We start from the raw sequence: 144,179 nt of genomic DNA on the forward strand, positions 1-144,179 counted from the left end.
CTGCAGGGACACTGCTGGGGTGCAAGCACAGGGCACACATGGGGCAGGCACACTGTCGAGCATGTCTGCTGTGGGGAGTAACGGGAATGACTTGGCTGTTGAATGAAAATAATTCAACCACATGCTGAAGATGCCCACTATGTACTTTTAAAAATGAGTAGCTTCTGCAGCAGAGAGTCCAGGTCGTCACAGGACCTACATAATAGCTGATTTCTCAGGATTCCCCCCCTCATTTCCAAGTCTTTGGAGAGAGCAGTTAGTAGAAAATGTTAATGACCAATTTTAGCAAATGACCAATTTGGTGCTCCCAGGCCACCAAGGCTAGCCAGAGCTCATTTTTAGAATGGCCCCTCGATGATTCTGGCAACTTGTTTAATGTTGACCTAGAGACATGCCATGGGCCCAGATCCAAATGTACATACAGCTAAGCCTAGCTTTGCTTTACAGTGGGCAAGGAAAGCACCTCAGTTGCTCCATGTGAGCTTCTGGTCTCTGAACACCGTATGGCTCGTCTGGCCTCCCCATGGGGCTGCTGGCTGCCTGGGCACAGTCTTAGGAGGTGGCGCTCATGGCTCTCATTGGAATCTCTCAGGAGCCTTGGTTCCAGATTAGTTTCTTGGTTTTGTTTCTGTGCCTTTGGGCTGCAGGAGATCTGCCTTCCTTGTCTCTCCCTCGTGTAGCCTGTAAGCCAGGCTACTAGATTCTTCCCTGCCCCCTCTGCACTCCCCTGCAACCCCCACTTGGCATCCCCAAGCTGGCTCTCAGCAAGAACCTAACATCTATCCTACTCAGATATGAACACTGTAGTCCCTCTCCTGGACTATATAGTAAGGCCTTTCACTACGGTATATTCAATACTGACTCCCATTACAGGGACTTGAGCGCAGCTGGCTGGGAGCGTGCTTTTCTGAGGAGCTAGTTGTTTTCAGTTCTGAAGTCACACCCAGTGGCCAGTTACTCCTTTACAGCAAACAAGATGGAGGCTGTTTTTCTAGGTCCATCTCATCAAAATATGGCAGCTGCATTAGCTTATCCATAAGGACTTTTTCCCTCTAAGTTTCTGATCCTAATCGGCACAGTGGCACCCTAATAGGTCCTCACTGAATGGGTGCTTGATTGATGGATGAATTTACCGTCTCATAGCTTCATTACTAACGAATCCCTGTCCCTGCCAGCCTTTCCCTGAAGATCCTCCCATAGGGTCTCACTTACAGCCTGAGGCTGCAGCACCAACATTTTTCACTGGCCCCACCCCAAGGAAGGCCTCCCCATGTAACCTTTCTCAGTCTTTCTGGCTTCCCTGGAGTGTTGACTTAGCCGGGGAGCACGCTCCCTCTCTAACCTCTGCCTGTTTGCTCGGCGCAGGAGCGGGCATTAGGTCCGCTTCACTCTGTGAGCACACAGGTTCCTCTGTCTCCCCAGGAGCGTCCCAGGGAGGGGGTGCAGGCGGGGAAGGGGCTGGCAGGGAGGGCGGCACAGCTTCCTGTTCTGCTGCTGGTTATCACAGGCTGTTCTAATGCTGCTCAAACAATATTGAGAAGAACCCTGGCTCAATAGCACCAGTGTTAGGCTGCAAAGTCAATATTGGCTGAGCAAACATGGCAAATAAGGAGTTGCTATTTGCGTAGCTACGAGTACTTGTGTGCTTGGGCTGCCTCAACAGGGCCCTTGGAAATGAACGGGAGAGGAGGTGGTGTCTGGGGGTGGAGGGGGCCCTCAAGAGGGGCTAGGCCAGGCTTTCTCACCTCTGTGCTATTGACAGTTGGGGCTGGATTATTCTCTGCTGCAGAGTTGCCCTGTGCATTGTGGGGGCTTAAGCAGCATCCCTGGCCGCTACCCACAAAATGCCAATATCTCCTCCCCAGAAATATCTCTAGACATTACCAGATGTGCTCTGGGGACACCCGCCCACCCCACTATTCCATTGAGACCCACAGCTCTGCTGTGTGCCAGGCTGAGGAGCCAGGGCATGAGGAGTGAGAAGGGCTTCCTCAAGCCTCCTTGACCCTTCTGGTCTCTAATCTTCTGGTCTCTAGCTTAACCTCCAGTTTCCCACAAGTGCTGGAAAAAGCCAGCCTCTTTGAGAAATAAATGCAATGCAAAGATGTCTCTCCAGTTGAAGAAGCTTTCAGCAGGGCTTGGGTGTCAGTGGCCACCTCCTCACCCTTATCTTGTCTTGGAACCCACTCCTGTTCTCACGGAGAGAGACGGGTCATGGCACACTCAGGTCATTCACAGCAGTCTCTCGCTTGTGAGATTTCTGGCGTGCTTCTCTCTGGCCAGGGCCCTTCTCAGTCAGTCAGGCCATTATAATTATCTGTCCCTGGCTCCCCATCTTCCCCTTTGCCACTGCGGACTGCTTTGTGCACTCTTGAATCCTGCGAGCAGCCAGGGCTAGCCCCTGGGGAGTGTTCTCAGGGTGCACCGCTCTCCTAGGGGCAGGCTGCACTGCCCCGACTCCACAGGGTCCCATCCAGGATCCCCTTTGGTGCTCTCTTGGGAGGGTGGGAGAGAGTGTTTATCGCCTGGGTTGGGCACACACTGATTGGGGCCTCTGTGTTCTAACTCCAGGCCTCATTGTATGGTCATAAGCTGGCACAGCCAAACAGCTCTGGTCTTGACCTAATGCCTAGAACCTTCCTCTGTAGATCAGGCTCTCAATATGCCCTGTCTGGGGTGGATTAGGAATTAAATAATGGCACCACCAACAAATGAACTTAGGCATAGCTCTGTTTCTACATGTTGATCTTGATGTCTTTTACTGTGATGAGAGCAGAGGAGGGCCCAGCCCAGAACAGCTATGTGATGTGGGGTCCCAACCACCACAACCATCGGCATCCTAGAGGGAGGGAAGTCTCCTGTGTGTGCAGATGTTGAGAGGAAGGAAATGTGCTTACTCTCAGGAAGGAAGGACACAGGCAGTCAGGACAGAGCTGGGCAGCTTTAGGGTGTTTAAGCCCCTACAGGAAGTTTTTGTTCTGGTCTTTTCCCAAAGTTAACAGCCTGCCCCATGCAGCCCCCCATTTGGCCTCTTGCCCTGCCCCACCGAGCCTCTCCCTCCTCACACCTGTGTTCCTTAGACAGGTTAGGAGAGGGACTGTGAGAGCCAGCTGCGTCGCGAGGCTGCGCTCCTAGCCAAGAAGCCGCAGAGCAACCCGTGGCTCCGAAAACTTTCCCACCTGTTGCCTGATTTCTTTGGCCGGAGGCTGCTCAACAGGATTAGACCCAAAGCTCAAAGAACCAAACTCAGGAAACAGTCCTGTTGAAGTCACCCCATTTGTAGAGCCTCACAGAGAAGTGGGCTCCATATCTGGAGCATTTGCAGAGCGGGGGCCTTGGCCCCGTCAGAGCCGGCTGCTGCCTTCCTGTGTTTCTCCCTGCAGGCATGCTTTCCTTGCTGCTGGGGCAGCGGTGTGATGAGGGCTGTGGCTGTGGCAGGAGAAGCCTCGGGGTAGTGGTGGGACGGTAGTGGTGGGAGCAGGGAGGGCCACTCTGGGCTCTACACATTGGCTGCACCCAGGGGACCTCACTCTTCTGTCTCTTGCATCCTCAGGTTCTGTGTCAGATTTCATTTGAATAGAGGTTTCTGCAATTTATAAAAGAAAACTTGCAATTGTAATAGAAAATGATTTGACTCTAAGCCAGGGGTAACTGCATTCTAGTCCACACTCTGCTACTTAGAGCCTCACCCCATAAGGGGATTTAATGTTCTAAGCTCCAGCTGCTCCATTCAGGCCTGAGATCTGTTATGAGGAGCAGGCAGGACAGCATGCACCTGTGGGGAGGGTGACGTCCTTGGTGACAGACACTCAGGAAAGGGCAAACCTCTTTGCCTTTCACCCACTGGATCCTGCCAGTTCAGTCTAAGTTCAGCTCCATCAGGTAGTCTGTGAGTATCTCACCTCTGACCTCTTTGGGAAGGGGAATAACAGGAAGAACACAATGGTGGTGGAATCAAAAGGCCAACTTTGAATTCCTACTCAGGGACTCAGGAGATGTCAGGCATCAGGCTGTGACTCAACCCAGCTGAGCTTTGTTTCATCTGTATAACGGGGTCACTTGATGCTTTCACTGGTGCTAACAGGAAGTCAGGATAAGGCTGGACCTCAGAAATGTTGGAACAGTGACAGAGCCCCCTTTGGGGTTTATTTAAAATGGAGCTTTCTTGGTCCTACTCTCCAGGGCTGCTGACAGATTTGGGCTGGTGGTGCCCAGGAATCTGCATTTTAGATAAGCCAGCAGGTAGTTGTGATGCAGACAACCCACTGGGACACTCTGCAACAGCATACCTGGGCTCCTCATCACATCACCAAGGCGTTAAACTTCTGCTTTCCTTCTGTTTATTTATTTACCTATTTATTTATTTTAAAAGTTTTATTTATTTATGCATACAAGAGCTGGGGTACAGGCCAGAGCTGTGGGGGGAGGGTGAGAGGATCACTAGAGACAGAGTGGGGAGCAGAACAGACTGATCTACTGAAATACACTGCTGAGGGGAGCAGTGGGTGAGACAGGAGAGGTCTGCTGCACTATTGGGTCACCTCCCTGGTTGGGGATCAACCTCGTGCTGCAGTGGCTGATGATAGCTTTATAGTGCTGTACTTAACCCCTTGCGCCACCAGGGAGGCCCCCTTCTGCTTTCTTTCTGCCCATAAACTTCTGTCTTGGTTCAGAGCCTCATGTCAGCTGGGTCTACAGGAGCCACATTTCAGCACTTGTATCCACACCCTCATCCCTGGCCCTGCTTGCCTCTCACTAATTCTGTCTGATAAAACCAGAGGGCTGCCTTCTCCTTCCTCCACCAGGTTGTCACTGATGTCCTTCGGGCCGCTGCCACTAGCACAGCAGAGAATCCACACTAGAGTTCTTTGGGATGCCCGACATTCCTCTCTGGAGAAGTCAGCTCATCTCCCAGTTCCCTTCACCACCACTTCAAGCTTCCACTGCTTGCTTCAATTCCCTATCCTAGCACCTTGTGCACCTACTATGTGCTGAGGGAGCAAAATAGCAAGTCAGACAGGGTTCCTGCCCCCCTGGAGCTCAGGTTCCAAAGACCAGCAATCATCATCCATGCGTTTGATGTTGGCAAAGCCTGGCTTCCTGCCTCATGTGGATAATGAAGCCATTTTCATTTTCTTGGACAACTGCCCCTGCTCCATCAGCACACCTGCAGCACCCACAACCACGCAGTCTCCCTCCCCTGCCCCTCTCTCCCCAACCCCTGCCAGCAATGTTGTGGATTAGCCCCCCTCTCAAGTGTTCAATCTTTTCTCTTCCCTCATTCCTTTCAATTCAAACTCACTCACTGAATTATTGGTAATAATGTTAACTGCTGAACATCATGCAGGTAAGTCTCACAGACAATATCCAGGCACAAAATAAAATGGCCATTGAGGGGCACAAGGCACGTGAAAGGTCAGGGAAATTTGAAGCCTGATTGGGGGAGGAGGCCAGGCCAGGCATCTTCTATGCCTTCTGGGGCTTAATCCTCACCAGTGTGTCACAGGATAGGTGTGAATTACTTTTCAGTTTTCCTTTGAGAGGTGAGGTGACTTGCTTAAAATTACAAGTGCAAAGGGAATTAGAGGCTGGCACAGCTGCTGGCAGGATGGAAGCGTAAAGGTCAGGGAGCCATCACAGAAGACGAGCCTGTAGATTCCGAAATGGATGGATGGTTCTCCAAGCTTTACCCAGAAGCTGTGTGGAACCTCCTGGAAGCTGGTGCTAACAGCCCAAAGCAGGTGAGGGCAGGTGCTGGCCTGAAGCAGAGGCAGATCTCACACCTGCCCAAGGATCTGTCTTCAACCACCTTGGAGAAGAATGACCTCCCTGCTGTCTCGTTGGCAGAATCTAGCCTGGGGACCTAGGCAGAAGCAGATTCTGGGAACCCCAGTTCCAGGGGGAGACCATGGAGGAGAACAGCGAGGGTGTGGAGGGCCAACAGTCCTGCATGGCTGCTGCAGGGCAAAGCTAGAGCTTGAACACAGGCCTGCAGGCTCTCCAACCCTCGGCTCAGCCCCCAAGCCTGCTGACCCCTGTGAAGCTTCCTCTTCAAGAATTTTTGTCTCCTGCCCCTGCCATTCTCTGGGCTTATGTAAATTCTGCCAACTATCAGTGTATCTGGAGGGCTGTGGGCTATTGACTGTGGACTAAAGCTGCATGCACTTCCTTTCTTCTGAAGTAAGACTTCTTGCTTTAGAACCAAACCAAACACCTGAATCATTTTCCACTCTGTGGCTTTCAAGTTCTTGTAGAAGCAGAGCAGAATTCTCTTCTCTGCATGGTGGGTACCGAAGGGCCTCAGGCTCTGTGCTGGCTGTCCCTCCACTCTAACCTATGCACATGTTGGGTACAACCAAGTTCTGGAAAACATCAAGCAGAAAGAGGAGGAGGAGCTTCCATCAGTCCAGATAATCTGGGCGAATGGCAGAGAATAGTGGGAGTAAAGTTTTCGAAAAAAGACTTTCAGCTTTGTTCCTACTCATACAGACATTTTGTAGGTCAGTGACCAGGAGTGAAGTCTTGAGGTTTAATATATAGGAATGGAGCTAAAAAGAGAGTGGTGTTCCTTGAACTACAACTTTCCATGGGCCTCATTGTCCTTTCCTGGAGTAACTTTGGCTAGGAAGACAGGGTACTCTTTTGATTCAAAGCAGTGTCCTGGTGTGGGTGGGAACTTTTTAAGGGATTCTTGGAGTCTGCAGTTTTGTTCTGTCTTTCTGTAGACCCCAGGCCAATAGCCAGTAGTTGTGTGTGTGTGTGTGTGTGTGTGCATTTAAGTAAGACACTGGCTCTTAAATTCTTCTTGGTAAATTGCAAATATTGTGAGCTGTATTAACACTCTGGGCCAAGACAAATGTAATTTTGGATTATTAAGTCCACATGACAAATGAGTACCTATTAATTTTTATTTATCTTGAGTGAATTAACAGGAACTAGCAATGGGAAAAAAGTAATTGTCTTTCTGCTCCTTTGTAGGAAACAGCTGAATTGGAAAAAGCCCTAAGAAACAGTAGCGTAAAATCATAGATGATGGAACTCTAAGAAACCTTTATTTTCTCTAATTCAACAAACATGTATGGAATATCTCCCAGGTCCTGGGGATTCAAAAGCAAATGAGAAACATTTCTAGTCCTAAAGGGAATTAGAGTTTAGTAGGGGTGATGGCTTTTGGGGAATTGTTACAATAGGAATAAGATCAAGGTACAGGTTGTAAAAACTCTTTGGGAAAGGGGGAAGAGAATCAGGGAAGGCTTCCTGGAGGAAGTTGTATATGAATTGGGCTTTGCTGTATGAATAGGAGTTTGTCAAGAAAAAGAAACATTAGGGAAAGGCATTCTTATCAGAAAAAACAAAAACAGGGTTTATTAAACCATGAAGAGAGTTCAGAAACCCAGCAGTTTAAAGGTCTTTCCCAGCTTTTAGAGGGGCTTCTTGGTTGATGACCCTTTCCCTGATCTTGATACATATCACTCCAATTTCCATTTTCATTATCACATTACCCTCTGTCTGGCTCTGACCTTCCTATATCTCTCTTGTAGTGGATTTCCAGAGCCCCTTGGATAATCCAGGATAATCTCTTCACTCCAAGGTCCTTAACAAAATCACATTTTAAAATTCCCCTTACCATGTAAGTTAATACTCACAAGTTCCTGGGATTGGAAAGTGGACGTATTTGGAAGCGTTATTCAGTCTACCACATGGATGCAAGGGACTCTGGGAGATGAAGCTAATACAATTTGGTAACTAACTAGCGGTGATGGGGGTACCAAAGAAAGGGCTGAGAAAACTCCTGGTTACTGGTTTTGGGCAACAGGTGGGTATGGGGCTACCAACTGAGAAAGAAAGAAGGGAAAAAACAGATTTGGGGAATAAGTATGGTGAGAGGTGGAGAACACTAAGCTCAATTTTGAGCCCATCAAATCCAAGATATCCAGTGGACCATCAGCTGGAATTGAGGGGTACATCTAGGTAAGAAAGAATTTGGAGTCTACTAATACACAGTTGGAAATTGAAATTGGAGGTGTGGATAAGGTCACACAGTGAGACTACATAGAAAAATTTCTTGAACTTTATGGTACATCAGAATCTCCTTGGGATAGAACTAGATGTCCAGTTGAATTTGAGTTTTAGATAAATAAGTAATTTTTTAGTATATCTCAAGTGGGGCATGCATCGCTGGCCCTACCTGTCACTGCTTATTTGAGATTCAGATTTAACTAGGCATCCTAATTTTATATGGAAACTACTTTGGATGCTAGTTAAAATTCTCAGACATCCTGGTTGGACAGGGCCTGGGAAGATGCATTTTAACAAGCTTCCCAGTGGGGCCTCCTACTATTAGGCCTGCGACGTACAGAGAAGGAGAGTGAGGTAGGGAGGGGGCTCAGGAGCAGACTTGGCAGATCTCAGCACTATGGGAGCAAGAAGGAACAGAGACAGAGCAGCAGGAAGGAGACTGCCTGGGGTGGTACCTCGGGCATCCCAAGGGGGCAGGCACGGGCAGTCACATGGTGGCAGTAGCACAGTGAGATATTGAGGAGGCCATTGATTGACAATGTGGGGCACGTGGTGACTCTGGGCAGCTCAGGGACTCCCCACTGTGTACCTCCTGGGTGCACAGAGTTCCGCAGCCCACAACCGTGACAGACCTTCCTGTTTCTGCTCCTCTGTCAGAGGGCTTTCCTAATAATACAGCTTGGCAGCAGGCAGATAAGAAATGCAGGGTTGAATGCCCCCAGGGTGACTCTCACCACTGGGGCATGCAAGCGGGGATCAATGTCCCAGCCATCCAGTTTCCCTGAGCTCAGTTTTCTCATTCTCAGAGGGGGCCCAGAGGGATTGAACACTGTTGCTCACAATGGCAACCTGCTCACTAATGCACTTGGTTAGCTTTTCTCCTTGCCTGTCTTACCCCTTCCCCTCAGTCCTCACTTCCTGAATCACCTCCTGATGATACTGGCTCAGGACATGGTCTGCTTCTTGGGGTACCCGACCTTGGAGATGGCTGTTTCATGGAGTCATGGGGATGAGCTGAGGGTGTGTGGAGCGGGAGTGATGGACCCTTGGCTGGGAGCGAAAGCAGGGAAGGTAGTCTTCGCTGGATGGTGGGGTCCTCTGCTGTGCCTCTTCTCATTTGTAGCTCAGAGCACTGACAGCTTCCTCCAGAGCCCGCTGAGTCCTTGCGAGCTTCCCAATGTGCTGATGAGTGCCTGTGTCTACACACCACCTCTCCCCACAGCAAATGTTCTTGCACACACACTCTGTATCTTAAAGAAGGAAGGAGATGAAGTTTTATTATGAGCTCTGCTCTGCCATCCCTCCTAATTTTCACAACCACTTCATTATTTCCATCTTTGGGTTGAGGAAACTGAAGCTCAGGGAAATCAAGTAAGCGGCAGTTTCCCCACAGAAGTAAGTGGCGAGCTGGCACTTGCGTGTGGGCCTGTTGCTTTTCTAGGCAGAATCAGACACATGGAGGGGTTTGAACATGGCGTCCATACCCAACCCGGCCTTTCCTTTCACTGGCTGGGACTTCTGAGGCCAGTCTTTACGGAGCACAGATCTCCGACCTCTCACTCTTGGGTGACATTCTTGCTCTGCATTTCCAGTGAAATGTGGCACCCACGGCTGGAGCCTTTCCAAACAAAGCCCGACCCCTGTGCCCGGCACCTCTCATGGCCTGAACATTACACCGCCGTCTCTGACCCGGGGTCATGTTCACTTCTGAAATAGCCACAGCCGTAAGTGGGCTCAGATGAAGCTCTGGGCCACCTAAAACTCCCGGGTCTTTTTCACCTGGACTGCTGCCAAGTCAGGATGCTCCTGGGGCAGCTCATCACGTTGAACCCAAAGGCAAGCCACGGGGGTGGTTTTCATGGCTTAGGCTAATAGCACAAGGAGAGAAAATGCAGTAGGTGTTGCTTTCTCTATGTGGCCATTTAGTGGGAATGAAAGGATGTTTATATTTATCTCCCATGTGACTTGCCACAAAGACTTGTAGGCAGTAGGTGACTGAGGATCGGACTCCACTCCATTCCCCAATCCTGCTCTCCACAGCCCACTCTGGCTGTTGCCAGCACCACTTTGCAACAGTGCCCTGGCACTGATGCTGGCATGCAGAATCCTGCCCCCCCCCATCTAAACCATGCCTGTAGGACTCTTGGTAGAAGTTTTGTGGGGCCAAAGCAAAAACACTGACCTTGGAGCTGAGTACTCTGGGTCCGAACCTCTCAGCACATGATCATATGCTGTTTCTACTCCTGCAGAAAGGAGAGAATACCAATAATTGGTATTGAATCCATACCATACACCTGATCATAGCTTTATGCCTATAATCCCAACCCAGTGAATTAGGGATGATTAATAGATTCATTTTTTAGATTAAAAAAACAGAGGGTCAGCGTGGTTAAGTAATTTACTCAGGATGACAAAGGCACAGCGTGGCAGAACTGTCATTAGAAACCAAAGAGTCTTGGTTCTCCCATCTTCCTCCCCCAGGCTTAGTCTTAATAAAGTGATTGCCTCATAGATTATTGCGAGAGTGAATGAAAACTCATAAGTGAAGTGCCTCTAACCATGCTTGGCGCATGGTGGGTACCCAATAGATACTGCTCCTCTTCCCCGACTGCCTCTCACCCTTTTGGTTTCTCCCTCATCTTAGGGCAGAGCTAACAATAGCGAACGGCAGTCCCTGGGGTTTACTTTCGATCCCGTAGGAGGAAGAACTTTCTGACAATTGAGTCATCTGGCAGAAATCTTTGCTCTTGGAAGAGGAAGACAGAGCCTGACCCATTGGCTGGTGGGGGTTGAACTCTGGTCTCAGTTTGGGAAGTGAGAGGGTTGGCTGGGAGTCCCTGGACTTCTGGGCAAGAATTTACTCATTCACAGTGACCTCTCTTTCTCCCGTGTCTCCCCCATACAATCTGTCACCCAGTTGGGTTGACCCTCCCCCAAATGGCCCTGCACCTGCCCACTTGCCCCCATTGCCATCACCTGTTCCTGCCTCTCTCCCGGGCCTAAGAATTGCCCATGCATGGAGAATGTGGCATCTCTTGAACTCTGGTCCATCCCTGCCTGACTTTTGACTCAAGCACGGGCCTGCACCATGTTGCTGAATTCTCCCCATCTCGATAATAACAGCCATCACCGGTGCTGGGGAGGGTGGACAACAGCCCCCGCTGTGGCCAGTATGTCGATTGCTTTGAGTAAAGCCCCTACTTCTCACAGCCCATCCCTGCAAGCCAGGAGCCCATAGGCCACATGCTTCTCCCCTTCTGGAATCTTCCCTAACTGCTCCTGGGGCACTTTCACGCCAACTCCACAGCTGCCCTTTTGAAGATGCTGTTTGCTTTTCCTGCCTCAAGTTTTATCATTTTCTCTGGGAAAATATTTGTCTTCCCATTACTTTAATCATGCCTCTAAGGTCCAGCGGGGAGGCCTTGGAGGAGAATTAGTCCTTGTTTTTTGTTTGCTGTACTGGGAGAACAAACAGGCTTGTTTGACTTACCTGTGTTTTCCCAGTAGGTGGACCCCTTGGAGCAAACACGGAGGAAACCTTCCTCTTGCCCTTGGACCTGGAGTTGAGGGAGAAACGTTGGAACTGAAAGGGCCTCCTTCAAGCCAGGCCATTCTCTCTGGCTTACCTCAAAGCACCTGGTTGCTGTCATCTCACAGGTGCCTGAGCTGGGCCAGAGGTTCACTTGAGTCCAGGAAACCTTCGGTCTTCCTCAAATAGCAGCCCAGCCCTGTAATATTAAGTGGACCAATCCAAGAGTGAGACTTCAGGATGAAAGGGTTCTAGAGCTGATGTGAGGAGTAAAGAGAGCAGCTGTCCAGGGAGAAGCCTGTTTTGTTGGCATGTGGAGGGGTTGGCTTTGGAGCCAGACAGATCCCATTCACCTGAGTGATGGCTGAGTGACTTGCTATGTTTGAGTTGCTGAAGGCTGAGCTGGTACTTCCCTCATCCTACAGACGCAAGCAAACACTCCCTGGGGGCAGCACTGTTTTAGGTGTAGGGATGTGACAGTGACTAGAACAGGTGATCGCATCTGCCCTTTGGAGCCTCGTTCCAGTGGAGTAAGAAGTACAGTGAAGTCACACACAATGAGAACATCTAGCAAGTTAGACAGCGGATGGAAAAACAAAGGGGTATTAGCACCATAGCGAAGGCCTTGTGTGTGTGTGGGGGGGGGTGCAGAGTAAACAGGGTGCACCGGGGAGGCTCCTTGAAGAAGGGGCCACTTGAGTAAAGACTCAAGGGAGGGGAGAAACTTAATCCCAAGGACATCTAATTTCAAAGCCCAGTCTCATCTATACACCCCTTCTTGCTCAGTTGCAAGAGGTCCAAGAGCTTGATGCATGACAGAGCCAGCTAGATGTTCATGCCTCTCCCCTCCCTCTTCCTTCTAGGAGGGATGGATGCAAGAATCAAGGCTGTTGGGTGGGTTCCTGGTAGGGCAGTACTGAGAGAGTCAGGGGTGGGCATGACGTGCGGGGTGGAGCAGGCATCAGCAAAGCGGCCATGATTCAGTTAACCCTGCTTGCGGGTACAACTCGACTGAGGAGGGGCTCCACTTGGGAAGCCAAGGCTCGTGCAGGCTTGTCCACTGCACTCCTGGAATTTGCCCTGGACACACACGAACTAAACACACAGGATTCAGGACCTACTGGGAGCCAGAGCTTCAAGGCACTTTCCTACCCATGCCCTTCCCACAACAGTCCTCTGAGTGGGCATTATTATCACCATTGAGCACGTTTTTATCTCCAAGGAGGAGATCTAGGGCCAGTCCTGAGCAGTTTTGCAGGTAGTCTGAGGGCTCTCTGCTTCTCTCATCTGCATCCCTTTAACCTTTCTGTTGCCTGGAGACAATGAGGCTCAAAGGTTGAGAAGGATATTGCTGCTGACTGATGGCCTATAGACCTAGATCAGTCTATTCCACAGACCTGTCAGTTTTTACAGCACTGTCACTATCAACATCCCCATCTGAACAGCCACCCACGGCATCACCATCACCATCACCAAAACCATCATCATCAACGTTACCAATAACATCATCATTATCAATCCTGACGCCACTGTGAGATTCATGTCACCACATCAGCCTCATCTGGGATATCCCTTCAGTGGCCCCACCATCACGGGCATCAGATCACTGTCTAATAGGCAACTAGGTCATGGGTAACGAGGCTTAGGGCAGGTCAGATCTCTCTTGGCTTCAGCTTCCTAATCTGTGAAATGAGGACAAGCATATCTGCCTCAGCAGGTTGGTGAGCTGCTAAGACCAGTCTTCCATTTCCTGTGCTCTCTGAAAGTGCTCTTTTCAAGAGCATGCTTGACCCCCACGATTGTCCTTATGATAGTTGTCCCCCAGGAGCATGGAGGCCTCGTACCACTTCCTCTTCCGTCACTCCTCCTGACTTTTGTGACACATAAACTCTGGTTTTCCTTCTAATTCACTAACCCCTCCCCATCCACTGGCTTGTCTCTTCTACCAGATTGCTAAATATTTGAATGCACCAGAGTTGGATGGAACCCCCCCTGCCTTCATCCAAGCTCTCTAGCTGCCTCTCTGGGGCAGGCCGCCATCCTGCCTCCCTTGGAACATTTCACTACCCTCATGTCCAGAATAGTCACAGTAGAGTAGTTTTTAGAATGGACCTCAAAGCTTCAAGGAAGGAGGGCCCCTTCCTGGCTCCATTCGGGACGCCAAACAATCTTTACAGGGAGCTTTGGGGCCCTCCCGTGTAGGAGTGTTAGCAGGTAGTTTGAGGGTTCTGCCTCTCGAACCTGCATCTTTTTAACCTTCTGCTGTTGACTGGGTCTGCCTTGTCTCAGGTCATCAGAGCCCTTGGAATCCTCCCACCCTCAAACACATCCACACTGAGGTGTCAGTGACAGGGGGACCTCTTAGAGAGTGGCTCCCGCACCTGTAGGCTTCTATTTAGAAAAAAAAAAAACAAAAACTGAAGCCCAGAGCTCAGGAAGGCTCCCTAGTTAGTGGCTGGACATATTCATGGGATGCTTTCCTGGAAACTCTGAAATAGCACCCCTTTGGGGACTAGTGTTTCTGCCCCCACATTGGGTCCATCCTGAGACAGATGGTCCCAATCTGTCCCAGCTCAATGGGCTATTCTTGCACACACGAGCAGAGGTACTCTTCTCGGTCCTCCTGGCCTCAGGAGCATTTTGAATCAGATGCCAGGAGAAGCAGATTGCCTACCCCTTATTCTGGGGGCTGTGGGTGGATAGCTTCGAGAGGCGATCTCTTCCAAGAATGTGTTTTCCCTTACGTCTTCAGGATGCTATGCATCTCACTCTCTGCTCTTTTGAGGATGGCATAAGTGGGAGATTGCTTTGGGGGTGACACCTGCACTGCCTCTGCTCCCACTGCTAGGAGAGATGGGGGGGTGCATGAGTCATTTTTGGCATCATCCTTTGTGCCTTTTGCAGAGGGCCACCCCATTGGTAACACTGTGGTCTGCTCCCACTGCCAGATTAAGGTTCCTAAAATAGCTCAGTGTGATTGGGCCATTCCCCTGCTCAAGAACCATCCAAGTCCCCCACTGCTCCTGGATTAAAGTCGCAGGCTTTAGTCTCACCTTCAAGGACCTTACAATCTGCTTTCGTTAGCTTTTCCGACTATGACCCCATTCCTTCTCTATCCATGTCTTCAGGCAGACAGACAGACAGACAAACAGGCAGGCAGGCATCAAGACTTGCCCCCACACCACACTCTTGGTTAAAATGTCCTCCTGCCCCTCCTTGCTGTCTGTCGAAAACTTCTTCCTCTTCTCCCAGACAGGCCGAAGACCAGCCATTCACAGGACTGCCTCCTCGCCTGGAGGCCTTCCTGGGGCTGTCATTCTCCCACGACCTGTGACTTCCACATTGTGGAGGGTGCGTTCACAGAGAGGTCACTTGCTAAGGTTGTCAAGGAACAGGAGCAGCACAAGGGATGAGAGAGTCACCTGGGGCCAGCCACAGTAGAGCCATGCCTGCCCAGCCTGAAGAAACAAGGGTAGGGACTGTGAACCAAACCCGGGGAAAGAGAGAGTCTCTGGAGATGAGGGGCGGAGGGGAAGGAGAGACGCTTCAGTGTGGGCAGAGTTCCTGGCAGGTGGGGAATCAGAGGCTGAAGAGCCAAGCTTCAGCTGCTTCTTTCTGACCTACCCCTGGCCAGGTAGCAGCCAGAGGGCAAGGGAGCCCTTTTGTGGTTTGCAGTCAACCGCAGGTGCCCCCAGGGCGGTGGCAGCTGTGTGGGAGGCTGTGAGGGATCTGAAGGGCAGGTCAAGGGGAGGAGAGTCTACCCCCGATTTCAGATGGGTAAGCTGTGAAAACTCTGGATGTCGCTGGCAGGAACGTTTTGAGGATCATGCTGTTCAACTGAATTTCACAAACAGGAAGGCCCAGAGGAGGCTCCTGCTGGTCTGAGATCATACTGTCAGGGCGGGTGAGAGAGACCGCAGGAAGTGGGAACCCCACAGCGCCTTAGTGGTGGCTCCCTGGCAAGGGATACGCTCGAAACCTGAGTTTGTCTCACTGGCCATGCTGACATGCTCGGGAACTGGTAAGATGCCCAAGTGCTTCGGGGGTTGGGGGGTGGTTTGACAGTCCTCCAGGGAAGAGATTCATCCTGAAGGGGGAGGTCACCAACGACGGTTGAGCTGGTTGTGAGCTGAAGCCCGGGAAACAGTGTGGTGATGGCTGCTCAAGCCTGCTCCTCACCAGGTTGTCTGCACACATATCTGGATCTCACAGAGGGCAGCGTGTGTGCGTCTGTAGTGGGAACAGGAAGGACTGTTTTACTAAACTCTGAAGCACACTGGATCCAAGAGGTCCTGTGGAACCCCAACAATAGAACATGACACGGAGCAGAGGGATCGCTCCCTGACCCCACCACAGACCACGCCACTTTAACCCTCACTGGCTCCCCTCTGCTCTTGTGGAAAAGGAAAGCAGCTGCACTGTGCTTTACAACTGTGAGATAGCTGTCTGTGTTTTATGTCGCGATACCTCACTGCAAGCCTGCGAGCCAGGGCAGGGATGAAGGAATAAATTGTCCGATGAAGGAATAACTTCAAGAAGGGCAAAGAAATGGTCCAAGGTAGAGGGTGATGGAAGCAGATGGTGGCTTCTGCTCTGACACCCACTCCCTCTTGATTGTAGCCTTATCAGTCCCCTCCCTCCACAGCACTGCCTTCCCCAGACTCTCCTCTTCTGTCTCCCTCTTTTCTCTCTTCCCTTTCCTCATCTCCACCTTCCCCATGCTCTCTGCTATGTCTCTGCTTTCTCCTTTTTTTTGTAACCTCTCCCCTTCTTCTGCAAACCATCACTTCTCTCTGGTCTGCACCATCCAAGGCATTGGTTTAGGAACTTTCTGGCTTTCTTTTTGGTCTCAGGAGTGATTGTATATAGAAATATTTGCTGGGAGAGCTCTGCCTCCACATCGACAGGAACTAACTGGGGGATCTTCTGCTTCTTGTACCAACCAAAGGGTTGTTCGCAGACAGTCCATAAAAATTACAAGCGCCTTAAGTCATCGAGCAATCTTTCCTTGAACCAATTAGATTCTGACATCTGCTTACTGTTTAATTATCTTCTGACTGAGGAAATGGAAAAGTTGACAGATAGTTTAACCCAACAAGAGTCAGGTTCCTTATTTTTTTCCCCCCTTTGTGAGCATGTTTATAGAATACCAACCTGCCAACATCTTCCATTCTCTCCAGGGCACTGGCAAAAAATATAGACAAATATTTATATTCCACCAACTCAAGATGGCTTTCAGATTGTTTTCATGTTTAACTGATTTCAAATGAACAACAATGGTCCTTAATGTGGTTATAAGAATTTGCCATTAATTTTCACTTAAAATTGGATCCAGCCGGTCTATCTGCCTACAACTATATTCTAGTTCTTAATGATTTGCTTCCAAAAACATGGGCCACTGCCCGCTGGCTGATTGGCACAACAGCTTCAGTGGGGGCATCAGTCTCCTATTACATGCGAACAAAAATTCAGTTCAGAATATCATTCCTATTTTGGAGTTCTTTGTACAGAGCATTCGAGGCAGGCAGCTGGGGCACTGGGCGAAGGCCGCAGGAGCAAGGCTGGCTTGGCATGCCATCCTTTCCTGTTGGCAGGGATGCTGGCTCCTGCTCCCAGCAGGGGACTGGGCAGGGTTGCCAGGGCACACAGGAGTGTGGTTCAAGGTCTCAAAGCACTTAGGAGCCTTTCTGGTGTCTTTCTATCTTGGCTCTTGAGTGTCTCAGGGTAATGTCCTAGGTTCTTTGTGAGGTTTCAAATCATCCCTCCCTTGTTCTAAATCCTCACTGTGGAGGGTGGAACAGAGAGGAACCATGACACAAAGAGAGGAGTTGAGCCAGAGGAATAAGCTTTTTTCTGGGGATGTTTTTTAACCTTGATGACACTTAGTTTCAGTTTAATCAGTATAATCATATAATTGATTGAACACTTTTACAGGGGATGAATGTTAAATTGGATGGTAGGCTGGGAAAACAGGCCTAAACTCTGGATAAGGCCCATTGGTGAATAAAGAAGGGGTTAGATTGCGTGGCGGGGGCAGAGGTAGTCAGGTAGGTAGTTTTCATGCCCATATTAACTCCAAGAGAAAGAAAGAGCTTCCTAGAGTGTGTTGTGGAGGATAGCTCAGCTGCCTTTGAGCTCAGTGGAAAAAAAAATAAGTCCCTGATTGATTAGTAATGTCTGTCCTGGTCACTGGGAAAGGGAGAAGATGGCATGTGTTCACCATTCTTGGACCGGATGATGTTCAAGGGCCCCTTTGATTCTATTTTTGTGATAAAGGATAATTGAGAAATAAATCATGCTAACCTTGTTCTCTGGAGGTTGAGACCTACAGAGCCAGAGGAGGAGCCCTCAGGCAATAATTCTCAAGTTTGAATGTGCACATTTGAATTTTATTAAAAATGCAAATTCTGCAGCAGTAGGTCTGGGGTAGGGTCCAATATTCTGCATTTCTAACAGTCCCCCAGGTGATGCTGATGCTGTTGGTTGTCAATGGGCCACACTTTGAACAGCAAGGATCTAAGGCGGCACTCTGAACCTGGGGCAGGGCAGTGCCCCTGCACTGCAGGCTTAATAGCTTTCACATGCAACTGAGGTCCGTTAAGCACCGTCTGTGTATATGCTCCTTTCCAAGGATTTTTTCACAGATCATTTAATTTATTCCTGCAGACAGACTTTTGATGTTGGGTAGATTATTTCCCACCCCTGTCATCCGTTTTTTTTTTAAGGAAGTTGGTTTTTTTTTTTTTTTTTTTTTTTTGCAGATGAAGTGGGTTTTAGTGCCTAACCCAACCAAGGTCTGCAGATGGCAGAGCTGGGACTCACATCCAGTGTTTTCCCTCTCCAGACTGACTCTTTGAGCACCTAACTCACAAGCCTAATCCCAGAGCAAATGTTGTAAGCTCCCTCACCCAAAGGGGCAGCTCTTGGAGCTATTCCAAGGGATTGGAATGTTGCCAAATATGCCCTCCCATCAGAAGGCCGAGTTCTGCCTCGGTGACCCCCGCCCCACCATTTCCAAAGGTTCATTCAGAACCCGTGATCCTGGATTAATGAGAAAGAACCTTTTCTGACCTTGTGAGGGTTTTGGAGTCAGACAGACCTAAGCCAGCATCTACCCACATTACTTGACCTTGAGCAAGTTACTTAACATCCCTGGAAGAAGGTTCCCTTCCCTTGTCAAAAGATGATAAATATTCTTGCCTTTCAATGTTATTCAGAAGATGAAAATTAATAATGCAGTAGAGATAGAGCTCTCTATTTCCCCCTTTTGCCCTCTGAAGAACCGTAATGGTTTCATTTTTGCTATTCACTGCATGAATATGACTGTATTAGGTTCTCCTTCCATGCAATGACATTATCTGTAAAAATGGGTTCCAGACAGAAGGTTAAGGTGGCACTTTCCCCACATACAATGAAATAGGAAAGTGTTAAATTCTAAATTCCATTCTCATATAACAAAACATCTACTTAACACACTTCAAAAGTTATACTCAAAAGTAAAACATGTTGACACCTGGAGATTTTCAGTCAACACAGACAAATTTGAAAATTAGAGGCAAACTTTGAATGTCGTCGTTGGGATTTGGCATTAGCGAAATCATCGATAAGTTTAGCAACTTCTGCTGCCTTGTTTCTGCAGTGAGTGGTGTTAATTCTGTTAAACGTTGTTGTCACAGAATGTTCCTTAAATAGTTTTTAATTGGTTTTAATTTGGAGAAAGAATTTTCTGCTTAAGATACAGGGTAGGAATTGTCAAAAATAAAATGAACAGATAACATTTTCCGGAAAAACATACAGGCATGCCACATCGCTCTCTACTCCCTTGGCAAATATATGGATACTTTAAATTTTGTCATTTTAACTTGTTAATGATTTCTCACAAAGCAGTAATTTAATTGGTAATGCTTCCAATGGGTCACTAGAATATTTATCTTTCACTTTCTATGTGTTCTTCACAGTGGACTATTCATCTACATGAATTAATTAGGTTGGTGGGAAAAAAGGCATACGCTCAGCAATTGCATCTAACCCTGAAATTTTAGGTCTGTGTAGACACTTCATGTTATCAATTACTTAATAAAAAAGACTAAGCAAGGGCCTCCCCAGTGGCGCAGCGGTTGAGTGCTGGGTTGCGAAGCTGCCCGCAGCCTCTGCAGCGCCGGTTTGATCCCTGGCCACCTGGCGAGTGTCCCACATGGCGCACAGACCTCTCCTGCCGCCCGCTGCTCCCCTCAGCAGTGTACTTCGTCGGTCTGCCTGTTCTGTTCTCAGCTCTGGCTCTAGTGAATTCTCTCACCCTCCCACACTTCTGACTATACCCACTGCTTATATAAATAAATAAATAAATCTCTCTTTTTTTTTTTTTTTAAAGACTAAGCAGTATAAATTCTTAATAAAAAGCTGCTGAAGATCAAAGTATTGTCTCCTGATGCTCAGCGAGTAAACAGATGGAAGCAAAAGATGTAAAAATCTTTTCGTTTTCATGGTATCCTAGCAAAACTTCAGCCAAAGTAATCTTTCTAATTTTCTCTTAATTTCAGAAATATAGTCAGGAATTTCCTCTCTTTTAAGGTATTAGAATAGCTCTTGATGGATGAATGCATGATGCAATTAAAGAATTCTGGGTCCCTTCAGCAAAAGGAGCCACAGCTCTTTCTCTACAAGTACCAGCCCAGCAGTTCACGTTCTTTTGACTAGAAAGGCCCCAGAGGTCACCATGCTTTCCTAGGAGTTGTGAAAAAATGCCCAAGAATAGCCCCAGTTTCATTGCTTGTTGCATTTCAGGCATGCCATGCCCTGTTCAAATGGTATCTGGTATAAAAAATGTATTAGAAACATTGTTTTTCCAAACTAAAGTAGATCTGAATTATGCAAGGAAAAATTGACAAGTACAGTGATCAGAGTGATCTATCTACACTTATGTACTGTGTAATAATATGTCCTGCATTTGCTGAGCCAATAAGATACCAAGAGGAGGGGTTTGGCCGTTCCTGTCTAACAGAGAGACGTATGTATTTATGACTCTATAGCCCATTAGCTCCTGGATAGATATACTTGAATATTAATGGGTTTTGACTCACTCGATTGTCATGGAAGCCAGAGTGGAAGTCTATTCAAGTGCGGATTTGCTTATTCCCCAGAAATATCCTGTGTATTTAAAAGCCAGTTGTGTGGTCACTCAGCTTGCTCATGAGACTCTTAAAAGCCAGTTGCCTCTGTGATAGCCAGAGGAAGTTCCATAGAAATATTTAATGCATGAGGACCCCTGAAACATGCATTGTCTTAGTTTGTCTGGTCCCTAGCTTTCCTGTTCTCATAGTCCCCCCACTTGGGAATGAAGGTCTCCATCTCCTAGCCTCAGCTTTAGCTTAAGCTCCCCCCACCAGAGCTTCTCTTGGGTCCTCCAACCTTGCCTGGTTGGGACTTTGGCTCTCCTGCCCCTGTTGCCCTGCCCTTGTGTTTTCCCACTGCTGAGTTTCTCTTCTCCTTTGCCTGCATCAAACCCACTCTCCCTGCAGGACCCAGCAGAGACCCAATACCACCTACTAGGAAGAAACAGGTGGTGCATCAGAAAGGGTGATTCAAGATTTTTTTTTTTTTACAGATTTATTTATTTATAGAAGAACCAGGGAACAGGCCAGATGCATGGGAGGGTGAGAGGATTCACCAGAGCCAGAGTGGGGAACAGAACAGGCAGACCGACGAAATAGACTGCTGAGGGGAGCAGCGGGCGAGACAGGCGAGGTCTGTTGTGCCATGTGGGACCCCCGCTAGCCGGCCGGGATCGAACTGGCGCTGCAGAAGCTGCGGACAGGTTTCACAGCGTGGCGTTCAACCGCCTGCGCCACCCGGGGAGGCCCTGATTCAAGATTGTTAAGGCAAGGACTGTTTAAGGGTGTGACTTGGGCACAGAGGAAGCAACAAGAGATGCTGCAGCACCCCAGGGTCTATTAATAGTGGAGAGCTGTTACTGTCCCTGGTGTGAAAGGACAAGAGGAGGGAGCAGTTGCTGGAACATGACTGCTGGAACACTATGGTGTGCAGGAACACACCATATCTGCAAGCTTGGTAGAGGCCAAGGCCTTCAGTGGAGGAGCTGGACACTGCTTACCTTCTGCTGGGCAGAGAGGAAGCCAGAGAAACACAGAGCCCTGCTCTGTTGCTGCTTGACTTTGGCCAAAGTCAACCTGCAGGTGGAGAGTGAGGAGCACCTCATACAGCCCTGTAGGTCAGAGCAGCGTGGAGGAGGATGGAGCCCAGATGGGGAGTTGCCCTCTGCCTGTTCCTGGGAATCCAACCCAGAGCTGCCGCTCTCTTTTCTGAGCACATTTGAGCTTGAGAAGCTGACATGCCTCTTAGGGTTGTGCTGCAAGGATGTCACTTGTTCATATTTTCAGTTTGTATCATGCCTCCCCACTGACTGCAGCTAGCACCCCTAACTTCCTCTCTCTGTATTTCTCATATTGAAAAAAACAAATCCCTCTAGGACATCTGGACTTGGACCTAGGGTACTAGTAGACTGGGGGGGGATGAATATTAAGGTAAGGGTGAAGATTCAGGGAGTCCTGGGTTTGGTTTGGGGGGCTACCACCAGATGTAATAGGAAACAAAAGCACGGGAATGAGCAGGCCATGCTCACAAGGCCATGCTCACAGGGAATGCAGTGAGCGTTGGGAGTGTCACTGACTCTAGGGGACCAGATACAGGCACTGAGGTGGGATGCCAGCAGGGCGTGGAGGGCCTGGGAGTGCAGGTGAGTCACCATCAGGGAAATGCTAGGACAGATGGGGAAGCAGCTGGGATGCCAGTTTAAAAAGGTTGAAAAGGGTGGCAGGGCTACAGCTGAGGTCCAAAACCACAGCACTAGCATATGTGGCTCTTTAACCAAACTAAAATGAACTAATATTAAAAATTCAGTTCGTTGGTCATGCCAGTCACATTTCAGGTGAACCGCCCTGCCCCCCTTGTTAGCCAGAGCAAATTAAAACATTTTCATCATCACAGAATATTCTATCGTATGGTCTGGTCCAGAGATTTTAGGGTCCCGACAATGCTAAAATAACTCCAAAACTGATTTGATCATATCTGTTCTAATGTGAAACAGATCTAGCTCCAAATCACAGTACCACTGGATCATTTCATGATGAGGCTGAGCACTGAAACTTACCTTGAGTAGAGACAACAGAACAGTTTAATACATATTAGTTCCCAGCCTCCCTTGCAAAAGCAGCAAGGCTAACAAGCATTTATTAAGAGTGTGTGCTGCTGGCGCTGTGCTGAACAATTGATCAAGATTACCTCACCGAATCCTCATAATAACTCTGAAAGAACATAATATCGTTGTTCCCATTTTGCAGATGAGGAGATGGAGCCTCAGAGATTAAAACTCTTGCCTGATGTCACCACGGTGGAGCCGAGTTTCTGTATACTTGATTAAAAAATGGTCAATGTTGATCTCTCCAACGTTTTTGTCTTATCAACCATCCAGGCCAATAAAACATCATCTGGGACTTTATTAGAATCCTCCAGCATGCCTAGCATGGGTCTGGACTGCTGCTTGGTTGCTAATTGGCACATCAATTTTGATAAACTTTAATAAAAACATTTAAAATGTCTTCAGCCCTGATTATTGACTTTACCATTAGCTTCTCAATGGGGGGTCTTGAAAACAAATCTGGGAGCTCTCAATCTCTTTCTTTAATTAAGTGCATAGCTTGCAGAGGACTTTCTGTGGAGGAGTTTTTAGGGCCACCATGGTCTTGGGTGGTTAGGGAGGAAATGGACTCCTGTTTGGGGGAAGTACTGAGACTATGACTTTGCATGTAAGCAGACTTGGGTGCAAATTGGCTGTGTCTCTGAGTTATTTTTGCCCTTGGAATAAAAATGTGTTCACCAGAAAGAGACAAAGTCCTAATTTTCCTGTGGGTGGTCTGGACAATTGAATGGATCTAGGACCCAGAGCTTGGGACATGGGTACCCCAGCAAGCACACTCTCCACCCTCCTGCTGTCTCAGATCTATTTATTTAGTGAAGGGAAAGAGCCCTTGCTGTCCCAGAGCACATATTAAATGAACCTAAAGTTGCTGTGACCTGGGAATGATGAGGATTATGTTAATTTCTACCTTGATTAGAAAAATCTCTGCTGTACATATTAAAATAAACTGGAACTGCAGGGAGACGAGGAGATGCCAAAACCCTACCAGACCTCCCAGTGCCTCCCAGAGTTGGGTGCTGGGCTCCCGACTTGTCTGCCTGAGTGACCACAGTGTCAGCTTACCAGTTCTTGGCTGGAGACAGAAGGGAGGTCTGGGGTTTTCCTGCCTCGGTGCTGAGATGGTTTAGAGGAAAAAGAAAAATGTGTTAGAAGTACTTGAGGTGCGGGGGAGGTGATGAACACTGGGGGCTCCCAAGGCAGAGCGAATCGAATTACCTTTGCAAGGTTGAAGTAAAACCTGGGGTTTACCAGACTCTCCCCACCTCTCCCTCCAATCTCTTAGCGGGTTATTTCCTCCGGTGACTCCCAGGCTCAGCAGGTTTTGCCCGGGGTCTGAGGGGAATTCTGAGTAACCTGCGTTGGGAGCCACGGCACTGTAGGAAGTGACCGCACGCCGAAGTGGTAGACACCGACATGGTCTTGCCAAGGCTGTGGGAATGACTGATTTTAGAGTTAGACATTCCTGGGCTCCAAATCTTGGCTCTTTCTGTCATGAGCTGTGGGGCACTAGGCAGTTGCTCACCTCTGTGCTATTTTGGGGCCCCAGCGTTGTACTGGGGCTTTCACAGGACGACTTCTAATTTCACAGCGAGTCTGTGTAGGTGACAGTATTCCACTGTACAGATGATGAAACTGAGCCTTCAGGAAGTGCAATGACTTCCTTCTATTTCCCTTCCTAGCTCCTTCCAACCTCCCTCCCTCCCTCCCTTCCCTGTCTTGCTCTTACTCTTGCTCCCAAACACATTTTGAGTGCCTGACACTCTTGTTGGTATTACATATTTTTGAGCTCACAGATGCCAACATGGGCTACTTTCCAGTCTATTCCTGGGCCATGCTCCTTTGGGCCACAGGTTTCCCAAGGGAGGTGCTCCTTCTTCCTCCACAGAAGCAGGCATTGCATCCTCACGGTACTTGAGTTCATTCCACCTGACTCTGGACCTTGGTGCAAGCTCTGTGTTTACCACAGAGGGACCGGGTGCTAAGTCCCCGGGGCCCTGCTGGCCTGACAGTTGGTCACTACCAGGCTTGGCTGCCACCCAGACCTCCTCAGAGCAGGGGAGTGAGTCTGCGGGCTCTGGCAAGGAAATAAATTAAGGTAATGCAGAGAGACAATGGGAAGACTTTTCAAAATCAAAGATTCCTGACCTTTGCCCAGCCTTTGGAAAACATTTTGTTTTGAGGAAGGGTTAATTCACAGAGTCGGTCTGGGTGGAGGCTGAGAAGGCAGGTGCAGGGATTCAGGAAATGCCAGGCAGCACTGACTGCTGGACAGGGAGCCCACGGAGCAGGGTCCGGTCCATCAGCCCTAAGAGGGCCATGGGAACTCCAGAATGAGTTAAAAAAAAAAAAAAAAAAAAAAAACTACGTACTGGCAAAGGGGTGGTGATAAATCCTGGATTTCCCTTTCTTTTCCCTGCAATGAAGAAAAGCTGAATGTGTTGGTCCTGCTCTGATTTTGCTTTGATTTTGGCATCTCCCCAGCACTAGGGTGCTTCTTACACACCCAGAGGGTGTGATTTAGACTCAGGTTGTTTTGGTGGGAGCTAGAAACCAAGCCCTGCCCCCTAGCTGAATGAAATGCACACCCCAGGCCACACAGCTTGTCTCTGAGGGAACCACGCTGGGCACTTCCTCTGCCATGTAGCCCCACTTCGCAACCACCTCCAGTTTCCTTGGTCAAAGGTGAGGATCTGCTTCTGGAAGCTCCTGCTTTGCTTATGACCTCCCTTTACTTCTTTGGAAGTAACTATCTCTTATTTTATAGTTATGGGCCCTGGTCCCGAACAGAGAGGTGGGAGATTGATGAAAAGTTGATGCAGAGAGGGAAAGCGACTGGCCCAAGGCCACACAGCTTGATGGAGCAGAGCTGGGGCCAGACTTTCTCTGGTTTCTGGGATAGCACATTTTCCCCTTTTCCCCACCCATAAGCTGCTTGTCAGTGCTGGCTGGTGACTCCAGGCTGCCTTCTTGCCTTAAAATCTCACCATCTAGAACCACCTTAATGTTTCAGACCTCAATGACAACCAAAAAGGCAAAGAAGCGTGCACATGAGCACACGTACACACACACACACACACACACACACACACACACACACACACCCCAAGACAGCAAGTAATAAGAACCTCCATGGTTCCCCAGGCCTGAGCTGAGATGCCCTCACTGCAAACCCTCAGGAGGACTTCCCCATGGTCTGCGGGGCCAGGGTCATGTTGCAAGAGGAAGCAGCACATGTGGGAACTGCATCCCTCTTTGTCCTCGCAGGAGATCGAGGGTAGAGTATGTTCAGGACCACCAGCGCTGCTACATGCTTTTTCTTGGGCTGTTTTCAGTAAGGCTGCCTCCCCTAGCGGAGCCAGGGACTTAACTGCAGCACCCTGGGAGTTATCTCTTCATCTCTTGTCAGGTGGCTGAAACACTCCCTGCTGGCTGTTTTAATAGCAGTTGCAGACTGTCCTTTAGTCCCTTAGCTGGGAGACAAGCCTGCCAGGGCCTGCTGTGTAACCCATGTGCTTTGCCTGAAAGGCTCTGTAAGAGGTGGTGTCTGCTGGTGACCTCTCTGCTCCTTCTAGATTGATAACATAGGCTTTAACTGTGGAGGGCAATGATGGCCTCCCTCACCTTTAGGTCCCCAGCACGAAGTCCTAGTTGGCTCAGAGCACAGGAAAGATCTGTGCTTTAAATTAGAATGTATTTCCATATACTTCTATTCCACTCAGGTTGGTCAACCCACTGGCCTGCCATTTGCTTCCACACTTTAGCTCAACTGTTGTACCCCCGTCCCATGCCTTTCCACCAACTTCTGATGGGATCCTTCAAGGACAAGTGTACCCAGTGGTTGTATAAATAATAAAAATAAATAAATGTTAAAAAAAAAAAAGAAAATGGTCGGGCACATTTACGCATGTATTCCTCCTACACAGTGGGGTCAGCACATGTCTGCTGCATGAGTGACGCCTCTATTCCTTTGTAGTGTTTCTCAGTGGCCCCCAGCTCCCAGAGCTCTCCTGGGCTGTGCCGCTTGATGTGGTCTTTATCTGTTACCAGCTTCCCAGGCTACACTTGTCTATCTTGGAGAAATCCTTCTCTCTGTCTTCTCATACTGCCTTATTACCCCACGTACACCATTTCCAAGGTAAGTTCTAGAAGAAGGGCTAAAAGACATGCTGTTCAAGGTCATTCCATAGGGGCCAGCTGAGCAGAGGACAGGTAGAGTTGCTGGTCCAGTGGGGACCTGAGATCAGGTAGGTACCATGTGTTTTAGAGCTCAGGCCACCAAGTTTTCCCATCTCACAGGGACAGCATCCTGGAGTGCTGGCATTGGCAGAGAAACTGCTCTGTCAGAGACAGCAATGTTGGCCATCTGAGCTCAGACCCCAAGGAAAAGACTCATGGCACTTAGCGGAGATTCTCTGTGCTGGGCCTGGGGGTTCTAGTTCAATAGGAACTCACAGTGGCCAGGGGATACCCTGAGGCCCGTAGGAACCCTTTTATTAGCAGTCACGCTCCTGAGGGCTTGATTATGCCACCACCTCATCCCAGTGTTTGTCAAAGTCCCACTGAATCAGAATCTAGGGTATGGAGCCTAGGCACCTTCATGGTGAAAAACTCCCAAGGTACTGCATAGGCACTAGAAAATGTAACAACTCTGAGCCCCCCCCCACCACCCCAGACCAGAGCTCATTGTTGGATACATAGTAGGTACAACAGTAATATTTCATGGGGTTGTCATCAGCTTAGATGTTATGTGGGGTCTTCTGTGGCTCTGGAGATGCAGGTAAGACCGACCTCTTTTTAGAACTTCTTAGAACTCCAAATTCTTTTTCCATGGAGAGCCAGGGACCCCCAAATTTCCTAGTACCATCTAGGGGATACAAGTTCTATTGGCCCTCACTATCCCTGTCTCTTGCTTTCACACCTATTATCTTCATCTCACAATGCGAGGACCCCGGCCCACACGGGAAGCTCAGCCTCTTCTCATTTTCCATGTAACAATTCGCTCCCACAAAGTATTTGTGGGTGAAGCAGATTTATTTGAAGATACAGGGTGGGGTGGGGGTGGGAATGAGGAAGGATTTACATCACAGCAATGCAAACAACTTCAAGTGGAACATCAGATGTTTCCATTCTTAAAGTGCCCTGGTCACCCCACCATGGGATGCTTCTCTTTTGCCTTTTTCTCCATCATCTTGCTATTCCAGATTCCTGCCTGTTCCCAATCACTGATTCTCTCTCTATTCACCATCACTGATTCTCTCTCTATTCACCTTTCCCCATTTTAAGCAATTCACAATTCCTTTCATTTCCTGCAGAGTGGGTTGATCTTTGCCCCCTGACCTTGATCTGGCACACACCCATGTCTTCAGACCTTACCATCTGCTCTTTTAGGATCTCTCCAAATAGAGAGCTGCTTTCTGCTTTTTTCTGCATTCTGGTACCAGCTGTAGGGAATAAAGCTTCGCCTTGTTACCTGCATGGAAGCTGGGAGGGATCCCAGAGATCACGAGGCAAACTCAAGTCAGTCATTAGGCCAAGGTCTTTGGCGGGAGAGAGGCAGGGCAGAAGTTAGAACCTAGGCCCCTGCCTCCCGTGGTTAAATGACACCATGAGTAACATAATGCACTATTACAAGTGTAGCGATTAGGAGCTCTTACCTTGAGGTAAGAGCAAGTTGTCCAAGTTGACATACTTGACTCCAAATTTGTGTATGTGTGTGTGTGTGTGTGTGTGTGTGTGTCGAGGGGAGGGAGGTTCAGAGTTTTTCACCCCCGATCCAACTGGAGGCAGCATCACTTATTTCTATTCCAGTGACTGGGGTTTGCAAAGGCCATGTAAGGAAAGGCAGATTTCCGTCATTTATAACGTACACGAAAGTCTCTCACCTATCTGACCTCCTGGGTCCAAGGCTTGGGTGAAATTTGGGCCTTCATGCCTGCTGCGTGGGGTCTGCTCCGTGTGGCCCTGCCTTCCACCAGGACATCCATCACCAGGAACGTGGGGCAGTGGGGTGGGTGGGCAGGTCCCCATTGTAGAGGCTGTTTTGGGGACTTTCTGAGTATTGGTAAGTGTGAATCAGGCCCCAAGTTTTCCATTTCCTCTGCCCAATGCACTCACTCTTTCATAAGAAAGTATAAGCGTGTGCTTCAGCAAAATGCAGATGCTAAAAGTTCCGTGCATCCACAGGCTCTGTGGGTGGAGAGGAGGCTGGGCCCAGGTGGGCACCCAGCATTTCCACTGTGGGTGGTACACCGAGATGAGAAGACTTTCCCCGGTCAGTCCCTGAGTTCCAGGCCCTTGACTGTCTCTTCCTGTCCTGAATGGTGGCCATTTGGATGGTAGCCCCGTGTGGCACAGGCAGGACCAGGCTGGCCTGTGGCTCTCCTGGTCCCTACAGACAGCCTGGCTCACCATCCACTTCTTTGGCCTCATACCGAGATTAAAAAGGACAGTATGATTTATGTACAGCCCTTCAGGGTTTGCCAAATGCTTTCCTATCTGCAAGCTCATTTTGATCTCATGCAACACTAAGAGGGAGGCAGGCCTGGGACCACTTCCGTGCCATGTAAGAGGCGCGCAGGGGACTTAACCCGGGCCCAGTGCTCTTTGCTTTTTACTCCAAGACCTCAAACAGCCTCTGTGCTCAGCCTCATTTCAGAATTTTCCATATTTAAAAAGGGGAGTATTACTAAAGATGTTCCTTGGTATTTCTTACTCCACCTGAGTTATTAAAACAACAGCTAATTATTTGTTCCTATAGTCATTCAGTCACGTTTTCCCCGAATTACTCGCTTCTTTACACACTCACCCCATTTCTTCAGTTGTTCATGCCATCCACTGAACTGCTCATTCAGCCGTCTGAGTCCTTGTGACTGTGTACTGTGTGCTCAGTGGTGGTGGTCACTTTGGGGAGGAAAAAGAATGCCGAGTGGTGATTCTTGACTTTGACAAGTTTATAATTTAATTGAGAAATGATGGGGATAGTATAATATGTGATTTCTCAGTCACAGAGGATACATTTTATTTGTTCTTGCCAGTAAGGGCTAATAGATATTATTTGCTTACATAAGTCATTGAAATTCCTGAAGTCCTAGATGTTTTCTGGTTGGGCAGATGCCAGGAAGTTGAGTTTTAAGTTCCTGGAATCCTATGGTTTTTTAGGAGTTTAGAGAGAGGCTGTTCCTGATAACTGGGAGTCATGGAAGGCTTACTTGGAAGAGGTGGGGTTTTTAACTCAGCTTGAACGTTTGGAAGATTTGTGAAGGTGACGATGAGGATGCATAGGCCGAGGATGGTGGTGGATTCTTCAGAACCAAATGACATAAAAGAAACGACTTCTCAGGGTTAATTATAAAATCATTAATGAAGTCCTGTGCATGTTCACAGGGCCCTGGAGAGATGGCCAGGCCAGGTACGCAGGTATAGGTATATGGGAGTGTGTGTGTGTGTGTGTGTGTGTGTGTGTGTGTAAGAGGGAGAAGGGAGCATATGGGCAAGGCATGGGGGTAAGTTCGGAGGTTTATGTGCAGCAGATTGTACAAGAACCTGCTTCTGGCCTGTTGCCCTTGACTGTGGTTTTGTGTAAGTGGAAGGGGATGCGTCAGAGGCAGCAACCTCTGATGACAAGTGTGGGCTTTGCTTTGAGAGGGCAATCAAGTGGCCTTTGACTTTTGTCTTTTTCAGTCTTTTGCAATACAAATATTATCAAATCATTTCCCCTCTCTAGTTTTAAAATAAATTTTCATGTAGGAAAGAGAGTCCAGAATGAACTGTGAATGAAAAGGGAGGAAGAGGCAGAGGGGAGAGAGCGTGGGGGGAGCAGGGAGGAAAAAGGAGCAAATGAAGGAAGAAGGTAGGCAGCTGAGAAGGGAAGACAGTGACGTGAGCGGAGAAGTGATGGAGTTAAGGGGTGGCTGGAAGGGGCAAGAAAGGAGAAGGAGTGGGGAAAGGAAGGGAGAAGAAGAGTAAAAGGGGGTGAGAAAAGGATAAAGAACAGAGGGAAATTAAGCAGTCATCTGCTTAATCCTCCTTAGAGTTCTGGCTATTTCTTGCCAAAAATACTTGGGCTGAAGATCTGGATTCCTCAGAACCAAAATGCCATGAAAGAACCAACTTCCCAGGGTTAATTATAGAGCCAGCTGCCTTTCCAGACAGCTGTTTCTGGTTTTGCTGAGAGACAAAAGAACCTGCAGGCACTGGGGGGCTTCTCCTTCCCGTGGCCATTGGTCCACAGTGTGTTGCCATGAACACGGTCTCCATGTGAATCAGAATCATCCACATGCTTAATCTGTGCCCTACGGAGTCAGAGCTGGTGACGGCAGCGGTGTCAGAGATCTGCCTCTCCCGCCTTCCCACAGAAATGACCATGAAGACACCATTCTTGAGGGAAAAGACCAACACTCACAACTCAGAAGGATTGGGATTGAAGGTATTTCCCTAGCCTGATAAAGAAAGCCTATCTTTAAAGGAGATCCCTTATCAAGGACATCTTATTACATATTTTTCTGGAACTTCTAGTCAAGGCAGAATTTCATAAAATAGAAAAAATAGCACCTTAACTACTGAAAAGAAAACTATTATGAATTTTAGGTTATATAGTCATATATTTAGAAAGAAAGGAGACTCAGTAAATAAGCTCTTAAAATTGATAGCAGTTTGGTAAAGTGATCCAATGAATGGTAACCCTAATAATCTCAGAGTTCCATATGGTTCAGTCCAGCATAGAGTTAAATTAAAAGGAAAAATCTGTAGGGGATCCAAATAAGGGACCAGGAGGAAAAAAAGTAATTATAATAAAGTAAAAATCAAAACCAACAGGTAACTATAAACCAGAGACATTCTGCAGAGGGAGAGGAAGGAGTTGGATCAAAACAGGGGTGGGAAGAGCAAAAGGGACTACCGTGATGGTTCACTGGTGAATGGGTGGTAGGAATTCCACAGGGGCTATCCCTGAGATGATAAAGCATACATTGTATAAAAATGAAGAATGATGTAAAAAATATATAAAATAATAATAATAAAGGGAAAAGCAAACTTGACTCTGGGAATCTTGGAGAATCATGGGGAATTTTTTTTTAAAGATTTTATTTACATTTATACAAGAACTGGGGTACAGGCCAGATAAACAGGAGGGTGAGAGGATTCACCAGAGACAGAGTGGGGAACAGAATAGGCAGACTGACGAAATACACTGCTGAGGGGAGCAGCAGGTGAGACAGGAGAGGTCTGCTGCGCCATGTGGGACCCTTCCGGGCCAGCCGGGATGGAACAGGTGCTGTGGAGGCTGCAGACAGCTTCACAGAGCTGCGCTTAACTGCCTGCACCACCAGGGGAGGGCCACAATGAGTTTTCTTAAGAAGCCTTGCCATGCCCAGAGCATTTACACACTCCTACATAGATTTCCAGAAATTCTCTCTAGACCTTTTACTCTCCCCAAAACTATATACTCATGGCAGTAGCTAACCCACTGGTACTTCTCCATTCATAAGACTGCTTCATCACTGCCTTCTCCTTTCCCACCTACACTTCCTCCTTCATCTGTGGCTCCCGCTGACATGTGTCTGACACTTGAGGACAACGCATCCCTGTGACCTTCTGCTTGTCCCCACAACCACAGTGAGGGAGGGGCTGAACCCACAGGGAACATAGCTCTTATATCCCTCTCACTAGTTTCCCTGTGAATAGTCCCCCCAAATATTGTTAGTGAAAATACTCTCTCTGATACATAAGATAAACCAAAGCCCATCACTTTCTTATGTACCCACAATAACCAGATTGAAGATAAATGCAACCAAAATCATCATCCAACTTTGAATGATTTTCAGTGAGAATTTGTATGGGACTTTCATGAAGAAAGTTGCAAAACTTTATTAGTTTTGGGTGAGAAACTAGGTGAGGAAAAAGGAACAATGAATGTCGATCTAATCAAAATCTCAATGGAAACTTTTGGTAATTTGATAAGAACACTCTAAAATGAAACTGAAAGAATAACAAGCTAATAATAGCTAAGAAATATTTGAAAGAAGACATGATTTCCTGTAAGATACATTAAAGTATACTTTAAATCTACTGTACACCATAATGTGGCTCTAGAAACAAAGCACATCAACAGCCCATACCTGGAAACTCTAAAACCAACATTGCTATAGGTATAAAAGCAACATAAGATAAAAGAAGCATGGAAAATCAATGGGAAAAGGTGAATTAACACATGGTCTTGAGAAAATTGCCCACTCAGGAGACATCATTTTAGATATTTACTTTTTTCTCAAGTAAATTTCAGATAAATTATAACATCAAATATAAGAGAATCCTAACAGTACAAGAAAACACATGTGAATATTTAAATTATTTTACATTGAGTTTCCCAACTAACCTTAAAAGCAATGACAAAGGAAATTGCCTACACAAAATTTCCAAGTATGTATTTAAGAAGAAACTACTAAAGTAAAACAATGATGACAAGTTAAGAAAAATATTTGCAACATATACGGCAATAAGGCAAAATGTTAATGGCCTTAGTATATAAAGAGCTCTGGCAAAGTCTATAAAAAATTGAATTCCCAATAGAAGACATGGCAAAGAACGCTTACAAGACATATAAATGGCTGACAATGAAAAAATGTTTAATTTTACTGTTAACCAAAGAAATGCAAAATAAAACAATAGAATCCTATTTTCACCTAATTGTTAAGATTGAAAATGATGATGACGATGATGATGAAATGAGCATTGGCAACCATGTGACGAAATTGAAGCACAAATTGACAAACACTAAAAGGATTTCAATAGTTTTCACATTTTTCAACCCAGTATTCTATTTCTAGGAGTCCACCCTAGGAAAATACTGGAGACAAGATCAGAATCTTCATTACAGTATTTATCAGACCTATATATTGGAAATAATGAGCTATAGGACAACGAAGATTGAGAACACCGTATATCTCTTATGCTGTAGAATACTTCTTAAAAAGCATTTATCAAAGAATATTTAATAACAAGAGAATACGCTTACACTGGAATGTCACAAATTAAAAATGAATCAGTTGTATGTAAGTGTGGGAGAGAGCGAGCAAGAGCAAGAGACAGAGAAAGAGAAAGGGAGAGAGACACGATGGGGAGGGAATTTGTAGAGCGAATCTCAGTTTCCTCCTCTCCTCTGTGCAGTGTGGAGGAGGCAGGACTAACATGGTCTGTACCTTAACTTGCTCCCCTCAGCCGTCCTGCCTGTAAAGTGGGAGATCACGAGGCCTGACTGCCAGGGCCGTGGGAGGATGAAGAAGACATCCCATGTGAACATGACATGGGCTCTAAATTTTCCTGCATCTGTATCTTCTCTTTCCAGAGAAGCTGGATTATCCTAACGGCAGAAAACAAGAGGCTCCTCTGCCTTCAAGGGGACTGAGCCAGTGTTCACTAAGAAGTTTGGAATGTCACAAATGAAAATGAAACTGTGAAGTTCTGGGACTGTGTTGAGGTCCAGCCCGGACTCAGTCTCATGCTCTTTGTTGGCTTTGGTGAACTCGCCATCCACCTGGGCCCCTTTCAGAGTCTCGGGATCAGATGAGGAAATAGTTACAGTCTCTTCCTGGCACCTGGAAGGATGTGACTGTCTTTTAACACTGCAGTCATGTCATCGTTCCTTGGGGTGAGGGCCGGCCTCAGCGGGCCCTCAGGCAGGGCTACTGCGCACAGACAGACTGGCTGATGGAAGGACTCAGTACTCACGCTGGCATGTGATGGCAGGGATTTTCATCTGTTCTATTTCCCCAGTGCCTAGAATAGAGTCTGGCACTTACTGGGTGCTCAATACCTGCTGTTTGGATGAAGAATGGGTGGGGAAATGGATGTATGGGCAATTCTGAAAGCCCTTGGAGGCAGCAAGGAGGGGAGGAGAGGTCGAAGTAAAGGTAGTGAGGGAGAATAGAATGTGCAGGAGGCATGGCTACTGGAGGAAGGTCCTGCAGCTCCTACCATGTGCACACTGACCAGCTTGGGGTGGTGACCCCAGGACCCTGAGCCTGGCTCTGTGGCTGTGTGTTTTCCATGCATAATTTTATTTGAGTCTCACTTTAATCCTGGGAAACTAATATTATTCTATCCCCATTCTAGTATAAGACAATGGCCTCTGGGAAGCAGGAGACTTGCCTCAAGGTCGCAGAGCTTTTAAGTGGAGGAGCAAGGATTGTAACCCAGGTCTGTAAGACTCCCAAGCCCTTGACCTTGAAGCTATACTCTCAAATGCTTTTCTCTATAAACTTCTTCCTTTAGTAAAAGAAAGAGACCACTTTTGCTGTGTGTGCATCTTGGGAGGGGTCCTGGCTCAGCCCCTAAATCATCACTTGGATGTGAGTGTTGTGCTGGGAACGGGCCATCGGCTGGTGATGGATCCCCACCGTCCATCACGCCCCTGGCGCTCTGACATGCAGAGCTGGAGTGTAATCAGAGTGATGGTGTCCTGATCTATGGGGGATGTTCATCATCCCAGGGCTAGTTCCTTGACATAGTACCTTAGCTTGCTGTCAGCGGGACAGCCCCTTAATGTATTTCTGTAATAAATCACCCACTGAAGGTGGCCAAGGAGGCTGGCCGACCCAGTCAGCTAGAGCCCTTTCCTGGAGTTCCCCTGCGTTCTTGGTCTCTTCAAAATTCATAGGAGTTTGGGCCTCCCCGGTGGCGCAGCGGTTGAGCACTGGGTTGTGAAGCTGCCAGCAGCCTCTGCAATGCTGGTTCGATCCCCGGCTGCTCCCCGACCACGAGGAGGGTCCCACACGGCTCGCAGACCTCTCCTGCCGCCCGCTGCTCCCCTCAGCAGTGTACTTCATCAGTCTGCCTGTTCTGCTCCCTGCTCTGGCTCTGGTGAATTCTCTCACCCTCCTGCGCTTCTGATTGTACCCAGTGCTTGTATAAATAAATAAATAAATAAATAAATAAATAAATAAATAAATAAATATTTAAAAAAATTCATAGGAGTTTGTGTAAGCACAGAAAGAGCAGGAGAAAGGGAGGAGAAGCAGAGAGGCAGAGAAAGGGGATGAGAGAAGAGAGACAGAGACAAAGAGCAAAAGAGAAAAGAAGGGGACGAGAGGAGAGGAAGAGGGGAGAGAAAGTAACGGAAAGGAAAAATGGGAGCGAAGAAGAGATGGGGCTGAGGGGGCAGGCGGAGGCAGGAAGAGGACAGAGCAGACAGAAGAGGAGAGACGCTGGCACAGGAGCAGGCGGGGTGTCGGCTGGGGGAAGGAGCAGAAGCAGGAGAGCGCGGGAGCCGCAGGGTGCACCTGCTTCCTACCTGAGACAGGTGTGAGGAGCCCTGCCCGTGGCCTAGGAGGGGACTTACCCTCCTGGGGGCTGGAAGGGAAGGGGGGAAAAGTGTGGTCGATAGAAGGACCAGGGTCCAGTCCTGGAAATTAGTGTTTCTCCCTCCATGAGGTGCGAAATGGGCTTCCTGGGCCGCCGGGACCTTTCTCATTCTGCCTCCGCTGCTCCAGAGTTCACTGTGGTGGGAAGGGTCCCCAAGTCTATGTCTTTGATCCTAGCACCCCATGCCTACCCATCCAATGGACATCGTTCCTCAGACAGCCCCACAAGCTCAGAGGACCCCAAACTGCAGTCATCCGCGCATTCCTGGTCTCCCTCTGGCTTCCTTATTGCAATGGCAGGTCTCGCTCACCTCCAGCGCCTCTGGTCTCACAGCACCTCTCTCATCAGCCTCTTCCCCACATCCAGCTCTGTCAGCTCTCCTCTTGTGTTTCTATTGCCTTATTTCTAGCTGTATCAGTGGACTCTCGGGCCAGCCTTCAATTGAATATTTACTGAGCCACGATACCAGGCCGACCGCTTGTTCATGGTGCTGGACCTCATCAATCTGGTCCACTTGGCCTTGCTGAAGCCCCCCCTTTTGTCACATTACTTTTCAACCCTTGAGATTTCAAGGATGGGTTCTCACTGCCACCTGCACTTTTATGTGTCCCCCTTATGGGCTGTGAAGAGCTGAAGAGATGGGAGCAAGACTTGCAGGGAGCTGGGTCTGAGGGTCAAGTCTGGAGGGGTGTTGCCTGTGTTTTCCAAGACTCTTGGCTACAGCGCAGAGCTCTTGGGAGGAGGAAGGTGAAGAACTTGTAACTACAATATAAGGTGGGGCTTCACAGTGTCCAGTCTTACCATGAATCCCGTTCAAGGAAAATACTCCAGAAAACCAAGAGAAAGACAATCCCAAGCTTTACTGCATCTCTGATGGGGCATAAAGAAGTTCTGCTTTATGACCCTCTTAAAATCCCATTGCCTCAGGTTTTCTCAGCCTGCAGCTGCTCCACGGCGTCTTCCCAACCTAGTAGCCCTGCTTCTCACTGCCCTGGCAACACGCTTTGCAACACCCAACTTGGCTGTGGTTCTCTTTCTCCACGCCTCCCCTGAACCCCTTTACTGGTGTAGAGTAACCTACCCACTTGGACTTACCATGTTCTCTTTCTTCTATCCAAATTCTACATTCTCGAAAAACACAGCAGACCTGGAAGCTCCCCAACTGGATGTTCAGTTGCTTCAGCGCCTCCTGTTGAAAAGGTGATCTTTACTCCATTGAACTGCTTCTGTACCTTTGTCAAAATCAGTGGGCCATGTTTGTGTGAGTCTGGCTCTGGGTTCTGGTTCTGTTTCATTGATTTGTGTTTCTATCCTTCTGCCACTATTACAGAGTGTTGATTATAGTGGATCTGTGGTTCTGAAGTCCAATAGACTGATTCTCCCACTTTTTTTGTTTTTCAAAATTGTTTTAGCTAATTTAGGTCTCTGCCTTTCCAAATAAATCTAGAATAATCTTGTCTACAAAAAAACCTTGCTGGAATTTTGATGGGAATTATGTTAGAGCTGCACATTAGTTTGGGAGAACTGACAATTTTACTATGTTTCTTCATCTATTTAGATTTTCTTTGATTACTTTTGTCAGCATTGGATGGTTTTTGGTATGTAACCATCTCCTCTCTTTTATTAGATTTACACACTAAGTTTCCCTTTGGGGGAGCAATTATAAGTGGTATTATATTTGCTGTTTTCGTGTTCAAGTATAGAAATACAGTACATTTTTGTATGTTTATCATGAATCCTCTGATGCAAGGTCACTGGTTAGTTGTAGAAGTTTTTGTTTGTCTTGTAGAGTTCTTGAGATTTTCTATGTAGAAGATGATATTATCTGTAGATAGGGGTACTTTTTCTTTTTTTGTTTGTCTGCTTTTTATTTCCATTGTCTTTCCTTATGAAGCCAGCTAAAACTTACAGAAATATGTTGCATAAGACTGCTGAGCACAGATAACCTTGCTTATTCCTCAGTCTTAAGGGAAAGGATTCAGTCTTTCACCATTAAATATAATGTTGGTTGAAGGTATTTTGTAAATGCTTTTTGTCAAATTGAGAAATTATCCCTCTTCTTATTTTTCTGACAATTTTTATCAGGGACTGTTAAATCTGGTCAAATGATTTATCTGCATCAATGGATGTGGTCTTCTGATTTTCCATATTTAATCAGCTAATATGATTGATTACACTGATTAACTTTTAAATACTGAATACAGAAATATGTGCATCTCTGGAATAAACTCCATTTGGTCATGGTGCATTTTTTTATATATTGCTGAACTATTTGTTAATATTTTATTTTTGCATCATTATTCACAAGGGATAATTGTATCTTTTTCTGATTTTGGTATGAGCATAATACTAGCTTCAAAACTGAGAAGTGTTCCTCTGTCTTCTATTTTCTTGAAGAGATTTTACAGAATTGGATTGATGTCAATTCTTCTTTATGTATTTGGTAGAATTTGCTTATTAACCTATTTGGGTCTGGAAATTTCTTTCTTTCTTTTTTTTTTAAAGATTTATTTATTTATTCATACAAGAGCTGGGGTACAGTCCAGAGATGTGGGGGGGTGAGAGGATACACCAGAGACAGAGTGGGGAACAGAACAGGCAGACTGACTGAAATACACTGCTGAGGGGAGCAGCGGGCAAGACAGGAGAGGTCTGCTTCACCATATGGGTTTTTCCCTGGCCGGCCAGGGATCGAACTTGTGCTGCAGAGTTTGCGGATTGCTTCATAGTGTGGTTCTTAACCTCTTGTGACACCATGGAGGCCCTGGAGATTTCTTTCTTGGGAACATTTTTTAAATTATGAATTTGGTTTCTTTGAATAATTATAGATTATATAACTATTAAAATGACCTACTTCACATGAGGTGAATTACGGTAGTTTGAATTTTTTGAGAAGTTTTTCCATTTCATCTAAGTTGTCAAATTTATGTACGTAGACTTGTAATATTCTCTACTGTGCTTTTGATGTCTGCAGGGTCTGTAATAACATCACCTGTTTCATTTCTGATACTGGTAATTTATATTTTCTCTCGTCCCCATTTTGATTTTTTCTAGAAATTAGTCAATCCTATTGCTCTTTTCAAAGAGTCAGCTCTTGTTTCATTTATTTTTTCTACTGTTTTTCTGTTTTCAGCTTCATCAGGTTTACCCTTATCTTTATTATTTCCTTCCTTCTACTTGCTTTGGTTTTATTTTAGTCTTCCTTTTTGAGGTTCTTGAGGTGGGAGCCTAGATGACTGATTTGAGACTTTTCCTTTTTTCTAATGTATTCACTTTCAGCATGACTTTAGTTTTGCTCCACAAATTTTGATATGTTATATTTTCAGTCAGTTTCATGTATTTCAAAGTTTCCCTTGAGATTTCCTCTTTGACCCATCTTTTATTTAAAAATGTGTGTTAGTTTCCAAGTGTTTGGAGATTTTCCAGTTATCAGTTTGTTACTGATTTCTAGTTGTGGTTGGAGAACAGTTTGCGTGATTGCAATTGTTTGAAATCTGAGTCTAGGATATGGCTTATCTTGCTATATATTCTGTGGATGCTTGAAAATAATGTATAGTCAGCCTTCATTGGGTGGAATGTTTTGTAAAAGTTGATGGTTGATGGTGGTGAGTTCTATATTCTATATTCTATATTCTTACTCATTTTCTGTCTAGTTCTATGAATTGTCAAGAGAGGCATATTTAAGAATCTAATTATAATTGTGGATTTGATGATCTCTCCTTTAGTTTTGTCCTCTTTTTTGTCACATATTTAACAATAAAGTTGTTCAGTGAATTTGTATTTAGGATTTCTAAGTCTTCTTGGTGGATTGATTCTTTTATCATTATGTAACATCCTTCTCTGTATCTGGTTGTTTTCTTTATTCTACAGGTTGCTTTATTTAATTATTAATATAACCACCCTGATTTCCTGCAATTAATGTTTACATGATAAGTCTTTTTCCTTTCTTTGGCTTTCAACATTCCTATGTCATATTTGAAGTAAGTGTTTTGTGGCAGTACTTAGCTGAGTGAAGATTTTAATTTACTTTGCCAATCATTGTCCTTTAATTGGCATATTTAGGCCATTTACATTTAATTATTGATATATCAAAGTTTAATTTTGCTTTTTGTTGCTTTGCTCAGTTTTTTTTTCCTCTGTTTCCTTTTACCTGTCTTCTGTGGGTTACTTGAACATTTTTTAAAATTCCATTTTGATCATCTATAGTGTTTTGAACTTATCTCTTTGTATAGCATTTTAATGATTGCTCTGGGTATTGTATTATATATACATATCTCACCACAATCTACTGGAGTCATCATTTTACAAGTTCTGTTGAAGTATAGAAAATTTGCCTGTCTTTATGTGTACTTAAATAACCTTTACTCTTTCCTCTACGCATATCAGACAGTGTTATAATTGTTGCTTCAACCATCAAATATAATTTAGAAAATTTTATAACAAAAGGAAAGCCTTTTTTAACCCATATTTATTCTTATCATGTTGTTAATTTCTTCTTGTTGTTCCAAGGTTTCTTCTTTTATCATCTCTTTAGTGTTTAGAGAACTTCCTTCCGTTATTATTTTAGTGTAGGAGTACTTTAAACACTTTCTCTTGGGTTTATCTGTGAATATCTCCTTTTTCCCTTCTTTAATGAAAAATATTTCTGCTGAGTATAAGATCTGGATTACACTTCTTTTCCTTCTGAAAAAAATTGTGCCATTTCTTTTGGTCTCCATCATTTGTGATAAGAAATCTGCTATCATTCAAATGGTTTCCCCCCTACAGCTAAGGTGTCATTTTTTTTTTTTTTGTGCTTGTTCTCAAAAGTTTTTCTTTGTCTTTAGTTTCCAGAACTTTACTATATTTCTTAGTAAAAGTGGGTTTTACTAAGATTTGGGAACTTTTCAGTCATTATCTTTTTTAGCACTCTTTGAGACTTGTCCTCTCTTCTTCCTGGGCTCCAATGACATGAGATTAGATCTTTTTTGATAGTCCTACAGATCTCTGAGACTGTTCATTTATTACTCTATTCTCTCTTTGTTTTTAGGTTGGGCAATGTCTATTACTCTATTTTCCAGCTCACTAATTCTCTCCTCAGTCCCCTCTATTCTGCTTTTGAACCCATTCACCAACTTTGAATATTTCAGTTATTATATTTTTCAACTCTAAACTTTCCATTTCTTTCTTCTTTATATCTTCTATTTCTTTGTTGAGGCTTCTATGTTTTTGTTTCATGCATTTTTATACTTTCTCATGGAAGCATTTTATCATGATTGTTTTAATATTTGAAAGATAACTTTTGTATCTGACATTTGTTGATTACCTTTTTTCATTCAGTTTGACATCTCACTTCTTGGTCTGATCAGTAATTTTTTTATTTAAACTAGATATCTTTATATTACATTATAAAATTCTGAACCATAAGATAAATGCTTTTGGTTTATCTGGATTTGGGGGGGGGGCACCACCATTCCAGCCAGAGAGGAGCTTGGGAAGACACTGCTTTGTGCAGCACAAAGTGGAGCTAGAAGTTCAGGTTCAGCCTCCATTGCCATGTGAGGGGGCACTTCTCATTTCTAATGGGTGGGTTTGGGGCTCTGGTTGCCTCCAATGATACTGAGGTGTGGGTGCTATCATCAAGTTATGCTAAAAGTTCTGTCTCTCACTGGGTCTCCTCTAGCACCATCCCAGGGGTGACTCCTGGCTGCCGCCTTCCCCACCTGCCACACAGCTGTTTTGCCAACATCATTGCCCGATTATCTTTCAAGTGACTCCTTGGAACAGATGCTCCAGGCTTTTTCCTGCACTGAGAGGGAGGTAGTGTTACTGCCAAGTCTAGACTCCCCACTTGACCTTTGCTGGCAAGAACCGGGGTGGAGCCACAGTTTTGTTCTGTGACGTTTGGTGGGAATAGAGCAGCTATTGTGTAAATGTTTTCTGTTTTGCTAGATTGCCCCTTTACTTGTTCTTTGACTAGAGAGAATAGACTTTTGTTGGGACTTTTTTTGATTTCTTCAGCTTCAAATCAGGGATGTCTGAAACATAGAGAAAATCCAGAGAACTCATCGGTATACAGTTCTTTGGGGCCTGAGTTTTTGCATATAATATCCAGAAATTTAGTTGTACTTAGCTGGAGAAATAGGAAAAAGTATATCCACTCTGTCTTCCTGGAAACAAGTAGATGGACTTTGATTTTTTAAAATGCTGAAGTCTTTCAAAAATCTTATAAGTGGAAGTCCAATATTTTAAGCAGAAGAAATGGAGTTGTGCCAGTTGAAGTGAAGGTGGAGGCTGTAGCCTCTGCCCCCAGCAGCTACTGAAACATCTCCCAGAGGTCTGGAATTCCATGGAGAATACAGCTGGAAAACCAGAGTCCTAAATGACCCTCCCTTTCCCTACAAACTGGGATGTATCCACGGGGAGAGGTTCTATGCTGGAAAGCAGTCTTAAGGACTTTGGTGTATGGGTAGATTTTGGGCACTGTCTGACTACTTCCCAAATGAGCCAATTGCTCACAGCAGTCTCCTGCCACGAACACGGCCCACACCGCCTGTGTTCTCTCCCCCCGCTCACGCCCACGCTCCCTTCCTGGTGCTTCCTGAGATAACCCCTCAGGTGAACTGCTTGTCTCAAATCCTGTCTTGGTGTCTGCTTTCCCTCAAATCCTGGTCTCAAGAGCCAGGCTAAGACAGGGCACTCTCACTTAAAATCAAAGCTGTCAGTGCTGTGTCTGCAATGAGGGTGGTGAGCTGACCAGGAAATGACAAGTAAGAATAATCTGTCCCTGCCACCTCAGCCTTTGCGTGCATTTCTTGTCATCATTTCAGACTCAGTGGAGATGCTATGCACCCTCCGGCATCCTGGCCCCTGTCCTGGTGTGCAGGGCAGTGTCTTCCCATCCTATAGGCTGCCTCTGGGATCATGCAGGGACAGTCAGTCAAAGATTGATTGGGGGCATTTGCCAATGGGCTCGCATGAGTTTGTTGTTGCTGTTGTCGTTGTTTGTTTGGTTTAGTCCAAGTGTGCCTTTTTTCAAAATTGATCGCGGGAAGGTTTCCTGGGGCTATGGGCTCCTTCCTGTTTTGGATATTTTCCACTGCACTGGATTTGGAACTGACTCACGGGTGGGGTTTTACTTTGCTGTCTGAGGGTCTTGCCAGCTTACAGGAACCCCCTGTATCAGGTATCCCCAGTTCGGAGGCTACTGCAGGTGCAGGGGCAGGCGGTGGGGTCTCCACCTTGCCTGGCCCTGGGCAAGCCAAGCCCAGCAGAACTCCATTCCCAGTGCCAGCTTGTGAAGTTGTCATTTGCTTCTTGGTCCCCTATGTAGGTGGCAGACAGAACCCTGAAGTTTCATCTCAGTTCTCAATCCCAAGAGTTACTCTTATGGTGGGATGTCAGGCAGGGTCCAGCTATCCAGTGGGAAGTGGCTCAGAGGACCTCAGGTCAGGTCAATAAAAAGCAAATGCAGACTTTATTCGAAGGGACAGCAATTAGAGATAGATGGGAGAATGTTGTACCCTGAGGCTGGCCTTTTCTCCAGGGGGCCCCTTAAGGAAGGCTTGCAGGCTGACTCAGGCTGAGGACGGGTTCAAATTCAGGAGCCTTGGTGAATGAAACTTTATCCAATGGGTTAACAAAACATTTTGTTCCATCCAGTGAATGGAGACAGAAGAGTTCAGTTAATCACCTTCGAGACAAAGAGGGGGAATTGGAGGATCTGGATCTGCTCTGTCCTAGACAATCTAAAGATGAGAATGAACTGCGATTGCATGCAGCCTTTTTTGGAACACAAAGCGGTGAGGGCTTTCACCACAGCTGTTTTCCAGGCTCACAGGGCCCTGCAAAACTCCACATCGTCAGTGCCATCCTGGGGAATGAGTGGAGCATCGCAGGACACTTAGAGCAGACCCATGTTTCTCCATGAGGATAATCGGGCTCTCAGCAGAGGGACTGTTTAGTCAGGCACCAGCTCCCTCTGAGCTCCGGTGGGTGGGCGTGGACCGGGTGTGATGGGGGTGGGGGCGGTGAGGTTAGGGGGCTGGCCGCCCAGGCAGCCGCTGAGTTCCTAGCCCAGAGCGCAGCTTCACATCCCACTGCCCCCACTCCCCCATAGCTCCTGGCTGCCCCCTCCCCGCAGCCACACAGCTGTTTTGCCAACATCACCGCCTGATTATCTTTCAAGTGGCTTCTTGGAGCAGATGTCCCAGCTCCTTCCTGCTTCGAAAACAAACAGGCGCTGTGTTGTCATTTGCTCTCCTGGGGAAAATCCCTCTGCCGTGCGATTCTTCTTGAGAGCTTCAGGACGTCTGGGAAGTCTCTCTGGGCTGCTCCTCACCAGGAATTTGCCTCCAGATGGATGGCAGGGCCTCCTTGGTCTTCAGAGGTGTGCGCTGTGGGTGTGGGGGACGCCCCCCTGTAATAGAATCAAATTCCCGCCTGGGAGGATGAAGGGTGGGCCCCGCTCCTGTCACAGCCTCCCGATATTATCTAGGCTTTTGAAAAACATAAACATCTCACTAACTTTGATTCTGAAAGATACCCCCTGGGATTTGTCCCCAATTGAAAATTGCTTTTTGTTCTAGTAGCCCCACCAACAAGACGTGCTCTTAGCTTGTTTTTTTTTTTTTTGAGGTTCATGTTAAAAAAAAACTAAGTTTCCAGTTTCTCCACAAAGTCTAGTGTGAAGTTGAATGTGTCTTTTAAAAGCTACCCATTTCATCACCTTATCCCCAGCAAAGAATTGGGGCTCCCCGGGGGGCACCAGCCAGTGGCTGGGGCGTGGTCAGGATGAGGAGAAGGCCTGCTTGCCCAGAAATAGCTGCCCCTCCAACCTGTCTGCAAGAAAGGGCAGCCTTTGTTAACGCACTCCTTAGCGGGCGCCTGAGGATGCAGGTAGCAGTGGTTCTGTTAGCGCCTGTCCAGGTGCTGCTCTGGGAGAGGCAGGCGAGAGACAGGCTGGGAGCATGCTCGGGAGGGAGAGGGGGCACTGACAAGCCCAAAGCAGCGCCGTGTCTTCGAGGACAGGGACCTCTGAGGATGCTGACCCTGCAGGCTAGGAGGTGAGGAGCCATCTGGGCCTGTGCACATGTGTCAGACCACAGGCATGTCTGCTGTCCTCTTTCCAGAGTCCTCTGATGCTGGCAGCTGGTATGAAGGACCACATCACATGGGACACGGCCCGGGGGTCTGTCCCCAGATCTTCTATTCATTTGGGTACCAGGTCTTGTTTGTCACTCTTTCCACCCCTGCTAGTTTCCAAGCACTGACCTCTGACCTCTCCTTCCTGCTCCCCCGACCCTGGCTCATCCCAGCAGCCCGAGGCATGCCCATGGCCGCAGCTCAGGGGCACAGAGTCAAGCTCGGTTGTCTGCTCCAGACACCCCTTTCTCTTGGCCTCTCAGACACCCTCCTCTCTCTCTGGTTGCTCCTCTGCCCCCTTGGCTGGTTTCTCCTTCCAGAGATGCAAATGTATGCATTTCTCAGAGCTAGGGGTTCTGCTCTCCACTGTTCTCTCCTGTGATCAGTTTGCTACACCTGTTAGTTGGCATCCAAACACCCAGGGGTGACTGCTAACATGCAGACCCTTGTCCTTGTCCCTGGAGACTCATTTCAGTGGCTTAGAGGGCTAGAAATTTGCATGTTCAACAAGCGCCCTGAGGGATTCTGAAGCAGGTGGTCTATGGAGCAGGCTCTGCCCCGTTGGTGGCTGCCTCTGTCCCAAGGCACGTGTGCCACTCACCTGCGGGCGACTCTGCTCAACTTTCCAGCTCAGGCCCCTCCTCATTGCTCCAGGCTTGTATCTCCAGATGTACTTGACATCTCTATTGGACATGATCCAAACATCTACACTTTAGGGTTTCCAAAATGAAACTTAATTTTCCTCCGTAAACTGTCTCTCCTTGGCCCCATCTAGGACATGGATGCATCAACCCAGTGATTCCTTCAGGTCTTCCTTTCTGCCAGCTCCATGTCCAAGATGATGGCAAAGTCTTCTGCTGTGTTTACCTGCAGAATGCTTCTCCTTTCGGCTGCATCTCTCTCTGCCTGGTGTCACTGCCACCCTGCTCCAAGCCACCTCAGCACTCCCTGGGAGACACAATGCTTTCCTCAATGGTCTCTGTGGCCTGATTTCTTCAGCCAAGGAGTGTTAAGTAGATACAGCAGGTGCTGTTGTTGCCTTTAGTGGCTTGTGGTACTTACAGTGGAATTCAGACCCCCCTCCTCCCTCAGGCCCTGTGATATCTGGCCCTGCCTGCCTCTTGTCCTGCTCTCCTGTCAGCTAACCTTCCTCCCTGAGTGTCCTTGCTCCTTGTTCACACTGAACTTAAAGTTCCCTGAACACTTTTCTGCCTCAGGGATTCTGTGTAGGCTGTTCCCTTTGTCTAGAATGCTCTTCCCTGCTTCACAGACCTCTGACTCCTTCTCATTCTTTACATCTCAGCTCTCCTGACCTCATTATTCACATTGTTTCCTCTGTCATATTATTGTTAATCTGGCCACTAGTCCATTCTTTCATAGTATTTCATGGAAACCCATAATTTGTAATTATGTATTACCAATTTTGTCTTTTTTTGTTCCTCTCCCCATACAGCGTGTTCTGTGAGGATGGGCATACTGTCATTGTGTTGCACGCTATTCTGTTCAAGCTTGTTCGAGTCTGTTTCACTCTCTTTTAGTCAATTGAACCCTATTCTAGTCTATCCCACCCAGTTCTGGTCTTTTATATCCTGTCCGCTCTGTCCTGACCTGGTCTGTCCCATCGTGTCCTAACCGCCTGTTCTCATCTGGTTCAACCTGCTTCATCTGTTCCACGCTCTTTCGCTCTTTTCATACTGTTCTATTCTGGTGCATTTTGTTTTGCTTATTTATTTTTATCTGTACTATATACCCAATTCCACTTCTAATTCATTCCATTTGCTCTATTCTGAGAGATTTAATCTCATTTTGTCCCATTCCATCCCTTTTAACTGGTGCTTTCGTCAAGATTTTTGGAATATCTGCTTTCCGCGCAGTCTTTAGGTAGGGGCCCACGAGATTTTAAGAGAAAGAAATGGCATCCTGAGCATGTGATGCACCTCTGACGGTGCATGAATCGTCTAGAGGGGAGAGATTGTCCTAGGGCTCTAAGATGACCCTCGATGGGCAGGCGTGGTTAGGAAGAGAGGGTGACGACAGGAGAGCAGGAAAGGGCCTGAGTGCTGGTGACCACTGAGGGCACTAACATGGGAATCTGAAGAGGGTGCTTAGGGTTAAGGTAGACAGAGGGTGTTGAGGAATGAGACACAAAGGGCAAAGGTCAGTTAGTCTCTTTTGATGTGTTGATTTGTGCTTTGATGTTTTCAAAGAAAAAACCCCATGGTTTGGAGAAAACCATTGAGACCTCATCTGGCCTGCTGACATCAGACGTGGTCCAGTGAAATTAATCCTTGGGTCAGCTGCTTAACCCTTCTGAGCCTTAGTTCTCATCTGCAGAATGGGTATAATAGCACCTATCTTGAGTTTTGTGAGAATAAGTAGCTTAGATTCCTATGCAGGGAGTTGGATAGGCCTGCAGTCCAGTGCCTGACCCACTGTAGGTACTCACTAAATGCCCACGCTCATCACCTGGCCCCTGTTCACTAGTCTACCCGACTGTGCTGGGTTAGCGCTGAGCCTCAGATTTCCCCCAAGTGAAATGGGGACAATGCGAAACCACCACGAAGTATTAGAGAGACACTGTAGAGGTATTGTTGCCTTGAGCTTAAAGTGACCAGAAGAACGATCAATTGTTTGTTGATTGAATGACTGATTGTTGCTCCCTTACAATCACCAATAATACTTAGCATAGACCTGGGACAAAAAGGTGCTTACTAAATACCGATTGGCTTGAAGCAAATAGGACAGGAACTTGAAAGAGTGTCAGGTGGGCAACATCCTTTCCAAAGCAGACCAGACAGGTGGATGCTGGGTCCGAGCTGATGAAATTTATACCAGGCCTCCAAATATATTCAGAAATCAGGGAATTAGGAGACAACAGAGGAGGCTGCCAAAAAGAATTTATCTCAGAAGTGGAGCTTGGGGAATAGCACTAATATTTTCGGAAATTGAAACTCCAACCATGAAATTGCCTATCATTTATCATACATGGTCTCTCAAAGGGGAAACGGAAAAGCATTTAGTCTTATTGCTTTTTAAACACATGATTGCTGAGCACAGCCATCCAGGCTGTGGTTTTAAGAGATGATGTGTCTAGAAAGGTCCAGCCAGCAAGTCCTTCCAACCTAACGCAGGGCTGCTGTCTGCAGCCTCTCCTATGCCAAGCCCTGAGTCGTGGGTGGTGAGGGCCCCACCCAGGTGGCCCAGGGCGATGGTGTGGTGTGAATTCTGGCACGGGAAGAAACCTGCAAATCTTTTCAAATCTTCCCCAGCCCCTTCTTAAAGTCAAAAAATCATTTCACTGTAACAGTCTTTAATACCAGGGGGGCTATGGCGACAGAGAATTGGTGATGAAAATTCTATGGGGCTTTCACCTGAGAAGAGAAAGCAAACAAGCAAACAAGTTTAGTTCTAAACTTCCCTTCAAAAGGGTCCCACATTTGGCTTCCATTCCCACCAGGATACTGAAGATTGATTGTCAAACTCCTCTCTCTTCCTCCCAGAACTGCCAGGGGTTTGGGGCTTCTAGGTGACACTAACTCCTGGGCCTCTCCACTGGCATGGTGGAGGCACAGCAGGTGCAGCACTTTGAGCTGCAGACACCATCTTCCCATTCCCTGGCAGCTGGCAAAGGGCCTCCGTCCCTCCATGGCTGGATGGGCTCTGAAGCACCGAATCACAATCCCCCAAGTATCTTAGTGATTTGAGGTGGCTTCCTGCTACCCTGTGGCTTCTCACTGTTCACCTCCGAGGAGGGGCGGGTCCTGAATATCCATGAAGGAGCCCTGGGGGGTAACGAAGCAGAAAGGCAGCTTGCAGGAGCAAAGGGGGCCACTAGGGCCACTACTTCCATTTGGACCTGCATCTACTTGAGGTGGTGAGGAGGGAGGGGTGGTCGGGGTGGGCACACTCTCAGGACGCCTCTCAGGATGCCTTTCCCCCTCCCAATAACCCCATGAGGAAGACAGAGAGGACGCTGTTAGATTTTTTTAGAAAATATAATTACACACACACACACACACACGCATATTTTATATCATTATTCATTTCTGTACGATGTTTGCTTTCTCTTCTCAGGTGAAAGCCCCATAGAATTTCCATCACCAATTCTCCGTCGCCATAGCCCCCCTGGGAAGTCATAGTCTTTCCTCCCCCAGGAGCCTGTTAGATTTTCGTGTCATTTACAGATGAGGACCCTGAGTTTGCAAGATCCTGTGTAAGGTGCCTAAGGCAGCTGGGAGGGCTGACTGAGATTCTAGCCAGGTGTTCTTTCTCCTGAAGCAAGACATGCCACGGGTCACCGGAGTGCTCTGATGGAGTCAGAGGACCCGTGATTTGCTCCTACCTGTCCACTGGAAATGTTCCCAGCTGCAGTCTGGCATCCAGTGCTTGGAGGGGTGGAGTGCTTGGAAAAGGAGGTGTTTAGAAGACAGCATGCCCTGGCACTTTGGACACTTTCTCTGTGCCGATGAAGCCAGGCCCCTACCTCCAGCCGCACTGCTTCCCTGGGCTTGGGAGGAAAGGGCCACCTGACTCACAGCTGCCTCTCCGAAACGCCATTGGCACCGCTAAGGGGACCCACTGTGTGAGGAATCGAAGCCCTATCGAAGCTCTTCATGTCTAGACCCTATTAACCTCACTCCTACCAGAATGGCTTTTGGAGTTAGTTTTTATGATTTTTCTCTTATGTTTTTCCAAGACTCTCCACCAGATAGGGTGGCTCCTGTCTTGTGGATGAGCCTGTCTTGTGCGTTGTTGGTGTCCTGCATTTCTTTCACGTTGCCCAATGCCTCTTGTATAAGACTTGAAGGCAAAGGCTGGTAATCCTGCTCTGGCCCGCGATGGGGGCGGGGGAGTTTACTGGAGATCTTTTGAAATAATGGTTTTTCCATTTATTAAGCACCAAGACTCAAAAATTTCCCTTTATATATCTTGGTTACCAGGAAACTCAGAACATCAGAACTGTTAGATTCTAGTCAATGTAGGAGCCTACCTGTTAATATATATTTGTCTTTCTCTTTGTATTTTTTTTATCATGGTAAAAGACAAGTAACTAAAACCTTTTAACGATTTGGAAGCATACAGTTCAGTGGCATTAAGTCCCTTCATCTTGCACCTCCATCATCAACATCTTTCTCCAGAACTCTCTTCATCTTCCCAAACCACAGCTCCAGAGCATGAAACGTACCTCTCCAGAACTCACTGCCCCTGTTCCCAGCACCCACCATTCTCCTTTCTGCCTCTATGAATTTATTACTCTGATTTTGAAGCACTTTGATTAGGATCTTGATATGAGTGGAATCAGACAGTATTAGCTCTTTTGTGACTGACATTTCACTGAGTGTAATATCGTCAAGGTTCATCTTTGTGGTGGCCTGTCTCCGAATTTCCTTCCTTTCAAGGCAGAATAACACAATATGCCCAGACCACATTTCGTTTACCTGCGCATCTGCTGCTGGACACCTAGACTGTCCATCCTTTGCCTGCTGTGAACGACGCTGCTGTGAACATGGGTGTACAAGTATCTTTTTGAGTCCTTCTAATTCTATTGGATATATACAGTTGCACATGATTTTTAATTTTCTATTTTAATAGCACTATTGGCTATATGCCTATTAATCTAAGAAACAAGTGCTTCTAACCTGTATTGAGCTGCTTTGTATGCCTGTCACAGTGCGAGTTTCTTTAAAGATGTTATATCCATTGTAATCTCTGTTTTACAGTTGAGAAATTGCTTCTTTTTGGAAGAAGTGGAATAGCAATTAGAACAAAGCCATTAAGTAACTAATTGAGCTGCCATTACTCTCTTACTCCTGCTTCAGTAGAGGGCAATGTGACTCTCTCCACCCCTGACCCCATGAAACTGCTTTGGCAAAGGGGAACAGTAACTTCCACGTCACTGAATCCAGTGGAGGTTTTTAGCCATTCTCTTACCTGCCACTGATATGAGCCCACTGACCACCAGTCCTTCCTGAAACTTCTTCTCCAATGTCCAGGTTATACTCTGGCCTGGTTTTCTTATTTGCATCCCCTCTGTGATCCCTTCCCTCTGCTGTTCCTCAAGGGCAGCTCTTCCCATACCTCTGTCCTGGACCTGCTGCTCTTACTCATCATGACCTTTCCAGGTGACTCCCTGACATTCGTGTCACTGTGAAGGCAAGATCACTGTCTCTCCTTGCTGATGGCTCCCAAATTTCCATTTAGAGTCCTGGGCTCCACCTTGAGCTTAGTACATTTCTCCCCAGAATGCCACACGGTCACCTTAACTCAGCACATTCAATAGCACCCCCGACCTACTGCCCCATCTCAGGAAGTGACACGTTCTACCCAGCTGCCTATACTGTGAACCAGTTGACCATATCTGAGTTAGTCATCCTGCCCAATTAGAACTTCTGCCTATCTCCCGGGTACGTCTGCAGTAGAGCTTTCTTCTCCCCTCTCTAGGATCAGCTTCCACCTCCCTGGCCAGGAACGTCAGAACTGACTCTGGACTGGTCCCTCTCCCTCTAGCCTTGCCTGATTCAAATTCATCTTCCACAGCAGCCAGATGGATTTATCTCACACACAGATGGCCACACTGCTTCTGTGCTTGAGTCCCTCCACTGTCTCCCTGGTACCTGTAGGATAAAATTTGAGCTCCTGTATTGGCATTGACACCCCCACGGCTGGTCCTGGGCTCCTATGCAGCCCGTCTTGGCCACTGCATCTCCTGCCTTCTCTGAACGTGTGCTGAGTGCCTCGCCTGTGCCTGGCACTCAGTGCCAGGGCGCCCAGTGGGGCTGTAAGCTCAAGAAGCCAGATGTGCCCTGGCCTAGTGGGGACTACATCTAGTGGGGGAGAAGGACAACTCTCTATCCCTCTGAAAGACTTCATCTCATCAATTTCATGATGGGCAAGCTCCTGGGGATAAAAGCACATGTAGGGGTGGGGTAGGGCTCCACGCAGGGAGAAAGGGCAGCACTTTTGCTAGTTAGTTGCTGATGCTAGTTCATCCCTTGTCCTCAGGACTGGGTCACTCTCTCCTGCCATCTGTGGACTCCATCCCTTCTTGGTCAACTTAACCCCACTGTCTGGTCTAAGTCAGGCCTTCCTGCCTTCTTACCTGGGTAACTTCAATTCTTCTTTATTGGTCTTCTGCCCCTCTCTTGATTTCCACCCCACCCCACCTAGTGCTACCAGAATTCCTTTCTGAAACACAGATCTGGTGATTGCAATGGGAAATGGTCAGCTTCTGTGGGATCCCCGAGTCCCTTTGCAGTTCAGTGGTTTCCCTCTCCCCCTGAGCTGCCTTTCCACTTCCTGTGGGGCTCCAGCCACGCTTTGCTGCTCCTCAGTTCCCAAGTGGGTTGCATGGGCCAGAGACTTGGCCAAGCCGCCCTCCTCACAGTGCTGCCCTCCTTCCGTCTCTGTTTTCTACTCGAACCCCCAGAGGCATCTTTGTGGAGTTACATCCCCCCTCTCAGGAAGGACTGCAGGCCTTGTTTCTTACCTGTAGACCGAGCCCCTTCTGTGTTAACTGTGCAGCAGCTGATATGTCCCAGGAGACAGGTGGCCTTCCCCACCCTCCGTGAGACGCGCCAAGAGTGTGGTGTGTCTGGGTTGTCTCTGGAGCTGGACTGTGCAAAGGGCCTGGCAAGAAAAGCATCTCAGCGGCTGCTCACTAAACCTCAGATGTCCAGCCTGAGTCTGACCCAGGAGAGAAGGTGGGTCCTGCTCTCATGATCCCACCTCCCTGGCGGCACTGGCTGGCAGCCCAGTCTCCATTGCTCTCTTACTATGTGATTCACTTTTATTCGGGGCAGCCACAGCTCACCTTTAAAAACCAGGCACAACCAAGCACTCTGTTTCCAGATTCCCCTGATGCTGCGGTGTCAAGTGACAAGGTCTGCACCAAGGGCTGTGAGAAGTCCCTGGGTAGGTATCCCAGAAAAATTGATTTTTGTGACAAAAACGGACACGCTTGCTGGCAGGCCCCTTCTGTCTTTGCCCTTCCTGTTCTTCCTGCCTAGAATGCTGATGGACGCCCACAGCAGCTGTCCCATGAACAGAATAGGAATGGGGAGCAGGTGCGAAGTGTTCCTGGTCCCTGGCGCCCGAGTCCTGAGTGGAGTGAGGAGCGTCTTTCTGCTCTGAATGTGGCAGAGGTCATCGGAGGGTTTTCATCAGGGAAGTGTCTTTCAGGTCTTGCAAAACTAAGTCTGGCTGCTGCCTGGGGGAGCCCCAGAGGGGCCGGAGTGGAGGCTGGGGCTGATTTTGAGGGTGGCTGCTCTGGTTCAGCTGAGGCGGCGCTGGTGGGACTAAGGAGGCCACATGGACAGAAAGCAGGCAGACCAGGTGTGTTGGGGAGGGTTCCCCAGGAGCTTGCCCATGGCTTGGGGTTGGGGTGAGGAGAGAGGAATGAGGGATCATTCTGGGATTCTTGCTTACACACCTGAGTGGGTGGTGGCGGGCCATGGGTAGAGGCGGGAGGCTTGGAGTTGGGGCAGGAGGAAAGATTTGAAGGAAAGACCAAGAGTTCCGCTTCAGCCATACTGCTTGTGTGGTGGCTCCCAGCCACTCTCCTAGGGTTGAATGCCTGAGTCTGGAGTTCTGGAGAGGCCAAGGCTATAGGCAGCATTTAGGAGTCAGGGACGGGGCGTTGGTCTTTGAAGCCATTGGAGGGATGAGGTCACCTTGGGACAACTGGGAGCTCAGAAGAGACGAGTCCAGCGATGCCCTGCCATGGCTGGGGATGCGGACACGGAAGGAAGAAGAAGCGAGCCTATGCGTAGAGACTGGAGACAGAGCTCGGGCTGGTAACAGAGACGGAAAGGGAGCAGTCAAGAGCAGGAGGAAAAGCAGGGAGGGAGCAGTGGTGGAGCCAAGCCTGGAAAGCACTGCGGGAAGCAGGCGGGGGTCAACTGTGGCTGTGGGACCAGCAACCTAGAGGTGCCCCGAGGAACGCTGAGTCAAGGAAGCCCTAGGAGCTGAATGTCCAGAAGGAAAGTGGGGACTGGAGCTGCGGACAATTTAACAAGGAAGGGGAGCAGGAAAACAGGATGGCAGCTGGGCAGCAGTGTGATCAAGTAGGTCTGTTCACTACAGGAGACCCTGGGGCACATGCTTATCCTGCTTTGGTGGCCCCTGGAGGAACAGAAGGTGGTGCAGACACCTAGGTCCTGGGCAGGCAAGAGAGGTAGGATTCAGGCCTCATGTGGAGGGGGTGGACTTTGGCTCAGCAGTGACTTCATCCCTCCCTTTGTGGAGCGGGAGTTGGGGAGAGAGTGGATCAGATAGGGGAGGATGTGGATTTCCAGATGGGAAGATGACAGAGCCTTTTCTGACCGGTGAGAGAGAAGGACGAGACACTTGCTTGGGGGAGCGGAAAATGCAGGCTGGGGCCCCTGGGCATTGGCTGTTGCACTCCAGAGCAGACACGGTGGGCGACCTGAGGCTCTGGATTTAGAGGCACTTCAGTCATCTCCTCTCCAGCCACCTGCTGCTCTGTGGGTGCAGGTATCGAGTAGGAGGGTGGCTGGAGTTCACCAAGGTTGGGCGTGACGTCTGAGTATGAAAGGAAAGAGGAACGAAGGATGTGAGGACGGAAGGTGTTTTGATCCTGAGCCATGGTGCTCAGTGATGGAGGCTTCAGGCAGTGAAGGGAGTGTAATCTGGAAGGATAATGGGGGGCGGGAGAGGGGGCAGGACGCTGAGGCTGGATATTGCGTAGATGATGCAGTTTCCACTGTGGTAATGTCCAGGACATGCTCCCACAGGTGTGGGGGCTGTGGGGGAGCTTGGAGGACCCAAGAGGCCCCGATGTTGGTTGGATCGTCAAAGTGGATCTAGAAGTCACCCAACATGCTGGCAGCGTAGGGGTAGAGAGGAAGACAGGGGGCCAGGACGCTGGTTAAGTCTTCAATGAAGGAGGGGTGTGGCCTAGGGAGATAGTGGGTCACCTTGAAACATGGATGCGAGGAGACATCTTCTCTAATAGAGAATGCAGAGATGCCGGTACTTTTGAAGGGGAGGGAGGATTTGGGAGAGTAATGGGGGCAATGGGAGTTCACCTACCCCACCCCCATTCCCAGGGGTGTGGAAGACCAGAGTGACCCTTCAGGAGTGGGGCACTAGCCAGCTGTCATTTAGGGCAAGAAGGTCAGAAGAGACATTGAGAAAATGGGGTGTTTGCAAGGATAGGCCCTCAGTTCCTGGCACTGAGATGGGGGTGCTCATAGCGGGTGGATACTTTGGTTTCTCTGGAGGCCTCAGATCCCCTTCTGTAAAACAATGTATCAGCCCACATCCCTCTCCTTTTTGGCTCCTCAGCAGCAACACCATGTCATGGTCACTGTCGAGAACGTGCTAAAGATACCCCAGGAGGATGCGGACCCAGTCTGGGGCAGGTCAGGCAGGAGATATCCGCTCTGGTTTGGGGCTGATGGGCATGGAGAGTCTAGCCAGGAGAGCCCTCAGTAGGAGGCAGGAGGCTGACAGCCCCATTTGCTGTGGAAGGCCCCACCCCCCACTCTGTTCAAGCTTTGCAGGTAAGAGATGAAAGGCATTTCTAGGGCAATTGAGCACTGGAAGCACCATGCTTAGCAGGCAGAGGCACAGGTATGAGGGTAATTGTGATGCTGGGGCAGGAGCGGAGACAGGATGGCCAGAGAGGGGCGGGCCCAGGCTCAGCACGGGTGGGGCAAACGATATTGCCTTACAGTGGGTAGGAGCCTCAGGGCACAGGGATTTGTATTGTTTTAAGTTAAATGTACTTAGATTCTGAGTCTTTATTTTATTGAGATGGGGGAAGTTCAACCCAGCTCCATCTGTTTCCATGGAGATGCTCATTGGCCTGGCTCTTGTGGTCCCTTCAGGTCCTGCATTTTGCTGGAAGTTTTGCCTAGAACCTGATGCTGGGGGTTACTGAGAGCAGCCCATGCCACCCTCGCCTGTCCATTTTACAGATGAGCTGGTGGAGCCCAGACACCTGAGACTGCTCAACTCTTAAATAATGACTCACTTACCTAGTGCTTCTAATTTGTTCACATATCTGTCCAAACCAAGTGTGGACAGATAATGAACCCCACCTCCTATAGTCAGGAATGGGGTGGGGCATTGTAGGGAAAGGGGAGGGATGGAGGGCTTTTTGGAGGAAGCAGGATGTGACTAGGACCTGGGGGGACTGCAGGGCCTGGAGAGTGGAGAGAGATACAGGGCATTCCTGATGAAGGGAACTGCAAGGACAGAGGTACGGCCTGTTTGCTGAGTCTGTTTAAATTTCTTCTGGACTTCTCTTATATGGCTGCACTCAGGCGAGCCTTTAGGCTGGGGTCAGCCCACTCTGCCCTCTTTGGTCTCTAAGTTCGCTGACAGGGGAAAGGACCCTTTATCTGGCCACCTGGTGCCCATGCTATACACAGCTGGACTCATGCTGCTCATCGGCCCTGAGGGGCAGGTGCTGTTGTCACCACTGTGTAAATAAGGAAACTGAGGGTCACTCAAAGGCCTTTGGGTTCAACCCTGTGCCTCCCACCACTCCCATGGCTGTGGACAAAGCTGGGAACACATGCTGTGTGCCCTGATTAAGTGCCACAGAGAGGGGAGCAGGTGCCCATGATCCCAAGGGCACCCCTGGGGGCCTGATGGTCATCTGTCTCTCTCTGGGGCTGTCCTTTGGGCTGTGGGAAGAGCTATAGAGGCAGAATCCAAGCTGGGACCCCAGCTCTGCCCCCACCAGCTGGGCCTCCTTGGACCAGTCAGCTCCCTCTCCACCTGCCTTACCTAGCCCTGCCAGGAAGGGTGTGCTGAACACTGTCAAGTCCCTTCCCCTCTGTAAGCTGGGCCATGTGTGCTCCATTGTTAGCGCCAGCCTGTTCACGGCTGAGAACTTGGTCATCTCTGCCTCTCTGGCTCTCCCTGGCCGTGCATTAGATGCTTCTTGACTCTTTCAGATGAAACATTTCAGCATGTCCCAACACATCCATAGACAAGGGGGTTTAATCTCAAAATGGGCCCGGCCTTTACTCCCAGCCCTACCTGTTAGGAGACTTTTAGGCCTGAATCCCCCACTGAGAATGGACATTCAACCAACAGCACATCTGCTGGACCGGCCGAGCCTTGCCTACGGGAGGCGCCGCTGTCTGAGTGCCCGCTGTGTGTACACAGTACTGTAATCATGTGTTATTTTGCATCCTTACTCATCCTGCTGGGAATGGAGTTGCCGCTCCTTTCTATCTATGTAGAATCGTTCAGAGAGTTTAAGTGACTTGCTTGCAAGAGGCAGAGCTGGGATTAGAACCCAGAGCTTCGTGACTTCAGTGGCTGCGCTGGTGTTGTGTGACATACACCTGAGGTCCCTGGCTAAGCCCGGGGCAGCAGACATCATATTAGAGCCCCGGCCCTTGGAGTACTCTCAGCCTCCCCTAGGGGGTTTGCACTCCTGGGCCATCCACCACCTGAGGCCACTACCCAGAAAGACAATCATCCCCCTGGGTGGTCTCTCCGCAGCACTCTGGGCGGGTGGGGGCCTCCCTCTCTGGCTCGGCAGGCCGTTGTGCGCAGGGGCCGTCTCCAGGCAGCGATAGGATGAATAACTGATGGTGATTAGCTAAATCATAACATCGCTCATGCCATGCATAAGTGATGAACCAACTGGTGCCAGGCCACGATGAGCGGCAGCGGGCACCCCCGCCCACCCCCCCAGCCCGGAGAAGCCACCACAGCGCTGCCTCCCTGTGTTATCTGGCACATCAAGCGCTGCGACAATGAATATAGATTGACCTTATTATAGCAGCCGGCTGCTGGTGCCAGGCGCAGCCAGGCATACTTTGCACAAATTAAAGGTGTCAGCATGTAATTTACGGTTCATGGCGAAAAAGGGTGGTGGGGGAGGCACCGAGACAGGTAGGAAGGAAGGTGGGCCGGCTGCGGGGCTTGCTCCAGGAGCCACGCGCTAATGACGGGAGCTGCAGCCAAGGTGTCATTTTCATCCCGGCTTGCACATTTTTAGCTATTCCTGGCTCGAGGGGAGGGGCCCCCTCTCCCGAGCTCCCCCGCACGCTCTGTGTGCATGTGTGTGTATTTTTCAGCTAAATTACTGGTTTTACCTGAAGAGCGTAAAGTAGGTGTGCTAATTTACGGCTCGGCAGATAAAGCTGCAGTGTGGGGCCCTGTCTGGGAAGCCTGTAATACGACATCATTTTACTAACACACCCGAGAGCAGCTTGACATCTCGAGTTGGGCCTGTGATTAAAGTTGTAGTCGTTCCTCCGCCTCCCTCTCCCTTCCTCTGCGCGGAGAACAGATTAAAGTCTAAGTAATAGATCTCGGTTTTCTTGCCATGGCACTGATATTCACAGTACACAGTTTGACACAAAGAGTAAGTTACACATCACAAACAACAGCTCTGCTCTTTACCGCCCAGAATTAATTTTCCATTTGCTAAGCTGCCTTCTTCTCTGAGCCTGTTTTCCCACGGAGCAGGGTTCTTTCCCTTCCAGAAAAGACCATTCCAGGTCAGGACTGGGTGGAAAAGGTAGCCTAGCTCAGCTGGTTCCGCCCCCACGGCTCACAGATGAGCAGTCCCACCCTGGAGCAGAGCGTGACATCCTGGTGTCACCCTGTGTGTTTGTGGAGAGATGGAGGTGCAACTGATCCTCTGATGATGAGGCAGGCCCACTGCCCCTCTTGTGGAATCAGGGTAAAGTGGGGGTGCACTGGTAAAGGAGCTGGGGGATGGCTGGTTGCCACTGAACTGGTGATTCTCTGCCCTCTGCACCTGGAACTTGTCATGCAAAATCCTCTCTGCCCTGCCCTGCACCCCATGAGGGGACCTCAATTGGCTGCAGATGCTTCTAGCTGCTGCCTGGGCTTGGCTAGTGGAAGGTACCAAAATGAGGCGGGAGGAGAGAGTGCAGGTATTCTTTCTTCGCTCCTCACCCCTGCTGTGATGCTGTTGCTCTGGGAATCACTGCTTTCCTCTGCGAGCTCTGCTCTGGAGGGGCAGCCCCTATTCCATGGCTCCCACCGGGCTCTGGCGATGCCAACCTGCCCCTCCCTCTTTAGGTCTGGGCTACTGACATTCGTCTTCTGTCTCTAGGCCCCAGAAGCCTGCCTTTTTGGGTCCCCTTAACCCTGCCAGCCTCTGTTAACAGGCCCTCTGGTGTTCGTGTCCCTTCAGGTGAGCCAACTTGGGGGATTCTGCTTCCTTTGGGGGCCCTGAATGATGCCTGGGGTAGCTAGTCTTTGTTGCGAACCCATGCTTGCCCAGTCGACAGGCACACACAGGGTAGCAGGCAGCCAACTCTCCTTTGGCATCCCAGGGGTCCAGGCCCTCTGGAGACCTCTGCTGCATGGAAGGGACACCTTGCTGAACTCTCTGAGCACACGCCCACACGAGTGCACGCGGGCACGCTAATGACTCAATGCGTTTCTGGAGCAGCAGATAAGCGTGGACCTGGAGGCAGCACCAAAAGTGCTGAAGGCTTGAAGTGGCAGATGGGGTGGGGAAATCAAGGGGGCCTTTTGGAGGAGGTACACGAGCACTGAAGAGAAATTCAAATCCCATGGAGACAGAGGGAGTCCTGCAAGCATCCCTCCAGTAGATGGCTTGCACCAGGGTGGGCGAGTGCTTTAGAAATGCAGATTCCCAGACTCACTTCTGACTTACTGAATGAGAACCTCTGAATCTGATTTGAGGAGTTACCGACATGCAGCGGGTCTGGGTAGCACAACCCCGGTCCCCATTTGTGTGGGGTGGTTACAGAGGAGGTGCAGATAGGCTCGGTGTCAGGGCAGCAGTTCCAGACCCAGGGAGGAAGCCAGCACAGTGCTCAGCCACCCTGCACGCAGGGGGCAGGGCTGAAACACAGCCTCCTAGACCTTGGCCTCACAGCCCTCCCCTTCCCCGCCTTGCTGCAGTCGGTCTTCAAGATGGCAAGCGGGGGGTGGATGAAGGTGGTGGCAAAGCGAGAACGCGCCTGGAATAACATGACATTTAGAAATATGAATCAGCTGGCACTTTCTGTTTTCTCCTCCTCCCCTCCGCACCAAACCTCCCCCTCCCCCCACCAGGCGCTCTCTTTGAGCCTAGGAATGCCAGGCCTGGACATCAATCTGGATGTGAAACCAGCAGGGGAGCACCCACCCCGGGGGGGGGGGGGAGTGACTGGAGTCCTGGGCTCCTGGCTGAAGACTGCTGTTTTGCTGTGTGACTTTGGGCAAGGGGCTGTACCTCTCTGCTTCCCAGCACTGACAAGGTCCCTGTCAGTCCTGTCAATGCCCTTGGGCTACCATATGAGGGATGACCCTGCAGGACTTGCTCTTTTGCCCCACTGTCCTGGAATTCCACAGGTAGCCTTCCATCCTTTAGTCCTTGAACTGGAGCCTGGGTTGAGGCAAGTTTGAGGGTGCTGGGGGGAGGGGAGGTATAAAGTGGGGGATGGGGGGAATCAGGCTGGGAAAGAGAGAGCCCAGCAGCTCAGACAAGTGTCCCGCCCTTCCCACACTCTATCAAGTCAGGAGGGACTGATTCAGAAGCAGAGATCCATCTCCGGCCAGTCAGCTTCCAGCTCCATAGCAACAGGCAGGTGGGCCGGGTGGGGGCAGCGGAGTGAGCAAATAGCGCTCAGGACCTCTGGTAACCTGTGCCCGTTGCAATGCCCAAGGTCAGAAGCTGGGCATTCTCTCTGTTGGCTGGGGCAGCAGCCCCTTAGGCAAGGGTGTCTGGATTTCTCTGCCCACACCGGCCCCAGCCCCTGCACTGGGGGAGTGAGACAGATGGGTGTACATTTGCTCCTCCTCCACACCTCGCCCCCCAGATCAGGCCTGACTCACCACATGCCCCTGCAGCTTGACACCGTGCAGGGGCGCGCAGCAGGTATCCAGGACATCCAGTGGGTGGGGCCCACATGTCCTATAAGGGATGTGTCAGCCTGGCAGGCAGGAAGCTTGGCCCACAAGGAGTGTCATGGAGCATGCTCCTTCTTGGCCCTCTGTGACCTCATCCATGAGATGTAGTGTCAGGCTTGTGGACTGAGGGATTCTACCTGCTCCTTCCATCCAAGTTTCTTCTGCTTCCATAGGAGAGTGTGCCAGAACTGTGTCTGTCTCCTTAACCACCTAGTGCACAGAGGCTCAGACTGGGCAGCACCCAGAGGGGAAGAGGAGGTGTCACCCTGGGGGTGTGGAACCACTCCCTGGTCTATCCCTGCTGGTCAGGTTGGTTTCCCTAAACTTTCCTCCTGTGGTGTTTTCTCTCCTTCCGATAGAAGTTGTTCTGGAAAGTGTGGTGGGGCAGAGCATTGGAAGAAGCTCCTTGAAAAACAGCTCCACTTTATAGACCAGAGAAATTCTGCTACAATTCTCCAGGCCTCCTCCTCTAAGGAACCCTCTTGACAGCAAGAACAGTTGAGCACCCCAAGCCTTGAGGCTCAGCAACCCAGCCCCACCCCTGTACATACACCCCTGTATGTGTTAGCTGCTGACCCCTGTGGTGCTGGAAGGACAATGTTAGACTGGCCACTGAGTAAGGGTGGTGGTGATGGTGGCTTGTTGAGAGCAATGCTCACAGGAAGTGGGAAACCTAAGGGTGGGTGTACTTTCCATGCCCAGAACCCATTTGTGGTTCCTCCCCAGGCTTTGTCACCTGCCACTTGCTCCTTACTATTAGTCAGAAATAGACCCCGTCATCCTATGTGTGGCCAGCATGCAATCATAGCACCCTGCCTGGGCTGGAGCTGATCTCCACCACTATCTGGGCCCGTCCTGCCCCCAGTGTAGGCAGGAAGTGCCCTGTGGTGCCTCTGTGTGTGCGTGGGGTGGGGGGGGGGGTTGCGCTCTCATCAGCAAGCTGGAAGAGTCGATTTATATCTTGTGATTTTTTTTCAAGGCTAATTTCCTCTTTGCTCTCCATCCCTCTTCTTGTTGTTCTCAGAGACCATCTGGGAAGAAGATAAGGTCTGGAAGCATTTCCCTTCCACCCTGGACAGAACATTATTCCCTAGGGGTACAGGGTCTTGGTTGGCATGTTGGGTGGGAAGGGCTTGGGGGCAGGATGGACCCTGGATTAAACCCTTGGGACCCAAGCTGTGGGGTCTTTTAACTCAAGAAGAAATCTTGGGGAGCTACAACCAGGCCATTTCACTCCTGAGGATGCAGGGGTCCCAGAGAGGTGACCTGACTCATTCCAGGACAGTATTTCCATTTTGCAGGTAATAAATGAAATCTTAGCAATGAAACATGATGACCTGCCCTGGGTCACAACCACTGTGGCAGAGCTCCACCTGGAACCCGAACTGGGATCCTGTTTGCTAGTTTTCTTCCGTGTGGCTCTGCTGGACATCTTTATATGCATGATCTGTTTATAAAGCAGTTGTGATGTCTCCACTTTCCCAGTGGGGCAACGGGAGTTCAGAGCTCATTCATCTGAATGAGATCAGATGCAACTGGCCCAGTAGGCATGGCTCTCACCTCCTCCAGGAAGTCTACCCTGACTTTCCCTCCTTCTCCAGAGCCTTGATGCACTTGTGTTGAAAGCTAGAAAGAGAAAGCAAGGATAAGAAGGAAGAGAGGAAACATCCTTGAGACACCGACTCCTTGCTGAGTTCTGGGCAGGTGCGGGATCTTTACGGGCCAGACAGTGAACAGCTCATTTTGCTGATGAGCGAGTAGGTTCATAGGGCTCATGTCCAAACCCAGGTCTGTCTGACACCCAGGCTTAATGCACTTTTCTCCTTCCTTCAACCCCATATTCTGTTATTCTGGGATTGTTTCCTGGGTGCTGCCTTGCCTTGTGATTTGGCTAGAGGTCCAGAGAACAGAAGTGTTGTCCTTATGTGTGGCTCTCAGCTGACCTGGGTGGCACAGTTGATATAGACTCAAGACCTTGATGAATCAGGGGTGGAGCAGAGGCAGTGTGGGCCCTTGGGCAAGCAGATGTCTTCAAATCCTTCATCTGCCACCTCCTAGCAAGGTGACCATGGGCTCTTCATTTCTCAGATCCTCAGTCTTGTCATCTATATAACGGAGATGGTAAAAACCCAGTCCGAGGCTCACTATGTGAAGTTTGGGTGAGATGGGGTGTTATGGACACCCAGGATATGGCAGGCAGTGTGGAGCTGTGAGCTCTCATCAGCTCAGTCATTTCCTGGAACATCTCCGGGGACCTCCCTCCCCCAGGCTCTGGAGCTCCCATCCTGGAGGGCTCCCATCCTCCAGGACGGCTGCCTTTCTGGGACCCTGTGTGTGGGGGTGGGAGGTTTGTCTGACTGCTGGCCACACAGGGTCTGATTGCCTTTGTTCCATTGGCTGTGGGTGGCAGCTATGAAAACTGCACACCAAGTGTGCCCCCGCCTGCCTCCAGATTGTTCATCCTGAGAGCTGGGGCCGACTCCATGGTGCTACCAATGTTCAGAGGGAGGTGAGCACAGGCTCTGGCTTCCCCTGGGTGCCCTGCACCCCCCTGGGTGCCCTGCACGAGAGAAGCAAGGCAAGATGAGCTCCTGGCTTCACAGCCAAGGGGGCGGTGGGCGGTCAGAAGGGGAACAGAGCACAGCTTTGGAGACAGTCACCACAGATAAGCTGCCAGTCATGTCTCAATCATCAAAGTGTCAGCTGCCAGGACCCCAGTTATGACAGAGTGGGAGCTGGGGGAGGGAGACAGCGAGCTCTTCAAGTCAGCCAACAAGGGCTGGGTGGGGTGGGCCTGTCACACGGTCGAGCTTCCAGCTAGTACCCCAATCCTTGGTCTTAAGTAGCCAGGGCTCCCGTGGATGTCTACACCTCTTAAAGGGAGTTTGGGCCTAGGCGTGTAAAGGCCCAGCATGAGTGGTTTCTGTTCTGCATATCACCCCGGGGGTCCAGCCCCTGTGCCATCTACTGATAGATCCACATCTGCCCATCTTCCTGCCCCGGGCAAGCAGGCTGTGCTGCACCCTCAGCTCCAGCCACTCAGGCTTTCTGGTATCCTGTTGAGTAAACCAGGGCTGTTCCCACCTCAGCTGGGAGTGTTCTTCCTCCTGATCCTTATGGGGGGTGGGGTGCCTTCTGATACCAGCACCCAGCCCCTGTGGGCCCCCGGCCCAGGCAGGCGGCTTTCTTTTAGCCTCCTCAGAGCTCACATCTCCAGCAGCAAACATCCTCCCTAGAAGGCTTCTTGTTTCTTTTCTATCTCCCTGACATCCGTGGAAGCTCCTGGCTGAGCCTCCCCGGGCACCCAGTGCCTCGCTCCAAAGTGCTTGGTTGATAGCTCTGACATAAACAGGAGCCCCTGCCACCTGACCAAACAGGATAAACGAGGACAGGACAGAGGTTTATTTGGGGAGTTCTGACTTTCCAAGGGTGTTCATGACACCCGGCTCAACGGACGCCCTCGTGATCCATGGTCAGACAAGGCCACTCCCTCACAGGTGAAGGTTCAGAGACACCTAGGGGAGACGTGTCACAGTCAAGGTGGGGGGACAACAGCAGGAGTATGTCCTCTCCCACAGCCGAACAGGCTTGTGAAACAGGGCATGCATGGCCCTGGGATAAAAGCCTTCCCGGAAACAGATGAGCCACTGGGATCCAGGTTGGCCAGAGACCACACTGCAAATTACAAGAGTTACATTACATTCAGATTCTATTGCATCAGTTTCTTTATCTGCCATGCCTGCCGGGCAGGCCCAAGCAGTGTCAGCCTGGGGCTGCAGGACCTCACCTTGGAAGGGGTCCTGAGGAGAGAGGGCCAGCCCCTTCCTCAAGTCCCTGGGCAGGGCTCAGTACAGAAAGGAAGTTAAGAGCAGTGGTCTCTCAACTTTTCAACTTCTGCTTCCCCATCGAGTCTATGTATATGCATTTGTTTATTCATTATGCACATTCAAATGTAATAATATATATACAGTGAAAATGTACAAATATAGATGTTTTCAAATGAGATCTTAAAATGTAAAAACCAGTATTATTATTTTCTTCCTACACACCAATGTCCAACCCTGGGGGTTGAGCACCCCTGTGGGGACCATGGACTAGGAGCATGCCTGTGGGGCGCAGCAGAGCTGTATTTGAATCTAGGCTGTTCTTGTCATAGAGTGATTTTTGGTCAATTTCTGGACCACAGGTCCTTCCTCTGTGAAATCAGATGATAATTCCTCCTCTATGTGTAACTTAAATGGGGAGACCTTAAAGGTACTCTGTCCCCCCACCAGCAGGTCGGAAGAGCTCACATATGCTCGCTGGGGTGATGGTCATGATGACCAGGCTTGTCTTTTCTTGCTAAAATGAATACAGTTCAGTTCTAAATATATGTGCGCAAGGCTTGTTTTCTGTCCATTGTCACCAGAGATGACCAGTGTAAGATGGACAGAGTTTCCCTTCCCAAAATCCAGTGGGCCCAGGTCAATGTGCCCGGGTGGGCCTGGGACCGGCTAGAGGTAGGAGGGCTGGGCATCCCGGCCAGACGGGCTGAGAGATGGGTCAGATTTCAGCTTTCTCTGTGTTCCTTTTAAAAATAATGGAAGTGTCAGCTTGGGTTCACCGGCTGGTCACAGTTTCGATCCCTCCCTAACTTCATAAGGCAAGTCCATGAATTATACAGTGCTGGAGCAGACGGCGCAAAGTACGGCTGCATCACAAGCCGCGCTTAATAAGGACACTCCAGCTATTCTTGGAAGGCATTTGCAAGTCAAAAATATGGCGCATGGGGATCTGATGTCGACTTCAAATTCTGAAGATTCCAGCTGGGTCAGCAGTATTTTATGTTAAATCCCATCAACAAAAAATAAAGAAACGATGAGGGGCACAGGACTTTGTTTTTAATTTCAATTTTTTGGTGAGAGCACATACGGTCCAACGGGCTGGCCTCTTCCCACCCCCTCAGCTGCCCACCTTACGCCAAGTAATGTCAACACATCTGCCCACAACCTCATGGCATGGACACGTGGGCCGGGCATGGAACATCTCCGGCTGTGGCATTAGAAAGCATTCCAACCATCTAGATTTGTACTAAATTATGAGAAGATAAAAAAGCTTTTCTGCTTTCTTATTTCTCACTAAGATTTTCTATGCCCCATCTCTGCTATGTGTGTCTATAATACACGTGTACTAGTTGTCACAAAGCTGTCAAGAAGGAAGAAAGAGAAACCGGCATGTTGCCATTTTTCGAAAAATAGGGACTGACATCTATTTTTAAGAAATTAAATTGTGCTGGAGAAGAACCCTTAGTGAAAGTGGGGGAGCTGGTCTCCTCTGATCCAGAAGGGCAGGGTTCATAAAAATGCCCCCAGGTGGGACATCGCCACTGACACTTCCTGGGAATTAACTATGTCAGTTAGTAAATGTTGGTTCCTGCAATGCAGGGCTCCCCCAAGCTTCCCTTTAAGGGTTCACATATGGGGTGTTTTGGAACACAGTATTTCAGGAAGCAGACAAGCAGTCATCATGCACCCAGAGCTGAGGGAGGACCCAAAACAGGAACATTCAAGATTTGTCTGTGAACCTCCTTCTTTGGCCATTGGTGACAATCAGGCACCTTGGTTTCCCTAATTTGCTCTTCTCAGGAGCTGGAGGGCCAGTGGCATCCTCACGTATACAAGAGCCAGGAGTCTTTTGGGAACCCACAACTGTAAATCCACTAGGACAGAGATATTTAGAGCAGCAGCTAAATACAGGAACAGTCTGTGAAATGGAGTCTCAGAAGTTGGGAAAAGTCTTAGCGCTGGAACAGTAGGGGAATCAGTTCCTCTGAAAATTTAGATCTGAGTCAGTGTCCCCAGAGATCTTGTCAAAATAAAGGTGCTGGTCCTGGAAGAGTGAGATGTGGTATTTCTCAAAGGACCCACGTGATGCTGACACTGCTGGTCCATGGCCTGTGCTTGGCAGGGTGAGGCTTGGGCCCCACTCAGCCTCCATGGAACTGTGCCTTCAGGCTTGTGTGCATAATCCCTGGGCTCTGGTGGCATCTCAGAACTACCATCCCAGTTCATGGCTTCTTGTCTGCTTCTAGAATCACGCCCTAGATGGTTGGCCCACTGAGGAGGCAGGGTAAGCGGCGCACGGGCAGAGGATGGAGCACCGGACTGTGAGTTAGGAGAAGCACTGTGTTCTCCCGGGACCCCCTGACTCCACTACTCATCTGTGTGATGTGGGGCAGCCTGCCGTAGCTTCCATTTTCTCTCTGTGTGTGCCTACTATGTGGTGCAGGGGCGCCCCTAGTGTATTCCACAACGTTGAGTGGACTTGAGACTCAGGCTGCAGGCAATAGCTGCTATGGGAACAAAATTCAAAAACTGTGGGTTCCATTCCTGGTTCTGGTACCAGGGGTGTGTTCTCAGGCTACTTGGCTCATCTCCCAGAGCCTCAGTGATTGGGGCAGCTGGATGGCCGCGGGCATTAGTCCTCGCCTTCTCAGGAGCAGCCTGTGGGCTCTGCCCAGCTGCCCTCTTGGATCACAGAGCTGGCTTCCCAAGGATCAGACTGCGGCAGCAACAGTACTGACTCAAAGAGGCCTCTATCCTAGTCTCCCAAACAAAGCCTTCCTGTGCGAAAGTTGACGTCAAACACACATTCACCCGGGCTGTGTCTCTCCTCAGCGGAAATCAGCTTTGGGAGGAATGAAATTCTCATTTGGGCAAATGTGACAGCTACTTTTGTCTACCTCTCCCTTCTGATGAGGGATCAAGTGAGCCTGAGGAGGACGATGCCTATCAAGCAACTATAATATTGGCATCTTCTCTTAGAATACCCTATTGGTCTACAAACTGGTTAGAACTCAAACCTCAGCTTTTGAAGTGATTCCCGTGATCCAAGCCTCTCCAGTCAGAAAATGCATGTACTTCTCTGGCCACAGGGATTTGATCAGTGGGCTTGGGCACATGACATGGACTGGTCCAATCAGAAGGAGTCTCTGGTATTTGCTGGCCATGCCGTTCTCCATTCCCTCTGTCACCCACCACTGCCCTTCTCTCCAGTGAGGTGCACCTGTCAGCATCTGTCCCCACTGGTGTCTGCTGACATTGATATCCAGTCTGATCTTCTGACAGCTGTCCCCTTCCTTATTGAAATAAGCTGGGACATGACTGTGTCCTCAGCTGATCCCACAGGAATCCTCCCCTGGTGTTGAGAATCTCCTGGGAGGTTCTGCCTTTCAGATAACCCTTCCATTCTCCACAGACAAGGGAACATCCATCTCATCTCTGAATCAGCCTGAGGGCAGTGGGATTTTCCATATCCATATTCCAGACCCTCCACTGGTCAGGTGTCCCTCTCCAAGGTTTGCTGTCAGCTGAGGTCCCTCTCCTCTCATCTCTCAAAGGTGTAAGACACTTCTGGTTCTGTTACTTCCTCTCCCTCTGAAATATGGACCCCCAGAGTACACTCAGGCAGGAAGGTCCTTCTCCCAGCGCCCTCTGCTGCTCTCATCTCCGCCTCCTGCCCACCCCTGCCTAGCTTGCCCATCCATATCTAACCTCGGGCAGCACGGCAGTCTGCTTCCCAGCTATCCAGGCTAGTGTCCAGTTGATATTTTTGTTCCAATTCCTTCAGAGCCTTGCTTCAGATGCTAAAAATTAGGCATTCCAAATTTAAAAACCAGTTCCTGAAGATCAAAAGCCCTAGTTTTTGAAAACTTGTCTCTGCTATGAGTACCAACAATCTATTTTGAAATAAAAAGTCTTGACTTTTTTCTTTTCTCTTTGTATTGCATTGTAGTCCCGATGCAATCATCCTGATATTTCTTGAGACAAAAGCACCTTTGATGGGATGTATGGGGGTATGTGAAGCTTGGTGACCCTGCAGTAGCATCAGATCCCTGAATCTTTTTAAAGTTCTTGAAGGGGACCAGAAAGAGGCAGATTTGAAGTCAGGGCATCCAACTTCTAGTTTTGCCACTTAATTATTGCACAAAATTCCATCATTGTGAGCCTCATTTTCTTCATAAAACAGGAAAGCAACAAAAATTTTCAGGTTGGGATCTGTTGTGGGATCAAGTGAGAGAGATGAAAGTGATCAAAGGAACAGGTGACTATTGGATGGTAGCTAAATCTTCCCTTCCTGGGGCTGGGGAGGAGAGGAGAGGGATTTGGGAAAATGTAAGCTGAAGAAGAGGAAAAGGTGGGCATCAAACAAAACAGGGCTGATAAGGGGGTTGGGTGGTGAGAAGCCCAGAGTGGGGGGGCTCTCCGTGAAGAAGTTAAGCATGTATTATGAGTTCTATTACTGTTTCTTAGGTCCCTGCCTCCCCTCCTGCAGAACAATTCTTCCCTGCCTTTTAACTCTAGTGTGGACTGTAACTTGATTTGGCCGGTGAAACATGAGCAGAGGTGACATCTTTGGGGCAGACACTTTTAGAACTATTATGTGTTTCCTAGGGGCCTCATTACTATTGCTTAATCCACCTGAGCCCCAGTACGAGCTAATACTAACAGAGCATAACCTGTACTTCCATGAAGCAAACAAACCCTGGATGCCTTAAAGCACTGCATTTTAAAAAGTTGTTTGTTATTGCACCACAGCCTGGCCTAGCCTGACTAATATAATGTATTGGGGCTGATTTAGAAAGTAACTCTGTGTAAGTGGGGATTTAGTGAAACTTAGCATATATTTTCGCCCCTTCCGTATGGATATGCACAGGAATCTTGGATATCATGGCTGGAGCGAGACAAATTTAGACTGTATTGTCATCTGCTTTGTCCATCTAAGAAGCACAAGAGTCAGGAGTCATAGGAAGGGATCATGGGAAATAAATAAAGGAGCCAAAAGACTCCTTTTCATCACTGGTTAAGGTAAATGCCAACTTTACAGAAAATTTAAGATGATTATATTTATTTAATCATCACAAATGTCACTATTATCACAGATAACATTAATTTTTTAGAGAAAAGGAAGAAAATATGTCACATTTCTGTTTTGTGCATATGCTGATTGAATGAAAAGTTTATACCAGATGCCAACTTAAAATAAGGCCATATAAATATTTAATTGTTTGTATGCATATATACATTTCTGTAGATACCATATGCATCTATGTAGACTAGAGCACTGGCTCTCAACTGGGGCCCACTTTTGCTTTCCAGGGGACCTTTTTAGTTCTCTCTGCCAAGGGTCGAGGGTGCTACTGGAATCAAATGGGTAGAGGCCAAGTTTTGAAACCTCGTATAATACACAGTACAGCTCACATTATCTGGAGGCCCAAGTGCCATCAGTGCTGGGGTCAGAAGATGCTGGCATCGAAGTTCACGAGAAGCAGATGTCTCTCTGCAGCATCGCTCACACACATACCCGCTTGCTGTATTTAACATGCCCATCTTCTTGACTCATCTCAAAGAAATTATGAGTCACCAGCCAGTGAGAGGCCCTGCGCGCCTGAGAACACATGTGGGGCACAGCCATCCAGCGGGTTTGGTGAGGACGGCCATAGCTTGTCACCTAACAGAGCAGCTGGCACCCCTGAGCTGGGAGCTGCACCGGTGAGAAGCTAAGGGTGAGGGAAGTTGGACAGGGGAGGGAAAGCACTTTACAGTTCTATGAAGATAAGAGGATAAGAACATCATTTAAATCAGTGGCCTCCCTAGCACTGCTTAAGTAGTTTGTCTACATATGATGAAATCGAGATACATGATTTTACATAATAATGCAATATAATACTTCTTGTGGAAAATATTTACATATACACATACGTATGGGTGTATATATATGTATATATATATTTGTATACACATGTAATCAGATGAAACATTTATTGTCTTAACAGTTGGCACCACATGAAATAGGCACTGTCCTTGAGAAATGTCATTGACAAGTCACTGGACTGCAGAGAGAGACTCTGAAGATCCAGTTGTCAGTGGAACACCCCCAAAACAAGGTGGCCTATGGGGGAAAATGGGAGAATTCTAACTTTTGCTCCTGTGATGGGGGGAGTAGAAAAAAATAGAAAGAAGACAGATAATAGGGGAAAAGGAAGGGGATATCAGAATGGTCAGGAAGATGGTGAGATGTAGAATACTGTAGGGGCGGGGGCAGAACCTGTTAGAAAAGTGGAGGCAGGTAGAGTGTGGAATCAGAGAGTGACTGGACTACTTTGCCACATTTCTAAGTTTATAAAAAGCAAAAGGAGAGCGTGGCTCTGGCATGTGTGTCCTGAGTGTGCTCAGAACTATATTAGGACAAGGCTGTGCACTGGGAAGAGGCATCTAGAGATGGCGTGGCAGAGGGGTCATGGAGAAGGCGGGCAGAGGCAGAGGCAGTGCAGGGCCTCTAGCCCTGATGGACCCAGGGATTGAAGAAGTCTTGGGGATACCATACCTTGCACATCCATAGCAAGGATTTATGGTTGCAGCTGCACTGCTCTCGATTTTAAAGGGACTGGGAAGCTCCAGCTAACAGCTAGGACACCACACACACTCCACCGAATGATTAGACTAGGTGACAATTTATTTCTAAATCTTGGTGCCAGGGATAATGGAAAAGTACTTAGGTGAAATGAAGAAAAGAAGCAAATTCTCTAGCTGGAGATTGCAAATGCAGCTGCAGCCATAAGACTGAAAATATGAGGGAGGAAAATTCCTGAGATTTATCACATATTTACAGTTTCAGTCTCTTGAGATTCTGAGTCTGGACAAAGGGAGGTGTGACTTAGTCACAGGCAGCTCTGAGCTGCCTAATTCTGCTGTGGATGCTCAAGTGACTGTGAATGAAAGTCACAAGTCACCTTGGCCTCACTGGCAAAGGCAGAGCTTTGTAGGCTGGGGCACTGCCTAGTTAGCCCAGGCTGAACACAGATCCTAACTCCAGTAGGTAGGCCAATTCCCTTTAGTTTTCTTCTTTGGCCTCTGTAAGGCCTTTTGCCTGGGACTGGAGTTGATTATAGTCCACTGGCCCTCAGGGTTCATTCTCACTTCCTTATAGGTATCTTCCTGAACTCTAAAGGCTGGAAAAATAAAAATGACATTTCACAGCCTCCCTTGCAGCTAGAGTGTGAATTTAATTCTCCCCTTAAGATGGCATCAAGTTGATATTTGGAAGCAGAATTGAGGTCAAGGACACTTTGCTGTTGCTTTTAGTTGATGTACATGGACAAACAAGGCTGGGAGGTGTGGGGCTCATTGGTCACAGTGTTTGCTCCAGCATCAAGCTCCAGCCTTGCAGTAGCTGAGGAAAGCAATGGAGTAGACTTTGTGGCCCTGGCTTTTCATCCCTGGCCTTAGGACTGCTTTCTTGAGTATATCGAATCCCTGATTCTCCTTCCTCCTCTGGATTAGAGGCAGGAGCTCCCCTTCTGGGACAGTTCTGTGGTTTTGAAAATATTCCAGAGGCCCAGACAAGGGTCTGCTGCTCCTCCAGTATCTATACTGCTTTCTGTTTCCTGTTGACCAAAAGGGCTTTGTAAAGTCACCAAATATCTTGTTGCGAGCAACAGAACCAATATGCTCAATTTAGAAATAGCCACAAGTAGGAGAGTGGACTTCAATTTCAGGCAGCAGTTCCTTCTCACTCAGGTGGGATTCAACCCCCTGGATTGGTGTGGACAAGGGGAATTTCCCTTTGGCTCTGAGTCCACTGTGTCCTTGTCTCCCAGGCTGGCTTGGGATTAGGGTGAACAAACAAAGGTCACTAATACAAAACTGAAGGAGGTGCTCCCTCCCAGGGGTCATATGAGTACAGGATGGCCCCAGAGAGGGACCCCCTCCTTATACTCTGTGCCCTGGACACCTGCCTTGCTTTTCCCCTGTGTTAGTCCTGCCCACAGTTCTCACCTGGGTGGACCCGGCTGACCAGTGCAGAGAATTCTTGGTCTCTGCACATACTCTGGCTCAAAGAACAGCATGTAAACACCTTTACAGTCTGCCCTACACTGTGGGGCGACAGTTCCCCAAAGCTCTCTGCCTTTCCTGGCCTGCTGTGTGATGGAAGACTTTCATCCTCAGACTTCAAATGTGTTCCATTAGCCATGGCTCCATGACATCTCCAGGTTCTGTCATGAGGTACCCCCAGGGGGATGGCAGCACAGGGCATCACCCTGCAAGCACATCATGCCCAGTGCCCAATCATTTGGATGGATGAAGAGAAGAACATTTGCACAGGCATGGAGGGGAGATCTCTGCTCTCCTCCAGCTGGAGAGGTTATGCTTCCACAGGGATTCCAGGGGCCTGGGGTCACGGGAGGGAGACCAACTGGCAACTGGCTCATCAACATAGATATGTAGAAAAGCGCTCAACTTGAATAGAAAACAGGCAAGTGAGTGTCAGTGCAGCAAAGCAGAAAGTGCTTTTTTTCATCCCTCAGCTGTCTGAAATTAAACGATAGAGAATTCCAGTGGCTGAGACGGTAACTGAGCACGTTGTCTCCTCCCGGCATACCCCACGCCATTGGCTAAGGGAAAGCAGGGAGTGCCATGCCAAGAGCATTGCCAGCTTTTCAAAAGAGAAAAATTAAAGTGGTTTCTCTCTCTGGCTCATAATGGCCATGGAGCTAGTAAGAGGAGACAGCAAAGCCCTCGGTGCTCCCTGCTGTAATGTTCACAGCCACTGGAGAGAGTGGCCTTCTGTGGGGCGAGCTGGGCTCTCTTAGCTCAGAGATAACAGCCTTAGAACCATCAGACGAGCGCCCTGACCCCATGCACAGGCTCTGAAGACACCCCAACTGGGTTTCCAGGAAGTCCTGGAGCAGAGACAAGGATGCGTGACTGTAACACCTGCAGCCGTTGTGAGTGTGTTACCTGAAGGAAATGTGGCCCTTGGGTGTGAGGCAGAGGCTTCATCTCATTACTTTCTGACACTCTGATGAAGTGTGTGCTGTTTCAGATCCTTGATCCCTTACCCCCAATACCAACGTCCCAAAAGCTCTGACAATCCGGAGATTTTTATAACTCACTTGGTGGCGAGTCCTGGACTGAAGTGACGTGAGGTTATTTACAGTCTTAATTACTCCATTTACTGTAAATATTTATATGTTCCCCTACAGGAACATTAATATGTTTGATTACCAGGTGTTCCCCAGGACGCATTAAGTGTTACATACACCATATAACCTTCCTAAAACCCAACATTTCTGAATATTGAGGCAAGCATGTATACATATTTATACGTCTGCATGTAAACATATTCACATACTTTATAAACCATATAACCGTATACGCTAAATAACTGAAAAAATTCACCATTTCTGAATGTCAAAATGTGTCTATGTATATATACACAAATGTCTACATGTATATAAACTTTATATGAACACACATAAGCTTTATATATGTGTACACATATACATATAAAGTTTTATGGTATATACCTTATGTATATATGTTTATCTATACTGTATTCATCATATAATTTTATACACTCTGCAAAGTTTCTAAACTTTAACATTCCGGACTGTCCCAATATCTGATCCCAAGATTAAACTACAGTGGGCTTGTATTATTGCTGTTTTATATATAAAGAAAATTGAGGCTCTGTGAAGAATATGTTATCTTGCCAACACCCCAAACCCACTAAGTGATGGGCAGACTTGAACCAGGGCTCTCTGACAGCCTGTCCTGTGCTCTCACCACCAGCAAGGGGCCCTGCGCCTCTTAAGTACGTGTGACTTCAGAGACTAGGGCGCTGACATCTCCTGATTGCACTGAGCAGGCCTTTCAAGTCCTCTTGTTGTGAGAATTAGGGCGGAGGCAGAGACTGTGGCCCCACCCCCACGGCCCCTGATTGGCTTTGCACTCCAAGGTCTTTGTAGAGCTCCTTCAGTTATTTTTATAATAAACTTCAAAAAGCTTTCTGTGCTTTGGATATTTATTGTTTTTTGGATACAGTGGCAAGCAGAGATTTCTCCACAGAAAGCCTGGAGTTTAATGAAGCCTTTTGTTCTGGAAATGTGTTCATGGGACGGAAATAGAATAAATTCTTGGGCATTTCTCCTCTCTGTGCCCTGCCACGTCGTCCCTCCCTCCCTCTGAACCCTTGCTTGTCCTGGCCCCTGCCAGCACTTCCCTCTGATCCTATTCATGTTTGGTAATTAATTCATTCAACAAACATTTATTGAGTCCCTGTTGTTGCCGACAGCGTGGTACAAGAGGTTTCATGGTTTATTAGAAGCCTACTGGTCTGACAGACAAAAGATTGAGGTTCTGGTGCTGCAAGAGTTTAAATAAGGCCCTTCCTGCTCTGGACCTCTGTTTAACCATGTGTGAAATGAGGAAACAGATGAGAGGATGCAAAAGAGGGAGAGAGGGAGAGAGGGAGGAATCTGTCAAAAGGTATAGAAATCTCACGCAAATAGGGTTAAGCACTAAAGAAGTGTAGACCTAGCCATAGAGTACCCAGAGCTCTTGATTTAGCCCTTCTCTGGATATCCATTTAATCATCAGGGTGACTTGCCTCATGTTCACGAAAGGGCTGCCAGCGGCATCTGCAATCACATACTTCACAGCCAGAGCGAGAGAAAAGGCGCTATTTCCAGCACTAAGCGCAGGTACCAAAGTGACTGCTTAGAACCAGCTTGTTCTGAATGAACCTACGTTGGTTCTAATGGGTCAGAGTCTGACCTGGAAAGAGAGTGTCATTTCTAGTAGTCACCAAATTCCAGGTTTGGCTTAAGGCTAAATCGGCTTATGGATTGTCCCTCCAGGTTTTGCAATAATCAGATCCACCCCTAGAGCTGGGGTTGAGGACAGTTCTGCTCACACGGTATGATTTCCCCAACGGGAGGGTGTGACTGAGGGCCTTCCTAGTTGGACTTTCTTCCCTTGCTCCTAAGCAGTAAAGGAAGCCTCCCACCTTCAGGTCTTCTTGCACCATGCCTTTCATGTAGTTGTCACCCTGTCTGGGGCTGCTACCATCTTGTAGGAATTCTGCCATCAACTTTTAATCTTCTAAGAATGTTCCTCTGAGTTTGTACACAAGGACAAGGGGAAGCCCAGACCGGGGTACTGTGCTTGGTGGTGCCTGCCTGGGCTGAGCAGGGAGAGGATTGCTTAGGGCAAAACATCTGTGTACATACACGGTGTCCCCTTTGCCTGGCACCTAGACGGCACTGAATATGGGAAAGTTAATCAGTTTTTCAAAATATAAGAGTAATAAGTGTTTTTTTTATAAAAAACTCAAATGGCTATGTGAAAAACATTCTTTCCCAACTAATATAATTCCTGGAATCAATTATAATTATCCACATTTTGTATAATTTTCCAGTTATGTTCTATGAATACCCCAAAATGCATAAGGCAGTATATGTGTGTATATGTATGTGATGTGATATATAAATATATACTTCTATATGAACTGAAGTAAAATATATTACACAGGGATTCTAGTATAGACAAATGTTTGTTGAATAACTAAAGGAAAGGAATGCCAAAAACCAAATGGGGAGTTTGATTCTGACTGTGAGTGGCTCTAAAGAGATGGGGATTACTTTCACTCACACTATCCATGGTGGCCAGTCAGAAAACAACCCACACAAGTTACTTACAGAGAGATTTGAATACGGAGGACTGATCAAACAGGGTAGGAGGACAGGGAAGAGAGAACATGGTCACCAAGGACATGCAAAGATAGTAACTACAAAAGAGCAGCTATCCCCATAGGGCAGGGAACAAAGCAATGGGGATTGTTAGAACCTGTAAGCTGGGAGAAGAACCACAGAGCTGGGGAGGAGGGGTACAGCTGACAGGTGCTGACGCTCAGAGGGAGACATGCTGTGGCTGGTTCTGAGAGTGTGACAAAAGGGGGTGAGCTGGAATCAACCACGGCTGCTGGGTGAGAACATGTGGCTGGGGTGACGCTGCCAGGAATAGAAGCACATGGAAGAGAGCAGGTCCGTCACCTCTCCTCTGGCCTCCCTTGTCCCCCCAGTGGCAATGGGAGGGAGCCCAGTGTGGGATGGGGGGAGGGCTGGCCTAGGGGAGATAAGATCTGCAGTGTTCCTTCCCCAGCATCACCAAGCAGAGGAGAAGGGTGGCTGGGGCTATAGAGAAGTGTGTGTTTGACTTGATTCTGTTTGATCAGAACTTTGTGCAAATGAGAGAAAAGCACCTGCTCTGGGCAGCATGGGCTGTGTCAGGTGCAGGGCAGGTGAACAGAATTAGAAAAAGGTGCCTCTTCCTCACCATCCCAGGTTGCACAGCTGGGCAGAAAGTGTGGGCTGGATTTTAGTGCCCAGTTGACCTCTGGGCCAGGTGCACAGCCGCACAGCCCTGTGGTGTGACCGCATCTGTCCACCTCAAAGAAGGCCGTGCATCCTGTCGCACAGGGGGATGTCCCTCGCACATACTGAGGAAAACACCTTTTTCCAAACACAGTGTAGTGTGACTGGAAGCACACGTCTGGAAGCTCACCATCTGTCCTGAACACAAAAGGGAGCTAGGAGTGCTACTATCCTCAGATCCCCACTCTCCTGGGGACCAGGGGTTTAGGATGCTTATCAGGAGGTCTCTGTGACCCTGGGGTGCCTTATAGCTCACGGGAGACCTGCCTCTTCTTGACACAGGACCCGGGTCCTGAATTATATGGGGGTGCTTCTAGAGACAAAGGCATAGAAAATAAAAACATTTTTCTCAGTAAACCTGGGACAGGAAGCTGTTTCTGAGGGCTTGAGTGTGGCGGGAACCCAGCTGGTTGTTCGGAGTCTTCAGTAGGTTTGAGAGGTTATTTCAGAATTCTTTACAATAGAGTTTGCAAAGTGAATGGGATCCTAGAAATGATCTAGTTGTGATGCTAACATCCCTTCTCTGCCTTTTGGCTAAGATCAGGTGTAGATGTAATGCTAATGATGATAACAATGGCTGCCTTAGGTTAGGTTTCCTGGAATCAGACTCTGAGACCAGGTTGTGTGAGGAGCTGGGGAGTGAGGATTCATGGAAACACACAAGCCGGGAGGTGGGGTGCTGACTAGACCCATGGGGGTCCGTGGGGCTGCCTCCGACTTTCAGAGTCATCCCCAGTGGAGATAAGAAAGCCTGATCTTGCATCTACATATCAGTCAAGGGCCCCTTTGGGCGGAGGTGTAGCCTGGGAGGGCATTTTGCTGCAGCCTAAGACAGGCTGACTGAGGGATGAGTTAGGAGCTTCCTGGGAGAGGGGGTTGGGTCAGAGAAACAAGGGTGGGACTGGCTCATTGGCTCTGAAGAGGGGATCTTAGCAGAGAAATCAGCATCCTTTACAGTGGGAGGACAGCCACCATGCTCCCACCCCCTGATCACCCACACCAAGCTAGATACTTTGTGTTTAAACCACCCCAAGTTTCCCCCATCCCAGTGAGTGGCACTGACACCCAGCCCCACTTCTCAAAACAAAATTATAGGAGTTGTCTTTTGTCCTTCCCTTTACTCCCCTCCCCATATCGGAGCCCATCACAGGATTTATTGGCTACACTTTCAAAGTATATGCTGAATCTATCACCTTCCTCCACTCCCACCCAGCAGCATCCTAGGATGTCTTCTTGTGAGCATTCTGCCTGCCCTGCTGTCCATTCTGAATGACCTCAAAGTATTGTCTCTTTTTTTAAAAAAGATTTATTTATTTATGTGTACAAGAACTGGGATGTAAGCCATAAGTGTGGGGAGAGGGGTGAGAGGATTCACCAAAGACAGAGTGGGGAGCAGAACATGCAGATTGACTGAGATACACTGCTGAGGGGAGCAGCAGGAGAGGCAGGAGAGGTCTGCTGTGCCATGAGGGTCAGCTGACTGGCTAGCTGGGGATCAAACTCCTGCTGCAGTGGTTGGCGACAGCTTGATAGCGCTGTCATAACCCCTGTGCCCCCAGGGAGGCCCATATCACTCTCTTAAGTCAAGTCTTTCATGGCTTCTTGCTGAACTCCTTGCGTTGGGAGGTCAGGCCCCACACCATTGGTTTCCTTCTTCTCCAAACCCTGTTTGCCCTGACCCAAGTATTCTAGCCACACTGCCTTTCTCCTGATTCCTTGACCATGTCAAGCTCATTCTTGTTCCAGAGCTTTGGCAGTAGCTCTTCCCTCTATCTGGAGTGATCTTCTCTCAAATCCACCATGGCATGACCTTGTCATTCAAGCCTCAGATAAAGGTCACCTGCTTGCTTAGGCCCCTGATCACCCTGATTTGATTATTACTGAAGACATTAGCGTAGTCTGGCTTCAAGGATTGGGGTCCTCTCTTGTGGTCCAGGTGGGTTGCCTGCAATTGATCAAAGCTCCCCTTGTGCAAAATAACCTGCTGCTGGGCTTCTCTTTTGGAAGAAGATTCTTACACAATCTATTTCAGGACCCCTGGAGTCATCTGAGGGCCCATTGGCCTGCCACAGCACAGCCTCACTGGATATGGAGAAGGGGGCACTCAGGAGGGTACAACTCAGCCTAGCTCCTCCCCGTGAGTCAGCTAGCAAGTGGAAATGAGAAGCCCCTGCACTACTGGATTCTTAATTACACCGGAAACTGGCCAGCCCTGGGTCCAGCGCTGAAGGGAAATTTGGTTGCTTGGTCTACAGGCTTGGGGCAAGTAGGAACAGAGATGAGGTTGGAAACATTCTTCACATGTGTGTTTTCTTCGGTCATTAGAGGAGAAAAACAAGCTGTTGCAATGTTTGAAGGAAACCATCATCCAATTTACAAGTAGTTACTGGGTTCTGACTGTCATTAAGGCATGGAAGGAGCTGGGCCAGGCCCTGGGGCTCCGGGAGTATTATACAGTCCCTTTTGTCACGGAGCGTATTCTAGGAGGGAAGACGAGGCCGAGGACATTGGGGCGGGACAATAAGCATGGAGACCCCATGCTGCTAGTTGTGTTGGGTTCTCATACCAGCAGAGCTCCTGACAAATAGCCAGGGTGTGCCAGGAACCAGGGGCTGGGCTAGTTATGAGGGCCAAATTCCCAGGAAGGGGCGTGGAGAGTTCCTGGGGACAGAGGCAGTGAGAGATTTCCTGCAGGAGGTGGGCTTGGATCTCGCTGGAGGCCGACTGTGGTTCTAAGGACATCGCAGGAAGAATGGGCCATCTCTGCGCACAGCCCTCCCTCTGTGCCTCCTCTCCTTACCCCCACTGCCTTCCCTGGGTGGGGAGCACTCAGGAATGAGTTGCCTACAGGCCCCAGGGCCACCCTACCTGGCTGATGTACTGCAGTCTCCAGTAAACCCACCCCGGAGATGCTTTCTGGCCGGGAAGTGCACTGGCACCTCAGACTCGCTTCTTGGCGACAGCCAAGACTGGTGTTTGAGTCTCCGCCTTGATTCCTTTGGAGGGGGTGGAAACCGCTGTCCAGAGGGATGAAGGGGTGAAGTGGAAAAACATGGGCTGGCTTCAAAGGGGAGCACAGGGAGGCTGGGAACAGTTGTGCTTTGTGAACAAAGTCCAGGCTGAAGGCAGAGGGAGAGGGAGCATGAGAGCGAGGTGGGGAGGGAGTCAGTTCTTGGTAATTTGAAGTTAATTTTGAATGGCCTTGAAAATCACCATGCAGCATCCAGTTCTGCCTTTGATGGTCGAAAGAAACCAGCTGCTTTTATTCCTCTTCAGGACTTGTTTTCCCCCCAGCAGTGAAGCAAATTAGGCAAAGCAGCAGTGGAGGATGCAGTTGGTATAATTTCTGAAGAAAAGGTTGGACTAATTGTTTGTTAGGAGCTAATCGAGATGAGGCATATTTCTCCCGCCTGCTCCATCCTGCCCTGGATAATGTCTCTTTGGCATCTTCAAAGACAGACACTCTCTCAGGCTTTCCTCACTACCCAGGGCCCCTTTTCTAACCACCAGGAGACTGGCACCATGATAAATATTTGGGGGGACAGAGGCAGGTAGGAAATGGCCCCTTTGTGCGAGTATGGCCTGTGAGAGAGGCCAGCTGTAACCCTCGCCCGGTGGGGGGAACATCAGCGCAACAACAGCAGTGGAGGATTCGGGGGGAGGGTAGTTTCCCCTTTTTCTGTTGCCTCATTCTTATTATGAACTCAGCTGTACAAATTAAGATCTTGACAGCCTCTTTGAAGGATAGGCAAGGCGGCCCCGTCTCTGGAAAGTCTAAAATGGACCGTTGTGGCCCATTTCAGCAGCCAGCTGAGAAGCTCGCCTGTGCTGTTTCGGGCCCTTATAGGGCTGTTTTGAAGTATCTGAAAGCTGGCAGGATGCCAGGCCCAGGGAGGCACTTGACCCCGAGATGGGAGGAAGATGGAAAAACTGTCATCACAAACAGCGAGTGGTTCCTCTCTTGATAGAGGTGGAGACTCTCACCTCTACGGCAGGCTTCTCCTTTGAGCCACTGAAACCGCCGGAATGGACCCTTGGGGTCTATAAAGTGATTTTCCTCCTGCTGTTTCAGGGAAAACGTGGAAGTAACCCGAATGCCGGTGTCTTCACTGTGAATGCAGGAGTGAATTTGTGGCCCTTGGCTGCACCAGGGCTAAGCCTCTCCTGTCTCTGCAGCCCTCCCTCTACCCTTTCCTTGCTGGCCACACCTGCCTCCACCCCTCTGGTCCACATGCATTAGTCAGGCAGTTTAGTTCCTCGATGCTGCTGGCCCAGAAAAAACCGATTCCACTGGATCCTTCCTGAGTAATGATGGGGATGCAGAGGGTGTGTGCGGGGATCAAGGGGGGTGATTTCATTCAGATCTATTTTGGAAACTTGGGATTCTGCCCAACCTGACCTTCCCTGGAGTGATGTGTCTTTCTGTCACCAACATCAATCCTAAGGCAGCCAAAGGCCACCCAAAAGATTCAAAATTTCTTCTGGTTCAGTCACACAAGTCCCTTGTTGGGATGACCTTAGAGCATGAGCGTGGTGACTGCTGGCGCTCCCAGCTCATGGAGTCCTCCTATGGTGGCCCATGTGGCCCATGGGGGCCTCTAATGTGTCTCTGAATGTTTAATGAAAATACTCTTGTTACTCTTGCACCTGAGCCTCCTGGGTAAGGGTCTGAGCAATGGCAGGAGATGGATGGGGAAAGGGTGTCTACTGGAATGACCTTGGGTGGGGGGAGGAGGGGAGCAGTAGCCCTGGTTCCTGGGGAAGGGATACCTTAGATTTTTACTCAGAGGTACAGGGGAGGGACATTAATGAGTGGTGTCTTTCAAGACCACCCTTGGAGAGATCCATTATCACAAAAGATAATTCCTTAGTGTTGCGCCCCCAAATGGTCAGTCTAAGTGTCTTTCATTCAAATAACTGCTCAGTCTGCCCTCCCCGACAGCCAGCTCCGACCATGTTTTGGTGCCCAGGCCTCAACCTCCCTGAGAAGTCTGTCAGAAGGCAAGGGTGGTTCCAGTTCCTGCACTACACACACTAAACACCTGCCAACATCTCTGGATGTCTTCCCTACCCTTGTCCTCATAGCTGTTGCTCAGTCATTCCAAGGGTAGGTAGCTATCACCCAGTTAGGGGTGTGGAGAAAAAGAAAATTTGGTTGGGCTGCCTTCGGGCAGTCTCTCCAAACCTAGGACTAGACTAGATTTGATCAGTTATTTGGACAGAACTGGGAACCCATGGTAGGTCTCAGTTGGGGAACCCCAACAATTGCAAATAATATTTTCTTCCAGGGGGCACTGTAAGAACCAATGGGACTACTTGTATGAAAGCTGGACATTAACTTGTCTCCCTCCTGAAAACACAGTGACCTACACCCTGGGGGGTTATCACAAGAACCTTCAGGTGTCTAAGCAAACACCATAACAAGATGCCTGAGTCCTGGGGTGACGGCAGCTCCTTGGGAGGGGTGTTTCAGGCAAATACCCAACTCATACTTGTATGAGCCCTGTGACCAGCTAATCTTTGAGTGGGAGTCTTCCACTTAGAGAAGATGGCACGGTGTCCCTGACTTCAGCTGAAGCCCCTCCGGCCTGGGCCATGCCAGGCTTGATGCCAGCCTCTACTCACCAGCCAGGATTGCCAAGGATCACAGACTTTTGCTGCCCAGGCGGGGTAGAACCTGTGTTCTATCTGGATCACTGCTTGGGGCCAGGTGGAATGGCCAACACAGGAATGTAAGGTGGGATCCCCCGGCTCTCTCAAGTGGACCCAGTTTGTTTATGGCCTCTGTTCAGATGTCTGGGTCTACTCCCCTGGGAGGGCCTGGTCGAGGTCATTCCTCCAAGAGGGTCTCATCTTGCTGTTTGGAGTCCTGTTGGGAGTTGCCTTAATTAACTGCTGTATGACACTAACTGAACAGATTTGGTCCCACTCTCTGTCAGTCATATTAATCAGAGTGACTGGCAGAGAGGTGTACGCAAGGGAAAGTTTGCTAGAAGTGGAGATTGCAAACAAGGGGTGTATGTCACTGGGAGATTATTCTCCATGTGCACGTGGAGTTTCTGCATGTTCTGTGAGCAGAGCAAATGCCTGCCTTCCTTTCTGGCTACCTTTTCAGGAATGTTGTATAGCAAATAGCCTTGGATGAGACCTCTCTCCAGAGAAGAGGGCAGGCAGCCTCACTGTTCCTTCCAAAAAATACACTTCCCCTAAGCATGATGTCTCCTTCCTTAATGCAACCCACTGTATGGGCAGGCATCACCTGGCTCTTGTTTTGGTCTCCTGGTAATTGGAACTTGGGGACTGAGGTAAGAAAATGCTGGTGCTCTGGCTCTTGCTATTTCTGTGAGTGATGAAATCCTTTGTCTGTGGCCCGGGGTCTTGTGTCTCCCACCAGCCACCAGGAGAGCATGGTCAGCTACCTTGTTAGCTTGCAGTGGGGTAAATTTCCAACACCTCACCGTTCTTGACGGCCACATCTTGTCTGGACCCCAGAACCCCCATAAGTGTGGTGGGCAGGAGGATCGAAACTGTGTCAGACTGCTGCTGGTTGGTGGGGATGTGGGGACACCATCCCCGACTCTCTGTTGTCCAGCCCAGGCAGCCGGTTCTACATATAGATCAGGGGTGTTGACTGGAAAGGGCTAGGAGGCGCCCCTATGGATCAAACCATTTGAATTTCTACCACAATCCTCCACATAGCACAGCCTCTGTTTCCCCATCTGTCAAGCAGGGGAAACAATAGCCCCAACTTCAGAGGGATCCTATGGAGACTAAATAAGCAGGTTGGCCCAGGGAAGTCCCAAGGAAGGTAACACTTGCTGCTGTTGCTCCTGTTATCCTCCTCATTGATAACATTCTGATCTCGGCGGCTCGTTCTTTGCAAGGCCTGCCTCTCCCTCTTAACAGCCTGTCTGTAATCTGAGTTTATCTTTTCTACACTGAAATTGGCCAATTTACATGGCACCCCTCACTACAGTCGCTGGATGTGCCACTAATCTAATTAGACTAATCTCGATTTCCTGGATTTAATTACTTTTAATTTAATTAATTTAGAATGCAGTACACAGGGTGATTAATTAGGGAACGTTACTGAGGGATTCGGAAGGTGAATTGCAGTCAGTGTTTAAATATCATTGTGGCTACTTGGACTAGCCGTCACTTCACACTGGAGGTTGGAGACCGTGCCCTGGGAGGCGAGATTTGAGTGGAAGCCCACTGGCACCAAGCTCAGTGCCCAGTTGGCCATTGTTTTCGGTGACTTCCAGTGACTTTTGTGGGGACGGAGAAGAGGCAGTTGGTTCCAGTGACCACCCAGCTAAGGCATGAATCGTGAGAGGTGAGGACAAACTGTTTCACTGTGGTTTCCATGCATATGGTAAATCAGCAAATCACAGGCCCCCTCTGGGCCAGCACACACTGCAATATTTTTATTTGCTACATACATTTATTGAGCACCTGGAATAATAGCAATAATAGTGATAATGATGATAATGTTAGCAAACACACAGTGCCACATGCCAGGCACTGTTCTAAGAGACTCTGGGTTGATAAACTCATCTAATTGCCACAGGAGGTAGGCACTATGAATGAGGTACGGTTGTTTCTACTCTGAAGGAGGAGCCTGAGGCCTGAGGTAGCACTGCTGGGGCACTGGTTACTGGTACTGTACAAAGGGACAAGTGCACTGTGGTCTGTAACAGGCATGTGGAGCAGACAGGTTACGCCTGGGCATTGTAGCCAGCGCCCTTCATGTCACCTATGCCTCCCGCGTCTCTGAGAGGTCAGAATAGCAACAACAAAACTTGCAGGACCCTTCCTGTGGGTCAAGTACACCTGTGAAGACTCGTCATCGTGTGTTGGCCCTCAAAAAGGCGGGCCCAGCCACTGCTCGCTGCAAAGAGACAGCCTGGGGCTCCCTCATAGCTCAGCTGGGAGTCGGACTGAAAGGTTAGGCAGAGCCACCCTCCCTCACTGCCTCTCCTCCTCTTGGGCCATCCACTTCAAGAGGCCGTGAGCTCTGTCCCCAGTGTCAGGCTGTGGTTTTGTTAGGCCCTCAAAAGCAGAGCTGAGCCCTATCCTCCAACCTGAGCTGGGCCAAGACTCTTCCCAAGTTCAGCTCCAATCCCAAGGTCACTTCTTTTCCAGATGGGTTTGTCGAGCATCTCAAGGCTCTGATCCTGCCCACATGGAATGATAGGCCAGGGTGAGGGAAGGGAAGGAGCCAGTGTGGTAGGGACTCTACTTCTCCTGCACAGTAATGCTGAGAGGCTGGGCCCTCTTGCCTGGAAAAATAAAGACACAAGAACTGTCCTCAATGTATGCCCTGCAGGGAGAATAGAACCAGTAGGTGGAAGCCATAGAGAGAGTCTTTATAAGAAAGAATTTTCCAGTAGACTGAACTGCCTTAGCTAGAATGGGCTCATCAGCAGTATAAATCCCTGGAGGTGTTCAAGCAGAATACCCACCAAACACCCACCAGTGGAGGGTTTCAAAGAGAAGCAGATTGACAATGAGCAGATTTACTCACCTGGGCTTCTCTTCCTGGATGGCTCTTTCCTATTCTTTTTAGCTGGCTAACTCCTATGCAACTTTTAAGTCTCAGTTTAGGTGTTACTTCCTCCAGGAAGCCTTCCCTGTACATTCCCATCATCCCCAACTGGATCAGGATTCCTCTGTGCTCCTAGAAGGCCCTGGGCATTTCTTAATCATTGCACTCACTACACATTGCAACGACATGCTTAAGTTTGTAGCATTCACATCCTGTCCCTGTTACCCTCTCCATAACCCTGCATGGTAGACATGGTATCTTGGAGGAGGGAGAACCAGAGGCTCAGTAGGCTACGGACCCTTGAAGATGGGAGGAGGCAGAGATAGTTGGGTCTGGCTTCCAAACTCAAAGTCTACATCTTCCCACCATAGGACATCACCGCTTTCTTAGCGGGGATCTTGAGTTCTGTGATTCACATGGGCATGGGCTTGCATAAGAGCTGTGTAACTGGGGCAGCAGAGGCCATGCCACCAAGGGGTGGCACAGGGACCATCCTTGAATGTCAGCTTGCTTGTCCTTGGCTCACTACGTGCACAACCGAGCCCGGTCATCAGCACGCGTGCTTTCTTTCTGCGCTCACTCCTGGGGTTCATGGGGAGGCCAGGGAGAAATGGGACCCAGGACAGCCACAACCTGGGTCTCTCCTGCACCTGCGGGGCTGGTTTGAGCCAGAGCCAAACCCCCTCTTAGCACCCTCATTCCTTGACTTAACTAAAGTGAGAAGAGTCCTGCCCTATGCTTTTAAGGCTGGATTCTATTTCTATTAAGATCGCTGCTGGCCCCGGAAGATTAACTCACAGTCACCCCTGTGAAAGCTGATCCAAGTGGAAAATCAAGTTAGAAAATTCCACCTTCCCTTTCCCTCACACCTCAGCAGATTAAGGGAAGGCCTGATGCTGAGTTATGGGGATTTATGGGAATGTGCAGTTGCTGGCTGTTAAACACTCACTCTTTGGGATGTTGGCAACCTTGCTTCCTATAAATCCTTGCTGGTATTTCTTAGCCTTTCCTTGCCAGCAATGCGGAGGCCTGCAACACCTTTCCGTGCAGTAGCCTGTGAAAATATTGAAGTCGGGCCCAGAAAAACACCAGCATAGAAAGGGGAAACTTTGATGTTTGCTAGTTATTTTCAGACAACCCTTGCCAAATCTTAATTTTTCTAGTTTACAAGTAAGGGATTCTGACCATCTGTCTGCTGTCAACTGATGTTTGTTTGGATGAAGATTTTATTTTTTTTCTCCCAATCTAGCACTCCTGTTCTTACAAGTAGTTTATTGGACTTCATAAATGTCAGCATTTTGCAGGCATTTTGTAAGCAGCTTATGATTTAGTATTTAATCAAAATTGAGCAGTCAGCATCTGTAATCAATCTGAAGTGGGAGTAACTATGAGATTGAAGCTCAAAATCCAACAGGACCACAATTAATATCTCCCAACTTTCTCTATAAGAACTAAGTTTGCACCTGGAGGTATGAGGTGGGCAGAATGATGGAGGAAATGAACACTCATGGAGCACCCATCATGGGCTATTTTGTGACCATCTCAGTTACTGATTGCCCAGGTGACACTACATAGCAAGCCACCCCCCCCACGCACACACTCGGGGACTGAGAAAATGAGCATAGTTTAGGTCACTGATGACTGAGTCAGCTGGGAGCTGCATCGAGCCTTGGCTGAGCTCTTTACAGCTTTGGAGAGAGATTGGTTCTTGGTTGATCTTGGCTGGCCTCATCTGGGACAACAGCAGTGACTTGCTGCACTCCACATGTTTCTCGTCCTCCATTTGGCGGGCCCAGGCACATGCTCCTCATCATGGCGGAGGGTGAAAGCCAGCAATCCCAGTCACACAGTGTGCTCCCAGGCTTCCACCGGCATCTCATTTGCTAATATCCCATTGGCTGAAGGAGGTGACCTGGCCTAACCCTGAATTCAAAGAGGGTACACTCACCACCTCCTGATCCAGAGAGGAATTACAAAGTCACAGGCAAAGGCCATCTGACAGGGAGGGTTGAAGAATCAGGGTTCCTTAATTCATTCTACCTAGAACAGTGATGCTGGAAATGCTATGAAGGAAGTTATTATCGTAACCCCAATATCCAGATGGAGAAAGAGAAATTCAGAGAGAAACTCACTCACTGAAGGTGTCTCAGCAGCTAGCCACGGAGATGGCATTTTTTTTGCTAGCCTTCCTTCTGAATTACTTCCTTTTGACTTCTTGAATCTGTTTTTCCCTAAGAACAAGTAAAGTCAGAGAAGTGGGGTGCTGTAGTGCCAGCAAGTCACAGAGCAGGTTCTCTATGGATCCAGGCAGACAGGTAAAGAAGAGTCCTGGAGCCCTTTGTGGCTTTTTCAGACTTTTAATGACCTTTCTATGCCACTTGTAGTGTGGCAACCAGGCGCAAGGTAGGCGGGGGTTTGGGGGGCAGGAGGCTGGCAGGCCTCCTAGCCCCAGGTTAATCTATACTGTTTTGGGGAGCTCGGGTGTTTTCTCCACCACTCTCCACTGCACTCTCCTCTGCCATCCCCACTGCTCTCTGCCTCACCCTCCTGCCACACTGTCCTTTGTGATGCTGCCCTTATATGCTCTGCCTCCAGGCTCAGGTGTGCCCATTTATGCATGCCCACACCTTACTCCAGGTGTCCACCATCAGGCATGCATGCCCTGAGCTCACGCTCTCAAGAGCCTCCTACATTCGAGACTGCAGGTGATGGCCATGGAGGCCAACGGGGCAAAAGCCTGAGCAATCTCCATCTACCTTACAGGTGGGGAGGGGATTCTTATAAATCGTTCATCCACTTCTTCATTTTACAGACAGCAGACCAGAACCAGAGGAGAGTGGTCTTAAGTAAGGCCTCCCAGCAGAGTGGCAGCTCATGAGAAGGCCAGACTCTCAGGATCCTGGGGACTTATTCTGTGGAGAGCCTGCTGAGTACCCCAAACTCCCACTGCCAGCCATGAAAGTAGCACCACCAGGCAGGCTCTGCGAGGCCCAGTGTGGACATACATCCTTCAGAGAATCAACTGCTCTTTAAGGAGTTCCCAGGTGGTGTGAGGAAAGTGAAGCCCTTGCTAGGTTTGCTAGAGAAGAATGCTAACTGCCAAAGGTCTGTTATGACATTGTTGCTAAATTCCTTCCTTGGTTGGTGCTATGGACTGACCCAAATCTGTATGTTGATGCCCTAACTCCCAGCTGAATAGTCAGTCTGGAGATGGAGTCTTCAGGAGGTAAGGGCATGAGGTGGGGCCCTCATTTGATAGATCTGTGGCCTGATAAGAAGAGCAAATGCTCTCTCCACACACACACCACACTGAGGAAGGCTGCGTGAGCACAGTGGGAAGACTGCCGTCTGCAAGCCAGGAGGAGAGCCCTCACCAGGACCCAAGCATGCTGGCACTGTGATCTTGGACTTCCAGCATCCAGAACTGTTAAAAAATGAATTCCTGTTGTCTAAGCCAACCCAGTCTATGGTACTTTGTTATGGCAGCCCAAGCTGAGGAAGTTGAGGATCAAGTCATTAAGTGCTCATTTATGCATGTGCTTAGGTGATGCTTGTTAATATTTAATAATCAAAAATATAAGCCAATATTTATTGAGCACATGTTATGGGCAAAATCTCTGTGCCTCACTGGGATGGAAGACTGGAGTGCCCACAGCACAGTGGGACAGTGTTCCTTGTCACCCAGACTTGTGCCCTGTGCTTCACGGAGGCAGTCAATCAAGGTTTCAATAGGCAGGTCTTTTGCTTCTGGGCTTAAGGGAGTAGGGCCCAGTAGGAGGAGGCACAGCTGCCTGGTTGTCCAGACAGCTCCCCGCTTGGCTCCCAGCGCAGCAGGGACCTTGGGGAGAGTCCCTGTGTCATGTGTCTCTCCCCTGCAGCACCCCACGGGGTCATGTGGACAGTGAAATTTTTTTAGTAAATCGGATCTGATGCTTCAGGATCTTGGCTTCAGGGGGCCCTGCCACCTTAGCTCTATTCTCTCTTGCCTGTCTATTCCCACATGAATTGCAAGAAGCTGTTCTCAGCATCCGAGAGGACACTCCCAGCAAAGAGCAATAAGTGCTGACCAGCCGGGCCAGCTGGAAAGGGCAGTGATTGGGGTTGAGCATCCTTCTTGCTCCTCGACTAACACCTTCCTGTCTCCAAGGATCAGCTTAGGGGGCTGGTAAAAACTGTCAACAGGAAATGAAGCTCCGGAGAGAAAGTGGGGTACTCCTAAGAATCAAACTCGCCAGGACTCCTACCTCCTTCCCTTTAGCTGCCTCTGGCTCCCAGTCTCTGTCTCCAGTGCCCTCAACCCCCTCCAGTCCTCAAAGTCCCTCTCCTCCATCCTGACCTCTCCGGGAGTGGGGGAAAGGCAGCATGGTGCCAAGGAAAGAGCTCCTTGACCCGAGAGGGCTCTACTCGGTGACTACTTACCCAGTAGTCAACCCCTCTGAGCCTCAGTTTCCTGCGCTGTAAAATGGGAGGTCAATGGTTATTGTGAGGTTGCCACAAAACCATAACGTCACATCAAAGAGGATGTCTTGCTCGATGACATTCAATTAATGTTTATCAGCCACCCCCTCCCTCCTCCTGTGACCTGAATCATTATGGCACTTTCCTAGCCCTTCAATAATTTAACATTGATGGTTTATTAAACAGGAGCTTCCTAATGGGCTGTTATTGACATGGCAAAGAGCAGTTCTTTTTCTGTGGGGTTGCCGAGACCCCTGACAGAGGAGCATCTGAAGGGGGAGGTTGTGGAGATGGCGTCCTCTTGCCAGGAGGGAGTGACTGAGAGCAAATCCTCATTCTTGTCAACGCCATGCCTTGGGAAACCCCTTGACCTCCTGAAATCTCACTTCCTGCAAATGGGGTTCATATTACCTTTCCCACAAGGTTTCTATAGAAACTGAAACAAAGTAGGTGAAACTTTCAGCTCCCCCCCTCCTTGTTCTGCATCTCAGGCCAGCTTCAAAGGGGGCGGGGGTAGCTGTCTATCTAGTCCACCTGCAGTATTGCAATACCAGGTGTTTCCCCAGAACTGGTCATTGGGCCCCAATGAGCAATTTCACCTCCAAAAGTCTCTGTGATAAGATGCCTTCTGGGAAGCTCATGGGTGGAGGACCTGATTTAATTTTCACAGTCACCCTAGTTTTGCAGAGGGGAAACTGAGGCATGAAGAGGTTGAATTACTTGTCTCAGATCAAAAACGTAGTGAATGGAGAGTAGGGAGAAGACTTAGCAGCTTTAGCTCACAGCCCATGTCCCCAGCACTGAGCCCTGCCCGCTCCCGCAATGATGCCTCCTTTCGGGTATTGCAGGAGTATAAACAAATGCCATGTGTGATGAGACTGGCACATAGCAGCCTGAGATCACTGGAAGCTGATATAATCCATACCTAATTCCACCTTTTCATTTTAAAGATGGGGAAACTGAGGCACAGTTTATGTAAGTGACTTGATAGTCACATTGAGTTGGTTGGACTCAGAATCAAATTTCCCAGTGGCAAACTACTTTGTTTTTCATTATGTTCTGCCCTGTGCATAAAAATTAAAAGGACAGAGAAGCTTATATTTTGGAGGAAAAGTAACAGAGAGGAGGTGGGGCTGGACATATGAGAAGCCAGACCCTTCTCCTTAATTTCTCCAGCCACCAATTAGGAAGAGTCTATTACCCTAGTTTGTAATTTCATGGATTCGGTCTTGGAGGGGCGGGTGGGTGCCTTGCCTGAGGCTGTCAGCTTGGGCTAGTAAGAGAGAGCCAGACCAGCCTTACTCCAAGTCTAGTGTTTTTTCTACATTTCCACCCCAGAAGTGGGGCCCAAGATCAAGGTCAGAGTGGCCACACTTATGACCACTGATTGTGATCGGGTGGGGTGTGGAAGGGGGTTGGCTGCTGATGCTTGTCCTTCAGAATACAGAGCCCTGGAGTACAAAGGGATGGTTAGGGGCTGGACTGGAGCTGGGGTGGTGTGCCCAGGGGAAAAGGCAGCTCTTAAAACTGGAAGTGTATGCATTTTTCCTTGGAGTACTGAGGGATCCTAGCAGAGACATTTATTCGATCTCTAAAAATCTAAATAGCCTCCTGGCCATATTCACCTATAGTATGGTAACTTTCAAAGGGCAGAGAGTGATTTTGCACTCAAAGGTTTAAGAGTCAGATGCTGGTGACAGACGGAAAATACCTTGGAACTCTCAGGTTTTGTGTTTCCCACAGTTTATCCACATGTGCAAATGGAGTGGATGAATCCAGATGCACCCTGACTTCATCAGCCTAGAGGGTGCTCTGGAGCAGGATGCCAGGAAACTTTGTCATCCGCTACATCTTATTCAACACTTTTATCAATGATTACAATGGAATTAAGGTGTGGGGGAGAACATTTATTGAGAGTCTCTTGATTGTAAGCTACTACCACTAGCATTTCGCATGGATGGTTTCATTCACTCCCAGAACATGCTACAAGATAGGCTGTATTATCCTTTACAGACCAGGAGTGGACGAGGAGCTGCCCAAACCCCAAAACCACTGGGGTAGTCAGATTTGGAACCCTGACTCCAAAGCCTGGGGTTCTGATTCACCCAAGGTGCTGGAATGCCTTGTCACTGAGGAGCATGTAGGGATGTGGGAGACGGGCCAGATGGGAAGGTAGGAGGCAGTGTGAGTCAAAAAGGCCTCAATAGGGGTGAAATTAGCATTGAACCCAAATTAATGCACACCAAGATGAAAGGCAAAAGAGACCTTTGCTTGCACTGGGGTTTAGAATACCCACTAGACACACACAGGATGTGGGGTACCTGGGTCAATAGCACAAGTGAAAAGAAGTTGGTTTTTAGTTGACAGGAAGTCTTCTATGAGTCAACAGTGGGAGGTGGCAGTCAGAATGCTAGTGTCACCATAGAGGGACACTGAGCAGCGGAGGGAGGGGCCACTCCCAAGTCACTTTGCATCCAGAAAAAGGAGGTCGGGTCTGGAAAGCTCCATGGAATAGGAGCACTGTCAGCGTGCCAGGCTCTCAGACATAGCAGCTGTGTGTGTGTGTGTGTGTGTGTGTGTGTGTGTGTGTGGCAGGGGGGTTGTGGGAGGAGAGTGTCCTTTGCTGCTGCATCAGCTCCTCATCCTTTGTCATTAGCAAACTTTATTAATAGATTTCTGAGCAATTTTAGCCTTGTCTTGGTTTTCATGCATTTGCCCTACCTGCTTGGGGAATGTACTATTCATTCAATTTTGAATTTTCATTAGGTAACCTGAGTACATGTGGGGATTCCCTGTGACCAGTCTCTACATTAGGTCATATTTACAGAAGCACAAACCAGCAGGAGCAAGGAGAGAGTGTCAGTCTTCATGCACATCACTCGAAGTGATGAAGAAGGAGACCCTTTTTTACTTCTCTGTCATTATCTTGTGCTTCAAACCTTAGAAGTTTCTCTTTCACTCTTCAAAAACATCCTGAACCTTCCTGACAGCTGTGTCTTCTTTTCGAGTCTTTCCTTCTCCTCCCCCGTTCATTTTTCTTTAGTTTTCTGTTCACTTGACCGCTGACCCCCATTCTTCTTACAAAGGAGGTCCTAAGACCAGTTTCAGCAAGCCAGTATGCTCCCCATTTCCTCTAGTTTCTCTAGAGTGTCTGCAACTCCCTGCCTCCCACTTCTGGGGATGGCCAAGACAGAGCTCTTCATAGAGGGCTGGAGGAGATGCACATTTTTTGGTGGTAGGTGGTGACCAACATGATGGGGGGGGGTGGCTTCTACATGCACACAAAGTTTGTCCTCATTGCATCAGCTTGTGGCCGCTCATGCATAGAAGCCCCGCTGCGGACTGCCATGTGGTAGCTGCTTGCAATGAAATGCACCTGTCAGGGCTCCTTCTTTACCCATCAATCCCCATCACCTTGCATGGTTCATTTCCATTACATTTTTGGCCTCTTCTTCCAGGAGTTGACTCCTGTTTCTTGAAGGGCATACCATGGAGCCCCCTGGGAGCAGGCAGACTGTGGGAGAGATAGCACTGACCACAACCCCATGTGTTCCATTGCTCATACCACCCGCCTCTGTAGCTTGGCAGGCCCTGCGGCTCATTCAGAACAACATGCTGACAGTGCTGCATATGGGAGACGGCTTGCTACCTCCTGCCCTCTGCTTTGGTGACTTTGCAGGCCCTGGCAAAATGTCAGGCAAAATGGAGAAGGGCCTCCCAACTCACTTGTCACTTACCTGAGCAAGAATTAAACTAGGAGCCCTTGAGATTTCAGTGTTGTTATTGCAGCATAGCCTGGCCTCGTCCAGCAAACACCCAGAATGTCAGAATTAATGGAACGATTGCTTTTCTTGAGTGTTTTGATGTAATGTAGTAAAAAGCCACCCAGATGCCATGGGTGCCAGGGCTGCTGATTACGCTCTCTTTCCCTGTCATCCGGCACAGATGGCACTTCCTGTTTGGTAACACCTCACGTGGGTTCCTTCAGCCCCCTCCAGCTCTGCCAGTCACCATCCCACACACTCAAGTGTGCACAGTATTAGAGAGTTGCCAAGAGCACATCCTTGTATCTGCCAAGGAGTGTCTGTTTGAGGAAGAACATTCTGAGGGAATGTTGGGAAATGAAATGGACTGTCTTGGGAGGTAGTAACTCCTTGTCTCTGAGGAGAGTGCCTGGAGGGTAGATGGGTGGGATAATGGAGGGGGCAGAATGGGAGCATGAAGAGGGGAAGCCAGGCCTGGGTGGGGTGGAGGGCGCTGGGAGGGACAAGATGGAGCCAGTTGAACCTTGGGAGTCCCCAGCAAAGAGGCTAACATAAATCTTTTGGGAAAGTGAATGAGTGAACAAATTTTGGTCACTGAGAAAGTAAAGAATCTGTGAGATAAAATCATCTGGCCCAATGAGCATTATAACTCTGACACCCTTCTAAAGGCGTGGCCTCATGAGATCAACACCGTCAGCTCTCCTGAGGTTAACAACGGATGACGAGTGCGCAAGTGACCAGTGGTCGCCAAGGCTTGTGACACACTGTAATTTACTCACCAACCACAAGGAGGGTGAGCAGGGAGGAGTCACAGCCTTGAGACTACCAAAGTCATCGTGATAAGGGCCCCATCATAAGGACCCTAGCACTTTATCTTGCACAAAGTGCTCTCCCTGACATCTAGAGCGCTCAGACATGACTATCTCCAGGCTTACTACCGTATATCATACATTATCATATATCTCCGAATTTATTATCATAGCCTCAGGAGGGAAAGAACTGCCATTCTCATTTCACAGGCAGGCAGGGAGATTTTCAGAGATTTCCCCCCCCCCACAGGATCACATGGCAAGTGGTGGGGGAGGGGTGTTAAGATTTGACTCAAAGATCCTTCGACCTAAAGTGATGGATTTTAAAATGAAAGAACACATCTACTCTTGCCATTAGAAACTGGGACTGAAATGATTTCACATGCTTCTTGGTTTCTGAGGATTTTCTCATTTCTGTATGGATGGTTGGGGGATGGCAGGGGGTAGGGAGAGGATAACTTACAGACAAGAAGGGTTTTCTTGGAGTAAGCAAAGAATGTGGGCAGGGATTCATGGAGTTCAGACCCTGGCTCCTTGTCTGACCCACTTCACCTCCAGGGAACCTCAGTTTCCTCATCTGAGTATGGGAGGAAAGGCGTTGACACACTTATAGATTTCTAGGAGGACTAAATACAGGGGTTTTGAAAATCATACAACACAAAGATTCTTGTTACGAAGTAACAGAACTCCCAGTAACAGAATACCCTGTTGCCTTGGCTTTAACAGTTGAAGATTTATTTTCCTCTTGACATAGGAAGTCCAGGTTGAGGGGTACCGGGCAGGGCAGAGGTGATTAAATAATGCCACCAAGAGCCTGGTCTCTATCTGTTTTTCCGCCCTAACTTCATTTGCTTGCACCTAGTTTATAAGCACAGGTTGGATGCTGTACCTGCAGGCCTTGTGTTCAAGTGCCAGGCAGGGAAGAGAAGGGAGAAGAAGAAAGAGTCAGCATCTATTTTAGGACGGGGAAAGTTTTCTTAGAAATGCAACAGATTATTGGCCAGAACTGGAATCAAATGGCCAGCTTGTAGGCACAAGGGAGGCTGGATATGTGAACCTTTGTGGCCAGGCTGACCAAATCCAGGGTTTTGATCGAAAAGGAGAGACTGGGGTCCATAGTGGGTGACAACTGGCAGTGCCAGCTATGGCTGTTACGAGCACGGGCACTGAATCCACAGGGATCTTTCAGATTCAGTCTCTGAATTGAGTGAAGGCAAATTGGTGATCCCACAGTTTGAAGAATGAATGGATTCATAATATCCTACTGTCAGAAGAAGCAGAGGCAGGCTGAGGACAGGAGGAGGGGCGAGTGTGGCTGGTCCAGAAGATCAAGTAGTGGATGGAGGTTCCGTGGTCCCCCTCTTGCCCTTTGCCATTTGTTTTGTTTCCTCTGTTCACAGCCCTGTTCACTTGGGCTGTGAGAACTGAATCCGAGGAACTCATTTCTAGTCACTGTGTTTGTGTGTGTCTCCACCCCAAGATGTCTAACCACAAACTTCCTCTTGACTCCTGGCAACAGAGAGAAAACAAACCACAGCAGCTTTCATTGCTGAAAAACACAGAACGGACTCGTTTGCCTAATAAGCCCAGACGGAGAAGCTTTATTTCTGGGAGGAAATGCTGAAGACTCCAGTCCAAGGAGTCTGGGTTGGGCAGTCAAATCTCCAGACTCCGCGAAGGGATCCAGGCACATTCAGAGGCCGTGTGGTGGGGAGAGGAAGCCGCTGGCCAGGGGCAGTAGACGAGGGGCAGGAGTCTGGCCAGAGGGCCTGGCAAGTGGGTATGCTCAGGCATCCAGAGCCTCCCCCAGCCTGCACCACCGAGACGCCCCTCAACTCATTCTGGTTTCAAAGAATCTGGGCGTTTCTTCTTCCTTTCTTTTATTTTCTGTTATTAATTTCAGCTATTGATTAATTCCCATCTCCTACTGTCTTTTTGTTTCCTTGCTTTTCTAATTTCTTATGATGTATATTCAGCACTTTTATTCTTAGTCTTTCTTCATTAATAATGAAGGCATTTCAGACTATACATTTTCCCCTGAGCTGGACTTTTTTCAGGATCCCCTAGGTTTTGAAATACAATGTTTCCCTTTTCATCTGTTTGTAGATGAGTTTTCACTTACGTGTTAATAAACATCCAGAAGTATGTCTATTAATTCCCAAATAGGTAAAAATATTTTCAGCCACATTATTTTTATTTTATTTAAATTATTGGTATCATAATAAGAGACTGTGCTTTGTAAAAATCTCTTCATTTTAAATTAAAAATTTGCCTTTTTCTTTGCTTACAAGTATGTGATAAAACTTGATAAACATTCTATGGGGGAAGGGAAAGCTGAACTGCTCAGGCAGATGCAGAAAAGTATGAGCTCTTAAATGTCCTTATTCTGCAGATAAACGGGTTGGCTTCTAATATTGCTTCTATCCTTTTCTAGATGTGTCCGTTCAAGCATGAAACAGAATTTTTATTTTCCATCTTTAAAATGGGAGCATAAGAGCAGCCACCTCCCTGCATCACTGTGAAGATGAAACGAGATGTGTGCACACACGTGCCTGCGCTTGCCTGCCACAGGGCTGGCATCACTAGAGGGAAATATTGCTGTTCTGGCTTTATTCTTTTTTGCAGAAAGGGAGAACCTTTGCTGTCCATGCCCTAAACTCACTCAGAACTGTGGTTTCTGGTTATTGAAGGTACTGGAAGGAAAGAGGAAACGGATGGGCCCACACAGCCCTCACCGTCCCTGCAAGGGGAGGTGCCTGGGGCCTGGCGAGGAGGGGCCACCTGCCCGCCAAACACTGCAATTTGGTGGCAAAGTCTGACTTCAAACCCAGGTCTTAACTGACCAGTCCCTCCCACTTCTCTGGCCGTCACTCTAGTTTCCCTCTTGAAAGAAGAGCCAGTTGGCCGAAGGTTAGCCTCTGTGATGCAGGGAGGATTCGAGGCTCCAGGTGGGGTGGCAGCCTCTGAGCTTTGTCATGTTACACCTTTGCCAGCTGGCAGGGTAACTCTGAGGTCAGTGAGCTCCAAGAGCGGCTATGGAAAGAGGGTTGGCTTGTGAATGGTTGCTGCTTTAGGTGTTGTGTCATTGCTCAGTGGGGATAGGAAGGAAAGCTGAACTTGATCTGGAAGAAGAGCCCCCAGGGGACCCTGGGAGGTACCTGCACCCCTCTGGGCCTCAACCTTTCACGCCTGCCTGCCTTGTTTCCTGCGGCCTGGCACCGACTCTGACAAAGGCAGGTCCTCTTGGAGACCCTGTCATCTCCTCTCTGGTGCAGACCTCAAGGGAAGCCCCGTGTCATGGATCATGGTTGGCAGCATGGATATGCTGGTGGAAACTGGAAGGGCTAGGATGCCAGCCTGGGCAGCTCTGCTGAGGCCTATTTAGTAAGAAGTAAGGCAGGCAGAGTACCAGTCAACATTGGAGGTGGCTGGCACTATGCCCTGGAACTTGGAAGGAAGGACTTGTGGGAGGCTAGGCAGGGGTGGGAATCACGGAACAGAATTTCAAAGTGAAGTCTGGCCAAGTTATCTGATTGGAGCCATTGATTTTGGGAGCAAGTGACCATTTCTTGGCCCAGGAATCCCTGGATCCATAAGCATCATGTAGCCACGCTGGGTATGGACCAATCGTGGGCCAGGATGCTGTAACAGACACAGCAGCACATGCCTAATATACACATGTGGGTCTCTGACCTCAGACATAGGCATGTGCTTTGAAGCTGGCAGTGGGTAGGGTTTGGATTAGAAGCTGATTCTAGTGATTCCTTTACACGAACTTTAAAAAATGGTATGGCCTTTCATAATCATTGTAAAAATAAGTCAATGCATGCAAAAGTGCTTTAGAAATACCAGCACAAATACAGAAGGAAGTGATGGTACATAGAATTTGCTTGAAAAGTGCTGGCTGATTCTTTACTCTGCCTCAGCCTTTTGTTAGAAGCTGTAGAGAAAGCTAGTGGGGTTAGGTCTTATTTCCCCCTCATGGGGCTTGTGGGCTTTCTCAATGTGAAGTGTTTGGCAAGCATCCTTCCCTCCCTCTTCCTTCCAAAACACTTTAATTAAGCAGCTATTGTAAGCCAGTTTCTGGACCAGGAGCTGAATAGCATAGTGATCACTGTCTGCTGCGAATTGATGGGGGGAGGTGGGGAGGTAGGAGACCCAGTATGTTAGCCAGGGTTCTCAAGAGAGACAGAGGGTACAGTACTATAATTGGCTGCATTTTTTAACCTTTCCAATGTGCACAAGGCAAGGAGGCAATACACAAGTGCAGGAAGGCTCCCGGAAAACCTCACACAGAGGAGACAGGTGAGGCAGAACTTGATGAGAGAGCCAGAATGAGGAACAGGACCCTCCAGGTGTTTGGACAGAAGGAACAGCACAGACAAAGTCCTGGTGGTATGAAACCCACCCACGAGAGAACTTCAGAACCTTGGGGCCTAAATCCCAAGTTTAATCCCAGAGTATAGGTTGGAAGTCTTATTGGAGTTCAGACAAGCTGATGACCCTCATTGGGATACCCATGTTGAAATGAACTCATCATGGTGTCAACTTGGATCAAGGCCATGGCAGAGCTCACATGTGTAGGGAAAGCACTGGTTCTAATTCAGGTCCTGGCACTTCCTAGCTCTGTGACCTGAGGTCACTCTGAACCTCCCCGAGCCTCAGTTTCACCATCTCTAACACAAAGACAGGTCCAGTTGGGGCATTCTCTTGGAAATCTATGTCCTTGACTGGCAGAAACAGCCAGAAGATGGGGTTAATAGGTGGACAAAGCCAGTTCACATTGACCTTGGCACTGGGGAGATCCAGAGAATAACTTGTGATGTCAGCCCTTGAGGAGTCCAAAGTGCGGTGGAAAGGTCCAAAAATGCAGCCAATTATAACACAGTCCAGTCTGACTTTTAATAGACTCATGAAGCTAGGAGATATGGGCTTCTGCCCAGAGAAGGGGCCCTTTGCTCAGCCTGGGAGTTAGAGCATCCTTGGAAGCATTCCTGATAGATAAGCAGAAGTGAGCAAGACAAAGGAGGGAATTCTAGGCAGAGGAGACAGAATGGGCAAAGGCATGGCAGTGGAAGCCAAGAACAGGTCTATGCAATGAAGACACAAAATCTGAAATTGTGCTGTGAGTGGGCTAAGGCGGGGCGGGCTGCAGAAGTCACATGAAAGGTACCGACATGAAAGGTGCTTGTCTGGGGTGCAGTCCATCACAGCAATGACAGTGAGAGCAGACGCCCAACTGCAGAGTGCAGGAATGGGGCAGGCCCAGGCTGTGAGAACTCCACTGGGGGGCCCACATCAGAGCAGTGCTCTGGGGGGAAGATCACCTTGGGCCCTGGTGGTCTAGTTAGCACTGCTTCAGTGGGGCCCATTTGATGCAAGTGAAGTCTTTTGCTCAACCGAAAGGATGACCTGCAGGAAGGCTATGGCCGTATTTCACAAAACCCAAGGGTGAAAAATTCAGCCCTACCTCTGAGGAACTAAAATCCGGAACTGCAAAGTAATGCCTGTGGCTCATCTCCCTTCTCTCACAGCTTCTCTTCCTCTTTCTTCTCTCCATTTTCTGACCAGCTCTTATTAACTAGAGTGAGGTTGCCTAGTTCCTGCCTCCCACCACCAAGTGCTCTGGACAGGTGAGGAGAGGTTCTGGGCTCTGGTGCTGATGTCCCAGGGACAGTCTGACCGGCTGAGCCCAGGCAGCAGATTGGCTGCTCGTTGGGGCCCCTCTGTTCTGGTCAGCCTTGCGGCACCCCTGACACCAGTGCCCACCCTGGTTGGTGTGTTGGGTGGTGGTTCCCAGGGGAGGGGCTTGGATGCTGATTTGGCCCCCAAAGGTTGTCCATTCTCAGTGGACACTTACCTGAGGGGGTAGAGTCTGTCAAAGGGCAGTTGGGTGAGCTCACCCACCCTCAAGAGGCACAGCAGTTAGAACCCACGGGGACCCCCATTTACCATTTCAGGAAAGGAAAACCAGACAGCAAAAGCAAAACTTAGAAAAATCCCCAAGTTTGCAACTGTGGACTGTAGACTCGAAACGGAGTCCAAGAGGAACTTGTCTTGGGGTGCTGGCAGGGCCTCTGGAAGGCTGGGTTCTCATGCTGCTGGCCTGGGGAGTAGGTACAAAACCCAGGGAGGCAGCTCTTGGGACATTCAGGCCACCAGGGCTGGAAAGTAACCAGTGAGGAGCCTGCAGCCCAGGGCTGAGAGGGCATCCAGGATTTCGGGGTGAGGGGGTAACCTGCAGTGTTCCTTTGTTTCACATTTCCCCTCAGACTCCACAGCACCAGCTTGATGAACCAGAAGCCATTTGGTTGTTTTCCTCAAATGTGGCAGAATCGTTCCCCTTTCTCTGCTGTGTGTTGTCAGAAGCTGGGCTTCCTGGGGGGTCTGGTAAACCCAGGAGGCTGTACAATCATTTTTAAATAGAATGATTTTCCTGAATAGCAAAGGAGGCCAGCTGCAGCCAATGGAACAGAAAACAGCCTCAGTGGCGGAGGGGATGAGTGTGGGACAGAGGATCTCACGGTGTGGTTACCTAACCGTTGTCACGGTTAGGCCTCTGTGCCTACCAGGTCCACTCAGCTCCAGGTCCAGCTGCTGTTCTTAGGAGTCGAGATCTCACATAAGTCTCACCAAGTGTCAGTTTTCTGACCTGTGATACGGGAATCATGACGGCACAGAGAGAGGCTGTGCCACTGGAGGAAGCACTTCGCACTGGGCTGGCTTGCTCAAGTTTTGGTTTCAGTCAGCACTGTCCCTGCTTTGGCACACACTGAAAGGCCTCAGCCCAGTCCCTCGAGGTTTATTTATTGGTTTTCAGTGGACATTGTAATGCATCTGATGTGCCAGGAAGCCCCGCCTTCCCAGTGTTTTCTTACCTCCCCCCACAAGCTGCACCTCTGCAATTTCATTTGGGTTCTTTCCTCCTCCATCTGCCCCATGAGAGCCTGCGGGCTGACCTCATCCTTCCTCAGGTGCAGTTCAGCTTTGCCCTTCATGACAGTTTAATAGTGAGGGAGAGGGCATTCACTTCTTCCTCCTGGCCCCCAGGGCTCTGAATTTTAATGATCCTTGGGGTGCTGGCTCCATGCACACATCTAGTTGTGTGATCTCAGCTTTTCTGTGCCTCAGTTTCCTCGTGTGTCAAATGGGGATAATACAATTAGCCTTAGGGTTGTGAGAACACAGGAGTCAGCATGTGCAGAACACTCATGGTACTCCTAACACCTAGGAAGGGCTCACTGCAGTTTGACTGTATCTCTAAAACAGTCTTCAAAAATAGACATTTTAAGGACCATGTAGTCTTCTACTGTGTGAGTAGATCATAGTTTATTTAATGGATTCCTTGTAGTTGGGTTCTTAGGCTGTGTCCCATCTTTCACTATTATACACAATGCTGCAGGGAACATCTTGCATGTAAATCTTTCTGATTGCTCCTTTAGAAGAACTCCCCCAAATCTCACTCATCTTTGAACAGTCTCATCCCTCACACTTCGATGATACCCTTTGAAAGAAAACTAAAGCCTATTTTCAACCAGACAAAGAAACATATGGAACATGTTAACCACGAGGTGGTTCAGGAGGAAGGTAGAAATCGGTTCAAGATGGGTTTGGATCCATTTCAGAATGCTTGACACAGAGCTGGTCATAAAGCTCCCCTTGAGCCCCTTCCCGGAGGAGAGGCAGAGTCTCAGCCCTCAGGGACCACTGATTTCTCTCTTTGAGGCAATTCCAAGGGGCTTTGATGTTCTTGGCGTTGGAGAAGCAGCAATGACAGATCAATAAATGAAGCCAGACTATCTGGACAGAACAGCACTCCTCCAGCCAGCAGGGGGTGATAGTGCCTGATTCTGTCAACCTGTAGGACCTGGTGGATTTCTTACTAACAAGTACTCCCTTTGTTGTCTTAAAACTTTGGCTTATTTTTAATATATTTTGCCCATCATTTTCTTCCCTTCCTTCCACCTTTATACTTTGCAGATTCGATTTGGATTGCCATTTATTCATCCATTCATTCAGGAGAAATCTATTGCATCTTCCCCCAAGCCCCATGTCAAGATTGTTTTCAGACTTCTCAGACCGAGAAACGCTTGCTTTGGAGGCTCTACCTCACACGTACCCAACATGCCGAAATTCACCCATACAGCATTTTAAGCATACATTTTTCTCTGAAACCATAAAGATTGTTTTTATAACATTGCTTTTGAAATTATTTGGCTACAAGTAATTCATTTGATTTATGGTTGCCTTTGATTTCTCAGCAATTATCAGGGGTACTCAGGAATTCTTGCAAAGTGAGAAAATCTAACCTGCACATCATTTTCAAACATAATGAAATTTTTATGAATTTTTATGAATACTAAGTGAAACCATTAATGAGGCTGATGTAATATTTTGTTTTGTAGACGTTTCATTAAAATTTTATTAATTTCAATTGCAAAGTTTTCCTTTGTGTTCGGAATCCAAATCATCCTGTTTTTGAGTCTCAAACTTTTTCAGTGATTTCTGCAAAGTCCTCAGGCCCTGTAGTACCCTGTGACTCACAGAGCCCTATCAGGCTTGGCGATGTCAAGATGAAAGACTCAGCACAGCTCTCATGGAGTTCCCAGGCAGCTGAGCGGCAGATGGGCCAACTACTGTCAGAGAAGAATAAGTATTGCTGTACTGGACTGTGACAGGGCACAGCAAAAGTGTCTCCACTAAGTTGACTCGGAGCAGGCGGTGGTCAGTGAGATTCTAGAGAGCAGATGTGGCCCAAGCCAGCCAGAATGGTAAACAGGTGTTTTCTAAGCAGACAGGAGGAGGAGGAAGGCCACTGCAAGCATAGGAAGTAGCAAATGCAAAGGGGCCAGCCAGAAAAGAATCTCTTAGAAAACAAGCTGAACTTGCCCACGCTGATGTCTCTCCTCTTGTTTCCCAGGCCAGCAGCATTGGTAACACCTGGGAGCTTGTGCTCCATTTTAACAGGATCCCGAGGTGACTCCTGCACTGAAGCAGATTCTATCAATCGTTCCAGCTGGATGAGAGCTAGGCCTCCTTCAGGGACTGAGGGTGGAGGGTGGGGAATGTGGGCGTGCTGGTCACCTGAGGGACTGCAGCCCAAGTAGAACAGTAGTTGTTCTGACATTTAGTGAGAAAGTCTATTTATGGGGGCCAGGGGGGTCGTCCAGACAGTTCAACCATTCCTTGGAGACTTGGGGCTTTCGACTCAGAGACACTCCCAGCCTGAGGCCCACACTGTCCCTTCCATTGGCCTCCACTCCAGACAACCTGTCTTGCCTGCTGGCTCCCTGGGTCAGCATACCACTGATTACCTAGTAGACTGAAGACTGCATAATTTATTCCTGCGAGTAATTGATCACGTTAGGATGAGCACGGACAAGTACCAGGAAGAGAAGGGAGAAGAGGCATCAATAACCAGGGGAAGGAAACCTGCTCCAATCAGCTAATTAGATGTCTCTCTGAGGAAGCTCATTCAACATAATGGTCCATGTCGCTGTTGTTGGCTGACCATCCCATCTCCTGCTCCCATGCGTGGCTGAGGTTTCTGGTGAGGGGTAGTGGAAAGAATTCTAGACTGATCCAGAAAACCTGGCTTCTAGCTTAGGTGATCTTAGGCAAATCACTTCTTTTGAGCCTCAGTTTTTTCAACTGCAAAATGAGGAGGGTTGGATCAGTGGTTTCAAATATGGCTGAAATCAGAACCACCAGAGATACCGTTAAAAATAGAGACTACGAAGTCACACGTGCTGATGCAGTAGGGTCAGGGTGAGGCCAGGAACCTGTGTGGTGACAAGCACCTCATACAGCTCCTGCAAGGCTGGTCCAACGGGCAGCTGGGAACCACCGAGACCAAAATGATAACTTCAAAGCTCCTGGCCAGCTCATCCATAAGAGTGGACTTCCCATCATAGCAGGATCATTGCCATTGGTTGTGAGGAGGATACGAGAGACCTGTCTTTTGACCCCATCTCTGTCACTAATTCATTGCCCAGTTACAGTTCCTCCCTGAGCCTTACTGAACCTACCCATACTTGCGTGGACAATGTCACACTGCTTTTATCCAAACACCAAGCTTGGGGGAGATTTTCAAAACATAGCAGCCAGGTCTCTAGCCACTCAGAACTTCTACTTCTGTACATCGGGCATAGTTCAGGATGGCATGTGCTTAAGGGCTGCTGGGTCACTCCAAAGATCAGCCATGTTTGTAAGGCAGTAAACCGACCCAGGCACTGCTTAGTGGGACAGCTGCTGCACTCCTAGTTCAGGGAGGCCACTACCATGTCGGCAGGAAGCAAGGCCCACAAATAGAGCCACGCATCTTCTCACTCACCTTTCAGCCTCTAAGGGGTCTAGACAAATCCTGCCAGGGAGCACACCACCATGTTGCCCCAGAACCAACAGACTTGGGTACAAGCCTGGTGCTGGGTTTCTAACGGGGTGACTTTGGGCAAGTCACAGGAGCTCCCAAAGTCAGTTTCTTTGTCTGTAAAATGAGGTCAGCGGTAACTCCATCTTCTCAGCCCAGTCAGGAGGATGAAATGGAACTATTTGGAGCCAGTGTGTGCTCATGCTTTATGCAAATTGTCCACCCCCACCCCCCACCAGCCACCTTCCCTCCAGCCATCTGCACTGGGACCACAGGGACTTAGCCTGGCTGAATGTTATCATCTCTCACTCCACACAGGCAGGGCTTGGAGGGAATCCGCTGCTGTCCTGCACCAGGGGGCCAAACGCCCACCAGGAGGCAGACGCCCGGCTTTTGGTCCAGGAGGTAATCCCTGCAATTACTCTACTCTGCACAGCCAGCTGCTTTGCCCAGAACTTTTGGGTTTTCGCTAAACTTTTGGAGCCTGGCTTGACACCTAGCTGGTCCACAGGGGCCTGCATGCTGCCTAGTCACTGAGCCGGAAAGCGATTCCAATGAGACTGAATCGGTTCTTGCCTCTGTCGCTTTTCTCTCCATCCTCTTTCTCCTCACCCTAATCCAAGATACCTTCATCTCTGACTTGGATGAGGAAGAGCCCCCCTAGCTGGTCCCCCTGCTCCCATTATAGCTTTCTGCACATATGTTCTCCTCATAGCAGCTGAAGGCTAAACATCCAAGTTGTGGCTAAGATCATGTCATTAATTGTTTATTTTTTAATTTTTTTAAATTTGTATGTATTTTACAGCATTCTTCATTTTTGTACAATGTATGCTTCCTCCTCTCAGGTGTAGTCCCCATAAAATTCCCACCACCAATTCACCTGTGCACCATTTTGACTGGTTACCCATTCTCATTGAATCAAGTCCAAACTGGCACATAATAACTACCTGTGGAATGCCTTCTCATTCTCTCAGTATGAACCACCTGCACCCCCTGGCCATCTAGTTCTCATCTCTCATTGTGCTATCCACCCTTGCTCACTTTGGGAGCAGAAAAAAATGCTATGTCTTCTAACCTGTTGTCTGGCCCACCTTTGCACTCAGCTCCTCCCAGCTCTTTGCAGTAGGCAAACTTGATTTGCACTCCAGACAATGAGACATGAGCAGAAGTCTGGACATCCCAGGAGCCTTTTCTCTTTTTGCTCTCAGCTGCATGCAGAGGACGCAGCAGACATCTCTAAGAGACCCCAGGGAACAACACAGCAGCTCATCAGAAGGAACTTGGGTTTTGAATAACCGAGCAAAAGACCACCCAGCAAACACCTGACAGACTCTGACAGAAAGGAGGAATGAACTTTTATTGCCTAAAATCACTGAGATTGGGGTTGTGTGCTGTAGCAGTTAGAATTACTCACCCTGACTCAGGTCCTGGAATCTTTGAAGATTCATCCTGCTTCTCTGTCCTGTTCCTGTGCTGGGAATGCTTTCCCCTATCATTCCTCATATGTTTGTCTCTCTAACGGTCAGCCTATGTCTATGTTCTTGTCAAAATTCTAAAAGAACTTTTTACAATGTGTGCATGTGCTTTAAAATTTTAATTTCATTGTGCTTCTCCCTAGAACATAAGCTCCACGGGCATGAATCAAGTCTGTCTCACTCACCTGTGTCTATCCTGTGCCAAAGCGCCCAACAAAAAAGTAATCATTGGACAGCTATTAACTGATGGATTAAATTGAATGAATAAAGCAATTATGTATGATTCAGTTTAGCTCAATTCAAATATTGACCGGGCATCAACTTTGTGCAAGGCACTTTACACATGTATAATGCATCCTCTACTTAATTCTCATTAAACCCCTGGGGCTTAATGTAAAAATATTATTCTCCCCACTTTACAGGTTCAAAAGGCATTGCTGGCAGCCATGGCACAGATCCTCTCCACATGGCCTCCTCCGGCCACCATCCATTTCCTGAAAGCTAGGCACTCCTACCTCCATTTCTCAGAAAGAAAAACTCATGCTCAAAGAGACCAAGTCACTGTTCCAAGGTCATGTAACTAAAGAGGTACCGGTGCTGGGATTTCAACCCGGACCTCCGGGGAGGGAATGGAGAAGAGGACCCGCCTTTCTTACAGAGCTATTCTTCCTAAAGTCTGACAGCCTCATTAAAAATCCCAAAAGCACATTCTGAGCGTGGGTAGAAATGAAGACCTGGAATTTCTCCAGAGTCCTATGAGCTTGGTTTGCAGTGGGATTTAATTTTAAATGTAGAACCCATTCTCCCCCGTGACGCCTGGGACTAGGGTGGCGCCATCTTGCACGCGGGAACGCAGCCCCGGCTGGGGTGCTGGTGTCTCCTAGGATCCTGGCCGGGCTGGCCACCTCCTGTAAGCTGGAGACAAGAGCATTCAGGTTCATCTGGGGAGAGCAGCCTGAGCTGTTGATAGGCAAAGAAAATCTGTGATTAATTATAGCAGATGAAAGGACGAAGTAATGAATCCTTTCTGAGGGCCGGGCGAGCTGAGAAGTCTCACTCGCTGAATGCATTTGGAGACTGCACAGGCCCTTCTGAAACCAGCAGTAAACTTTAATGGCTGCAAGTTCTGCGACTTGGCTGGCTGCGGATTGGATGGTGCCTATAACTCACGAATTCTCCAGGGCGGGAGCTAATTAGGGTGCAATTTTTCAATTACGGAACATTGAGCGAGCCTCTCCCCAGCCCCCCCCCCCATCCCTCAATGGATACACTCCATTTGTCTATTTTCCTTTATTTCTTAATCATTTGATGATATGACAGCAATTATTTATCATTTGCAAGAGAAAATCGTCACGCAACTATTGTTTCCCTCTGGAAGCCCCAGCTCTTCTGAGCCATGGGGATGGTTACATTTGATAAATGTTTGCATTCCCCACTGCCCCTCTACCCTCCCACCCCGGTTGGTGTGGCAACAGGAAAACATTCGCCTGTGACGTGGGCCTGCTCTGATTGGAAGGCCGTCTGTAAAAAGGCATGGAAAAGAGCAAGATCGAGTTTAAAAGAGCAGCCCGGAGCTCCAGGCCCACCCACATCACCCAGGTTGAGGCTGTGGGACATTTGCTTTGGGAAACTTGGTCATTTCTCAGAGTTAATAAGCCAGCCTCAGAATCAGGAATGCAAACCAGAAACAGAGCGAAAAGAAAAAAAGGCAAAGAAAAAAGCAGCACGCCACCAGAAATGGGAAAACTTAAAATGACTTTGTTTAAATGTCATGGTTCTCTCAAAACCCAGTTCTCATATGTATGCAAGTTAATTAAATGGAAAAATGTCAAATTAGTTGCTTAAAATATTAATGGCAGAAATTATCCCAGATTCTAGAGCAGGCAGAGTAGAGGAAACTAACCTTTCAAGGTTTAACCCTTTTCTTGGTCATCCTCTCACAGAATAGCTTCTCTTTTCCTCTGTAAGAAATCAGTGACAGCTAAAGGTTTCTGTAGGAGGTGGTGGGCTTGCAACCTGGAATTCTCCCTGTGACACAGGACTCATGGGTGGCATTGATTTCCACAGCATTGACTTTGCAAGGGGCATGTGAGGGCCCTGCAAAGGCCCAATAATCACAATTAAGTCCCGGTGGCCTGTTCTGGAGCCTGGATAACTTGTCATTGTTTTTTTTCTATTGGTTTTGAAGGGTAATTTAGTGTAAATTGCTCATTAAGATGCAAAATAGGAAAGATGGCATAAAAAGGGATGCCAGTGCACTATTCGCCATAAGCTTATTTGGTACCAAAAGGGCCCATAGCCTGTTGGGTTCCCCAATGGCAGGGAAGAAGTGAATCACGGACCTCAGCATTTCAGGTCTGAGAGGCAAGGCCGGGTCCTCATGTAGTCTCATGTTAGCATGTGGGGAAACTGAGAATGCAAAGAACATTTCCAAAGCCTCACAGCTATTAGGTGACGATTCAGCTCATTCATGCAACACAGTTCTGGCTCCTCCTCCAAGACTTCCATTTAGTAGCGGAGGACAGGCAAATCGGCACGACACAAAATGTGTTACATGCCCAATCCTGTAGAAGGTAGACCAGAGGGTGGAAAGTGGGCTATGAGCCTGGGGACACCTTCTTTCCACTAGCCAAAGAACATTTACCAGTCATCATAGCGGTCAACTTTACGCACAACATAGTTTCCCTCTTTCCAGAAAAGGCAGGCAAATACTGTTTATTGAGAAGTTGTGGCTAGTCACTGTGCAGACACATTCAAAATTATCCCATATAATTCCATCATGAGTCCAACCCTCCCAGAGAGATATAACCTCTGTTTCACAGACCAGGAAGGTAGGGATCTTTCAGCAAAGCAAGTGGCTGAACACCATCTGTAAGACTTTGTATTCCTACCCCAGACAATGGGATGACTGTTTACCCATAACTGCAGATTAGCAATGAAGTGCCAAATAATAGGAGTAGGACGCAGGTTCCAAAAGAGGTAAGCACAGAAGGAAGAAGAAAATGTTCTGACGGGGAGCAGGGGGGTGCAGAGGGGGGAATCCAAATAATTTAGGGAAACCATAAATATTTTTTATCTACTCTGTGTGGTAAGCTGAATCATGTCCCTTCCCCCTGCCCCCATGCGTCTATGTGCTCATCCTGGAATCTGTGAATGTTACCTTCTCTGGCAAAAAAGACTTAGCATATGACCTGAGCTGGGAAGTTTATCCTGGATTATTCAAAGTAATCACAAGGGTCTCTCTAAGAAGGAGGCAGGGGGATGAATGTGAGGATTAGGCCATGTGGTAAGAGAAACAGAGATCCAATGATGTTCCTTAGAAGACAGAGGAAGGAGCCCTCTGCCACGGAGTACAGGTGGTCATTAGCAGCTAGAAAGGCAAGGCAGTCACAGGACAGGCACCTACCTCTCTTCCCACCAGCGCTGAGGCCTCTCTGTCAGCTGCACTTCCTGCAGCCACGCAGAGACAGGGAAGAACTGCTGGACTAGAAATAGATAGGCAGAGGTAAGGGAAACAGGTTTCATACAAGAGCCAGATCATGTAAGCCTACTAACAGAAGTTCCCTTGGAGTGGAGATGCCAACTCTTCCCTTTTCTCTGAGGACCTATTCTAGGTCCAAGAGGAGCAGGAAGCAAGATCCCCAGCTTGGGTGCTGTCACACCCCCCACCCCATGTTTGAGAACAGAACCTCTCTGGGTGACATCGCACACTGATTCCAGGTGGGTCCCAGAGCCACAGGAGAGGGTTCTGGCACACAAGAGTGTCTCCACTGCTCTGAGAAACGGGTTAGGAAGGTGAGATCTCCCTGCACCCTGCCTGCCTCCCTCCACCGTGAGGCACCACGGCACTGCCCTGGAAGGCTGGCCACGCTGCCGATGGTGACTTATTTGACACACTTAATTAGCTTATTTCCATGTAACATGTTTTAATGGAGGCCATTACAGCCTAATAAAAGGAAACAATAGTGCCATAAATCCCAGGATCAATAGAAGGGAAAGTGGCGAGGCCAGGAGCGACTTCCGCTGAAAGATCCAGAGGGACTTCAGGAATGAAATTCCCCCTTGAAATTGAAGGACTAGGGGAAAGAACATTTGCCAGCTCACCCACTCAGTCAGCAAACATCCAGAGGGCACAGACCATGGGCCAGGCGCTCCCTTAAAGCTCCAGAGGGCAGACAAAAGGCACAGCCTGGGATTTGTGTGTGGGGCGGGGGTGGTGGGGAGCAGAAAGATATAAGAACAAGAATGTCACAAGTCATTGTGGCCACTTATAAACAAGAGAGACTTGGGAAGAACACACTTCTTGGGAAGAGCGTCGGGAAGAACACACAGCTAGTTTATAGGCTGCTGGGGGCCAGGTGAGTTTGAGGAACAAGGAGTGTGAGAGCACAGAGTACAGACATGGGGCATGGAAGAGGGTGAAACCGGAACATTGAAGCACATTGCCAAGCTGGACTTAGGGTACTTTTGAAATCCAGAGATTCCGAGGGACTTGGAAGGCATGCTTTTCAGAACTTGCAGAGAAAACTCCTTGTCCTGAATTCATTTGGCACCCCTGGGGATTACGGTGGCCCCCTGATGGCTTGGCAGGAGCAGCTGTTCCTGCTCTCCCAGTCAAACTTGACAGGACCGTGCCCTCAATCAGGGCACTGCTTTGCACCTGAGCAGAAGCTCACAGCACAGTAACGGGCAAGGCGGCCTGACGTGAATTTGGAGGCAGAGTAGGAATGGTTTGAGGAAGACAGAGGAGTGGAGGAAGAAGCCCCTGGAAGGAAAGGGCTTGGCCAGGAAAAACCTAAGAAGGTGTTTGGAGGGAATTATGAGATGTTCACACTCCAGACAACTCCAGAAAGCTGTTAGCTCCTTGTAAGTTTCCATGCTCCTATGAATGGTTAATCTAGTGCTAAGAGCCCCATGGCGCATGCTCAAGGTACACCACTGGCTCAGTCAGTATCCCCTCCAACGGTGATCTGCAGCCTCGCAAGCCCATGCCTGGTATTCGAGAGGAGAGGTAGATTTTTTTTTTTTTAATATTTATTTATTTATACATACAAGAACTGGGGTATAGGCCAGAGGTGTGGGGGGTGAGAAGATTCACCAGAGACACAGTGGGGAACAGAACAGGCAGATTGACTGCTGAGGGGAACAGTAGGCAAGTCAGGAGAGGTCTGCTGTGCCATGTGGGTAGTTCCCTGACCAGGGATCGAACTCATGCTGCAGTGGCCACAGATAGCTTCATAGGTTGTGTCTTAACCCCTTGAGCCACCAGGGAGGCCCGAGAGCTAGATTCTTAGTTTAGCTTTGTTATCAGCCAATGACATAACTGCCGGTTATACTCACTATCTCTCTGAATCTTAGTTTCTTTCTGGTAAGTGAATTTCTCTCAGTAACTCTTTCTTTCGCCCTAACATCTGATCAGTCACCATCTCCAGTTGATTTTACCATCCCTCGTTGAGCATCCCCCTTGGAAACAGAGCTCTGACCCTGGCTTCTGACTTCCAGACTTGCTTCTCTGCTTTCCAAGGTCTGCTTCAGTTCTGTGAAGGGCCAGATAGCAGCTCTTTAGGCTTTGTGACCACATACATCTTGGGTGCATATTTCTTCTCTGCTAAAAACAACCAAATGTCCATCAGCCAGTGAGTGGAAAAACAGATGTGGTATATCCATTCAGCAGAATAGTGTTCTTCAGGCATAAAAATCAAGGAGGTACTGATCCATGCTTTAACCATTACATGGTTCAGTACATGTTCAGTAGAAGAAAGCCAGTCACAAAAGGCCATATATTATAGGGTCTCACTTATATAAAATATCCAGGATTTCAAATCCTCAGAGACACAAAGTAGATTAATGACTGCCTAGGACTGGGTGTGAGGTGAGGGGACAAGAGGGTGAGGTGAGGGACCGAGGGAGTGTGACTAGAGGTATAGGAATTCTATTTGCAGCAATGAAAATGTTCTAGATTGATGGCAGTGATGGTTGCCCAGCTCTGTGATTGTCCTAAAAGTGCTTGAATTGCATACTTTTAATAAATGAATTATATAGTATGTGAATTCTGTTTCAATAAAGCTATAGTGAAAATATAGAAAATTATTTTTAGCTCTACCAAAATAAGTCATGGGCTGGCTTGGCCTATGGGCTATGGTTTCCTGATCCAGAGGTCTACATTGCTGCCCAAAAGAACCATTTAAAATGCAGGTGTGGTCTTTCCCTCCCATGCCAGAAATCTTCAATGGCTCCCCATTACCCGGAGGATGAGGAGTTAACTCTGCTTCTCATTCATGGTTTTCCATACTCTGACCTCAGCTTGTCTTTCTAGTCTGGTGTCCTTTTATCCCTCTGCATGCTACAACCACAAAGACTAATATTCATATCTACGGGCACATCCCTTTGAGTCAGTCACTGCTGGCCTCACTGCCTTCAGCATTTGGGAGGCTCTTATGCATCTCTTCAAATCTCACTCTCCGGCTTTCCTCTCTGAGTCCTTCCTTCCTCTCCCTGGGAGAATGAATTGCTACTATGGGAGGCATTGTCTTGTATTATATTTACTTGTTTAAATATATACTCTGGGTCTCCCTGGTGGCGCAGGCGGTTGAGCGCAGCGCTGTGAAGCTGTCCACAGCCTCTGCAGTGCCGGTTGGATCCCCGCTGGCCTCAGAGCAACCCACCTGGTGAGCAAACCTCTCCTGTCTCGCCCACTGCTCCCCTCAGCAGTGTATTTTGTCAATCTGCCTGTTCTGTTCCCCGCTCTGTCTCTGGTGAATCCTCTCACCTTCCCACGCATCTGGCCTGTACCCCGGCTCTTGTACAAATAAAATAAATCTTTAAAAAAAATTAAAAAAAATATATATATATACTCCCCTTCATGAGACTGGCAGCCACTGGGCAGCAGTAGAATGGAGTCCATATCTTTTCTTCTTGGCCCAGTCAGTGCTCTGCACAAGTGCCTGGCGAGCGGCGCTCGGTAACTGCTTTCTGGAAATGAATTGCAACCCAGTGTGAAGCAGATTAGCTAAACCATATGAGGAATCTCAGCAAAACCCTACTGTGGAAAAGATTCTCTAGTAATCCAAGTTCCTCATTTTCTAGGATCAGACCAAGGCCCAGAGAGGGCAAGTGACTTGCCGAGAGCCACCCAGCAAAGGGCTGAGGCATGTCTAGAGTCTGAGTCCCCACCTCCCTCCCAGGACCGCTTCTGTGCACACCTCCATGTCTTTCTGCAACCACCTCCAACATTAACACTCTAGGAATCGGTGCGGTTTGCCACAGCCAAGTTTTACAGCCATTGCCTTGGCCCAGCTAAGCCAGACATCCCAATGGCCAGCAGCCTGGTTCTCCTCTGGTTCCACTCTGGGCACGCTCGAGCTCCCTCGAAGGGGTCACCCACCTCAGGAGCAGCCTGAGGAGTTGGCCAGAGCCTGCAGACATCGCTGGCTGCTGGAACAGAGAGCTCAGCCCAGCCTCTGACGCAACTGGAGCAAGAGGTTGGATCCCAGCTCCGATTTTGATCCCACGGTTTGATTTATTGCTTTGGGTACTTGTTCCACACATGTTTTTCCTATGCCTGGGGACACCCCAGACTGACTTCGGGTTTCTCTTTCTTTTATATTCTGTGTGTGTGTGTGTGTGTGTGTGTGTGTGTGGGTAGGGCAGGTATTTCTGAGCCAGTAACAGGATTAATGTTCCTACAGCTGCTAAATAATGAAAGATTCAGGGATTCCCTAAAGTGTGTTCCTTTCATGCAGGCACACATATAGCCAGCTTCAACCTCCACGGCCTGCAGCTGAGTCCCTACTATGTGCCAGGCACTTAAATACTTGCAAACCTCACAGCAGTGGGGATTGCCCTTGAGTTAAGGACAACGGAACTAAGGCTTGGAGAAGTAGCATAATGTACCTACAACGCCTGGTGCAGCCTAGACCCTGACACAATGGTACAGCCTAGACCTAGGAGTTCAGTTCTAGCCTTGCTTTCTGCCTCATTCCCTCTTGCACCCTCCTTTCCAGAGGGAGACCTATTGTCGGCCAGGCACCTGGTTGTAGCAATGACACACTTGCCCACAATCCTGGGGAACAGCTTTACTAAAACTGATCAATCTCCAGGCTTAGCCCACGTGGGTATTTTCTATTGATTTTCTGGCTTCTTGAGCTTAGTGATCAGCTGTTCTGATGTCTCTCATTTATCAGAGGAAGAAGTTAAGGTCCTGGGAAGTCAAGCAACGTGGCCAAGATCAGCTAGAGGGCCAGGAACTAAGCTGGGCTGCTCCTTCTCTCAGCTCAGGCTCCTCCTGGAATGCCTTCATGCCACAAGCTCTCTTTCTCCTGGAAATTTGTTAAGCCACTTCTGATCACTTGCCCTTCAACTGTGGGGAGTCAGCCTCCTCATCACAGGTGTGTCTTTGTGATGCCTTCCTGGCTCCATCAGTGATGCCAGCACACCAGGTCAAAAAGCGGGAGACACAGTCTCTGCTTGTGGCTTCCGTGGCGCTGACTTTCAGGGGCCTTCTATCCTTGTCCTAGCAGCTCCCAGCAGGGACTCAAAGACTATTCTGGGAGGGGAGTTAGTTTTCACTCTCTCCAGCCTTCCCCACTCCCAGATAAGACATCCCCAGAGAGGACTGAAGTGACTAACCCAAGCACACACAGAGACTGGAGTCACTCCCCAGACTAGGAGTCACTGCATTTGCTGCAAAGTGTGGCTGTGATTTTGAGGGTCTTTGTGTCTTTCCTAGCATTTCCAAGTGGAGGGATAAGAACCATGGTCCTCATGAGATGGGAGGCAGATGTCAGCTCTTTTGAGGACACATATACTAATGCTCAGTGTTGTTTGAACTGTAAAAAGATTACCCGAGAGGCAATGAGCACCCCATGGCAGGAGAGGACCAAGTAGAGACTAAATAAGCCCCCAAGGGAGTTTGGAGCAGGGATTATATTGAAGGAGGCTCATGACTCGGTGCCTGATCCAAAGAATCCAGGACCCTAGGATCCAAGAATCCTGCGTTTCCATTTAGGAGAGTGGGGGAGGAGGAAAGGGTAGTAGTTTAATTATACACAAACCTTCTCCCCTAAGAGGTCTCACAGTTGGCCATTAACTAAAAATTTTGAGGGATGTTCCCCAAAATACAGGTCTGGGCCTTGTAGTTTAGTCTTAGCCCCCCACATGGGGTATCTAAGGCCCCAGCACTTAGAAGATGTTACAGAACCTCCTTCTGGGAAAATGAGCCCAGGAAAAGGATGAGGATAGTCCCAGACACTCAGCTGCAATTGATGGGGCAGATGAAAGCACAGGAAATGGCTATTGTTTCAATTCCAAGCAGCAGCCTGGACATCCCCTTGGACCTCAGGATCCAGGGGTCATTGAAGGGTGGGGTCCAGAGAGGTCTCCTCCAGCAGGGCAAGTGGATCTGGATGTCTATCCTAGTCTTGCCATTTATTAACTGTGTCCATGGGTAAGTCACTTGGCATCTGAGTGGATTTTTGCGTTTGTGTGATGGGGACAGCGACTCCTCCTATCTCTGGTTGTGTGCAGGTAGATGATGTTCCTAATGCAGAGCTGGGGGAGGAAGTGGTTTGAATCCCACATCTTGATTTATTGAGTGGGGTAGTCACTCTTCGAAGTTCCTTCCTCAGCTTGGGGCCAGCCAGACCGAGTGTGGTTTCCTCTCTGAGTGTGTGTGCCTGCGCGTGTGCCTGCGTGCATGTCAGGTACCCGCCTTGCACAGGCCCCAGGGTTCATGAGCAACGAGAGGCCCGGGACTCTCTTGGACCGGCGCGGCATGCCAAGAGGTGCTGGGGCCCCATCAGACCGGGCCCTGGGCAGACTGGAGGGAATGCTGACAGGGTGCCTCTCTCATGGCAGTGGGAGTGGGGTGGGGGTACCATCCCCGGAAAATGAAAGGATCAAAGTGACAAAAAGTATAACCAAATCAGGTAAGCAGTAGAATTCTTTTCATTTAAATTTCATCTCCCACAGATTTTCTTAAATCTTTGATGCCTGCTATCACCTCTATGTTAGAATCAGGTGTCAGTCTGCATCTGATTTTACACCAAATCAGCTCATTATTTTCTTTAAGCTATTTCCAGGCCTACTGAGGGAGCACCTTCACTCCCACATCATCTGCTCACAGAAAGGCTTGAGCATCCCTGCTCTTAAAGGCAGACGACTCTTCAGGAGCTGGGAGACATGGAATCCAGCTGTGGCTCTTCACCAGCTCACCTTTGACAAGCAGCTCCTTTTGTGGGCCCTCAGCTTCCCATTCTCTGGAGAATGACAGTGCCTGCCCACTCTCGCTCACAGGGTGATGGAAGGCATGAGGGGAGTCGGGGCCTTTGTGAAATGCCAACCCAACCCATTCCAGTTGTGTCCAGTTGTGTTCTGTGAGTTCCAAAACAACCAGGTATATAGAGCATGAAGGTGGCATTCAGGGCTCTTGGGACCCAGAGAGAGGCAGGGCCCACCCTTTGCCCTCCAGAGCTCACAGGCGATTCTCGTGACTAGAAGTGGGCTCTGAATCGCTAAGCCTTTCTTGCCTGGTTGGCATATGGTCTGCTTGCCTGTGTTGATTTGGTGATGGAGTTCTCACCGTGCTGGCCTACCCCCACCCCACGGTCTCACCCTTCCTCACCCAGCATGCTCACTCTGCAGGAGAGGCTTCCATACACTTCCTAGTCATGTGGTCGTCGGGGACAACGAGGCTGGAGGAGTGAATGACTCACCAAGATCACAGAGCAAGATGTTGGCTGATGGGAGACCAGGAGTTCTGCCTGCCTATTTTTTTTTAATCTCTTACCAAGATTCAGTGTACATTTATTCTTAGCAGGCGATATGTAATACAAAGAGCACAAAGATTTCATACTGAACAAATAAAATTCAGTAAGCCAAACACGAAAGAAAGAAAGAAAGAAAAAAGAAGAAATTGGCATTGTTTTTGCTACTTTATTTGAAATACAAATATGCAGATTTTATTAGAAAATCTGAATTGTTTCTTTATCAGAAACTTCAACGGTATCTAGGACTTTTTCATACCTTGATTAGAAAGCAAACCTATCAGCCACAAAACCAAAAAAAAAACCAAAACCAAAAACAAAAACAAAAAAACACCCCAAAACAATCCAGAAAAAATAGGCTCAAAGTTCGTCGAGACAGTAAAGGCATGGTGTCAAGCAGGGTCTCCCAGCGCGAGGCTCAACAGCTGCTTATTGCTTTGTGCAAGTCGCTGCCCCCCTGACCACATGCTCTGAAAGGCCAGCGGGCAGCGGCCAGTCTGCGGGGAGCCAGGGCATATGCGCCTCTGAGCATCACGCGTACGTATGCGCTGTTCATCGCTCCCCTGCCGTGCGTGGGGAGCAGAGACTGGGAGCTCGGGCTGGAGTGACCCGGAGCAGTCACTGTGTCACGAAGAAGTGTACTCTCCTGGCTCTGGAATTTCACCGCCTGCTGGGACTCACAACTAAGGAGCGAGGGGATGTCCAGGAGGGCTCTTTCCAGCCTGTGCACTGAGCCAGGGGAGCCAGTCTCAACAGTACCTACACGTCATCCTTGGCCCGTGCAGAGCAGAAAGGACCAGCGTGTGCACCGGCCTCCTGCCCTTCACCGGGGTCGAGCCAGCCCTCTTTCCTGCGTCCCCCAAAGTCTGTCTCCTTGAGTTCTTCCACAGAGATCCCCAGCTGGAGACCTGTGAGCCTTATGTGGACTGCAGACAGGTTTTATTTGATGGAATTTTCTTCAGTAATTGCAAGAGCTGCCAAGATTGAGACATTGGGCGTTTTCACATTTGAAAAAAGCCTAGTCTTTCTTGAAAACTCGGGAAATCTGGCCACACCAGACTGAGTTCCTGCATGGTGGCCGTGGCTAGAGCCCCAGTCCCTGGTGTCCTTAGCCAAAGGCATGTTTGTCTTGGTCCTCACCCAGCCAGCCTGACTCACTTTCATTACCTGCTTGGCTCGGTGGCATTTATGTCTGTGACCCATGCCCATGTCTGCCTTTACTTTATGGATGAGGATGCTAAAAACCAGGTTTAAAAGTCAGGGAAATTGAAGCTCTGAGGGCACTCCCTCCCCTGCCTTGTTTTAAAACTTCTCCAGGTTCCAAGGGCCAAAAACAGCTGGGCCAACAGGAGATGCTGAAATGCCCTCACCCCACCCCCACCACGGAATGTGCCCCCCTCCCGCCCCCTACAATCATTGCATTTTCCAGATTAAAGAATCCAGGCAGGCTGGGGCTTATTTCCCACCCAATGTCTGGGGTGTATTTTCTCCTTCAAGTTATTACAAGCTCGAGATCTCTAGCAACCCAGGGTCCTGGAGGTGGAGCTGCCTTTTCTGACAGCCCTGGGGTGCTCAGACACCAGGCTCCCTCTGTTCCCTTTCCATATGCCCCCCTCTAGCCTTTGGTCTGGGTGCAGCTTGTCAACATTAAATAAGCACTTCTTGCGGTTCGCTCATAACAATTCTTTAGATCTTGGAAGCCCGGCTGCGGAGCACGGCATATGCATAGATCTCGTTTTCACACAACAGGCTGCTCAGCAGATGGAGACCCAGACCAGCCTCCAACGTTTAGCTGCAAGTTAAGATGTGGGAAACTAGGTGGCTTTTAACCAGTCTGTACTGCTGCCAGCATGCAACCTTAGAGAATTTTCACAGGGAAAAGAAAAAAAAAAACAAAACCCAACAACAACACACACAGACACACACACACACACACACATACACACACACACACAAAACCAACAAAACCACAGTTTTCCTTGCTCCCCCAAACCAGATGGCAGATGGTATGGAACCAATAAAACACAGATTCAAACGTTTGTTTATTTAACTTTGAATGTAATATGGCCTTGTGGTCCCTTGCAAGGAAACACCAACCTCCCAAAGAAATGACAGATCAGAATCAAACCTCAGGGCGGCAGTTGGAGGAGATGTTTCTGGGGAGGCTGCAGAGAGGAGCCAACTACAAAGAATGACTGGACTCCAAGCCGCGTGGCCTGTTTGTTTGCCTGTCTGGTGGCTAGCCTAGGAGGTCTTTGCGATGCTGACTGACACCAGGTTTCTGGTGCTTGTCTGCTGTCGAGGCTGAGTCCAAAAGGCAGCCAGCCACATGAGGAATGTTCCTGCGTCATCTCTGAAACAGCTGTGGAAGATGTTGCTCTGGGCCACCAATGTGAACGACCATGAGAAAAAAGCCCAAGCCCAGGAAAAAGGATCTTTTTCTTGGTGCTTTGGGTTTGTGATATCAAGAGAATGAGCTTTGTGATGCAATGTGGCTCCCTTTTTGATTTGACTTCCAGGAGGCCCACCGCTAAATTATATGCCCAGTTAAATCAACTGTCTTCATTAGTTAAGATTCTTTTCATTATAAGTGGTAGAAATCCAAGCAAACTGCTATAATTAAAAGGATAATTTTATCAGGTCAAGTAAATGCAGAGAAAACTTGATTCAGGAGTTCAGTTAAGTTACCCTTCCTAAGTCCCAGATGGGTTTTCTCCACAAAAGAGCTACCATAGCCCTAAACTCACAACCTATGAGGGCTGAGTAACCCCAGCAGAAAGAGACTCTTCCCCACCAGCTCTGTTAGCAAAGCCCTTTTGGAGGAATCTAACTGGTCCTACTTGCAAATAGGCTCATGTTTTAACCAATCACAGTGGCCAGAGACTTGGGGTTCTTTGTTCAAAACTGGGTCACATGACCATCCTTATATTAATAGTTTGGAAGAGGGGCTAGATTAAACCTAACCACATGGGATATATTCTTATAGGAAATATGGGCCAGGGGGTGTGTAGGGGGTGGAAGGTGTAGATGTCTACTTTAGCCTAGGATTCTGGCGTAGCTCTCCCTTTATCTGACTCATTATATGTCTCTTTTAAATGATATCAGTAAATCTGTCTTTAATGGGAAGCAATCCTAAAAATTGTTGCAAGTACAAGTATTAGAGCAGGCATCTGGGGCCCAGACTGGTAGAGAGGTAGAGTAGTCCTGGGGCAACAGAACTCACCCCTACGTCTTCCCAGACCCTATCTCCAGGCTCCAAGTGCCAGGCACCTGATTTCCTGAACAGAGGGGCTGCTGGGAACTAGGTGCAGAGCCAAGTGGCCATGTTGGACTTAAAAGCACTGACAACACATGGGCCCTCTCTCTTTTCCCATTTTAGGGCAGGCAAGGTGATCCAGCTCTCTCTTCAGAGACTATGGCGATCACTATCTCGACCCTCACTGGATTTGGGTTGTGTGGAACATTTGAAACTTGGCTCTCTCCTTCTTTCCCAGTCCTCTGCCTGACCTCTAGCCAGGAAATGCCTTTGATTCTTTCTTCTGGAAGCTCTGCTATGGGCTTTGGTCACCCCACTGTGGGCCTTGCCTGTTTAGCTAAACTTTGGTTCACAGGGGATAGGTGATTTTGGAGTCTAATTTGGAATCTGTATTTTGAAATTCTTCTCTCCCCTACCCATTTTTCTTCTCTCTCTCTTTCTTGTTCTCTGATTAAAACTCTGAGCACACTAGAGTTTGATTACTTTGTCTTTATGTGATATTGGCATGTCCCCTGGCAACATGGTTTTTTCCCTTAAAGTTTGGGGTCCCCAGGCATCCCACAGTATCAGTTTTGGTTCCCTGTGGTTTTGCCCAGTATCAGAAGTTCTGAATACGTGAATGATTAATTGAGCAAGTGAAAGATTGAGTAGACTTTAAAATACGTTGTCCAAGGCAATTTGTTGGCAAAATTGAACCATCACTGATGCAGAATGCCAGTGCCAGAAGGAACTGTGGGTGCTTTAACTATAACTCTTGCGTGGTAGATGAGATCAAGGAGACCCAGAGCAGGGCTGCCTCACCCAAAACCTTGTCCAAAGCAAATCATCTGCAGAAACTACAACCCAAAGCCAGGGCTCTTCCTAGTTCCTGTCTGACTGTGGCCTCTTGTCGTCTTTCCTCTGTCCCTGGGCTTGACACCACTTTCATTCTCCAGGCCCTTCTTCTGGAGTCTTGCTATGAGTGGTCAAGCAGATTCTTCTTGCCAATGTATCAGTTGAATTTTCCCAGGAATATTTTGGGCCTTCAGATCCAGAGAATCTTGAAGAATGGTCTTGGTATCACTTTGTTAATTACTGAGTGACAAGTAAGCACAAATGTAGCCAATTAAAACTGCCACACTTATCATCTCTGGGTTTTATGAGTCAGGAGGCCAGGTACTGCGCTGTGTGAACAGGTCTCAAAACCACACTTAAGGTCTTGGCTAGGTTGCATTCTCATCAAGAGGCCCAACTAGGGAAAGATTCCCCTCCGAATCACTCAGTTGTTGGGCAAATTCATTTCCTTGTGACTGTATGAACGAGGACCCTGGCTTTTCACTGGCTGTGAGCCGGAGGCCTCCCTTAGGACCTAGAAGCTGCCCACCCACAATTCCTTACTCAGTGCGCTTCCTCAGCAGGGCTGCTAACTTCGTTAAACTGGCAAGGAGAATCTCCCGCTCCTGTCTGCCCACATAGTTCTATATAAAGCAGCATCATCCTAACATTTAGCCCATCTCCTTGCATATAATATAACCTAATCACAGGAGTGACTCCTCATCACTTTACCTAGTCTGCTGGTTAGAAGCAAGCCACGGGTGCTGTGAGGGCTGAGAATTATCAGGGTGACCTTGGGGTTTTCCTTCGCAGTCTCTCACACCCCATGCATTCCTAACTCTGCATAACAGGAAGCCCCTCTGCACGCCTGGCAGCATACCGGTCTCCGCAGACAACAAGTGGGGATGATGAGCCTACGAGCAGATCGTGGCCCTACAATAAGGCAGATGCTGAGGCTGCATGTTTGAAGGTCCTGGGAGTCACAGAGGTTAGTTTCCTTGGGGCTGGGAGGGGCAGGGCAGGCGGCTCAGAGGAGAACGAGTCAGAGTTGACAGTAGGACATAAAGGATGGCAGAGATGACAGAGATGTGTAGGCAAAAGGACAAGGGGGGATTTGGGAGCCGTAGGTAATTCAGTGTGGCTGATAGAAACTCACTGGGCTAATGCAGGTGAGGCTAAAGCCCCAAAGGGACTTAGAAGTCAGCTTTACAAGTGTGCAGCCAACACGAGTCCATAATAGGAGACATGGGGTAGTGGCATGATGATCTTGGGACCCCAGGGAGAGGAGGACCCCAAGCAGGTGCTGAGTGGGGAAGTGGCAGTGGGCAGGAGACAAGCCTGGTGTGTCCCCACTCTCCCTGACAGAAAGCCCTGGGGAAGGCAGGCCTTCATAGAGCCATTTCAGGCAGGCAGGCTGTCAGGATGATGAGTTCTGGAGCTTGGCAGCTGCACGAAAGAAGAAAAAACTCCCAACAAGTCCCGTTTCACTGCCCTTGACCCTGCAGTAGAGCTCTAAGTGCAAAATCTGTCATCTATTAATCTGTTAGAAGTTGACAAAAGGGACTTTGATCAGAGGTTGTTTTTCCCCCCCTTCTTAAGTTTCCTGATGACACATAATAGCCCGTGTCAGCCGGAGGGCCGGAAGCATGGCCATCATTCTTTTGCTCACTTCAACTCCAGCCGCCTGCTCCCCCTGTGGCTTCTCCCCACCCTGATATTAATTGGCCTGTAAGTGGTTACGTGTGTTTCTTTTTATGTGTCAGTTTGAGTCTGCTATTTGAACTTCACAGCTATTGGAGAACACAGAAATGATGCTCTGGGCCCAAGTTGGGAAATGGAACCATCAGGAACATTCACTCCGGCTCTGACAGCCTGTTTTTTTCCCTTCTTCTGTCCCTTGAATCTTGCTTCCCCCCTCCCTCACCCCTGCTGCCTCCTCTCCTCCAAGGCAGCCCACCCTAACTTTAAGCTCAGCTCTTAGAATCATGCACAGCCAGAAGACACCTCTGGATGGGAACCCCAATTTGCTTGCTTTCAAGAAACTGAAGCTCGTGAGAAGTTTTTTTAAATGAAAGTAACATTTGTTGAAGATCTGTTGTACACACATTTCTCCACATGTATTTTCTCATTTCGTCCTCACAATAATGTGAGTTAGGAATCACACTGCCATTTTTCAGAGAGGGAAACAGACTAGGAGATTAAGTGGAGAAGTCTCTAGAGCCTGGTATTATCCCCTGCCTCTGCTCTTACAGCTGTGTGATCTTGGGCATGCCCTTCAGCTTCTCTGTGCCTCAGATTGTTCGTCAAGAATGAGTCTTACCAAACTTACTTCAAAGTGTTGTTGTGAGGATTAAATTGGTTGAATATTTGGGGAGGTTCAGAACCGTGCCCAGTATGCAGAAAGTACTTGATAATTGTCCGCTGCTGCTGGGTGTAGCGTAGTAGTTCCAGCACTACTTCTGGATCAGAGAGACTTGCAGGATCGTAGCTATACCAAATAGCAGTGAACTTGGGAAGATATGTCATCTCAAAAACTGTCCCCCATCTACAAAATGCGAGTATTTCTGATGGTTGTAGATCCCTCAGTGAAATGTTAGTCCCCCCAACAATTAGTTTTTGTGAGTTTCGCCAATAAACAAGTCTTATTCAACCCCAGAGAACTTTTCATTTGATCATAGAGATCTGTATGAAATATGAATGGACTTCAAAAATGTATAAGTAATATTAGAGCGATGAGACCATACTGAACCCAGAAGACAGCAGAATATCAAGAGAAAAAAGTGGGGCATCAAATTTAAAATAAAACAGAGCTCTTGAAAATTAAAATTAACAGAAAACATTTTTTTTGTTTTACTTTGAAAACTGATTTTATTTTCTGAATCAAAAAGAAGTGTATTCATGTTAAATTTAGAATGCTTAACTTTCCACTGACCTCTCAAAATATGTTCCAGATATTGCTAACAGTGATTAGAACTGTGTAAAAGTTAACAACCCATGCCACATTTTAGAGAAAAAGGTTTAAAAATAGGAAAAAAAAGTTTAAAAGAAACCCTTCTCAAAGGCCAAGACAATGACAATTCTAATAAAAAGAAAAGAATGTTAATTAATATTTGAATTTTAACTCACAGTGGTTTTCAAGAATGAAAAATCTTATCTCTTTTAAAACAGACCACATACACAACATTTGGAACATGCAGAGATGTTTTCAGAAAGCAAAACAAAAGGATAAATAGATTGAAAATAGGAAAGAAAGATAAGAAACCTGGAAGATCCATGCAGGATATACAGCATACACCGAGTAGGAGTCCCAAAAAGAGAAAAATGGAGAAAACACAGGGGAGGCAATGTTCAAGGGAATTATACAGAAATAAAATTCCCAGAACTGAAACCATGAGTTTTCTTGTTTGGATTTACCACATGCTCAACACAGCAAATGACACAAAGACCCACATCAAGGCAAATGCTTGTGAAATTTTGGAATAGCATGGATAAAGAGAAGATATTAAAAGCTCCCAGAAAGGAAAAATGAAATGCAAAACAAAAACAAAAACAAAAACAAGGCATTATAAAGGATCAGGGTGCAGGATGGCAGTAGATTTCTCAACAACAATTTTGGAAGCTGACTTTACCCTAAAATTCTATACCCACCCAAACTATTAACTTGGTGTGGGCTTCTCAGCAGCAACACTAGAAGAAAAGAAAGAACATATTCAGAATTCTGCAGATAAGTGATTTGCATTATAGAATTTATACCCAGTAAAGAACAATCCAGCAGGAGCTCTCAAGACATGCAAATTCTCCCCAAATTTGCCTTCCACTCCCCTGCCTCAGGTGCTTATAGAAGGGAGCATTCTGCTAAAGTGAGGGGCTCAAGCAAGAAAGAGGTGGATATGGGGTTCATGAAGCAGATTATGCAATGGAGAAGAAAATGAAGAGATGCCTACAATTATGTGGACACGTGGCTGGATGGCAGCTGTGGCCCAGGCATTGGGCCCCATCTCTTCCTGCTGGCAAGGCCTCACCTTACGGACACTGTAGAATCCCTAAGAGCCAACTGACTCCATTCAAGCCCTTCCTGGTTTCCTCTGTATGGGAAGAGAGGAAATTTTCCCTTCTAGGTTTTCTCAGACTGGTTGAGTGGTCAAATTAACATCAGACAGATTAGTAGGAGAAAAGAACAGATTTTAGGGGCATCTACCTAGCTGCGGACTCTAAAGTCAATGAGACATAATCAGGGTAGATGTCCTGAGCTAAGGATCAGGGTTTAGAGCAGCCAGGAGAGAGGAGGGGGGCTCACATGACAAAGGTGGGGATGACATATGACAAAGACCAGATGCTTAGTAGTCACATGTTTGCCCAGCCATATAGAAAGGTTTCTCTGATAGAAAGGCAATTTCTGGTAAAAATACTAATTTTGGGTTATACTCCCAATTTTCATTCTTCTAGGTAGTGAAGGGAATGGTAACAGTTTTTTTGTGATGCTGCGTGACCTCCATTGATCTCAGTTGGAAATAATCCGCATGCCAGAGTATGGGGAGGACTCTGTTGAACATTTGGGGGAAGCTATTCCTTGGCCTCCTTGGCCAATCTCCTCTCATTCTCTCCATGGGGCACACAGAAATTTCTGGAGTTGACCCTGTCCCATAGGAATTAAGGAAGACTTGGTCCTGTCATCTATCTTGGTCTGACTGCCCTACCCTAGTTGCCTCATCTTTTAAACAGGATGACAACAGTGCTAATGTCACAAGGTCATTGTTAGGAACAAATGAGAAAATATTTGCAAAGCACTTATGGCATCTGGCAAGTGGTATGCAATATTGGAATTTGTTAAATAAAATGCACTATATATGGATGTGCAGATAAACTTGCAGTAGATTGGAAAAACATTGGTTTAAACTTGAGCCACAGCTGAGCTGTCTTGGCCCACTCCCATGGTCATGCATACCTACACATAATATACGAAAGGCACCTCCTCTGCTGATGCCAATGCTAATCTGACCCTATCAGTTTCTGTTAAGGGACTCCTTGTTGTTCTGAAGAAGAGCTGGAGTCCTCCCTACCCACCACCCTTGCTCTGCTGTCCTCTTCAGGGTCACTTTGACCCAAACCATTTTCTTCCCACCTATCTTCTAGCTCCTGAGACCTCTTCAGTCAGCCTTCATGCTCCTCCTGCCTCAGGACTTCCCCCATGCTGCATCCACTTCCTGCAACCATCCCTCCTCCCTTTGGCTGACTCCTACTCTCCTCTTGGGTCTCAGTGGGCCATCATTTCTACAAAGAAGCCTTCTCTGGACTCAAAGGAGATTAGAAACCCTGTGACATATTCTCATGGCCCCAGGGTGTGTTTAATGCTTGCACACAGTATAACACCTGCAGTTCCTTATTTGTTAATTCAGGCAACGTATACTTGAGAGCACCTTTTACATGCCACACACCTTTCCGGGCCTTGATGCTCCAGTAATGAGCCAAGTAGACAGAACCCCTGCCCTCAAGGGAGTACTATCTAAGAGCTCTTTGGGGCCTTACTAACCATCAGCTCCATGAGGGTAGGAGTCCTGTGTGACTTGCTCAGCATTGTATTTCTAGTACCTGGCACACACCTGGCAGAAAGAAGACTTTAATAAAGTCTGAGAAATGAGCCAAAGGAACTTTGCTGCCTTCCCTGAGAGAGCAAAGATGGGGTTGGGGGCACCGTCCCCCTACTTTGTAAAGATGTCCCAGTAGTGCTGGCAGGAAACAGAGGTGCTGACAAGCAGTTTAGAACAGCTTAGCAGGAGGTTAAAAAAAGAGAAAAGTCCCACCCAGGCGGAAGGTCGCTGTGGTTTCTTTGGGGAACGTCCCTCCCTTGGCTCCTGGCTTCACCCCCGGCTCATCTGGCCTTGTTTGTAACCAGGCCAGCCTTCCAGAATGAACAGGGGCTGAGGGGCGGAGGTCGCTAACTCTGATTAATCCTGAGAAACAGTAATGACCCAATGGTTCACGCCAGGCTTACTTGTGCCTAATTTCCTTGGGCAATCTAGCCCCTTAATTTCACTCTGAGGTTTAGGATTTCCCCTAGAGCTTGTGGGGAGACAGGCCAAGATGTTCTGTGTAAATGTGGGAAGTGTTGGACTGGAAGTCGGAAATGGGGGCTAGGGGAGGTGAGAATAGGTGGAGGAACTCAGCAGAGCCTTCCTCTGCAGAACTTTGGCATCCTGCTCATGTGTTTCTAGAATATTCTGCAGAGGGATCTAATAGTAACAGACCAGGGGACAGAATGATTTAGCTTTTTCCTTTTCCCCAAGGGGAACAGTGGGGAGAGGAATAAGAATTAGGGAGCACACAGTTCTAAACAGATGAGCAGTAATAGGCTCCATCTTTGAACCAGCCAAGCCAGACTCAGAGCTTGGCCTAGAGCTTGTGGTTTGCACTTAACTTTATAAATGAGCTGGATCAACCTGGGGCCTCAAAACAGATCTCTCTGGGTTTGTTGTCCTGTAAACAAAGGACTCTTTCTTTACATCCACTCTGATGGGCTCCAGCAGTACAGACACATAGGAACATTGCCTCTTAGCCCTTGAGAAAATCATCCAGTATCCATGATCCTTCTTTTCTTCCCTGTTTGAAAGTCTCTGCCTGCCTTAGCGGGTCACAAGGCATACACAGGACAGTGCTGTGCACCTGACAGAGGGCCACGGTCCACGTAGTTAAACAAACAGCAGAACATGCTAAAACAATCTTTAATTAACCAACTCACCAGATTACTGCAGGGTCTCTGTGCCCCTTGGTAAATACCGGGCTGGGGCCCGGGACACAGCAGATGCTGGAGGCCGGCAGGTACTCTCTGGTTCTCCTCTGCTGTCTATTCCCATCAGTCCAACTGTGTGTGTAGGCAAGGGGTCTTTGTGCCTGTTCTCAAACTGTACCTATTATTCTAATTCAATAATACATTTAATGATTCCCCAATGCAGTGAAATATGAGTGTAAAGAAGTGGAGTTGTTTCTTTGCCAACTATGCTGAGTGCTCTGGAAAGAATCAATATAAGTGATAGCTAAACATCTTCCATGTGCCAATTGTTTCTTCTAGACCACTCTGCAGAGGGATTAAGTGTAAGTGTGACAACTATAAAAGTTAGAGGAAGAAACTGTGAAAAATGAGTCTTAAGCATTCAGTTTCATGTTCCCACTGCATTTTAAAGACACAGCAACTTGAAATTGATGATACTTCATGGGTGTGGTTTATTTGGGAAAGCTAAAAAAAATTCCAATCAGCCACTCCAGCGGTTGAGTCCCCACTTTCTATATCTGTTGGGTCAAGTGACCCTGATAAAGCTGGATCTCATCAGATGCAAGAGGGCTGTTCCTATACCTTTAATGCCAGTCCATGACTTGGAAGGAGAGAGTGGCAAGGCTGACTCAAGTCCTGCCATTAGGGTGAGAGCCTCAGAGCTGGGAAAGTCTTCATGGACTTTGAATCTAGGCTCTCCCAGGGGGCCAGGGTAAGAGCATGTTCACCATTGCCACGTTCCAGTCTCTGAATGCCCCTGTGACTCACCCCCAGAGAGACCAGAGGCTGGCTCATTTTGAGTTTTCTCCTGCTAGGCATGCTTGACTAACTTCCATCAACTTTTTCTGTGTCCTTTCAAGTATTCTCTTTCACCTCCCAGTGAAAAAGTTCCATTACTTATCTTCAGTTATGAGGAAACCAGTTTCAGAAGAAGCTAACATTGTAGTACGAATAAGCTTACTATATTTGCAAGGTCTCTATATCCCTTCAAATGGTCCTTTAATCTTTTCTACAAGCTTCCTACTTCTTTCAACCCATGATCCATCCCCTTCTCACAAAAGATCTGCTCTAGGACCCATTTCTGCAGGTTTATGGCAAGAGTCTACCTGATCCCTGTTTCGAGCTTATAGGGGAAACTTCTATACATTGAATCAAGACAAATTCTAGCACTTTCTAACTCTGAGAACTTGGACTGTTGACTTATTTTTTCTAGATGCTGTTTTCTTATTGGTATAGTAGAAATTAAAGTAGCTAATTAGGATGCTTCATTCGGTCAGAAGTGCTCTTAGTACCAACAATATGCCAAGTACTGTGCTGCTAGGTGCTGGAGATACAGGTGTGAGACAACCAGAGACCTGGATAGCCATGGGAATGAAGCCTTGTTGGTTGATTGATGGGCTGTTGCAGAGGTTGGCAAACTCCTCTGTACAGGGTCAGAGAGTAAGTGTTTTAGGCTTCCCTCAACCATTGAAGCACAGAAGCAGCTACAAGCAATACAGAAGAAACAGGTGGGACATATTCCAATAAAATTTCATGAAAACAGGTGATGGGCTGTAAGTTGCCTACTTCTGGGCTAAAGTATTAATACATTGGATTGGAAGCCAGTCCCAGATCACTCCGAGAAGGCAACCTCCAAATTATCAACCTTGTGGATTCAACCTAGAAGGTGAAAGTTTTTCTGGCGGTTCTCCAGAGTCCTTCTCATGCTTCACGAAGCATCATTGCTTTTGTTATGTGAGCCAGGTCTATCGGAATCCACACTAGCTTAATTTACTTTCCCAACTTGCTTCCCTAATGGCTAAGTGGGATTTCAGTGGCCCCTTCTAACAGATGTTGCAGACATGCCAAAGAGGCAACTGATTGTGCAGTTGTGGGTGGGAGGGCAAATCACATCTCCTCTCTACCTCTCTTAAAACAAGCAGGCTGGACTAATGGTGTCCCAGATGGGACATGTATCAAGTCCCTCAGGGTGCTTGTTAAAAATGCAGATGCCTAGGCCCAGACTTTGGAACCACTATCTCACACTCTAGCGATGGTTTGGGGATTCTGGACTATTAACAAGTGCCCCAGGTGGTTCTCAAGAAAGACATTCCAAGGAGCTACAAGAGACCTGTAGCTGGGACATTCAGTGCTGGGGAGCAGAGGAAAGGAAGCTGCCTGTCTTCTTTGGACAGGGCTGGCCTGTGGTGGGATGGAGCACGGTGCCGCCAGGGATCTTTATCTCTTTATCTCGTCTGCAAGGACGTGGCAGGATGTGGTTGACCTGAACTTCCTGTGCATGGGGGAACCAGAGAACAGGGGGGAGATTCACACCCCAGCAGAGGCTCACCCCACATGCCTAGAATGTGCCCAGTGAGTATTGGGAAATGAGGTTCTGGCTTCACCTCCTTCAACCTCCTCCAACCTCACTTCCCTCATGTATCGAAATGGGGGTGGTTGTGGGTCATTGGCAAGACACCATGAGGAGCAAATGATGCAACATTACAAAGTCTCTCCTAAGGGGACAGGGAATTCTGTCTCGGGGGAATGAGCGTCCTCCTGAAGAGACCCAGCCCTGGAGTCAGGAGCCTACCTCACCTGCTGGGTATGATCAACTGCGCCATTGGGAACGAGACCCGAGGCCTTCCAGGACCTCAGTCGGCTGAGTGAGGGGTGGGGTGCCGAAGCAGCTGTGTCTCTCCATGCCCTTCCTTAGGACTCCCTCGAAGACTGGGTGAGATCACGGGGTGGGAAGTGCCCGGTGCTGTCAGGGACTGTGACAACAAGTGCCCAAGACCCTCGTTGGCAATTTGGGGGGTTACTAACTTTTACAAGTTTCTTGTTTTCCATTTTTCTTTTTTTTTTAGAAAGAGGAGGTAAGAAAACAGGATCTCTGAAAGTCATCACTGTTAAACAACCTTCTCCTTTTGATTTATTGTCCTCTGAGTTTATCAGTCAATTAAGAAGCAGTCATTGGATTGTGTGCCCAGCCTGGGTGAGGCGCAAAAGCGGCGGTTTTGGGAGTATGCCACGGGGCCCTTCACACGAGAGGCTTGGGGTCCAGCCTGGGAGCTAATAGATGTGTGTGGAAAGTGAAATGGCAACGTGATGATGACACTGTGGCCTGCGGCCGCTGTGATGACGCTGGTCATGATGGTGAGAACGAAGACGCTGTCGGCCTCAGTGTTCCTCGCAGGCCAGACCCTGCTGTGCCGCTCACACAGTGTTTTTATGATCACTATCTTATTTGATATTCGAAACCATCAAAACAAACCCCCAATTTTACTGAACTGAGAGTAATAACTTCTCTGAGAGCAGATAAGGAAGTAGCTGAGTCAGACTTCGGTTCCTTATTTTGACCGTGAGTGCCCCTGGCCCCAAGACATCACAACTTTCTTCCTTTATTGGAACAGAACATTGCAAAATGCACATTATCACTGGGAAGTGACATGAGTAATCGCCACATGGGGGAAAATGTCACAAGAGCTTGGGAGCGGCAGGTCGGGACGCTAGTGGCTGCGGTACGGAAGAGGCTTAATAGAGACAGGAGTAATTAAAACAAGCCCAGAGGCTGCGTGGCACTTGGGTATGGGGGCCGTGGAGAAGGGAGAAGGGGGGCACCCGTGGCAAGAGGAAGCATGTAGGTAATAGGGAAGTGAGAAAGTCCAAGGTGCCAGGACACAGTCAGCCATGAGTCTGATTGGAAAGGGGGTGCATGCTGGAGGGGACGGGGGCTGGTGAGGTGACGCATTCCTCCAAAGATCTGGAGTATCCTTCTTCATTTTGCTGGAGGTGGGAGGGTCCCACCATTTTCTCTTTGACATCCTGTCCCCTTCAACTCCAAGTCCGTTTATAATCAAATAAAGAAGTTACCAAATCAAAGGGCTGTCTGCAGTCTTAGCCCAAAGACACAGTCTGCTACTTCTGAGTTTTTTCTCTTAAAAATGTCAGAGGGCTGCTGAAACAGGAACAGCGCTGAGGCAACAGCAGCTCTGACTCACAAAGGGCACATCAAAGAAACAGCAGTGATAAGGGGCTGGCAGCAACCATGCGTGTGAGCCAACTTCTCCTGACGCTCTTTGAGGCTTGGGGGCCCCTCTGGGCAGTCTCGTTGTGTGAAGAAGCATGTGGTTTTCAGAAACTGGATGACTCACCACACAGGCAGGGTTTGGGAAGAGATGCAGTCCGTGCTGGTCTCTTTGACGCTCAGCCAGGCGCCAGGTCCAGGACTCTGGGTCACTGCACATTTCAGGTCTTCAGGGCCTGAGATTCATCTGTCCATGCAGCCGTGCAGCAACCCATGCGGCCACGCGGCCATGCACTGATCTATTTGTTCAACAGATGCTACGAGCACGTACATGGTGCAGGCCCTGTGTGGTCTGACCAAACCATCACTGCCCTCAGCACACTCATGGTCTATTGGGAGAGATAAGTAGTGAAAAAATAACTATACAGGTAACTACTGTGGTAAGTGCTAAGAAGGAAACTGCAGGTACTCTGACGGCAGGCAAGTAATCAGAAAGCCTGACCTAGTCTGGGAAAATGGTCTGTGGGAGCAGGGGCTAGTTAATGTTAAACGATGGGTGAGGCTGACAACTGTACAGTCAGCTTGTCAGCTCCATCTCCCTACCATTAGGGCTCATATGAGGAGCAGAACTCACCCTTTCTATTTCTAACTCTCTCTTTCTCACTTTCTTGTGCTTTTTCTACACACACACACACACACACACACACACACACTCACTCACTCACTCACACACCCCCTCTCATGATGCTTCAATGGAATCAAGTCCCAAAGACTTGGGTTCAAATCCCAAGTTCCCCGGTTACACTTGCTGATCCTCAGTCTTCTACCTTCAAGTGAAACAATAGTAATGACCTTCAGGATGTAAATTAGAATAATTTCTATCAACTTTCTGGCCTATAGGAGACCCTCAATAACCCTGACTTTTAATCTGTTATCATCTGTGTGGAACTGTATGCAAACGACGGGTAGGTTTGTTTCCAGATATGACCAGAGCACCAGGCCTCCTGTTATCTGAAATGGCTGGAAGATTTCTAGAACATACCCATCTTTGATAAAAATCTGCATTAGGTGATCTCTAAGATTCCTTGCTGTCCCACATTTTTTAGAATTCTAGAAATCCTTGATGAAAAAAGCAAAACCTGGGAATAATGTGCCAAGATTCTGTAATTGATAATGATGGAATCTCTTTTTGTTTCTGTAAGCCTCAGTTTCCCCATCTGTCCAATGATGGACTTAGACCTAGGAGTCTTTCCAGCCTGACAGTCTGAGATGTAGTTCTTCAGGGGGTTGAGGACCCGGGCAGAGCTGGTGCTGGATCAGTCACAATGTCAGTAGAGTTTACTTTGTACCTTTCCCTTCCCGGTCATGTTCCTTCTGCCAGCTGGCTCCAAGTTTCAGGGCACCCATCTGCATGGTTCCTCTGACAGAGTGGCGTGTGGAACCTGCTGACAGCTCAGTGTATCACACTGCTCCATGGGTGTCCTCAGCATAAAGCTTTTAACACCCGTTCATGTTGTTGTATGTCTTGGCATTTCATTTCTTTGCAATGCTGAGGTGTGTGGAGGGTTCTCTGAGGCTGGACTTGGGTCACTGACTGCGAGGCTGGGGCCTATGTCCACCCATCATTATGATTTGGGGAGGAGACCAACAAGACATTTACCCATTTCCTCCTCAACAACATGAAATGGCAAAGCCAGTCCCAGAAAGATAACATCTGCTGCTACAAAAACTTTCTAGAATAAATTCAGTGAGTGTTAAGGTAAAGGGACATTCCAAGGGTACTATGGGATGTGATTATTTCTTTGATAAATATTTAGAGATAACAATAAAAAAGGGTCTTTCCCTTCACCCCCTTGATTTTCAGTCTGTTGATTTTGTTTTAATTAAACAGGTAATGAAGGTTTATTTAGAATAATTAGGAAAGGAAAGTATTACCAATAATTTCATCATCCTGAGACATCACTATTTACATTTTAGGTTCTAGGTTTTTCTTTTTCTGTCTGTATGATGTGTTTGCATAACATAGATATTTTTTTTCTTTCATTTTTTTAATTGTGGTAAAACATATTTCACAGAAATTTTAGCTAGAACCCTTTCATTTCAATCTGCGGGCTTCCCTTAAGCATTTTCTGCAGGGCAGAGCTAGTAATAACAAACTCCTTCAGCTTTTGTTTATCTGGGAATGTCCTAAAATTTCCCTCACTTTTGAATAACTGTTTTGTTGCATATAGAATTCTTGGTTGATTTTTTATTCTAGTACTACTTTGGCAATACCAGCCATCTGCTTTTGGCCTCCAAAGTCTCTGGTGAGAAATCTGCTGATACCCTTATTGAGAATCCTTCATATCTGAACAGTCACTTCTCTTTTGCTGCTTTCAATAGTCTTAGCGGTTGACAGTTTGATTACATGTCTGCCTCAGACGTGAGTTCACCTATTGGTGTTTGTTAAGCTTCTAGGATTAGCCTATATTCATGTCTTTCATCAAACTTAGAAGGTATTGGCCATTATTTTTTTCAAATAATCCCACAGTCCTTTACTCTCTGTTCCTTCTGGGAGTCCTATAATGCACATGTTGGAGCATTTGAGGGCATCCCATAGATCCCTGAAGTATGGTCACTTTCTTCAACATTTTTTCTTTCTGTTTCTCTGATTCAATAATTTCAATTGTCCTGTCTCCAGATTCACTGATTCTTTTTTTGCCTTCTCAAATATGACTTTGAATCACTCTAGCGAATTTGAAATTAAATTTAATGTCTTTTTCAGCTGGATTTTTTGGGTCTCTTTTTAGGTTTTCTCTTTACTGATATTTCTGTTTTGTTTATACATAGTTTGTTTTGTTTGTTTGTTTACTTTCCTTCATCTTCTATGGGCATTCTAAGATAGTTGCTTTAAAAATCTTTATCTAGGGGCCTCCCCGGGTGGTGCAGCAGTTGAGTGCTGGGCTGCAAGGCTGCCCGCAGCCCCTGCAGCACCGGTTCGTTCCCCAGCCACCGGCGAGGGTCCCACAAAAATAAATAAATAAATAAATAATAAAAAATCTTTATCTAGTAGGTCAGCCATCTGGTCTTTCTCAGTGACAGATTTTGTTAGTTTATTTCTTTTTTCCACAGAATGGGTCATACTTTCCAGTTTCTTTACAGGATTTTCATTGCTCTTGAAAACTGAACATTACAGTTCAAGCCTTCCCCTGGAAGTTGCAAACCTTCAAGAGACTCCAGAGTTCCAAAATAGTTACATTACACAAATTCTTCCAGTGCAATTATTGTTTAGGCAGGAAAAGAGATTCCTTGTGATTTCTACTCTGCCATCTGCCCAAAACCTTCCTTGTATAATTTCTTTTTAAAATAGGACCCTATATGTTACTCTAATTTCTTTTTATCTAGTCAAGTTGTCATATGTGTCTTCAAATTATGATGACCGAGGGATATTTTTATTGTATAATTACCCCAACTTTACTTAGTTCCCTATTACTGTACCTATCATCTATTTTCATTTTTTATCATTGTAAGTATCGCAGTGAAACACATACATGACATACATAGATTTATACATGTTTTTTGTGTCATTTGGATGATTATTTTGTTAGGAAAGAAGAAGGGGAGATTTTGAGGTATACTGGGTGAGTAAGAGCGACAGTAAATATACAAAGGCCATAGTGAGTCCTCAGCAGAGAGAACAGCTTTAGCAAAGACCCCAAGGACGGAAGGTGCATCTCATGTTCAGAAAACGTTAACAATTATGAAAATATCTAGGCTCCACCTTCTTTCAATGTCTTGCCTGACCACTTTAGGCCATGACACAATAGCCAGTCTTTTGAATATCCTGGACTATGACATTCAGGGTGTTCTTCATGAGCCAATTGACTCCCCCAGATTCCTGGGTTGCCCCCCATGCATCTGGCAACACACAAATCAATTCCTCTAAACCCTAAGCAGCCATAAAAGTCCAGGAAATATTTTAAGGACAATCTGCTCATGTCTTAAAATAGTGCCCAGTCAGAAGGAAACATACTCCATATGTGTCTAATTCACTTTGTGCAACCAAATACAAAGATTGTAGGCTCCACTTCCCCTCTCTTTCTTTTTAATTTAAAAGGAGCTATTTGATGTCCCAGAAACCCTTTGAGGCTTTTTATTGCCCTTATAGACCTAACAATAAAAGATCGTAGGAGGCAGAAATTGGGTAGTTCTGGGAAAAAAAAAAAAAAAAAAAAAAAAACCCAAGAACTGAAAAGAATCTGGTGAGATGATAATTTCAGAATTTTGGAGGTGGCTCCAGGTTAGAGTTGTGAGAGGGGAGAAGAGGCAAGGTAGAGACTGTCTCTGTGTTGTGATTTGTAGGGTACCTAGTCAGCAGCTGCCTGCCTTCTCTCCAGTGCCAGAGACCCCAAAATGACTTTAGGTGAAGACCAATAAAAGGATCCCCTTCCCTCTCCCAGTGGCATTTGGTACATAAAATCATTATAGTGTTTTTTAACCAGGGGTGATTTTACCCCCCAGGGACATCTGGCAAAATCTGGAGGCATTTTTGGTTGTCACCAGTGAAGGAAGTGGTGACATTGGCACCTAGTGCCCAGAGGCCAGCGGTGCTGCTGAACGTTGTGCAGCCTGCAAGGCAGCTCTGCAACAGAGTCACCCAGGCCAAAACACGGTGGCGCCGAGGTTGAGAAACCCCAAAATAAGAGCGAAATGGATCCTCTTGGGGTGGATTTAGGAGCATCTATTTTACTCTATGGCAAATAACAAAAGGGCATTTACTATTAAAATAAGTACAGTAAGTCCTCAGTATTGTTGATAGTTTCTTGGAAATGGCTGTGCTGAGAGAAATGAAGACTTATTATAAAGAAAGCAGGTGCTGGAAGAAGCCTTCATTCAGCATCCAGTGGGAGTTGCTTTTCAATCATCGGTGTCGTAACACAAGGGCGTGGAACGAAAGGATCTTATTCGATGAACTCTGTACACCTTTTAGGGTGCAGTGAGGTAGGACAGGTTTTATCCTTGCCCTCTTGGCCCTGCTCTCCCTCCACTCCCTTCAACCTTTTTTTCTGGGGCTTAAGAGCCAAGAAAACCTCACTGGGATGCTCCCTGAGAAGGAAGGCCACATGGGGTCCACTGCATAGCAGTCCCAAGCGGGTGCTGGAGTGGGCTGGGGGCTCCCCCTTGAAAAGCAAGGAGATGGGGTGGTGGGCTCCCCACCTTCACTGAGGGTCAGGAAGAGGGGAAGCACTGTATGAGGGGCCCAGCTGTGTGTGGGCCCAGTGCCAGAGCTGCCACTGACAGGAGCACCGGAAATGTCAGGAGGGGCGGACAAGAGAGTCTAACTGCATATGGAAGAGTGGTAATTGAGAGGCTAGGGTTAAATAGTAAATATCTGTATTGTCAAAAGGCTGATAATTATTCCATAAATAGCCTGTGAACCCTGTAGGATGTGATGGAGGATAGGAACAGAATCATCCAGATTGAGGGGGCCAAGAGAGGCCACTCTTGGAGTAACCCTTCTCCATCCTGATCCCCTGGGAGCAGCTTGCCTGCTTGTCTGGAGATTTTGAAGCCTGGGGCTGGTCCCACCAGTCTGGTTCTTCTCCCTGCCATTCTGCTGAGCCCTTCCTATTAAACACCATACTTATGGAGCATGCCCCTACTCAAGAGCCACCAGTGGCTCCCTGTGGCTCACTTCATTGCATCCAAATACCTCTGTGTCCAATTACTAATTCGACAAATAGTTATTTATTTTTACTAATTACTAATTCAACAAATATTTATTTTAAATTTTGCATTGAAGCTGAAAACATAACATGAACCTGGGCATGATTAAATGGTCCAATAATACAAAAAATATAAACAATGAATATTGACTTCATTTAGGGCCCTCCTTACCCACAGCCCCCTCTCCAGGGACACCAGAAGTGCACCATACATACCACATGACGCATGCACATGACTTGCTCTTTCAAAAACAGGACAAAAATCTACTTTGCTCTTCACCTTGACTATACAGCTTATAAATATATCTTTGTGATTACTCCTTTTTGGCACAGTCTCATCATAAGAATGTGCTATGACTTATTTAAACAGTCTCCTACTGAGGACTTGGCTTCTAATCTTTTGCTAAGATAAGCAAGGGCAATAAACGCCTTGTACACCCCTCTTTTGAATAAGAAAACAAATTCCTGGAAGCTGAGTGGTCCTAGCAATAGATAGTACCCACTCCTCCTACAGGGGGGCAGAGCCCACTTCCCTCCAGTCCAGCCACCCTGTGTTCACATCACACGTTGTCATCATTGCCAATCTGGTAAGTGAAAATAGCTCTTGTTTTAGTTTGCATTGCTTTGATTATGAGGCTGAGTATCTTTTCAACGATTTCAAAATCCTCTGAAGTCCTTTTTTCCATGAGCTGCCTACTTTCAAGCCCCTTGGCAATTTCTCTATAAGGGAATGGAACAAATACTTATTGACACCCAATTATGTGCCAGTTAAATCACCATTCGTTCTAGTTTCCCCTTAACCAGTTATCCCTGGCTCCCAAACCTCTTCTCCAGTTCCATACTTTCCCAGTCATCACCTGTCCCCACCCCAGCCTCCCCCTACGCCCTGGGAAAAGCATGTAAGTGTGTGTGTGTGTGTGTTTGTGTGTGTGTGTGTGTGAGCCTGTGCTCATGCGCGGTGTGAATGAAGGATGTGTGTGTATCTCATTTTGTTTATGTCAGGGTTCATTTTAGAAAATGACTAATAAAAGTAATGCATGCTCTTGGTAGAACACATAAATAGTATAAGAAAGGAAGCAGGAAGATAAAATTTCATGTAATTCTAATCATGCCAAGATAAACATCTTTGGGGTACTTCCTTCAATATTACACTCTGCATGCATGTGTCCCTTTAATAAAACTGAGATCACACTGTACAGATTGTTCTCTTTGTCTTTTTTACCTACTGCTGGTATCACAAATTCTTTTTTTTTTTAAAGATTTATTTATTTATGCATACAAGAGTTGACGTGCAGGCCAGAGATGGGGTGGGGGGATGGTGAGGAGATTCACCAGAGACAGAGTGGGGAGCAGAACAGGTGCATCTACTGAAATACACTGCTGAGGGGGCAGCGGGTGAGACAGGAGAGGTCTGCTGTGCCATGTGGGTTGCTCCCTGGCTGGGGATCGAACTCGTGCTGCAGTGGCTGCGGACAGCTTCATAGGTTGTGTCTTAACCCCCTTGCGCCATCAGGGAGGCCCGGTACCATCTAAAATGTTTCATAAACCTCATTTTTATTGGCCAGAAATTTCTTTCATATAAATATTCCAGAATTCATTTAGCCTGCTCCCTGTTCATAGATTTGGTTTCCCTCCCTCCCTCCTTCCCTTCCTCCTTCCTTCTTTCCTTTCACTTTATACACAAATGCTGTTTATATCCCTAATTCTTTCCTTCAAATGGATTCCTGGAGGAGACTTTACTATGTCAAAGGGTCGAACATTTTAATGGTTCTGGATTTGGTGGTTCAGAACATATCCTACCTCTTTCTAGTATGTCTAGATATTGGGCAATTGAAAACCAAGAGTCACTTAAGCTTGGATCTGGATGTGATTTAGCCTTTGCTAAAGAGAAGTTTTGTGAGTGTGATTCAAGCTTTTACTGGTAAAGGTCAGGGTGGCAGTGGCATGGTTCTGAGGCCATGAGATGCGGCCAGGTCATCACCATTCTGGAGTTTTCTGATTAAAATACAAGCAGTGGTTCCATTGGCAGCCGGGTCTGCGTTGTGTTTTGGGGACTTGTTCCTGAGGACCCTTCCTGGGGTGTGTTACTTCTACTTCCCGATGATCCTGCGAGCTACATTTTCTCCTTAATAAGTTGCTTTCTGTTTAAACTAGCTGAATGGCTTCTGTGTGTTGGACACTGGCCAACAAAACCCCTGTTTCTTAAATTGTCTTCCAGGTAGGTTATACCAATTCTTGGTCCCACTAGGTGTGAGAGGATGTGATCTACTCTTCCAAACCACCCTGAGAGTCACGAGTCCCATTTTCATTTCACAAGTTCAGAAACTTTAAACAAGGCCAAGGTCACACAGCTGGTAGGTGCTGAAGCCCAACATGACCCAGCTGTATTGATGGGAGAGCCCAGGTTTAAAATGGGACCAATTCTTTACAGAACAGGAAAAATGACAAGTGTGAAGCATCCCCAACAACAGCTCAGCACATATGTGCACTCAGGACTCACTTATAATGTTCTTGCTCAACTGCATGACCCAGATGCAGTCAGAAGGCAACTTTACTAGTCAGGCCAAAGTGAGGGACAGTCTACAAAACACTGCCTGCACGCTTTACAATGCCAAGGCCGCAAAAGACATAGAAAAATGTAGAAATTGTTTCAGATGAAAGAGGCCCAAGAACCAAATGCAAGACCAGATCCTGGATGGGATAGAAATGTTCTCTAAAGGACATTATAGGGGCCTCCCTGGTGGCACAAGGGGTTAAGATGCAGCACTATGAAGCTATCCGCAGCCACTGCAGCACAAGTTCAATGCCTGGCCGTGACCCACATGGCACAGCGCTGCTCCCCTCAGCAGTGTATTTCAGTAGATCCACCTGTTCTGCTCCCCACTCTGTCTCTGGTAAATCCTCTCACACACCCCCCACACACACCTCTGGCCTGTACCCCAGTTCTTGTTAGCATAAATAAATAATTTTTTTTTAATTATTAAAGAACATTACAGGGATATTCAGCAGCATCTGAATGCAGACTGCATAGGACTACATCCTTGTTAGGTTTCCTGTGTTTGTGGATGTGGTCATATGAGTAAACAGCCTTGGTTTTCGAAAGCACAAGCTGAAGTATCAATAGTTAAAAGTGAAGGCAATAATAGACCAAGTGATGTGAACAAATAGGCAGATAGCGATGAAGCAAGTGTGGCAAGATGTTAAATGGGGAATCTAGGTTAAAGTTATATGGGAGTTTATTGTCCTGGTCTTGCAAAGAATACTTAGCTTTGAAAAGTCACAAAATAAAGTTTGGAGAAATTCCTTCCTGGAATCAATGCTTTAAGTGATAGAAGAGCAGCAGGGGAGAGAAGGGCTGGGCTCCTGCTTACTTAGGACCCACCATATGCTGGACACGGATTTACATATTTAAATGTCCACACGGCCCCAAGAAGCAGCGCCACTTATGCCCATTTTAGAGGCGGTCAAACCTGTGCTCAGAGACCTGTGTAACCAGCCCAAGGCACACAGCAGAGAGCATCCGGGCCCACCGATGCCTGACCCTTGAGCCCACAGGGGCTCATACCAGCTCTGGGTAGCAGGGGACAGAGGAATTGTGTGGGTAGGGATGACAGCCTGAACATGTAGTCCCTGTGGGCCCTGAGGAGGTGAGACCTGGTTGGGGGGGGGCACTTTGAGAGAATGGCCAGTGATGAGGAGCAGGCTTCCCCAGCTCCAGGGCTCAGCCACCGTCTCAGCAAGGGTTCCTCTGAGTGCAGTTCCCAGAGGCAAGAGGGTGGGTCAGAGTCAGCAGCAGCGCAGAGCAAATGCAGCGCAGAGCAAATGCCTCTCTTGGGAGATGACAGAATCTGCTAAGTGGGTCTGAGTCCCATCCCACCTGCCTTTTATGGGCACAGCCTGCTCCATCTCACTGAGACATTAACTAATAAAATGGCAGGATAAATAATGTCTGTTTTTAGCATCTACCCTGTCACTGCTCAAGACATCTTGTATTTCATCATCTTACCATCCTTTGAAGCAAGTATTACTCTTCCCATTTTGCAGAGGTCACTGAGGCTCAGGAAGCTGAGGTAGCTTGCTTGGGGTTGCGCTTTTCAGGTAAGGCAGAGTTGTGTTTCACAATTAGGTCCACGGACCCCGCAGCCTGCCCTGGGGCCAGACCCCAACCCAAAAGGGCGGAAGGCCTTTGGAGATCCGCACATGCCTCCTCTTGTTTGGTGCTGGCAGGAGCTGAGTGTTGCAGGGTCCAATGCAGACATGCCTACCACACTGGCAGGCAGCGGCCCCCACTCTGGGCCACGCTGTGAGTCAGAAAAAAGTCTCTTCCATGGTTCAGTCTCACCACTTCACCTACTTTCCCAGAGACTCCTCCCCCTCAGTTTTCTCCACCCCCAAGCACACTCTGCCTTCTTGATGCCTTCTGGAAGGTCAGAGACCCCCACTATGGTGACCAGTGCACCCCTGGCCCTGCCCTCTGGGAGAAGGGTCTGCTAAACAAATTAACAGTCAACTGGAACATCATGTAGCAACCCTTTACTTAAAGAACCTCTCCTGGAGATCAGGACTCCTTACTTCCAATGAATGAAGCTGTAATGGCAGAACTTTAGGGACTGTGGTAGATTCCTCAGGACAAATGTTGAGATGAAGCCAATGGAGAGGACACTCACTGTGGTCTGAAAAATCAGTGTCATAAAACCGCAAGCTGCCCAGTGTCATCTCCTTCCCCAATTAGAGCTGAAATCCCCTCAAAGCATCTCTACCAGTGATCATCTTATTTGATTACTTCTGGCATCGGGGAGCTCACAACCTCAGGGGGCAGTGTATTTCATCTTTGAGCAGCTTCGTTGTGTAGAGACTAGCATGATTCGTTTGTTCCCAGGCTCCAGCTGGTCTATCTGAGGGCCACTGGTCGGGGCTGACTGTGTTCCAGCTGGAACAGGTGTGTGTTTCTCCCTGTGACACCGTGGAATCAGTCATCCTCACACCCGAGGTCAATTATTTGTCACTTCTCCACGCCGGCGGCAGTCAGCCTGCCTTATTTTTCCACGTTGGAACAATCCCATTATAGCAGGCACTTTTTTGGGTTACATGTCAGAGTCCTCTGACATCAGGTTGTATTTAAAAGTTCAGCACCAGGACTGTGTCCTGTCATACCCCAGCAGCCTTGGCCAGCCTGATTTCCCAGTTAGATTTTTCTGGTAATGCATAAATCAAGGCCCCGAGTCTCAGTTAAGTGTTATATGGTATGGATGGTGATGAAAAGATCGGAGACCTGGTCCCACCAGCAGTGGAATATGGTACTTCTGGAAGATACTAATTCTGTGAGGGAGACACCAAACCAACCATGAACAAGGGAAGGTCTTAAAAACCCAATTAGATAACAGTTTTTCCGTATCAGCCAATATAGAGTGTGACACACATCAGATCAATATGTTAAATAAAACAGAATTCAGTGCGTTAAGGTTTGTTTTAGGCAATACGTGCTGGGATAGTTGATGTACATCAAGGATGATATCATTGGTATAATCACGGCAGACTTCCTAGAAGAGGTGTCCTTCAGGTGGTATTTGAAGAATAGTTAGAATAGTTAGATGCAGAGTGAAGTTTCAGCTGATATAACTAGAGCCCAAAGTAACAATGACTTAAACACAATGGAAGTTTCTTTCTTCCTCATAAACAGTAATAACTTAAGCAGCCCAGGGTTAATATGGCAGTTCTATGGTTTCGGAGACCCAGGATCTTTTTGCTGTATTGCTCTTCATTCAATCAGCAACCTTTATATCGTATGGTCCAAGATAACTGCTCCAGCACTTGCCATCATGTCCAAGTTCAGTCTACAAATAGAAGCAATGAGTAGTACCCATCGCTTCCCCTCATGTCTCATTGATAGATATTTGTCTTGTGACTGTATCCACCTCTTCAGTTCTATTACTCAATTCATCACAAATAGTGCTGAGAAAATGCCTCAAGAATTTTAAAATACTGCATTATTGCATTCAGGTATCTGTTCTCACACTCTCCTTATCGGGTTGACTATGATAAATCACTTGATCTATCATTTATTC

The sequence above is a fragment of the Talpa occidentalis genome, unplaced genomic scaffold (assembly GCF_014898055.3).
Source record: "Talpa occidentalis isolate TD23 unplaced genomic scaffold, MPIMG_talOcc4v2.1 talOcc4.11, whole genome shotgun sequence".
NCBI lineage: Eukaryota > Metazoa > Chordata > Mammalia > Eulipotyphla > Talpidae > Talpa > Talpa occidentalis.